The sequence below is a fragment of the Mytilus edulis genome, chromosome 10, assembly GCF_963676685.1.
Source record: "Mytilus edulis chromosome 10, xbMytEdul2.2, whole genome shotgun sequence".
In the NCBI taxonomy this organism is placed as follows: Eukaryota; Metazoa; Mollusca; class Bivalvia; order Mytilida; family Mytilidae; genus Mytilus; species Mytilus edulis.
Window position 1 is genome coordinate 59,651,988 of NC_092353.1, and position 144,179 is coordinate 59,796,166.

General features: G+C 31.5%; 9 protein-coding genes across 13 annotated transcripts in view; all 9 read left to right on the forward strand.

Moving 5' to 3' along the window:
- The window catches only part of LOC139492866 (uncharacterized), a 1,611-nt gene extending 1,600 nt beyond the window's left edge, over positions 1-11 (forward strand). Inside the window, exon 1 of the mRNA XM_071281018.1 lies at positions 1-11. This exon is cut by the window's left edge and continues 1,600 nt beyond it. Within this exon, the coding sequence (XP_071137119.1) occupies positions 1-11 (11 nt within the window).
- Positions 12-8,273: 8,262 nt separating this feature from the next.
- LOC139492867 (uncharacterized) lies at positions 8,274-9,083 on the forward strand. Its single transcript, XM_071281019.1, has one exon. It carries the CDS (start codon positions 8,274-8,276, stop codon positions 9,081-9,083), a length of 810 nt encoding a protein of 269 aa, XP_071137120.1.
- Positions 9,084-28,165: 19,082 nt separating this feature from the next.
- LOC139492868 (uncharacterized) lies at positions 28,166-29,785 on the forward strand. The gene has a single exon (XM_071281020.1). It carries the CDS (start codon positions 28,166-28,168, stop codon positions 29,783-29,785), a length of 1,620 nt encoding a protein of 539 aa, XP_071137121.1.
- A 13,104-nt stretch (positions 29,786-42,889) lies between these two features.
- On the forward strand, positions 42,890-53,345 carry LOC139491595 (toll-like receptor Tollo). Of its 2 annotated transcripts, none has more exons than XM_071279355.1 (2): positions 42,890-43,007; positions 49,900-52,597. In XM_071279355.1, the coding sequence occupies exon 2, from the start codon at positions 50,762-50,764 to the stop codon at positions 52,469-52,471; it is 1,710 nt and encodes a 569-aa protein (XP_071135456.1). In that variant the 5' UTR covers positions 42,890-43,007; positions 49,900-50,761; the 3' UTR covers positions 52,472-52,597. The 2 variants fall into 2 exon arrangements, with proteins under 2 accessions (XP_071135456.1, XP_071135457.1); XM_071279356.1 differs by lacking the exon at positions 42,890-43,007 and adding an exon at positions 47,514-47,793 and having other exon boundaries at positions 49,900-53,345.
- On the forward strand, positions 43,641-45,096 carry LOC139492869 (platelet glycoprotein V-like). The gene is made up of 2 exons (XM_071281021.1): positions 43,641-44,043; positions 44,765-45,096. Exons 1-2 carry the CDS (start codon positions 43,735-43,737, stop codon positions 44,987-44,989), a joined length of 534 nt encoding a protein of 177 aa, XP_071137122.1. The 5' UTR covers positions 43,641-43,734; the 3' UTR covers positions 44,990-45,096.
- A 6,834-nt stretch (positions 53,346-60,179) lies between the features above and the next one.
- Positions 60,180-61,049, forward strand: LOC139492870 (RING finger domain and kelch repeat-containing protein DDB_G0271372-like). The gene has a single exon (XM_071281022.1). It carries the CDS (start codon positions 60,180-60,182, stop codon positions 61,047-61,049), a length of 870 nt encoding a protein of 289 aa, XP_071137123.1.
- Positions 61,050-77,385: 16,336 nt separating this feature from the next.
- Positions 77,386-78,984, forward strand: LOC139492872 (uncharacterized). Its single transcript, XM_071281023.1, has one exon. It carries the CDS (start codon positions 77,386-77,388, stop codon positions 78,982-78,984), a length of 1,599 nt encoding a protein of 532 aa, XP_071137124.1.
- An 11,372-nt stretch (positions 78,985-90,356) lies between these two features.
- LOC139491596 (toll-like receptor Tollo) lies at positions 90,357-99,705 on the forward strand. Of its 2 annotated transcripts, none has more exons than XM_071279357.1 (2): positions 90,357-90,564; positions 96,190-99,705. In XM_071279357.1, the coding sequence occupies exons 1-2, from the start codon at positions 90,530-90,532 to the stop codon at positions 99,668-99,670; spliced, it is 3,516 nt and encodes a 1,171-aa protein (XP_071135458.1). In that variant the 5' UTR covers positions 90,357-90,529; the 3' UTR covers positions 99,671-99,705. The 2 variants fall into 2 exon arrangements, with proteins under 2 accessions (XP_071135458.1, XP_071135459.1); XM_071279358.1 differs by lacking the exon at positions 90,357-90,564 and adding an exon at positions 94,534-95,037.
- Positions 99,706-116,872: 17,167 nt separating this feature from the next.
- LOC139491586 (toll-like receptor Tollo) lies at positions 116,873-141,725 on the forward strand. 3 transcript variants are annotated; one of them, XM_071279345.1, is made up of 2 exons: positions 116,873-117,441; positions 138,019-141,725. In XM_071279345.1, coding segments are annotated over exons 1-2 (3,570 nt in total). In that variant the 5' UTR covers positions 116,873-117,439; the 3' UTR covers positions 141,587-141,725. The 3 variants fall into 3 exon arrangements, with proteins under 3 accessions (XP_071135446.1, XP_071135447.1, XP_071135448.1); XM_071279346.1 differs by lacking the exon at positions 116,873-117,441 and adding an exon at positions 120,402-120,550; XM_071279347.1 differs by lacking the exon at positions 116,873-117,441 and adding an exon at positions 136,669-136,843.
- The last annotated feature ends 2,454 nt before the right edge of the window (positions 141,726-144,179 follow it).

Genomic DNA, 144,179 nt, shown 5'->3' on the forward strand with positions numbered 1-144,179 from the left:
CAAATATGTAAAGTCGTTGAAAATGTCTATAAGTAAAGACAACTTAACCTTGACATATATTTAATGAGCTGGGTGTCTTTTACTTAAATCGTAGAAAGTGCGTAAGGAGATTGTGTGTACATATAGAAATCGTACACCCTCATTCTTCTGATTGATAAAATAGTAACACGATAAGAATTTTGTATTAACTTTCAAAAATTTTTTTCAGTTAAATACAAGTTTGAAATACGGGTACAGGATTTATAACTGAATAATTTACTGTGGCAACTCTATAAACGACATACCTATTTTATGGTTGTTTTTTTCCTCTACATTTAAAATTTTTCAATTATATGTATATTTAAAGGGGCACTAGCTACGATTATATAGAAAACAATAAAAGTGAACTTCAGTTCAAACCTCTTAGCTGGTATTTATTTTTAATTATTGCTTATTCATCTCGGAAACACATATATTTAAAAAAAAAAGTGATTAAAAGTTTGTTCCTGGTGTAGCTTAAGTCAAAACAAATAAAACACAATTTAGTTCAAAATAAGTTTAAATAGAGTAATATTAATGAACGACTTCTTTATGTATATGTACATTGATGAACTACCGTTAGCTGAGTTTGAATCACATATAAATTAGTTGTGTTATTTCCCTTTCACCGTATCTTAGATATCGTTGTAATATAAAACGCTTTCACGTCAATGCAATACTTAGAACGAAACGTACGGTAAATGCATATGTATGTCTTTCATTTTATATTTAAATGGTTAATACAAATATAATATAATCGTTGTTCAATTACAAACAGTAGCATTCTCCTTTATTCTGAATATGTATACAAGGAAGGTTCCTACACATTGACTGAAACGGCAATTATTTTGTATAATTTTCGAAGATCATTACAAAGCAATTATATTGGGGTTGTTTTTCAAGTAGGCAATCATATTGATTTTGTATATTTAAGTATATTATAGACATAAAAACTTTGTTTTCAAAATAAAAGGTAAAATAAAATGAAACTCAAAGGAAAAGTTATAAGGGAAAGTCCTTTCTGTAATTCTATGAGAGTTGAACCCTTTCCGAAACCATTGTACACACAAATTTAATCAATGTACGGTTGGCAGTGAAGATGTTTGGAGTTTTTATCTTATTATCTTTGTCAGCTCACTGTATGAATCAAATTGGCGAACAGGTTTTAATGAAATTGACAACTTTGTGGAATGTGGAAGGCACTCGAAATGAATTTTCATTTAACAAAAAATAAAGATAAATATTATTCAATCATTACAGAAATAGATACATTGTATAGTTACTCGTAGATTATCAGCTTTTTCCAATCTTGATAGTTAAACAATATCGTTTTTGTGTGTAAATATCATTACATAAACTGCTTGATAAATGAATTAGGTATTGACAATTCACTTGGAAACTCAACAAATACCCTATTAAACTACATAAGTGTCCTTACAAACAACGGTAAATTGATGGGTCCTCCAAGTGCTCTACGTAACCTCTTTTTAAATTATTAATATCTATTTTATCAACAATCAAAGCCGGGCTCCAAAGTTTTCGTGAAACTACCTTTTCTAGAGGTGGAAACTTAAAAATTCCAAAGATCTTTTAGAGTACATACATTCTAAGACTCTCTCATATTGCATTAGTATTAAAACATTTTACTTTTCTAAACTTTACACAAGTTTTCCCCATTCCAAACTAAAAGACAAATTGAAAGAGTTGTTATTAATTTGTTTCATTAAAAAGAATGGCGAACGTAGATACAAGTATCTTGTCTTGGGGAGGGATAAATCCTACTGTGTAAAGAATCATTCTATTTAAAAAAAAAACATTCTCTGAAACTGACATTATCAAGATGCTTGATTTCTTGATTGACAATATATTTGTTACGTTTGGAAGCCGTGTTTTTCAACAGACTGTAGAAATTCCAATGGAAACCAATTGTGCCCCTCCTCTTGCCGACTTGTTTCTTTATTATTATGAGGCTGACTTCATACATGAACTTCTCAGGAAGAAAGATAAGAAGTTAGCAATATCCTTTAACTTTACGTTCTGCTATATAGATGATGTTCTTTCCCTAAATAATTCAAAATTTGGTGACTATGTCATTTGTATGTTGAACGAATCTATCCAATCGAACTAGAGATAAAGGATACTAAAGATACAGCTATGTATGCCTCATATCTTGACTTACATCTAAAAATTGACATTGAGGTTTTTCAAAAGAGATGATTTCCCAATTGTGAACTTTCCATTTCTATGAAGCAACATTCCAGCAGCGCCTTCATATGAAGTATATATCTCCGATATTCCCGGGCTTGCAATTCCTATCATGAGTTCCTTAATAAAGGATTGCTACTCACAAGGATGCTATTAAACCAAGAGTTCCTAATGATGAAGTTGAAATCACCCCATTGTAAATTTTACGGACGCCATCACGATTTTGTTGACCGTTATCGAATAACAGTTTCACAGATGATATTGGATATGTTCCTTATGTCGTAACTACAATCCCCTTCTCTTTTCATGAATATGACCTACCGAATTACACTATTTACCAGATTTGTAATAACATATCCAATACGACGAGTGCCACATGTGGGGCAGGATCTGCTTACCCTTCCGTAGCACCTGATATCACCCCCAGTTGTTGGTGGAGTTCGTGTTGCTGAGTGTTTAGTTTACTATGTTGTGTATTCTGTACTATTATTTGTCTGTTTGTCTTTTTATTATAAGCCATGGCGTTGTCAGTTTATTTTATATCTTTGAGTTTGACTCTCCCTCAGGTATCTTTCGTCCCTCTTTTAAATTAACAATTTTAAGTCCGAGCATTGGACAAGGCTCCAAAAAACTGATAATTTAATTATCTCGATTGGATAAATCCGATAATCCACTGGTACCAATATAATCTATTTTTTATCAAATGATAAAATTAAAAGCTCAAACATTACCGTATTATTTATTTAAAGTTAATTGAACCTCTCACTTGTATGAACGTCTCATCGGATTCTATTATATTAAACAAAATAAACAAACAGAATATGTAAAAATAGAAAAATTGCAATTAATCCACAGTTACAGTGATAAAATGTAACAAACAGTATAAATAGCGAGATTGTCTTAAATATATCAATAGGATTAATTTTACTAGAACTTCTGTAAATATTTCAACACCCTGTACAAGATAAGCCTAAGCTTATAATAATAATAATAATAATAATAATAATAATAATAATAGCCTTGCGATAATGTTACAGCCCATTTATTTTGAAGCTCCCAATCTTTTAAGAATTTGTATTCTCATATTCTTTATCGTTTACCAAGCTCTAACTGTACGCAACTATTTCTTGTTCACATTTACTGGAATTAAAACAGATTGTCAATGATGCAATAAACCAATGCAAAAATAGCCAAAATATATTGAGGTCAACATACATTTGATTTCTAAACTAGACAGGGGTCGTTTTTTACTTATGTTCCAATGTTTACTGATGAAAACAACATTCAACCTTTGTTTCTAAGCTGAGATGAATTCTGCTTTTTTTTTGTTCCGAGTGGGCCGCTTAAATAATCATGATGTATGAATACGGAAATTCATTAAGGTGACCTTTCCTTTAGCTCCTTTTGTTGAATAAAGGGAAAATCATAATGACCGGGTTAGTGTTTAAAACTTCCGAACTTGCTGATATTTTTGCATGATATCTTTCAAGATTTCTCCTCATAAATCTTGAAGCACATATAAAATTTCATTACATATAATTAGCTTCGAAAAAAACAAAATTGAAATTTAACCCCTTCATACTACAACAAAAAAAAGATCCCTAAAGTACGGACCCGGTCAGGCTATATTCGTTAATGTTGTTGTTCGTTTCAACATTTTAGATATGTGTTGATCTTGTATCTGACTATATATAAATATATATGAACGAGTCTAAATTGAAAACTACGTTTAAACCTATGATTGCGTTGGATAAAAACCGCAATTTTTATACGTGTGCATGTAAAACAAATTTCGTTGTAGAAGGGTCTAAAACAGCACAAACAACATTTTTCAACAGACCAAAAAAGTGAAAAAGTATATTTAATCAAAACGCATTTGACTAACAGGTCGAACAACTGATGTTCTTAAACCCTGCTGACTGCCATTGGCGATTGCCAAATAAAATTGATCACGAGATGTAACAAAATGGATCTAAATATAAATTTAATACTAAACAGAAAACGATAAACTTGTTACCAACATGTCATGCCACAAACACAAGGTGTCAATATTTTTTTGTACACTAGATCTAGATTTCGACAATATATGTCTCTTCAGTGATGTTAGGGATCGAAACGGTATTTGGAAGGCCATATAATTTACCCTCAATTTCAGATCGACTCTTGAATTTTAAGAGTCAATATAGGATGAACGGATCATATAAACCGGAGGGAAAATATGATACAAGCCGAAACGAAAAATATAAACGAGTCTAAATTGAAAACTACGTTCAAACCTATGATTGCGTTGGATAAAAACCGCAATTTTTATACGTGTGCATGTAAAACAAATTTCGTTGTAGAAGGGTCTAAAAACAGCACAAACAACATTTTTCAACAGACCAAAAAAGTGAAAAAGTATATTTAAACAAAACGCATTTGACTAACAGGTCGAACAACTGATGTTCTTAAACCCTGCTGACTGCCATTGGCGATTGCCAAATAAAATTGATCACGAGATGTAACAAAATGGATCTTAATATAAATTTAATACTCAACAGAAAACGATAAACTTGTGACCAACATGTCATGCCACAAACACAAGGTGTCAATATTTTTTTTGTACACCAGATCTAGATTTCGACAATATATGTCTCTTCAGTGATGTTAGGGATCAAAACGGTATTTGGAAGGCCATATAATTTACCCTCAATTTCAGATCGACTCTTGAGTTATAAGGGTCAATATAGGATGAACGGATCATATAAACCGGAGGGAAAATATGATACAAGCTCAAACGAAAAAATATAAACGAGTCTAAATTGAAAACTAGGTTCAAACCTATGATTGCGTTGGATAAAAACCTCAATTTTTATACGTGTGCATGTAAAACAAATTTCGTTGTAGAAGGGTCTAAAAACAGCACAAACAACATTTTCCAAAAGACCAAAAAAGTGAAAAAGTATATTTAAACAAAACGTATTTGACTAACAGGTCGAACAACTGATGTTCTTAAACCCTGCTGACTGCCATTGGCGATTGCCAAATATATATATATATGAATATATGTTTATCACGTTTCCATTTTAAATTCATGTTGTCTAATATAAAAAGAAGATGTCGTATGATTAACAAAGAGAATTTTTTCCGCAAGACAACACATGTGGTTTAAAATTTATCAACTGTATGTCACTGTACCATCTTCTCCAATGAGCAAACCAATATTGCATAGGAAGCTATAAAATGCCACGACATAAAGTCAACATTTGATTTTCCTTTTCCAAAATGTTATTTTATTACTCGATTTCAGATTACAAAAACGAGTTTAAGTTTGTTAATAAATATTACTTCTCGCAATCTGTATGGAGACATGTGTCATTTAAAGAAAATTTCTTTCATTTCTCTACGATCTCTTTATCTAATATTGGGATTACTATAAAGAGTAAGCATCCTTATAGTTAAGCGGTTAGGTCAAGCTATAGTAGAGTTATTGCCGTTAAATGAAATAACGTTTGCTATAGAAATCGATTTTCTGACACTCAAAAGACCGATTGGTTTTTGTTGTCTAGCAGCATAGAGAAATCTTAAGATTGAAATGCAATTAGATGTAGTGTCGTACAGAATTGGGTTATAAAACAAGTGTAATGAGTCACAATTACTGTTTTAGCTTTTGGTGAATTCTTCCCTGTCATTTTTTGTTATCAAATTTGTTTATTGTTTGTAAATAGTTTATGATATAATTTTGTAGATACGTTGCAAATATCGCTTTTGTAAGAGTCTCGTTATATCTTACAGACTATTTTTTTTATGATATTCCTATTTTATAACAAAATTGAAGACATTTCGTTTTGTGATATAGTATGATGTAATTAGTAAAGGCAAAATTTGAATATATTGATATGTGTATCTTTCTTTATATTTTTTTTAAAGGCGAATGGCGTTTGTTTGTTATCTTTTTCACATTTGTAGTATAATTTTACTAGTTCAGTTCTAATGTTTTTAATTTTATATTTCGTTATTAAATGATAAAATATTCAACATCTTAGTTTTTGTTTGTAACAATAATTTTGTCATCTTATAATTCTTTTTCGTAGTACTGATTCATGTGTTATCTCATTCAATTACAAATGAGACGTAGTCGTCTAGAAATACAATTTAATCCCTAGCAGTGCAGACGAAAGGCTTTTAAACTTTACTACTTTAACACACATCATGAAGAATTGAGGAGTAATTATCGTTTATATTGAATCAAAAATTGTATTTGTTTATTCCCTTTAACATTTACAAAGTTTTGTTATGTGTCTAAAAAATCGAGATCGATTTTGAATTCAGCATCGACTTTTCAGCTCTCATTGACTCACGCATCATATCCTTCGGAAAATAAAGTCGGTGAAATATTAAATATCTTCAATTAATCTGATTTTCACCTTTTACTGGCAATGAAGCGTTTACTTATAATGTCACCAAACTGCATAATACCATCAAACATATATGTAGAGAACTTAAACAGGATTTAATTCATTTGATGGGTTTAAATCATACATCTTATCACCTTATCACACTATCTACTAGTTTCACATTCACAATTTGTTTGATATTACACTCTTGAATTTCAATATTCAATAAAGTAATGAATACTATTGTTGGTAATATACAGAGGTATTTGGTTTTGAAGGTCATCGTGGTTCACTCTTATTATAATTTGTATTTCAATATTGCGAAAGTATATAAAAAAATTTTGTAACATGTCGTTGTAAACAAATATTTTTGACAAAACACTTTAATTTTCTCCCAAAAAAAACTTTTTGAACGATACATTCTAGAATTTTAATATATATTTGAATCAATGAAACAGTTACTTTTATTTTTTAATTTCAATTATTCGATATTTGTTTCATTCTTAATAGACACAAATCACAAATGATTATTTCGATCCCAAATGCATAACCGGAAAAAAGTTAGCATACAGTTGTCGCTTGGTTCACCGTTCTGTTTATCCACCTCAATTGCTTTCTTGTGGTAAATTGAGTTTAGCTGATTAAAATTAAACTTATATATATGGAATTCGTTAGAAAGACGGAAAACCTGTGGATTAAGGTGTTAAAAGATCACAATTTAAGGTCAGTGTTGCTTAAAGTAAATTTCGTTAAATGCTTTACAGATGGTTACTTTAGTTTCTCTGGAAATTGGAAATGAAACTTATAGAAATTGAAAAATAGGAAAGGAAAAGTCGCCTATCAATTTAATGGTTAAATTGTTCGTCGCCTCTGTATTTAATACAAAATTACCCCAAAAAACCTTTTGTAATCTAAAGTTCTCTGGAAGGGTTCCGAAACTACACATAGTAGGATGAGATTATTTCTCAATATGCACTAACCAAGTGCAATAGAATATTCAACAATAAAAAAAACAACTGAACTTGAGTGTTGTTTAGAATTACAGTATTTTTTTAAACTGTTCTGTTATGATAGACGACAACTTGGATAAGACATTTCGAGAAATAATCTAATCCTACTATACGGAGTTTCAAAACACTTCCAGAGCACTTGAGATCACCAGAATTTTGACTGGGTTCGTGATGTTCATTCTTTAGTTTTAATGTTGTGTTTCCATGTTTTCTAATCAGTAGATAACGTACATCTATGTTTTTCGGATTTTTTCAATGTGATGATACAAATCAAATTTATTAAGTTTTCCACACTGTACTGTTCACCTATTGTCCTCTTCTTTATACTGCTTCTCATTATTTCCCTTTGTCTTTCTTTTTAAAATTATCAGCATAATTGTAAAATGACGTATAAAAAAGAAATCATATTTAAACAAACGACTATTTATTTTCACTGGTGGATTCTGCATCATTGAAATTTATTTTTGATCCTCGGACATTCGTGAATTTAATTTTGGTTTCACTTTAAAAATGTATTTATATATATCTTATATATAAATTTTCTTTAGTTCGTGTTAAACATTTAAACCCATATAAATCAATAATAACGTGTTTGCATATTGTAGTCAAATATATCATGTATATATCTATTGACTTGTATGCATATTGAAATACACTTCCAGTTATGGCGAATCATACGTTTCAACGAGACGAAAATCAAGAGAAACTTAAATCGCCGAAATCACTGCAGTGTAGATTCCATGACACAGAAGAATACACGATATTTTGCAAAGATTGTAAGGACTTCATGTGTTTTAAATGCATCGGTCAGTTACACCAAAAACACGACTTGAGTCAATTGCAAGGTGCCGAGGAAGACATTCGTAAAGAAATGAAGGATCTGTTATTTAAGAACAAATATGCTGAACAACTTAATTCACTGAGCGATAAAGTTTCGGATAAAGAGAAAGAACTTGTACAAGATGAGGAAAGTCTTAAACGTAAAATAAGAACTAGTGTAAACAAAATGAAGCAAAACATTGATCTAGCGGAGGAACGCCTATTGTCAGTGTTATGTAATGCACACGAAAGCTATCAAATATCTCTACAAGAACAAAAGACAAATATCAATAATTTACAAAGAGAAATCGCTAATTTAGACGTTGATAAGCTTCCCGAGTATAACATGAATCATGTTATTTTTAGTTTGTCTGATATGAAGCTTTGTTCCGCGTCGTGTGACAAAATTATAAATCATCCAAAACCGAGCTTTAAACAAACTATGGCGTTTTCAATTGGAAATGTGATCCTTTTAGAAGACAATCTTAAAGGTGATGTATCAGCATTGCCTTCAAGCTCTGACATATCAGTTCAAACAGAATTTTCTGAGGATTCAGACATTCAATGGTTTGATGCTGAAGACATGGAGGAAGAGGATTTAATCGAAATCTCATCCGATGAACTACAGATGAGTACCCGATTAATTTTCAACTAAAGCAGAATACAAAGCTGGTTGGAAAAATAGTTCCTTTCGCTGAAAAGGATGCTTGGATCATTGCAAACCAAAAGCTACTTAAAATTGTTGATCACTCCTTGCAAGTCGATATTTACGCAGATAAAGTTGATGATATTGTTGTTCTCAAAGATGGATGTGCTTTGGTTCTTTCTTCTGCTGAATCTTTTGTTATGAAACTACTACCAAATAGACGGCTAGTAAAATTTGCAGACGTCGGTCTCATGTGTACGTATTTCAGATGCAATCCATATTGCATTTCCATAAAAGATGACATATAAGTAACATATAATTGGTCTATTACAGGAGGTAAACATTCTAATTACAATGTCTGCAACCATATCATATGGATGAACACAGATGGAATAGTAACTGAACGCTCGATATTTTCGAAAAATATTTGGAAGCGACCAAGTTCCATACAAATTTTGGAATCAGGTGTATGTGTCTTATATCGTTTAGATAGTGAATCTAACCTGAATTCTATAGATCTATTAGAGACAAAATCTGATAAATGTAATAAACGTTATAGTTTTAGAGGGATATATGGGGTTAATCCAATAAAGAACTTTGAATGTAAAGGAATATGCGTCGATAAAGCTGGCAATATCATAGTATCAGACTATCGTCACCATAGTGTGTATGTTCTTGACAAAGAGTTAAAGTACAAGAAAACATTATTCGATGCAAGAAACGGACTGGACAAGCCAGCGGCTATTTGTGTTTTCAATAGCCATCTATGGGTTGCGGACGGCAGTCAAATATTCATTTTTAACTATGATTATGCCGAAAATAGTTGAATTTTATCAGATCTTGAGTTACAAGGAAAAGGTCAAAGTTTGATCGCTCTTGTTGAATGTATGTGTGAATATTCCATTTCTATTGTCTATTTATAAAAAAAACTGCGGTGTGTTTATTTACAATATACATTTTTGAGACACTTAGCAATGTTTTTCTTGCGAGATATTCGAAATGTGTTCCCATTTTCATCATTCTTAATGTTATATGTACAATGATAAATTTTGTAAGCTATTATTTGTGTTATTCCCCATTCTCCGTTTCTGCAATATTACAGTGGAATATCAATTAATGTGCTACTATTTCTTGATTGTATTTGTATCCTTCACATTAGTGTCCAATAAATGCATATTCATCTCTTTCATTTAATAATTAAATGATAAATATATGTATAATATTAGAGTTGTACTCCGAATAAGTTATCATAGGTAGCATTGTCTTTTATTCTGTATATAGAGATTAAGTTATTATTCATTGACTACTATAATCATTGCAACTCCTAGGTAATGTTGGCCTAAACTAGGTATACTGTTACGGTTTATTATCTTGATACTCAAAATGTTTTGTGAAGATGGGGATACATATGTCTGAACACACTGACATGCATATTATTTACTTATCAATTATTGTTCGCATTTATTTCTTGTTCACGTTTCGTTGAAATAGGACAGCAAACCAACGCAAAAATAACGAAAAGACATAGAGGTCATTACATATGTTTTTAATTAGACAGATGTCTGTTATATTTTATATTGTTGATGAATACTCCATAGAACTTCACAAATATTGCATGATGGTATTTAAGTGTAGATTCTATGAACTGGTGTTGTTGTGGTGTTCTTCGTCTTATTTACGTGGTATAGCATTCTTTTTATTTGTTTTTTTGTATTTTTTTTTAACCTTTTCTGTTTAGTCCATGTTTGGGAATATGCTTAGTATTTAAACATTCTTCAATTGTGTCATTTTGCTATGGTATTTTTTTGTATTCTTGTCTTTCTTTGCTAATGTACTTTGTCTATGGAGCGTCGACTATAGGCAATTTTGTTTTTCTTTCTTGACATAGTTGTTTATATTTATAGTAATTATGATTCTAACACAGTGTGTAATGTTTTCATCAATTTTTGACATACAAACCAGGTTTAATCCACCATTTTCGTAATGATTATTATAGTTGTTTCTATTCGTTTAATGTTTGTGAGCTTTTCGTATGTTCATATGTTTATGAAATTTTATACATTCAACCTTTATTTCTAATACTGGAACTATCCTGACTTTTTGTTACGAATGAAACCCTAAACATCACCCTACGAGTATGAATACGTAAACAAATAAAGAGGCCAAAACGTATTATCAATTTTTGATGAAAAATATTAGCCATTTTTATGACAGATTGTGTGCTATATAACTTCCGATTACTTTACCATTTTATCTTTCAAATTTTCTACTCGTGAATCTTGACGCACATATGAAATTGTAATACTTTTCGTGATGAAAAAAATAATTTGATAGGAAAATACTTGAATAATGTGGTCATGTTGAGTGTCATTTTATATTGATGGTTTATGTGTTTATATTTTAAAAAGTTGTGCTAAAAGCGGCGTTAAACCACCAACAATCAATCCGTTTTAATTAATTTTGGCACTATATAAAAAGATGTTGTGGTATGACTGCCAATGAGACAACTTTCCACAAGACAACACATGACGTTAAGTATTGATATATTTCACCGCGTACTATCTTCCACAATGAGCAAACCAATATCGCTTCTGTATTGACTTGCAATATCGTTTATATGTTCATAATAATAAATTAAACTTTGAATGTTTGAAATACTAAGGCTATTCTACCGCAGGAATAGACTATCCTAGCTGTATTTGGCAAAACTTTCAGGAACTTTCCTGTCCTCAATGCTCTTAAACTTCGTACTTTATTTGGCCTTTTTTTAACATGTTTTATTCGAGCGTCACTAGTGAGTCTTTAAAAGACTAATGCCGGCGTCACACATCGGCGTATAGACCGGCGTGCACCAAGCGTACAGAGAAAATTGACAAACTCGGTATACGTTAGTTGTACGCTAGAAGAACACTAAACAATCGTTAAACGCGCGTTGCATTAATTTGAAGTACGTCGAAAAAAAGATATACGCTTGTGAACGCTACAGCTCGAGGAAATTTTTAAGCAGCATGAAAATTTGCATGCAGCTCAAGCATAATACATACGCTACAGATACGTTTGAGACACGTTAAGGGCACGTTGTATATGCTTCAAGATCGTTCGACTTTACCTAAAACGTATGCGGGTGTGTTTGTAACAAACACCCCATAATAAAAAGTCCAAGAGACGACCGAGACGCTTACTTAATACGTTCAAGAAACCTTTTTTTCTTCTTAGCGTGGATTCCACCTACGTTAGACAATCGCCAGGCATACGCCACCATACGTTTTTTAACGCCCGATAAACGCGTAGGTACGCTTCTCGAGCGCCCAATACTAGCTTAAGGTGGATCGGGACTATTCGACTGCGCATAATTTCACGCATAAATTACAATGCACACGAAAATTATTTCTCGTTAATTCGATATTTTTTTTTAATATTTTGATTGATAAGAAATGTTTCATCATTATAGTTATGTCACTAAAAGAATATTTTCGTTATTATGTGTATCTGTTTAAGCCTCAAAATGACATTTCAACAATTTTCCCTATTTTCCCGCCAAAATTTGGGTTCTAAGGCAAAATATTTTTTTTCATTTGCTCATTCTTTGAAGTTATATTTCAGCTTTTTATAATACAGTTTTGGACCAAGTGTCATAGAACTTTTTTTTTTTATATTACAACACCTCTATTTTACCTATCATTTCATTGAAAAATGGTCCCTTTTACATACCTGTTTAAAAGTAAAATTTTGAGCTTAAATAGTCCGTATCCCCCTATTTTTTCGACCAATTTGATTCACTTTCTGTAAAGAATAAAATAACAAAAAATACGGCACTTCTGATAAAAATTTCGAAAAGGCCGGAGCCACCTTAAAGCTCGTTGTGCACACGTTACAGATATGATTGACAGGTTGAATGCATCCAAAACTACTAACGTATTGGCAGCGTACACGATTTTTTAACACGCCCGACGTACGTTGGAGCTAAACGCTGATGTGTGACGCCGGTATAAACGCGTGTTAGGCGTAAATATGAAATTTCAATTCTGGTATCTATGATGAGTTTATAGAACGCTGAAAAAGACACGACATGAAGTCAACTATTATTTTTTCTTTTCCAAAATAATATTTTCCTATTCCATTTCTGATTATAAAACGTTTAAAATTGTAAATAAGAAAACAGTAGTGTCAACGCCATATCTATTACTTCTCTCAATCTATATTGAGACATGTGCCATTTAAAGAAAATTACTTTCATTTCTCTTCGATCTCTTTATCTAATATTGGGATTACTATAAAGAGTAAGAATCCTTATAGTTAAGCAGTTAGGTCAGGCTATGGCAGAGTTATTGCCGTTAAATGAAATAATGTTTGCTATAGAAATCGATTTTCTGACACTCAAAAGACCGATTGGTTTTTTGTTGTCTAGCAGCATAGAGAAATCTTAAGATTGAAATGCAATTAGATGTAGTGTCGTACAACATTGAGTTATAAAACAATTGTAGTGAGTCACAATTACTGTTTTCAGCTTTTAGAGAATTCTCCCCTGTCCATTTATGTTATCAAATTCATCTATAATTTGTCATAGTTTATGTTATAACTTTGTAGATGCGATGCAAAGAGTCTCAATACATTTGTATTTCTTCTTACAGGATAGTTTCCATTCTGTATAAAAGAGGAAAAGCTATTTATTTGTATATCCCACCTAAGGGAATTGTTTGGGTTTCGGTCTGCGCGTCCGTTCCTTTTTCCGTTCGTCCGTTAGTCTTTCCCACTTCAGGTTACAGTGTTTCTTTAAAGTTTTTGTTAATTTTTTTGTTTAAGTTTTTGGTTAAAGTGTTTTAAATGGATTTTGATAAAGTTGAAGTCCAATCAACTTGAAACTTGGTACACATGTTCCCTATGATATGGTCGTTCTAATTTTAATTTTCTAATTTTCTAATTTTATTGCCAAAAAAATGATTGACCAAATTCCACGGTCCACTGAACTTATTAAATGAAAGTGCGAGTAAGGCATTCGTGTACTATTCACACATTATTGTTGGTATATATAGTATGATGCAGTTTGTTATTGAACATGGATTAAATTCAAATATATCTTTCTTTATATTTTATTTCAATGACGAGTGTGTTGCAGTTTATCTTCATCACATAAGTAATATTATCCATTGTTTCAGTCTTAATGCTTTTAATTCTATTTCAATAATTTCTTTTGCAACAATAATTTTATCATCTTATGATTCTTTTAGTAGTACTTATCCGTGTATTGCGTCATTGAATTATGATTTAGGTGTGTTGTCTCATTGGAAATCATATCAGACCTTCTTTTTTTATATCCAATCCCTAGTCGCTTGACACATAAAGCTTTTAAAATTAATTCTGCTACTTTTACACCTAACATGAAGAATTTTAGAGTACTAACAAAACTTGATATTGTTAGGAAATGACTGTTTTTCTTTTTTAAGGACTTACCAATCCTGCGTGGGTTGGACAAAGGTTTGTTTTAATCAAACATCGAGATCTTCAGAATTCTAGCCTACAGGGGTTTCTCTATCTTATTGAGTAATTCGTTTTCAAAATTAGTGAAACTTAGGTCAGGTACTTACAGAAAAATCGCAATGATGTTGTACGAGGAACGGGGAAAATAAAATAACGAAATTATCGAACTTCGAAGAAAATTCAAATTATAAAGTCCCTTATCAAAAAGCAACTGTTACATCAAAAGTTCAAACACATCAAACGTATGAAAAACAACTGTCTTATTCCTGACTTGGAAAAAGCATTCTGGATTAAATCTTGGTTAATCACTTGTTATTGTCCAGAACATGCACGTATGTTTTGCTTCTTTACATATACATCGTTAAGTCTATCTATTTGTTTAATTGATTTAATTTTTACAAAGCTGTTTAATGCCTCTAAACAAGAGTATTCAAATGGAAGTTAGAATAAACTTTTTCTTTGTACGAATTCAACACTTTAGATAGTTAGTGACCCACCTGAGAGGATGAAATTATAAACATCTTCAATTAATCTAATGTTTTATACAATTTTCACGTATTACTGACATTAAAACATTAATTTATTATGTCAGTAAAATACATGACTCTATCGAAAAAAGGAGAATATGAATGGGATTTAATTGATGTTATATGGGTTTAAATCGTACATTTGAAAAATCCGACCCTATCTGGTATGATATTCACAGTTGTGTAATATTACAATTCTATGAAATTATTGATCATAATATTTTTATTAGACTGAAGAATTTTTTTCGGGGTCATTGAGTTACAGCTTAATATTGACATGTATATAGATTTGTGACGTACACAAATATTTTGTAAAATACTGTATTTACTTAAATGTTCTCAAATAAAACATTCTGATCTATTTCTTTTGTTCTTTTGTTAAATTTTGTAATTTTGACGTGGATAATGAATTTTGGTGTGGTTAACTGTGATTTGGGGTTAACCGTCAAATCATTTATTATTTATTTAATTTTTTGCATATTGATAAATCGTTATTTCTAGTCTTCTATCACAAAAAAAATGTTCAAGATGTATTTTATCGTTAATAAAAACTAATCATTAATGTCTCAATGTTATCCCTAACGCTAAAAGAGAGACGAAAGATACCAAAGGGACAGTCAAACTCATCAATCGAAAATAAACTGACAACGCTATGGCTAAAAATGAAAAAGACACGTTTTCAGCTGTGTCAGTAATTCACAAACATACAGTAACAAACTGTATGTAAAAAAGAACGACCATTCAACTTGCAACATTATGACCAGGGTTAAATAAAGGCAAAAGTAGTACAGTTGTAGTATACTGCTGATCAACCTTTTGTTTTACTATTTGTTATGACCTTTTTATAATTTAAATATATATTTAAGAACTCATTTTGTGGTTTCAAAGAATTATGCGCCAATGGTTTTGTCTCTAAAAAGAATTGAATCGTTAATTGGGCCAGACAAAATGTTTTTTAACTTGTTTCGGCTACTTTTTCAAACAGAAGAGTAGCTACATGTATGCATATATTTATATAAAACGTAACAAAGAATGTTATTGTCATGGAATGAATTAATTAGTTTTCTTGCTGACTAGTATGTAGTGAACTGAAATCTCCGGATTTGTAACTCGAAGTTCACAACACCAACAATTCGGATTGTCAAAGTGGTAGCACACAATGGTCTCTCATTATAATAAATCACTGTGTTCTTATCTTTACTCGAATTTAATGACATAGCCCTTGAAATATCGTGCAGATGTTGTACTCAAAAACATACAGAAGAAATAACGTGTTATTATCCAGAACATGCATGTATTACTTGCTGATAGACATATGCATCGCTCAGTCAATATATTTTTGTATTCTCTAATACAATTGAGAATGGAAATGGGGAATGTGCCAAAGAGACAACAACCCGACCATAGAAAAAAACAACAGCAGAAGGTCACCAACAAGTCTTCAATGTAGCGAGAAATTCCCGCACCCGGAGGCGTTCTTCAGCTGGCCCCTAAACAAATATATACTAGTGCAGTGATAATGAACGCCATACTAGCTTCCAAATTGTACACAAGAAACTAAAATTAAAATAATACAAGACTAGCAAAGGCCAGAGGCTCCTGACTTGGGACAGGCGCAAAAATGCGGCGGGGTTAAACATGTTTGTGAGATCTCAACCCTAACTTGTTTACAATTAGTTTAATATACTGCACATTGGTTTCACATTAAATTTGTTCCAATCTATACACCTTGTATAATTACCTGTACATAACGTGTTTTCACACTTGTAAACTCGATGTCATTTAAATGTTCATTACGTAGAACAGAATGCAAACTTTTCGGACAACTATGGTAGCAGTAAGGGAACGACCATTTCACTTTAAATCGGAAAGGGGGGGGGGGTTATTCTAAACCCCAATTGGAAAATAATCTGATTCTACAGATGCAGGATAAAAAAAATTCTGAATCAAGAGTTTCCCCATACATTATAGTGTTAAATGTTGGAAAAAAAATACATATCAGCATCGAAAAAAAAACGGAATAAAACGTTTGCGCGGAAAAACTTCTGACTCAGATAAGTAAACAAAATACTCTCCTCCCCCTTTTTGAAGTTAAGTGGTTGCTTCTTTATGGAAGCAATTTTGATGATTTGCAGTAGTTTAAATATACTAAAGATGTCTGGATTAAGCATTAGAAAAACGTAGGCTGCAGCAGTGTGCTTACAGACGAAGAAGAAGGATATATTAGGGATGACATTATTTCTATCTTTTTTGTTTATTCAAGTGGTATTTCTTCTCCAATGAGTATTCGGCAAGGGGAGGGGGTAATTTTTTTTTACTTTTAGGTGTAATTTAACGCATCCGAGATAAATACTAGACAAATAATACATTTACCTCACACTTTTTAAGTAATGCATTTATGAGTGAATCGTTGTTTGATTAAAGACCAGTGGCAAATATTTCTATGTAAGTCAAGTTGATTCGGGAAGATGTGAACGTGGAAAAAGTCGGACCAATGTATTTCTTATTTCGGACATCTAGACTTGTTTCTTATATTATTCAAATACATGTATTTCTACAAAGAACTTTATTAATAACTGTTATAAATATCAATTTTATTCAAACATCGTTTCTTTCTTAAATATACACGGTGAAACTAATGTTTTAAATGCCTAGTTTTGTGTACTTAATCTACACAAGGCATACATCGAGTATCGACTGCATGTACACAAAACATGATTTACACTACATGTAAACATTGAGTTTTATCAATGAGAACGTAATTTTGTTTAGCTTACGTGTAAGTTACACTTACACAACACCGAGTTTAGGTCAATGTGAACACGGCCTTACTTTCATTCTTTAATTTCAAGTATTTGATATTTGTTTCATTCTTATTCTTAATAGACATTTATCACAAATGATAATTTCGATCCCAAATGCATAACCGGAAAAAGGTAGCATACAGTTGTCGCTTGGTCATTTCTCACATGCTTACTTGTGGTAAATTGAGATTAGCTGATTAAAATAAAACTTATATATATGGAACCTGTTAAAAGGCAAATCTCAATTTTAAGGTCAGTATTGCTTAAAGTAAAATTTGTCAAATGCTTTACAGATGGTAACTTCAGTTTCTCTGGAAAGTGGAAACGAAACTTATAGGAATGGAAAATAGGAAAGGAAAAATTCCTTATCAATTTAATGGTTAGATTTCAGGTATACTTAAAATGATAATTTTGGAAATAAACTTGTTTCTTGAAAAGTTGTTGTCCTACAGGTGGGTTTGCATTGGTCAGTGGAATTCATGTCAACATTTTTTATTTGGATTTATTGTCCTAAATAAAGTAAGTATATATACCAGGATAAAAGAAGTTGTTTTCTGTATCTAGAAAATTCGCCGTTCTAACATTTACCTCATGTTTTGTAATATTTCCAAAAGTGTACATGAACTAAAAGGTAGTACACTACAAAAAAAATCAGACAATGACGTAACGTGGTATATAAACAATGAAATTACCCTTAGTTCTTTAGATTCTGAAAAGGCGAAGTGGTTAACAATTCAGTTTACTGAATACTAGACTCCATGCTAATCAGTGTTAAGGTGAAGATTCTAATATGGATTGTAAAACACCCCTACAAAAAACTAGGGGTGATCTCAGGTGCTCCGGAAGGGTAAGCAGATCCTGCTCTACATGCGGCACCCGTCGTGTTGCTTATGTGATAACAAATCCGGTAAATAGTCTAATTCGGTAGGTCACATTCATGAAAGGGAAGGGGATTGTAGTTACGACGTAAGGAACATATCCGATATCATTTGTGAAACGGTTATTCCATAACGGTCAACCAACTCGTGATTGCGTCCGTAAAATTTACGAAGGGATGATTTCAACTTCACCCTTTGGAACTCTTGGTTTAATAAAGCAATCATAGTACAAATGTTATATTATCCATCCTGCCTCCAATGAGAGATTTTCTCTCTATATTAAACAACCATTGGTGGTCTTTTGCTGTTTGAACGGGTTGTTATCTTTTCAATACATTCCCCATTTCCATTCTCAATTTTAGGCAGTTATTAACTTGATGTTACATGACAGACCATGAATGGCACTTGATTTTCTCTTACTAAATTGGCGGTGCAGAAAGCAACTGTTGAAAGTGACAATTTTCGTCTTCTTTTATTCATATGCAATGAGGAAACAGTCATCCTACGTTTTTGTCTAAACATGTGAATACACAAATATGTCACAACAACTGAACGATACAGATAATCAAAATAAATCTAGACACGGGTTTATGCACTTACCCCATGAAAAATTGATGCAAGTCTTTAAATTTCTATATTTGTACACCGCATATATCTCAAAATACGCGTATTTCAATTTTCTCAATATTTTTTTTTAAATTATATACAAGCCGTAACTAATATAGACAAAATTAAGTAATAATTGTGGAAGTCTGTGTAAATTTAAGATACATCAACCGCTGGTATAGGTACAGCATACCACTGTAGATTACAGTTAATGCACTTCTGGTTTTAGATAAATGGTTTAAATACAGACGCCAAATTACTATAGACATAACATCTTCTGAGCCGCAAGTAATATAATTATATGTTTTTATTTTTTTGGTTAAAACACCTGATACACTATCCCCAGGTCTAAATACACAAACAATCAATCTAATTCATTTTAAAAAAAATGTTAAAATGAGATTTATATTTATTGTAATCCAATTCGAATAATGCCTAAACAAATGTTTACATCAAGTTTAAATAATTACATGAAAAATATGTAATGAAGTAGATTTTATTTTACAATTTTCAGTTTAAATGATTTAAATTTTGATATATGATGTAAACAGATATGAATATATTTAAAACGCAGTATCCAAAAAAAAACAGTGAGTATTTATGTTCATTGTTTCCATGTTTTTCTTTCTCCGGATCAGTTAAGGTTAATGGTCTTAGTGCAAATGTTAACAATTATTATGCGAGATAAAAATGAACAAAGAAATATGCTCATCAACATATTTTATTTGGTTATTAGTGGCATAAATATTTGATGTAACCATACTGGTCTTAATCTGTCAGTATTAAGTATAAACCGTACCAGAAAGTCATCAACAAATACACATGCTAGAGGACATCCCAACAAGAAAGATATAAGTTTTACACGTAACCGTAGTCTACATTAATATAATACATCAAGGCAAGAAAAGGGATATCATTTTAAGTATGATTCAAAGTTTTAAATTGCATCAGCTATTAAATAAATGTAAACTGCGTTTAATCAGATTAGCATATCTAAGTAATATCATACATAAACGTATACAAAAATTATCCAAGTTACAAAAATTTCAAAAACGAACAATTTACACACAAGGACTCGATAGAATATATTAGTATTTCGTGTTTATACTAACAAAGATGCCAACTTATCAACCTTTGAGATGACATCCTAAGAATTTCTGAGATGTTTGAGTCGATAAAAAAAAATTTACACATAAATTTACAGAAAATCATGTTCAATTGTATAATGGTGATTTCTTAAGGTATGGTAACATTCACTTGTTTGCATGAATATCCTTTTTTTATTTTTAGGTTCTTAACCACTTTTATATTATTGCTCATAATTCATCAACTTAATACAGGAGTTGTGAGTGGCTTGCATGTCTGTCCTAGATTTTGTGAGTGCAATGATCTGGACGATTTAGGATCACTTTCAATCACTTGTTCAATACCAACAATTAACAATCTTGATTTTTCGAAATTTGAGACTAACGGGACTAGTGTACTAACCCTGTATTGTCTTTTTTTCACGGCGTTCTTATTTAGAAGATAAAATGTTTCAACATCTGCATTCTTTTTCGACAATCGCTATACGGTATTATAAATTTAACTTTATTACGAAACACATCCTTTATGGATTATATAAACTAGATCATTTAAATATCGACGGAGCGACAGATCTTTCAATTCATGAACATTCAATTATGAACACGCCAAACTTGCACACACTGGTATTTTAACTGGTCGTTTTGGAATTTTGGAACCTCAATGCTCTTCAACTTTGTACTAGTTTGGCTTTATAAATATTTTGATATGAGCGTCACTGATGAGTCTTATGTAGACGAAACGCACGTCTGGCGTACTACATTATAATCCTGGTACCTTTGATAACTATAAGTAAACACGTTCGCACTAGGTATTTGCATTAAAGAATATACCTTTTAATGACGTTCGCACTAAGTATGTGCATTGAGGAATACCTTTTCATGACACTCGCACTAGGTATGTGCATTGAGGAATAAGGAGTGCTGCACCAAATGCTCTTACAATTTTAGGTGATTTTGATGCGATTTTTTCTAATTTAGAAACTTATACAAAAAGTACTTATATAATCAAAACCAAACAACGAACGGTTGCGCGTACAGGAGATGCATGCATTGTTGAAGGCCGTGTGGTGACCTATAGTTGTTAATGTCTGTGTCATTTTGGTCTTTTGTGGATAGTTGTCTCATTGGCAATCATACCACATCTTCTTTTTTATAATATTTTTACTGCAAAGGATTTACAACTGATTGAGAAAAGGTGAAATGAACAAGTGAAAAGTAAAATTACAAAAATACCGAACGCCGAAGAAAATTCAAAACGGACAGTCCTTTATCAAATGGCAAAATCAAATTCACATCAAACTTTTTAATATTCCTGACTTTGTATAGTAATTATTCTGTCTAATTTTCATAAAATTGCTGAAATATATTATTAAAAGCAACCCTTATACATACATATAAAAATAAAGCAAGCTAAATAATTGTCTATCTACAAGATTTCAAAATAGAGATTTACTTTTTTTTAAATAATCATTAAATGATAACAGTCCATCATTAACTAAAATCCCCTTATAAATGATGTTCTATTTATAATTCATTTGTTCACATTGCAACAATGGAAAATCCCTAATGTATATATTCTTTAGTTTCGTGTTTTGTTTTCTTAACGCTTTCTTTCTTGGGTTCAATGGTAATGGTCAATAAATATTCGATTAAATTTCTCTCTAAGGACTTAGAAAAGCAATAAAACCGTAAACTCGTAAGCTATCGCGTTTCTGAGTTGTCTGGGGCTAAATATATCGTTTGAACGCCGAATACAGCATTTAGCGTTGATATGGTAATACTTCTAACTGTTGATAAATGAGTCGAAATCAATTGGTTTCTGTCAAATCAAGAAAATCAAGAACAACCAGAGTTATTCTCCAAATTAGTCTAAGAGTATAAATATTCGTTTTATTTTCAACAAATGTTGATATGAATAAAAGAAGCAGATCGTATATATCAATGATAAAATAATCCAACAACACAAGCAAAAACTTAAAGGACATCTAAAGGTCAAAATGTGATTTGAAAAATATGTATCTTGTATCATATATCTTGACTATATGCGAAACAATGATACACTCATGGAAAATTATAATAAAAAAAGTTTATCAAATTCATTAAATAATGAATGAAAAATTATTAATGGCTTCATTATTTGTTTTACATTAATAAATGATTAAAAACTATTAATGGCTTCTTATTTTGTTTTTTCACAATAATGAATGATTAACAAATATGCGTGGCTTCATATTTTGTTGATCATCAATGTCTCAAATGTCAAAATGAATTTACAAGTTGTTAATGTCTCAAATATCTCATAGTGCTAGAACAGCTGTTGTGTTCACTCTCATTTTCCATGATCAAAAATTAATCGTTGCATTGAAGACCTGTTGGTGACCTTCTGCTGTTGTCTGCTCTATGGTCGGGTTGTTGTCTCTTTGACACATTCCCCATATTCATTCTCAATTTTATTTATTGTTTGCATTTCTCTTTTAAAAATTCATGAAATTATAATGATTAGGTCCGGCAACACATTGAATCTAATAATTATTAGGACATAAGCTTATCTTAATGGTACATAAAATAAAATTTTATTAAATAGTAATATTTTTTTTGTTTTTTCAATCTATTTCTATTTTTTAATTCGACTCTCCGTATATAGTTGTTCGTCTCTCGACGTATACGATACGAACATAAGCAAGTCAAATGCATTTTGGTCTTTATTCACCACCCGTCTTACCATTTCGAAGTCTACGAAAGTCGTTTTGTCATTTCGAGTGTTTTTATGTTTTTAAGCCTGTTTATAGCAATTCATTCCATCAGTTTAGACGTACAGAAAACAATTATAAACAAACGAATGCATTTGTAAAATATATATTTGTATCAAGTCTCAAAACAGATCTTGCCTGAATTATAAAAAAAAATCTTTCTCAGAATCTAGCTTGTAAACACTAACAGTGTTGACAGTATTGATTTACATTTCTTGAATGATGCTAAAATCATTACTACACGGAAGTGGTGTAAAAACAAATTACAAAATGCTTTTAACAGTACGTCTTGGGTATCAGAAATTCACAGATTTAGGTGACAAGTTAATGAAAGAAGTCTATTTGTAAAGAGGTAAGAAGAACATATCAGATGTAACTACAATTGTTTACAAAACATGGCTTTTTTCTCAAATTTTCATTTTAAGAACTTGATATTCAATATGTCATTTCTCTTAACCCCTTAAAGTTCTATTACAGAATCGAACTACTGTATCATTAGCCTGTCAACACTTAGGTTGTGACTTACAGTCCAGAACATCGCAGGACGCTTGAATCAATCTTAGTTGACTATGATTGTCAGTATTCCTACTGCAGGTCGGAGGTTCTCTCCAGGCACACCGATTTTTTCCATTAATGAAAACTGACCGTCACAAAATAGCTTAATAGTGCTGACAATTGCCTTGGAGACTAACCAAACAATCAATCACTATTTATGAAAATAATGAGCTGTGGTATAATCATCAGAGTTAAATTGCAATTATATTTTTTTCGAAATATATATTTGATTTATAAAAAATGTCATAAATGACCATTATGACGCTCAATTCCATTCATCAGTAAAAAAAACATCATTAATTTATCCTTTCCAGACCCCCCAAAATTGTACCTGTTTAATGAGTTTTTGAACCATCCCATGTTATACCGTCTATGCCTATTTAACTTTACTTTTTCAAGGTACAATGTGTGTTACATCAACATGTTGCCGTCGCGATATTGATGAAATGTTTGCCACTGGACGTTAACCACTAATGCATTCATACTGTACATCAATGTTTTCTATGCATGAAAAATATATGTTATGATAATAGAACTTTGTAAAGCTATATTAAATGTGCTTTACGTTTCTTCTATCTTCTATATTAAAGTCTATTTTGTAAATGTATCCGCTTTGTCAAAGATTTATATATTAGAATAAAACATACTTCATTTGTAAACGCAATAAATCCACTTCATTAACTAAAGTTTGGTAGCAAGTAAAGAGGAATATTAGCTATATGTTTTACAGGAGATTCTAATGAAGAAATTGTATAGTTCTATATGAACCCTGGGGATTATAAGATAAAACATGATGTCACTAATCATACTTTCTTGTATTAGGAATATCAAGTCAAAAAAATCTAACCCCAAATTATAAATTAAGAATAGAGAATAAGGGTAAAAATAAATCAGAAACAGAAATTGTTAAGGAATACAGAATTGATGGACCCCCATCCAGATCCCCACAAACTACATGTTAGTCATTTTGAATTAGTCAAAGAGATGTTAATCAATCTGCATATTTATTTTCAGAAGGTTTTTTTTTAAGACTGCTGCAAACTCTTTTAACTGAATATGATATTTCGAATGGATCATTTATTTAATTTTCACATGTTCACAGCAGCTGTACCTATTTTTAAAAAAGGACTATACTGGTTCGTTGACCATCATCTGCTGACTTTAGACTCCGATAGAATAAAGGTGTGGTATATACATGCTAATGAGACATACCATCGTTCCAATCCTTGTTACAATGTGTAAAAAGTAAATAATTATAGGTCAAAGTACAGTCTTCGACACAGAGCCTTGGCTCATACCGAATAGCAAGCGAGGGCCCCAAAAATGACAAGTGTAAAACCATTCAAACGGGAAAATCAACGGTCTAATCTATATATAAAAAAAAACGAGAAACGAAAAACGCTTATGAACCACATCAACAAATGACAACCACTGAAACAGTTTCCTGATTAGGACAAGTGAAAAAAAAGCAGCGGGTTTAAACGTTTTTACAGGTGCCATCATTCATCCTTACCTAAAGCAGTAGTGTAGCATTGAAACATTGAAAGAATCAGATACCCGTATGTTACGAGGGAGGAAACAAGCCTGAGAAAAGCATAAAACAATACAATACTGTCAAAGGTCAACTTTGCCTGAGGTTGTTGCAACCTTAGTTTTTTAACAATAACAAAACTATAGTAACTGGTGAACGTTGTGAAAACTTTGCCTGTCGCTACTTGTAAACATTTACTTGGTTATAAAATATGAAGATATGAAATGGTCCATTCAACTTATAGTTATATAAGTCAATTATTACTACAAACAAAAACTAAAACAGTTCTACACGAATTCAAAATAAGATAAAATAACAATAAAAAAATAAATCAAAATATTAAATAAGAGATACAACAATTACAAAATGACTGATCAAAAACATAAACGTCATATTGGTAAAAAGAATTAATGGCCACACTCATTTTCATAGCTTTGGTTCGAATATTTTCTTAAATTTAAACAAGTTCGCTTTTTTGTTTGTTTTTACATTTCTTATTTTTAATATGTACTCTTGTCCGAGGTTATTCCTAGTTGAATAAAGAATGAAGTCATTAGCAGAATGTAACCTCTGTCTCTTTTTTTGCATTTGACTCTAACTAACCTACATATCTATATGCATTTTTTGTTGTCTTCACAATTATTGAACAGGTTAAACTTTTTTCGATTGAACTGAGGCCACTATTTATATCTTCATTTTTTCTACAATCAAAGAGAATGAAAATATTGACCCAAGCTAACCAAATAATATAGTTCAGCCTCTTTCAACACCATGAACATAATCCTTTAAGACATAATAAGCTTTAACTAATGTGTACAATTTTTCACTGCGTATCGCTATAAATAACAGAGATCCTACTAATCAGAGAGATCCTGACCGTACATATAATGGATTATATCCTGAGATCCAATAAAGGCAATCAAGTGTTGTCACAAAGTAATATTGTATCGATATTCTGTACATGTTGTCTTATAGAAGAAAATAGATCAGACTAAAGTATATTAAGTGAGAAGATTAGTCGAAACTGTTTTTGTATATTTTCAGATACAAGTATCCTTTTATTGTAAAATTTGAAAGCGTGTCCAAATATTTTACGGAGATGAAAACAAACTGGAAGTATAAATATTTCATTGTTAAAGTCGTTACTTTTTATTTTTATTAAGAACATCAATAATTTAAATTCATACATCAACTTGTTCATTGTAATTCATAAACTGCTTTTTATTTAAGCATTGTTTGCTTCTGTTTACTTCCTATTTTATTGATGTAAAAAAGCATTGACCGAAGAACATTTTGAATGAAGCGTGGAGACGACCTACGCTTTTACAAATCTGTAAAATATTAAAAGAAGATTTTTTTATAATTATTTTTATATGATAAAACACTACTTTTTTCTCAGAGCCGTCGGGTTTAGGCGTTCCAGTTGCATAATCTGTCTTCAGTTGTGGTACAATGTCTTTCATGTTCTACACCACCACAATATAGAAAGTATTGATATTTGAATCGGCATACCAAAACTTTTCTTTAACAAATTAAATTTCGCAAACTATTTAGAAAATAGGATATGGGTCAACATTTTTAATTAATTCTACATAGGCGGTAATGGTAACGTTTTCCTCCGTTGCTCAGTCCATATCGTTTACTGGAACATGTGTGATGGCTCATATCGAAGCTGATACATTTATACATGTCTGGTTAAATTTTCGGGGTGGCAAGTGAGATCACTTTTTTCGCAAATTGCTGGACCCCGGAAGATGGTGAAAAATGTCACTCTCCACATGAAATAATCCCAAAATTTTCATCATAAAACTCAATAAAAAAATTGTCCTTTCTAATAATTTATTTCAGGTCAAATCTACATATTTCTTTTCTCATCACATCAGCTCTATAAAACAGTTCATTTATGTCCATTTTTAAAATCACAGCATCCACAATTGTATGGCGGACTAATATTGTTTTTTAATTACGTCATCTGAGTTCCTCATCGCAAGGTCTATTAGGTATCCTGACCCATATGGAACGTTTCGTCACTTTTTTAATGTCGAGTCTTAATGCGTCTCTGCCATCGTATATATAATTTACGTAACCAGATAACAGGGGTGCCATTTTGTTCACAAAAAAATATATATTTGATTTTTACCGCTATCGTTCATTATGAGTTTGACTGTCCCTCAGGTGTCTTTCGGCCCTCTTTTATGTCCATTGATATACCATCCCGTTTATAAATTTGAAATTATAAAGAAACTAATGTTTCAACTCCATCAGACAAAGTTGGCCTTTGAAGGATTTAGCTATTATTTGATGTCATTTTTGTTTATATAGCTCTTCGTCTGTTTCGATTTATACATCATTGGCTTTCAAATATTCGGCTTCGGGCGTTCTTGATGAAGGTAAATCCAGAAAAAAATGCTTCGGACGCATTAATGTATAAAGTGTGGTTTTAAATTTTTGATCAAATTGATATACTTCTTTTGTTGATATTTTTATAATTATAATAAAATGAATGTAAAACACAGACAGTACTCATTTACTTTTTCTCTTCAATGTGCTGATAACAATAAAAAAAAATTGTTTAAATTTAGCAGTTACTTAGTATAAAGAAGGATTAACAATGTAGAACTATATTCTAATTAAACTACATTTTACATTTACTTTCGGATACTGCATCATTGAATTCTTTTTTTTTCTGATCTCCCCTTTGTCAACAGATTTACTTTCAGTTTAATTACGAAATAGGAGTTATTTATATCCTACAGACAGTTCATTTTAGTTCGTTTCAAACATTTAAATCAATTAAAATCAATAATGACATATTTCCATACTGTAGTCTAGTGTGTATCTATTGACATGTATGCACATTAAACTACACTTCCCGTAATGGCGGATGATACGTTAAAACATGAAGAAAAACAAGAGGTTGGTATACATCCGAAACCACTGCGGTGTCGATTTCATGAAACAGAAGTATACACGATTTTCTGCAACGATTGTAACGACTTCATGTGTTTCAAATGCATCGGTCAGTTACACCAAAAACACGAACTAAGTCAGTTGCAAGATGCCGATGAAGCTATTCGGATAGAAATGTTTGGTTTGTTGCTTGAGAACAAATATGCAGAACACCTCAGTTCACTGATTGATAAGGTTTTGGATAGAGGGAAAGAGCTTGTACAAGACGAAGAAACTATTACACGTGAAATAAGAACTAGCGTAGACAAAATGAAACAAAACATTGATCTTGCAGAGAAACGTTTATTGTCAGAGTTACGTAATGCATTCGAAAGCTATCAAACCTCTTTACAAGAACAAAAGTCAAACATCAATAACTTACAAACTGAAATTGCAAATTTAGACGTTGATAAGGTTCCCGAGTTTAGTTTGAGCCATATCATTAATAGTTTGTCTGAAATGAAGTTATGTTCCTCTACAAGTGACAAACTCTTAAATCATCCAAAACCGGGGTTTCAACCAAAGATGGAGTTTTCAATTGGAAATTTAATTGAAACGAGAAGTGGAAAACGTGACGCTGGTGCATTACCATTGCAATCTTCTTCGAATATATCAACCCAAACAGATTATTTCGAAGATTCGGATACTGAATGGTTTGATGCTGAAGACTTCGAGGAAGATGATCTGATAGAAAGCTCATCAGATGAAATTACAAATGAATATCCGATAAAGTTTCAAATAAACCCAGATATAAAACTTATTTCGAAAATAGTTCCAATATCTGAAAAAAACGCTTGGATAATTTCGAACCGGAAGTTGCTTAAAATTGTCGATCATACCCTGCAGGAAGATGTTTACGCAGAGACAGTTGATGACATTGCTATTTTAAAAGATGGTTGTGTCTTGGTTCTCCGTAGGGATAAAACCTTTATCATGAAACTCCTTCCAAATAGAAAACTAGTAAGATTTGCAGACGTCGGTACCATAAATAATTTTCCATATTGCATTTGCATAAGAGATAATATAGTAGTAATATATCTTTGGTATGTTACAGGAAGTAACCAATATGGTTATGCATGTTATACTAGCAGAAACAATATCATTTGGATGAACACAGATGGAATAGTAACTAAGAGCTTACCATTTTCTGAAAGTGGTAGGACGCGACCATGTTCCATACAAAATTTAGAATCAGGTTTGTGTGTCTTATATCGTTTAGACATTGAACCTTACTTGCATTCTATAGAGCTTTTAGAGGTAAAATCGGATAAATGTAACAAACTTTATGGTTTTAAGGGGATATATGGGATGAATCCAAAGAGGAACTTTGAATGTGGAGGAATGTGCGCCGATAACGCTGGGAACATATTAGTATCCGATTATCGACACCATAGCGTGTATGTACTTGACAAAGAATTGAAGTACAAAAGCAAATTATACGATTCAAAGAACGAACTTGACAAACCAACGGCCATCAGTCTTTTGAATGACCATATTTGGGTTGCTGACGGAAATCAGATATTCATTTTCCCGTATGTAAACGAATAAAGTCATTAAAAATTAGCATGTCTGATAATATCTTAGATTAAAGACAACTAAGCCTACAATATATTTCTCATTTTGTTAATGCGACGAATGTTTTTACCTATTATCATTTAAAATGCGTAATGAGACTTTGTATACATGAAGGCATATTATATAAATAGTAAGATAGTTACCTCGATAAAACGTTTGCATCTTGAACAACTACATTGATACTGGTTTTATTTTATGGATTTTAATTGTTGAATCATATAAACCTTTGCTTTGAGCATACCACAAGATCGTCCATGAAGTGTTCACATATATCTTTGACTACGATTAAGGTTTTAAATCCAAGGACATGAAACTTGAAGGACATGGACGTCATCACTCATCGTAAAAAGTAAAATAAGAAACATATAGTACTCTTAGGGAAATTCAAATCTTAAAGTCTTTTAAGAATGGCAACAAGTTAAGGTGGTACCTAACACTACAGGGAGATAACTCTGTAAAGTCAGCTTAACGTTTTAATCACGTTGTGTTGTAAAGTGAATATTAAGCTTATCAATGATCAAAATTAGTGTTTGTCAAACTGCTATATAACCAGTGTAATTTTTCTGATAAAATGGTTGGTTCAAATTTTTTGATTTTTTTATATTTTTGTCAAAGGGTCAAAGTAAACACTTTATCAAAATTTTATGAAAATTAAACGAGCCAAATTAATTTAAGTGAAGGTGTTGGGTACCACCTTAAGAATGACAACAGATAAACGAATTGATTACAACTATCATATTCCTGACTTGATACAGGCATTTTATTATGTAGACTATGGTGGACTGAACCTGGTTCTATGACTCCCTGAACCTCTCACCTGTATTACAGTCACATATAATTCCACTATATTGACACCAATATGTAAGCAAAACAAACAAACATAAAAGGTAAAAGAGTTAAATATTGGTGTACAACATTGTTTTATAACTTAATGATTTAATCACTTTAAACAAAACTAACTTGTTCAACAAAGAACACTGAGTAGCATATAGAAAAAGTACATTAGAAAAAAATGAAGTATCAAAATTGACCATACTTGTAGCACAATAATACAATGACGCCCAAGTCATACGTTTATCATCAAAAATTAATGAACAGAAAGGTAATAAAATATACCAGGACAAAAAAGGCAACTTCATCGCGTAACTAAGATGATAAGTATTATTAGTGCCTAGAATCTTTACTTTGAGACCGTCATGTTGTATATGTAAAGTCTTCCAGAGAATCTTTTTAGAAACAGGACAAAACGTTCTTTAACACAACCTTCGCTCGTCAACTTTTTAATAAGACACTGGTGACGTGTTATAAAGTCTGAGTTGCAGCTGCAAACTCGTGAATACTGAATTAGTTTAAAAATACATATCCCATATGCAATTGAAGTTGATATATTGCTGATATGGTTGGGAAAATAGATAATTTCAAAATCAAAACAAAATCGTCTCACTTGTTAAAAATTCAGATGAGTTGGTGGCGGTTTTTTCTTTCTTATTTTTAACGGTAATTTGAGTAAGTCTTTGGCTTTTTGTCAGAAACAAATTTATTGTTTTAAAATTAAAATCTTAAAAAGTAGACCAGCACTTCAGAGTCTGAATTTCACACTTTAGTTAATTTACCTTCATTATAGAATTCATAATTAAAGCTTTAACTTATTTAAACATTTGAGAATGAAGATGGTCATGATGAAAAAACTACATACTTACCTGAGTTCATTCTGTGATATTCATTCCTTACATTTGTCATGTACAATTCATATTAATGCTCTTACTTTGATTTTAATATAGGGTTATTGCATGAATATTGGGGAATATTGTCCCGAGTAGAATATTATATTGCACGAGCTTGCGAGTGCAATATATGTTCTACGAGGGACAGTATTTTTCAATATTCATGCAATAACCCTTTTATTGTATAGCAATATAATATTTGAAGGTAAAAATGGTTTAAACTAAGATTTGTCGTTGATGATGTCATGAATTTTGAAGATTTATTGCACTAGTGCAATATTAGAATTTATTGGTTGCGTTCTGTGGGAAATATTATATTGCAATGCAATAAATGACATTACTATAGATGTAACAAATAACCGAACAATATTAACACGTCAATAAACTATCAACAGTTATTATGTACAATTTGATAAGCTCACTAAATCGTACCGATGATATCACATTTTCGTAGACTCAAAAAACGAGTGTCAAAATCTGTCAACGCCAAATTTCGGAAAACAGGCAAATTTGACATAATGAAACTATTGATGAAGTTTTAACTAGAAACAATCTCATCCACATGTGACAAAGAGTTTGGCTTTTAAATAAAATTTCGGAGATCTTCATCCCGTTTTATAATAATAAGTGAACATGATGTACGTTAACCAAAACACAATATAACTGTTCATTAATTTTTAACTAAAAGTTATCGTGTTTCCTTCTGATTGGTAAGAAACAGTTATATTGATAATTCCATTCATGTAGATAAGATATATTTGTAATGAAACATGAAACTTAACTGCAATAAAATTAGATTATGTCCCTTTAACAGTCTACAAATATCAAGACATAATATAAAAATCCGAACCGACTTATCAAAGGTACCAGCTTAAATATGCCAAATTCTTCAGTATTTAATGTAAGCTTTTGCAATGACGTCAATACGCGTTTCAAAAATCAGGGTTTTTTTTTTTGTTATTTTGTTAAAAAATCGAAAAGAATTTCAATATGTTGATAATAGACTAACATGACTAAAGGACACGCTTCCGTTCTACTAGAATTTGTAAACTAGGCTACATTATACCTTAATCAGTGATTCGTGTATGTAGCAGTATTTACCAATCGATAATTTTTGCAATATACATATGCACAATACAAGAATTGGGATTTTTTTTTACTGTAACTTATGTCACATTTGTAAATCAAGGATATGAATTATGGTCGTCATTAGGAAGATGATTGTGCAACACCTATTGATATGTTCAAACTGTAAATATACTGGAGCAGACAGAAACTATTTGTATAAAAACGGACTATCTTATACGGTTTGCATTTGGTCGTCCATGTTTTGAATTTGAACGTACCTAATGTAGGCGGATAGTGAAAAATATGTTGTGTGCGTTGGACTTCTTCGTACACGTTATTTTAAAAAGTTCTAGCCTTGAACTTAGATTTATCTTTTTAAATTGCATTTCGTCTTTGTTGTTTTCACTTTCATCATAATATTATTATAACCAATTCAAGATAACAGATTTGTTCATATTTATAAAAGAGTTTATTTTGTGAATAATAAAACAGTAGTGTCGGCGCCATATCTATTTCTCCTCTCAATCTATATGGAGACATGTGCCATTTCTCATCGAACTCTTTATTTATTATTTGGATTACTATAAAGAGTTAGAATCCTTATAGTTAAGCGGTTAGGTCAGGCTATGTCAGAGTTATTGCCGTTAAATGAAATAACGTTTGCTATAGAAATCGATTTTCTGACACTCAAAAGACCGATTGGTTTTTGTTGTCTAGCAGCATAGAGGAATCTTTAGATCGAGATACAATTAGATCCAGTGTCGTACTAAATTAGGTTATAAAACAATGGTAGTGAGTCACAATTACTGTTTTTAGCTTTTGGTAAATTCTACCCTGTTAATGTATGTTATCAAATTTGTTTATTTTTTGTCATAAATTTTGTTACAATTTTGTAGAATGTCGCATATGTAAGAATCTCGTTATTTCTTCTTACATGATGGTTTCTTTGGTGATTTCCTATTCTGTTTTAAAGACAAACAGATATTTCTTCTAATGTCCCAACTAGGGGCATTGTATGTTTGTCTGTGCGTCTTTCTTTCATCAATCCGTTCGTCTGTTCGTCCGTCCGTCTGGTCCGCTTCAGGTTGAACTTTTTTGTTAAAGTTTTTGGTCATGGTAGCTTTTGAAGTTCGAAATGATATGATTTTTTCTTTTTAATACTAAAATTAAAGTTTTGACCATGTTGTCATCTTATAATTCTTTCTTGGTTGGTAAAACTTATTCGTGTATTTTTTCAATGAATAATGAAGTAGGTGTGTTCGTATGGAAACAAGGTTCAATCCACAGTCGCGTCAGACGAAATTCTTTTTAACATGTTTCGGCTACTTTTACACATAGCAAGCAGAATTAAGAGTACTTAGTATGTAGCAGCAGAAATTATTATAACATTTTTTGTTGACTCTCATTTAGGGGACTTACAAATCATGTGTGGATAGAGCAAACGTTATAAACCCTTTTTTACATAACATATAAAAAAAGAAGATGTGGTATGATTGCCAATGAGACAACTTTCCACAAAAGACCAAAATGACACAGGCATTAACAACTATAGCTCACCGTAAGGCCTTCAACAATTAGCAAAGCCCATACCGCATAGTCAGCTATAAAAGGCCCCGATAAGACAATGTAAAACAATTCAAACGAGAAAACTAACGGCCTTATTTGTGTACAAAATGAACGAAAAACAAATATGTGACACATAAACAAACGACAACCACTGAATTACAGGCTCCTGACTTGGGACAGGCACTTACGTAAATAATGTGGCGCGGTTAAAATTGTTAGCGGGATCCCAGTCCTCCCCCTAACTTGAGACAGTTGTATAACAGTACAACATAAGAACTAACTATAAAAATCAGTTGAAAAAGGCTTTACTCATCAGATGGACAAGAATACAAGTGGACATAAAATTAAAAATGGAAATGGGGAATGTGTCAAAGAGACAACAACCCGACCAAATAAAACACAACAGCAGAGGGTCACCAACAGGTCTTCAATGTAGCGAGAAATTCCCGCAACGGGAGGCGTCCTTCAGCTGGCCCCTAAACAAATATATACTAGTCCAGTGATAATGAATGCCATACTAATTTCCAAATTGTACACAAGAAACTAAAATTAAAATAATACAAGACTAACAAAGGCCAGAGGCTCCTGACTTGGGACAGGCGCAAAAATGCGGCGGGGTTAAACATGTTTGTGAGATCTCAACCCTCCCCTATACCTCTAACCAATGTAGTAAAGTAAACGCATAACAATACGCACATTAAAATTCAGTTCAAGAGAAATCCGAGTCTGATGTCAGAAGATGTAACCAAAGAAAATAAACAAAATGACAATAATACATAAATAACAACAGACTACTAGCAGTTAACTGACATGCCAGCTCCAGACTTCAATTAAACTGACTGAAAGATTATGATTTCATCATATGAACATCAGGCACAATCCTTCCCGTTAGGGGTTTAGTATCATACCATCATAACATATATGAGAAGAACATAACCCGTGTCATGCCAACAACTGTTTTGAGAATAAATGTGTTTAGTTCCGATGCAAAGACCTTATCAGTGACTCAATATTAACGCCAAAATATGCAATCTTTAATGACTTGACAACAGTATCGTAATTATATCCCTTCTTAATAAGTCTATTCAAAGGTTTTGTAAGTTTCGGAGGTGAATACTGACACCTTTGTGCTTTATAAAGAATATTACCATAAAAAATTGGATGTGAAATACCTGAACGTATTAGAAGTCTGCATGTTGAGCTATATTTACGAATGATGTTTTTATACCGATGATAAAATTTAGTAAATGTTTTAACTAGTTTGTGATATCGAAAACCCTGGTGTAATAATTTTTCAGTAATACATAAATTTCTCTCGTTAAAATCTAAAACATTGTTACATACACGAGCGAATCGTACAAGTTGAGATATATAAACACCGTAAGATGACGCTTATACCCCAATACACAGTTAACCACACCAACATTATGTATAGCATATATAGATTTTTCAGAATTTTGGTAAACATGTTTGTATCCAAGTTACAAATAAATGCGTTTTCAAAGGTCAGGAACTTAAAACTAATAGGCAGGAAATACATTTAGCTGATGATAAGTTGTTATTTTTCAGAACATGCACGTTTTACTTCTCCTTCACATATCACTTGGTCAATTCTTCGTTTAATTCATTGAATTTTTTCAACGTTATATATACATGTAATTAGTGACTTACATGTCACTCCCATTCTGAGTGATGATATCTAAATCATCTTCAATAAATCTAATGCGTTACACCAAATACTGACAATGAAGCATTAACTTGTCACTTAACTGCATGACTCTATCGAAAAAAAAAGATTATACACGGGATTCAATTGGTGTTATGGATTTAAATCATAATTTATTAAAATCCAACACTATGTGGTATGAAATTCATAGTTGCGTTATATTACACATTTTTAATTACAATACTGTTAAATAAATGATGATACTATTTGTATTATACTGAAGTATTTTTATTCGGGTCATCAAGGTACAGCTTGATATTGAAATGTATATACATTAGGGTTTTTTTACGTATTGTTGCTGTAAACACACATTTTGGAAAATGTTCTATTTACTAAAATTTTCACAAATAAAGCATGTTGTTAAATTTTTGATTTGACGTGGAAAAAGAATGTTGGTGTGGTTAACTGTGTATTGGGGTATAAGCGTCAAATCATTTATTATTTATTATTTATTTTATTTTTTGCATATTGATAAATCGTTATTTCTAGTCATCTATCACAAAAACAAATGTTCAATATGTATTTCATTCTTAATAAAAACTAATAATAAATGTCTTAATTATATCCCTAATGCTAAAACGCTCTCAGCTGTGTCAGACATTCACAAATATACAGCAAAAAACTGTGCAAAAGTACGACCATTCACCTGAATAACATTATGACCAGGGTATAAATAAAGGCAACAGTAGTACAATTCTAGTATACTGCTTATCAACCTTTTGTTTCACTATTTATTATGGCCTCCTTTTTCCAATGTTTTTAAATAAGTCTGTAAGTACTCATTAAGTGGTGTCGAGAAATTATGCGCTAATGATTTCGTCTCCAAAAAGAATTGAATCGTTAATCGGGTCAGACAAAATGTTTTTCAACTTATTTCGGCTACTTTTTCAAACAGAAGACTAGCTACATGTACGTGTTGTGTACAAGTCATCATTTTGTACAAATTATAATCTGTACGAAAAAATTGTACAATTTATAATTTGTACAAAAAGTACCTGTACAAATTACATTTTGTACAATATTTGACGAAAAACCACTTATAACTTGTACAATAATTCATAATATGGATTTTGATGAAAAAACATTGATACACACCATTGGTATCAAATGACCATACAGTATATCTTACTTACAAAATATAAAATTGTTCTTTACGATTCGTTTGGCCAGGTGATTGAATTCTGGCATCAGAAATTGCATCATTTGACAATCACATTAATCTCTTCTTAAACACTTTGCAACAGCTAACTTCTTTTGGGTCAATTATTTTAATAAGTTGCTAAAGCTCTATATCCTAGAACTTATTATGTACACTTTTTTACATGTTCAGTCATTTACTCAATTGATGTAATAATGTAAACATGGATGGCATTGTTGATCACAAGGAGAAATTTGTGCAAAACATTCTAAACCTAACAGGGAATGATAGACAAAAGAAGAAGTGTGTGTTCCCCAAGAACAAGCATAATGGGCTCATAGTTAAATTGGGAACGATACTGATATTGAAACCTCGATCATTCTTGCAAGGAAGTGTACACTGTGTGGACAATAAACCCAAGACTAATATCTTACCAAGATAACAACCAGTAAATATCATAATTTGTTGTTTGGGGTTAATGTCATTACACACATTCCTCAGCATGATCATGTCCAAACCTGTCCTCGATATATTTAAGGCGTAATTGTTGAATCTGAAGATTTTGATTACCAAATCAGAAAAACTGTATAAATTTGAACAGGAAATTTATGTCTCATAGTGAAATTCATGCTATGAAAGACACATTTTATTCACAGTAAAGTTCTCGGGCTTTAACTTTCACTATTGATCGCAGTTAACCAGCCTATAAAGAATAGGTTGTCAGGGGTTTCTTTCATGTAAATGTATAGGCGGGTACTTTTAATTGTAAAAATGTGAAAGTCAAAAGATACTGTGCTGCATTCCCGATGCCATCTCAAACGAAAGATACAGAATTAATTTAGTATTTGATAAATATGGTCAATTGTGTGGTCATTAATTAGCAATTCTGTTGTGTATATCAATGCTTTTTTCACCAAAATATATATTATACCATTATATTTACCATTCTGTTAAAGAACAAATTCCTGGATATTTTGACAATACTGAGCTACCTCTTATTTGTTATATTTACAAGAAATCTACCCGGAAATTTGTGTTTAATTATAGTCAATTGTGTAAAGATGTTAATATCAGTGAAAATACACCTACTTCATGTAAATGCAGTTATTCCGAATATATTTATGGACCCATTTCCCATGTTATAACAGGAGATCTTAACATCGTTAAAGACCGAGAGTTAAAATCGTTCCTCAGTAAAGGACCTAAATATCGTCCCCCGTCTATTATTAATTGGAATGAATGTCGTAATATCATCCACGACTCACTCCATACTTACTGTATGAAATGGATAAAACGGGAAAAAGCCGACAAAAAATCTTTGGACTCTTTTTTTAATTCAGTAATGAAGATAGTTGATATACGTATTCAACATTTTAAAGAACATTTTACTATTAACAATAACCACAATAAACCTATTTCTCGTATCAAACATAAACTAAAAGAACTAGCCAAGGAATTTGTTTTTGTTCCGGCCGATAAAGCTGCTAATAATATTATTATTTTTTGACGTAAATTTTACATTGAGGTTCTGAAAAAGGAAATCACCAATTCACCAACATTCCAACTGACTCCATTTTCAGAAAACGAAATCTGTAACAAACATAAACTTTTAGCCACCGCTTTACAAGCAGAGCCAAATACAATGAAAGTCCCAACTATGTATTGGCTTCCGAAGCTACACAAAACCCCTTACAAATATAGATTTATTTCGTCTTCAAGCCATTGTTCAACTACTAAATTGTCTATTCTTCTTACCAGCACACTTGGTACAATTAAAAACCTGATAATAAATTGTTCAAATAAGGTCTTCGAAAATAGTGGAATAAATTACTTTTGGAGTGTCAAGAACTCGTTGGAAGTACTTGATAAAGTGCATGCTTATATTGGTGATTTTGAATCTGTTCAAAGTTTTGATTTTTCTACCCTGTATACCACATTGCCTCACATTCTCATTAAGAAAAAATTCACACACCTAATTAAATGGATTTCAAAAAATCAGAATGTGAATATATATGTTCAAACTCTTTTAGGTCATTTTTTAGTAGCAATAAGCAAAAAAACTATGTTAATTGGACATGCTTTGATACTATATATGCCCTTGAATTTTTACTAGATAACATTTTTGTTCGCTTTGGGGATTCCGTATATCGTCAGATTATCGGAATTCCAATGGGGACTAACTGTGCACCACTTATTGCGGACCTGTTTTTGTATTGTTATGAGTTACAATTTATAACAAAAATAAGCAAAGACCCATCGAAACAACATCTGATAAACAAATTTAATAATACTTTTAGATATTTGGATGATATTTTGGCTCTCAATAATGACGACTTCAGTATGTATATTAATGAAATTTTTCCTGTTGAACTTACTTTAAATAAAGCTAATACTAACAATGATCACTGCCCTTTTCTCGATCTTGATATCTATATCACTAATGGAAAGCTGAATACTAAAATTTATGATAAAAGGGATGATTTTTCATTTCCTATCGTTAATTATCCATTTTTAGATGGTGACGTTCCCTTGTCACCATCTTACGGTGTTTATATATCTCAACTTGTACGATTCGCTCGTGTATGTAACAATGTTTTAGATTTAAACGAGAGAAATTTATGTATTACTAAAAAATTATTACACCAGGGTTTTCGATATCACAAACTAGTCAAAACATTTACTAAATTTTATCATCGGTATAAAGACATCATTCGTAAATATAGCTCAACATGCAGACTTCTAATACGTTCAGGTATTTCACATCCATTTTTTTATGGAAATATTCTTTATAAAGCACAAAGGTGTCAGTATTCACCTCAGAAACTTACAAAACCTTTGAATTGGCTTATTAAGAAGGGATATAATTACGATACTGTTGTCAAATCATTAAAGATTGCATATTTTGGCGTTAATATTGAGTCACTGATAAGGTCTTTGCATCGGAACTAAACACATTTATTCTCAAAACAGTTGTTGGCATGACACGGGTTATGTTCTTCTCATATATGTTATGATGGTATGATACTAAACCCCTAACGGCAAGGATTTTGTCTGATGTTCATATGATGAAATAATAATCTCTCAGTCAGTTTAATTGAAGTCTGGAGCTGGCATGTCAGTTAACTGCTAGTAGTCTGTTGTTATTCATGTATTATTGTCATTTTGTTTATTTTCTTTGGTTACATCTTCTGACATCAGACTCGGACTTCTCTTGAACTGAATTTTAATGTGCGTATTGTTATGCGTTTACTTTTCTACATTGGTTAGAGGTATAGGGGGAGGGTTGAGATCTCACAAACATGTTTAACCCCGCCGCATTTTTGCGCCTGTCCCAAGTCTGGAGCCTCTGGCCTTTGTTAGTCTTGTATTATTTTAATTTTAGTTTCTTGTGTACAATTTGGAAATTAGTATGGCGTTCATTATCACTGGACTAGTATATATTTGTTTAAGAGCCAGCTGAAGGACGCCTCCGGGTGCGGGAATTTCTTGCTACATTGAAGACCTGTTTGTGACCCTCTGCTGTTGTTTTTTATTTGGTCGGGTTGTTGTTTCTTTGACACATTCCCCATTTCCATTTTCAATTTTATATAAAATATTGTAAAAGTTATAAGTGAATTTTCATCAAATTTTGTACAAATTGTAATTTGTACAGGCACTATTTGTACAAATTACAATTTGTACAAAATGATAACTTGTACACAACATATGCATATTTTTATATAAAAATGTAACAAAGAATATTTTTTCATTGAATGAACTAATGGGTTTTCTTGCTGACTTGTATGTAGAATCCCCGGATGTGTAACTCGAAGTTTACACCACCAACAATTCGGATGGTCAAAGTGGTAGCAAAAACATGGTCTCTCATTAGAATAAATCATTGTGTTCTTATCTTTAGTAGGACTTAATGCATGTATAACTTGCTGCTAGACATATGCATCGCTCAATCAATATATTTGTGTAATAAGTTATGTTATGTGTCGAAAAAGGGAAATAAATTTTGAATTCAGCATCATCTTTTCTGTGTAATGATTAAATGCTTCAGATATCATGCAATTCACGCATCATTATTTTCGGGAGAATAAAGTCGATGAAATTTTAAATACCTTCAATTAATCTGATGTTTTGTTCAATTTTCACCTATTACTGACAATGAAGCAGTAACTTTTTTATGTCACTAAACTGCGTGATACTATCGAAAAAAGAGAATATAAACAGGTTTGAATTAATTTGATGGTTTTAAATCATGTCTTATCACCGTACCACATTATCAAGTATGACATTCATAATTGTGTAATATTATATTCTTGAATTACAATATTTAAGAAAGTTATGAATACTATTTTTTGTAATATACTGAGGTATATGGTTGTTGGGATCATCGAAGTTCACCCTTATAATTTATGTTTCAATATTGCGATAGTTTATACAATCTGTTTGTAACATATTGTTGAAAATGTCGCAGTAAACAAATACTTTTGCAAAACAACTTTTTGAACGATATTCTATTTTTTTGTAAAATCAAATTTTTAGTTACTTTTGTTCTTTGATTTCAAATACATAATAGTATCATCATTCCTAATAAAGATAGATCACAAATGATTTACCTCAAACTCAAATGCATAACCCCAAAAACAAAAGATAGAATACATTATTCTTCACTTGCTCTCCTCTTGTGATGTTCCAACTCATATGCTTTGTGGTGAATTGAGTTAAGCTGATTTAAATGAAACTTAGAAAAATGAAACCAATTAGAAAGTGAGAAAAGCCTGTAAATTTTGATGTTAAAAGATAAAATTGAAGGTCACTATTGCTGAGAGTAAAATGTGTTTAATGCTTTACAGATGGGTTCTTCAGTTTCTCTTGAAATTAATGTTATAGAAAGGAAAATATATGGGAAAAGTCGCCAATCAATTCTATGGTTAGCTTCCAAGGCCATAATGACTTTGAATATTAATATTTGAAAAACATTTAGTTTCTTGGACATTATCTATTGACAGAAATTAACTCATCATAGATACCAGGATTGAAATTTTATATTTACGTCAGACGCGAGTTTCGTCCACAAAAGACTCATCAGTGACACTCGAATCAAAATGTCATAAATAAACTCAGTATAGAGACCAATAATAAAAGAAGTTATTTTCTGTATCTAGAGAATTCGCCGTTTCAAAATCTACGGTATTATTAATGGTAATAATTCCAAAATAGAACAATAAAAACGTTTAAAACGTGGTAACCTAAATAAATTAACCAATGACGTAACGTCATTTCTAATTTGTTGTATAAACAATGCAAATATATTTTTTTTTAAACCGTCAAAACTACTATTAACATATACTCCTCTGAGCCTCCAGTTTATACCATTATACTGTATGCTTCTCTGTAAACTAGTTTTTAGTTTTTAGAGAATAAAATATCTATCTATATATCTATTATACATAAACATTTTTTTGGTCAATACAGCTGGTACATTATCCCGAGGCCTGAATACACAAACAATCAATCTAATTCATTTTAAAAATTAAGTTAAATTAAATTTATATGTATTGTAATCCAACTCATACAAAAACTAAAACAAAAGCATACGAGTTATTATGTTAACAACATCAATATCTATTGAAGCAGAACATATTTGCATATGAAAAGATTAAACTTTTGATATATGATGTAACAGATATGAACAAATTCAGAACGCAGTATCCAAAAAAAAAACAGTGAGTATTTATTTTTATTCTTTGTATGATTTCTTTTTTCCAGATAAGGTTAACGTTCGTAGTGAAAATGTTGACAATTATAGTGAGAGATAGGAAGGAACAAAGAAATATGTCCATTAATATATTTTGCTTGATTAATAGTTACATAAACAGTTGTTGTAACCATGCTGGTGCTAGTTCATCAGTATAAGGTGTAAGCCGTACCAGAAAGTCACCAGCACATGCACATGCTAGACAACATCCCAACGCGAAAGATGTAAGTATTCTGAATTCCAAAAATTTACATGCATGGGTTCGTTAAAATTTATTAACATCTCAAGAGTTTACTAAGATAGATAGCATCTAATCATCCATCTATATAACCTACGAGAAATGCTTGACGTGTATGACCTGATAAAAAAATATAAACATAAATGCACGGAAAAACAAGTGCAATTGTATAATGGTGATTTTTCAAGGTCAATTTGTTTAACATTTACTTGTTTGCATGAATATCCTTTTTTTTATATATTTTTAGGTTCTTAACCACTTTTATCTTATTGCTCATATTTCATCAACTTAATACAAGAGTTGTGAGTGGCTTGATTTCTGTCCTAGATTGTGTGAGTGCAATGGTCTGGACGAGTCAGGATCACTTTTAATCCCTTGTTCAATACCAAAAATTAACGATCTTGAATTTTCGAAATTTGAGATTAACGGGACTAGTGAACTAAACCTGGATTGTCTTTCTTCAAGGCGTTCTTATTTGAAAGATGAAATGTTTCAACATCTACATTCTTTTTCGACAATCACTATACGGTATTGTCAATTTCACTTTATTACGAAACAAACCCTTCATCATTTTTATGGATTATATAAACTTGAACATTTAACTATTGACGGAGCGACAGATCTTTCAATTCATGAACATTCATTTATATTGACGCCAAAACTTCACACACTGGTAATAGTAAACAGCGGGATGGCTGGCCTGCCTGCCGGTAATGTATGGATTAGAGATAATTAATTTCACTAATAACGCAGTTGATAGCATATCTGATGATAATTATATGATTCCGATGAAATTTAAACGTTTTCGTGATATTATATTAAATTCTAACAGGATCAGGACAATCAATATCACTTTTAGCAGAATGATACCGAATCTGAAATATTTATTAGTGGCAGACAACATGGTTTCGTATATATCACCAAATATTTTCAGAAATTTAACAGACTTAAAATACTTAGACCTTTCAAAAACACAATATCTCTATATTAGAAAAAAGCTTGTTGAAAGACAATATCAGACTTAACATCATTATATTAGGATCAAATCCAATCTCAAATATGCCGGCAGCATTTTTTAGGTCAGCAAAGCATGTTGAAGTATTAGTCCTAGATTCAACGTTTTTAGGTGATTCCATTTGGAGTAAACTTTTCTCCTTATCCAGTCTATTACGTCTCCATGTTGCAAACTGTTCATTAAACTGCATAGCTTCGTCTGTGTTTGGTCAACTTAATCGTCTACGTTATCTAGATCTGTCTTACAACAAATTAGCAGACTTTATAGCTTTACTTTTATCGGTCAAATAATACTCCAAACTCTTTTATTGTCTCACAATAGAACTCCATTTATTGAACCTCAAGGTTTTTTTGGGGCTTGGTTTACTCGAACACTTGATTTTGAATCATAATAATCTCAGTAAGTGGATCCGGCATCTTTTCAGTTTTCACAATCATTATGTTTGCTTTATATTTCTTATAATAGATTAACTCAACTTCCAAATGTTCAAAATTTGAAGAATCTATACGTTATAGAGTTATAGATGCACGTTATAATTAAATTGATAGGCTTGACAGTAACAGTTTTACAGAACTGGATAATCTAGCCAGATTAAATATTTTTGGAAGTAAATGCATATATTTCTAGGAACGTTTTCCGACATACTCCAAAATTACAGCTTTTACAAGCATCTAGCAACAATATCAAAGCTATAGATAGTGCTGTTTTAAAACATTTGTAGTATTTGAAATGGATATTTCTTACACATACAATGTAACAAGCTTAATAATATTTCTAATTTTTCACAGTCAAATGCTTTACAGCAAGTATCATTTTCCAATAACTACTTTAGCGGAACTCGCGGAAAGGCGTTTTCATCTTTGTCAAATTTGCAAATCGTAGATTTGACAAATACTAATATTTCCAATCTGCAACCCGAAAATCGTCATTATTCGCCATTACCAATGCCATAACCTTCAGTGTATGTAATAGGTGATACATTGAATTGTGACTGTCATTTCGAATGGTTAAAGCAATGCTTGAACAGTTGGACAGAATCATGCCAAGGATTACAGACCGCAATGATATGTACTGTTTTGTCAACAACTCTATAAATGCTAGTTCAAAGATCGGTAAGATGCACAATTTGATCGAACTAGATTATCATTATGTAAGCTAGTAACAAATAAAAACAGAACAATGGAAACACATAAGGAAGTTTTTAGCCATAAACAAATAGAGGCGCTTGTTTCGGGGATAACCGTTTTATTCCTTTTAGTCATAATTGCTTCTATCGTTTTCCTCAATCGGACATTGCTACAGGTGCTTATATTTAACAAATTTGGGATACGGTTATTAAACGAAAAACATGATGAAAATAAATTGTACGATGCCTTCATTTCATATAGTCATAAAGATGTAGGATTTGTTGTGCATGAACTTGTTCCAAGACTCGAAAAGAAAGAAGAATATAAATTATGTCTACACTTTCGGGATTTCCAGTTGGCGCATATATAGCAGATACAATCTTTAAATCGGTAGAAGAAAGTTATCGAACGATCATCATAGTCTCAAATAATTTCTTTGAAAGCGAATGGTGTCAATACGAATTTCAAACAGCTCATCACAGTGTTTTAAATGACAGATCAAAGAATATTATTATAATATTGATGGAAATATTATCTTATCCAAACTTGATCCAGAACTCAAACTATACATGAAAACTCGAACGTATTTGAAAAGACAGAATCCTTGGTTTTGGAAAAGTTAATGTTTGTTTGCCAAAAAGAAAAAGATAAACAAAATGAACAAATGAGTCTAAATGAAATAGCAGTTGGAATTAGAAATAATGAGGCAAGTTTTGGCAATTTGCATATGAATATACACATGATACATTTGTAGTTTGATTGATTGTAAAACTTGAATTGAATAGTTTTGATGTCACTGTATGACTGTCTGGGTTTTTTAAGAAGTGGGTGAAGGGGGTTCAGTTGTAATACCTTTCACATCAGAATCTCTATTTTAAACTGAATTGATTAATGAAAATATGAACATATGTATTGTATTGCTGTTCGATTAATTGTTTTCTTTTCTGTATTTATATTTTGCTGAATTTATCTACAAAATAAGTCGTGCTTATCAGTTTTAATAATGAATATTAGAAATAATCCCGACCTATTATCAGATCAAATTATGGGTGAAAAAGAGTAAATGGACATGCCTGATTGTGTAATATGACTATTTGGAACTATTTTTTAGTTATGTTACATCTTTTTAACGTTATACCATGTAACTATGGAAATAAATATCCGGTATCAATTGATCTATGTAAGAGTGGCGAAAGATACCAGAGGGACGGTCAAACTCATGCATTGAAAATAAACTAAAAAATAAAAAGACAAACAGATAAAATAATAGCACACAAGACATAGAAAATTAAAGACTAAGCAACACGAACCCCACCAAAAGCTGGTAGTGATCCCAGATGCTCCGGAAGGGTTAGCAGACCCTATTCCATGTGTGGCATATATATTTCACATCAAGGCGTTTTCACTTACAAAAGTTGCAATAACAAATATATTTCATAATCACCTTTATCTATCTTGATTATCTGAAATAATCGTTTCAAGTATATAACCACTGTTTGTGATACCACTGAACAAAATGTATAATTTATATTAAAATACTTGTCTACTTGTAATTGATCACAAGTGTATTTCAGTTATACGAAGACTTGTGAATTGTTTTTCTTCATCTTGATTTCCCAGGCCAGTTGTTCAATAACATACTAAATATCTTTTAATAATGTAAACAAACAGATACTGTCCGATACTCAACTCATTTATTATAATGTCAAAAACAACAGATACCGTCGACTACTCAACTCATTTATTATAATGTCAAAAACCAAAGATACTGTCCGATACTCAACTCATTTATTATAATGTCAAAAACCACAGAAACCGTTCGATACTCAACTCATTTATTATAATGTCACAAACAATAGAAACCGTCCGATACTGAACTCACTTATTATAATGTCAAAACCAAAGATACTGTCCGATACTCAACTCATTTATAATTATGTCAAAATTCAAAGATGCCGTCCGGTACTAGACTCATTCATTAATTCATACTAAATTAAAGTTTTCTTTCCAATTTTATGCAATGATATCATTTGATAAATAACAGGTTGACAATTTCTAAGTTAACAAACCTTTAACAATGTTTAAGATAGAAATAAACATGTTTTATGGCAAACAAATTTGCAAAAGATGTAACATAAACACAATTGTGTTACAAAGACTCACTTTGAAGTGATTTTATCAGTTATTTGTGAAGGGTCACTCAAAAGCGATTATTAAAACAGTGAAAAATCGAACGCAGGTAAAACGTTCAAATAAAGGTGACATTTTTCTATATTCACTTTGATTGCGTATATATGTAATCCTGTACTCATCCTGTTAATCGGAAATACCTACTCATGTCACATTTAATAAACATCAATTATGACGGAAGGATTACGGCTTGAATCTGTAACAAATCATAAGATGACTCTATATCTTAAATTATTAATTGTATGATAGCATGTTTCAATACGGGATTCACTTGCAAACTAAAAATTTATTCAAAAAAAGAACCTGAGCTACGAACATTGCCATCGTGATCATATTGATAGTATATGAAGCTTTGTTGTGCTTAATAGCGAATACAATTCAACAGAGGAAACTATATACATATATATATGACAATGGGCGACAGCAACCATTAAAAAAAGGTAAAACAGTTAACAATAGAAATGTAAGCGCAATGTTATTTGAAATTATTTCCTTCAATTTCTTTACAATATCACACAAACCCATCAGTTTGGTACAGAACTGTTACCAGTATATGTTTTATTTGTGTTTGTGTGATATTGTATTTACTTATGCTTATGCTTATTTTCTGACCACTTTGATGATAGTTATCAAAAAGTCTCTAAATGCAACTTTTTTGAAAATATTATTGATATATTACAAGTAGTTCCTCTGAAAATTCATACTTAACTGTACATATAAGTTAGACATCTATCTAAACGAGAGGTAAGAGGAACTAGAACGACATTCATTCGGTAAAAAAAGAAAAAGACAAAAAGACAAACGATAGAATACAAAACACAAACATAAAAATAAACGATTGATCAACAAAAATCCAACCAAAATTTTGAAGTGATTTCGTGTGCTTTGGAAGGGTAAGGAGATCTTGCTAAAAAAAATGCGCATTTGTGACAATTACTACAAATGTAAATTAAATAAAGATGAGAATGTGTGGTTGGAAATAGGAATATGATATGTCAATAAAATTGAAAATGAAAAAAGGGAATGTATCAAAGAGACAACAACCCGACCAAAGAGCTGGAAACAGCCATTGACCACCAATGTGTCTTAAACACAGCCAGAATATCCCCGACAAGATATTGGCTTCAGATGGCCACTAAAAGAAAATGTGTACAAATTGAGTGCTAATGGACGTCACACTAAACTCCAAAACATATAAATGAACTCAAATTAAAAAAGAACTTGCAAGACTAAGAAAGGAATATTGGTAGTTGGGAAAAGCTACCTGTTGATTTTTTTTTATATGAAATGTTTTGGAAAACATAACTGGGATGTGAACTGAAGCGTTTTTCAGAAATGTGCCTTTATTTGGCATTTTGATGGCTCTTAATTCCTTTGAATATGTATCTCTCGTTTTGAAATATTTTCATATTCATGCTCAATACAGTTGCATATGTATACGCAGGTTATTGTTAAAAAAAAACACAGAAAGCATCGTCAGATTGTAGAACCGAGAAAATGAATATGTGTATAACAATGATATTTAGAAGGCACTGGCTACGGTTACATGGAAATGTAACAATAATAAAAATATTATTGTTACATTGGAGACTAAATGCCGGAATGCATGGTTGGGTAAGGACCTGTTTAATTACGAATGTAACAATAATTATTGAGGCTACGGTTACATTGCGTTATTGTTACATGAAAAAAAGCAATGTACGATTGGACTAGTAATATGTACTAAATAATAAAAGTTGAGGACATTTATTACATACATTTATAACATACAATTTATTTACTGTAATTTTTTATTTACAATGACAATTTCTACAAATCCAGCAAGTTATTTTTAAAGTCCGACACATTTTTGATGAACTAAATTACGTCCTCCACGGATACGTTTACATACATAATTTCTTAGTATTTAAGTTACAGTTAGCAAACTTTGCTTTTGATTATTAATTTGCGTCAAGTTATAAAGCTGTATGACTTGATATTGTTTCAGTTTCGTTTAAAACGCATCCCAAGTTTTATTTTTTTCACCATAAACAAAATTGGTCCAAAGTATAATGACAGTAATAAGAGTAGGTGTGCAGTTATATATAATTAAATACTTTAAAAAAGTGAAACCATTGAACTATATTTTTTGCCTTTGACCATTAATACGTAGTAAAACTATTCAAGTTGTACACCATTTGTTGAATAATAATATTTTATTATTTATCAGTATTAAATTACAAGTATTGTTTAGTACATATGAAAGAATGAAGCAATACAACTATAGAAGATTTAAGTTTTAAAATCAATCTAGCGTACATTGCTGTTTTTCATGTAACAATAACGTAATGTAACCGTAGCCTCAGTAATTATTGTTACATTTGTAATTAATCGGTTCCTCACCCAACTTTGCATTCCGGCAATTAGTCTCCAATGTAACAATAACATTTTTATTATTGTTACATTTCCATGTAACCGTAGCCAGTGCCTATTTAGAAACCAATATAAAGATTTGTCAATATACATTAGGCAAACAATTAATCAATTTATTTGGTGATTATTTTCAGGAATGAGAAAATGAATAACTGGATTGTATTGCTGTTTATCTATTCAACAAGATCTCATGACTTTAACAACTACAAGGCTTGTCCTCGTCCTTGCGAATGTTATGTTACATACACAGCAGATGAACCTACCGTTCACGTGTTTTGTTCCATAGCGAAACTGAGTAATTTTGATTTTTCTAGATTGGAAACTAATGTGACTAGTGTTCTCCACATCACCTGTGAATCTTTACTACACTCCTACCTACAGGATAGAATATTCCAGCATCTTTATTCATTTAGCGCATTTGAATTGTCGGATTGTTCATTTGATTACATTCATGAGCACGCTTTCTACGGACTACATGTACGTAACCTTCGTGAATTATATATCAATAAGGCAAGAGACCTTTCTATTCATGACAAAGCATTTTTTAATACACCAAACATTCGTAGACTGGTCATAACTAATAGTGGTGTTACACAATTTCCCCCTTTATTTGGATTAAATAAAATACAGTTCATTAATTTTACAAACAATGTTATCAAGGATATATCCAATGACAATTTCATATAATGCGACGAACCACTTAATGATTTGTTTGTATTAATATTGAATAATAACAGAATTCATGGGATTAACGTTACATTTGGCAGATTTACACCAAATCTCAAGTACCTATCAATCGCAGACAATGTGGTCGCAGATATCTCATCTCAGTCTTTGCTAAATTTAACATACCTCGAACTCCTTGACTTAACCGGAAACCAATTGTCTGAACTGTCAAGTAGCTTACTAAAAGACAATGTAAACATCAAAGTCGTTGGATTAGGTCCAAATCCTATTTCACAGATAGATGATGGATTTTTCCATTCAGGAAGAGTAATGGAAGTACTTGTTCTAGGTTCAACGCGAGTTGGAGATTCTATTTGGAACCATCTATACAATTTACCAACTATTCATGAACTTCAGCTTGGAAATTGTTCGCTAACTTATATAAATATTACTGTCATGGGTAGACTTCGACGATTACAACATTTAGATCTTTCTAGAAACAATCTAAGCAAAATTTTTAATTATACTTTCATTAACCATGTGAATTTGGTTACACTTTTACTTTCTCATAATGAGATCAGCTATATTGAATCCCACGCTTTTCAGGGATTGCGATCAATCAATAAATTGGATTTGACTAGTAACCAATTGAAGACTTTACACCCGCTAACGCTAAATTTCATGCCAGACACCACTATGCTGCATATATCTTACAATGAACTGAATCATTTTCCTGGTTTGCACAATTTAACGAAATTATTTGTATTAGATCTACGCCATAATCGGATAAGCAAACTGGACAAAAAGAGTTTTGTGAGACTTCCAAATTTAGCCGGTATTAATCTATCATGGAACAAACTTACTGCTTTACGTAGAAATGTTTTCCAAAATTCTCCAAACTTAGAACTACTTCAAGTATCCAATAACGACATAAAACTCATTGAAGAGGACGCTTTTAAAAACATGTCAAAACTAAAATGGCTACTACTTAAACATAACAGTATGAAAAATATAGCTTATATTTTCACGAATATGCTATCATTACTTCAACTCGACCTGGGCTATAACAAAATAGATGGACCAATCCACGCTGGACACTTTTACAATTCATTTGCGTTACAACAAATAATTTTAAATAATAATCATGTGACCGGTATAATAGGATCAGCCTTTTCTAAATTTCAACATCTAGAAATAGTTGATTTGAAATATAATAATATTTCTTCCTTGCAACCCTACAATATAAAGTTTTCGCCACTTACCATTCCTCCACCAGTGTTCTATTTCCGGGGTAATAGATTTAACTGTGATTGTCATCTAACGTGGATGAGACAATGTCTGAACAGATGGACTGACTCATGCAAAGGATTAGAAATTGATGAATTCGAATTCTTGCTTTGCTACAGTGGATATAAAATAAGAAAATTTTCTCTGATAAAGAATGCTCAACTGAAAAATATGTTGTGTGAGTTTGAAAATCCCTGCGTCGGCATTTGTGATTGTTGTGGATCTTTATCTTGTAATTGTAAAATGTCTTGTCCTACAAACTGTACTTGTCTCATGTCCTTTAATCATCAAAACGGCATTGTAGATTGCAGTAACAAGTTTATAAATAATGTCACAGAACATATACCTCCAATAGCAGAAACATTTTATCTGGATGGGAATAACCTAGTTTATATCAAATCCGCCATTTTCAGTGGACTTCATCAACTAAAAACACTTTATCTTAATAGAAGTGGGATAGAAATAGTTCAACCTAACGCATTTGTTAATCTTACAAAATTAGAAAATCTATACCTCAATGAAAACAGCCTAACATGTGTAGATGTTGAATTATTAAATGGACTGGTTTCATTAAAATGTCTGCAGCTAGAAAACAATAGCATCGCATTCATAGCAGATGACGCATTCAAAGGGATAACAAATATGGAAGTTTTGCGTCTAGCTTACAACAAGCTTGTATCTCTTCCGTATGGTTTTGCAGAGTCTATGGTAACACTAAAGTATCTGACTTTATCCAATAATCCATGGTCATGAGACTGTGACGACTTACATGACTTTAAAGAATTAACATATGAATTAGCTGACGTCATTAATGACCGGCATGACATGTACTGTTTTGTAAATAATACAAAAAATAAAAGTTTTGCTATCGGTTCTAAACAACATGTAGTCTGGTTAGACTTTTGGTCCATTTGCCCGAACCAATCTGTAATATTTCAAAACAGAACAATCGAAAAACACCGAGAGGTTCTAAATTACAGAGAAGTACAAGTACTCACTTCAACGCTCGTTATTCTTGTCCTATTCATAATAATTTTCACGCTTGTGTTTATGAATCGAACGTTAATACAAGTTGTCATATACAATAAATTCGGAATACGATTATTTAGTGTAAAACCCGAGGAGAAAAATTCGTACGATGCCTTTGTTTCGTATAGTCACAAGGATGAAGAATTTGTTGTTCGCGAGCTCGTACAAAGGCTTGAGAACAAAGATGGCTACAAGTTATGTGTCCACTTCCGAGACTTTCCGATTGGTGCGTGTATAGCAGATACAATCATTAAGTCTGTTGAAGATAGTTCTAGAACAATTATGATAGTATCAAACAACTATTTAGACAGTCAATGGTGTCAATATAAATTTCAAACGACTCATCACAGTGTGTTAAGAGATAAATCTCAAAAAATCATTTTAATTCTAATGGAGGAGATTGACCCTGCTAAACTTGACCTGGAACTCAATCTTTATATGAAAACTAAAACATACTTAAAACGTACAGATCCATGGTTTTGGGAAAAGTTAGAGTTTGCTTTGCCAGTTAAAGCAAAAAATAAAATTGAAGATCAACAATTAAATGATTTAAACAAAATACACATTGAATTAAAAGACGAGAAAAACAGAGTTGACATACAGCAGAATGTGTTTTGATGACATATGTAAACACGCTTGTTTGAAGACATTTATTTGAAATTAAAACCAGATAAAATCAATCTAAGAAACGTCGCTTCTGTTACCCTGATGTGTATAAGAGTTTGAGGGGCCTTATTGGATGGAATGTGTAAGTTGTCGAACTACTGTATCACTGGCCTGTCAATACTGAGTGCACTCGACTCCAACCTTAGTTGATTAGGATTGTCAGTTTTCATATCGAAGATCCAGGCTTCCTCTAGTAATAAACACTGATCGCTACGAAATAGAACATAGTGCTGAAAGTGGCGTTAAACAAACAATCAATCAATGAATGTATTGCATTGGAACATCAAGACATGAAGAACTAAAATCCAATTGTAAAATTTATCTGTGTATGTTAAGAGTAGTTGTCGTGTTACTGAATTGACTGTTTATCACTTGCGCATTATTTGTTGTAGTAAGCACATACATGTATATGACAGTTTACATGTACTTCTCAACCAATTATTGTTTTATTTATCAATAAAAACAGGAAGAGGCGGTATGGTTGCCTATGAGACAACTTTCATAATATTTCACTATGATGAAAGCTGATTGAATAAACTTGTAAATTAAAAACAAATAAGGTTACCAATTTTTATTGGATGTCACCTTTTTAGAAGACAATTTCATACAAATATCGTTCTTAGTTCATTTCCTATCTTTGGTGTGAATAAAGCATTTTATAAATATATCTAAATCAAACTCGACATATGGAATATTACAATAGCGTTCTGTTGTTTGCGTAATTATTATCATACTCTTCTCGGCTTTCTCATATGTTGTAATACTACAGTAAAATATGTGTTGGACTATTGTCTAAGCTTTCGAATCAAACAGTGTTTCCTGTATTACACAAAATCTATCAAGCTTTTGAAAACCCATACCAAATTATCAGCGCTTTTGTCAATGTCTATTTTTCATCTCAAATATATAGGGATTTGTTTTACTCGTAGCAATCACTAAGACTTACAACTACACATTCAAATTGTCGCCTTTCATGGAATCTTTTCATGTCGTTCGCACTATGTATGTGCATTAAAGAAAACCTTTTCATGACGTTCGCACTAGGTATATGTGCATTGAGGAATACCTTTTCATCACGTTCGTACTTGGTATGTGAATTGAGGAATACCAGCTACTGGATAGTTTTGAAAATGACAAATTTATATTTACCAAAAAAGATCATCAAAAAGTACAAGAGGGACATTTAAACTCATAAGTTTAAATTAAACAGACAACAGCAGGGCTAAAAACGAAAAAGACTAGCAAACAAACAATAGTGCACAAAACACAACATAGAAAACTTCATACTGAGGAACACAAACCTCATCAAACATTTGGAGTGATATCAGCTGCTCCTGTATTGTAAGAAGATACTGCTTCACATCCGTCGTGTTTTCATGTTAGTATAAACCCGGTAATTAGTTTAATGCAGTAGGTCACATTAAAGAAAAGATGACGGGGATAGTAGAAAAATTGTGTATAGAAAATACCAAATTCAATTATTCGTTTGATATGATGTATGATTTACGTTAACAGAAACCAAACGACACAAATAACTATAACACTAAAAAGAACTATACACAAAACATTGTTGGAAAGAAATAAAGCTAATTCAGACATACGAAAAGGGAGACAACACAGTTAATTCCTAACACAAACAGTGTAAATTCATAGCAATTGATATAATTCGGCTATTGTTTATTAAACTATTCCACAGTTCTATTAGCAAATGGTTAACCATAGGATCCTAATTTAGCATTAACTACATGCACATAACTTTTGATTGGTGATATTAAGTTTTAGATTTTAAAATATTAGATGATTTATCAAATATAAAACCATACCTTTCCGTACACCGTGTTAAATATTGAACTAGAAAATGAATGCATTATTTAGGCAAGAGTAGTTTACTGTTGTTCAATAGTCATAAATCGCTTAAGCGAAAACAAATCCGTATCACAAACCAAAAATGAAGGAAACACCTCTTCTAAAACTTTTGTAAAAGAGAAAACAACGGCACAACAGAAATAGTTATATTCCAATTTTGAAAAAAAATATTTACAATTAATATGATTACACTAAACGGTAACAGTGGTGCTGCACCAAATGCTCTTACAATTTTAAGTGATTTTGATGCGATTTTTTCTAATTTAGAATCTATCACGAAAAAACGTTTTATATAATCAAAACCAAACAACGGTTTCGCGGACCATTATTTGCAGTAAAGATATGCATGCATCATGCATATGCATCATGCATATCTTTAATGCAAAGAATTTACAACTGACGAGAACGAGAAAATGTGAAATGAACATGTAAAAACTAAAATGACAAAAAAACCGAAAGTCCCTTATCAAATGGCAAAATCAAAAGTTTAAACACATCAAATTACTGCACAGCAACTTTCTTATTCCTGACTTTGTACAGACATTTTTCTGTCTAGTTTTCGTAAAATCGCTGAAATCTTTTATTGTAAGCAACCCGTATACATACATATAAATATAAAGCAGGATCTAAAAAATGTCTACAAGATTTCAAAATTGCGATTTACTTTTTTCAAATAGTCATTAAATGATAAAAGTCCATCATAACCTTCAATGCACTTTAAAATGTTTTTCTATTTATAAATTCATTTGTTTACATTGCAACAATAGAAAATCCCTAATGTATTTATTCTTTAGTTTCGTGTTTTGTTTTCAGATCGCCTTCTTTCTTGCATTTAATCGTAATGGTCAATAAATATTCGCTTTAATTTCTCTCTAAGGAATTAGAAAAGCAATAAAACCGTAAACCCGTAAGCTATCATGTTTCTGAGTTGTCTGGGGCTAAATATATCGTTTATACGTCGAAGACGGCACTTAGCGTTGATATAGTAATACTTCTTACTGTTTGTTGATGAATGAGTCGAAATCGATCGGTTTCGGTCAATTCAAGAAAATCGTGAATAAACATAGCTATTCTCCAAATTAGTCTAAGAGTATATATTATTCGTTTTACTACCAGCAAATGTTGATATGAATAGCAGTTCGTATATGTCAATGACAAAACAATCGAACAACACAAGTTAAATCTCCTAAGACATCTAAAGATAAAAATGTGGTTTGAAAAATAAACAAGATATACGAAGGTGTAAACGCTCAGAAAATAAATTATTAAAAATAAGTTATGAATAAATTAAACTGACATTATCAAATATATCAACCAATGAATAAAAATGTAGCTTCATATATTGTATTTTGATTCATTAGTGATTTAAAATATGTTTGGCTTCATATTTTTTGTTGACTGTCAATGTCTGAAATGTCCGAATGAATTTACAAATTGTTAATGTCTCAAATAACTTAGAGTGCTAGAACAGCTGTTGTGTTCATTTTTTCCCCTTAATGCTCTCATTTTCAATAATCAATAGTTCACTGCTGGCATTTCTCTTTTAACAATTCATGAAATTAGAATGATTAAGACCAGCAACACCTTGAAGTTAATAATTATTAGGACTTAAGTTAACTTAATGGTACATAAATCAATTTCATTTGGTATTCCTTACTACTCTATATAAACTTTTAAAAAATTAATAAAATTGTAGGGTTATTTTTCTTTTTTTATTCTATTTTTCCTTTTTTTTTAATCGACTCACTGTATAGTTGTTCGTCTGTCGACGCAAACTATACGAGCATCAGCAAGTGAACTGCGTGTTGATCTGCATTTACCACCCGTCTTACGATTTCGAAGTCGTTTTGTCACTTTGAGTGTGTTGATGTTTTTAAGCCTGTCAATCGCCATAAATGTTCATTCCATAAGTTTAGACATACAGAAAATAGCTATAACCAAACGAATGCATTTGTATAATATATATTTGTATTAAGTCTCAAAACAAATCTTGCCTGAATTCTGAAAAAATACAATCTTTCTCAGAATCTAACTCGTAAACACTAACAGTGTTGGCAGTATTGAATTAAATTTCTTGAATGATGATTAAATCAATACTACACGGAAGTGGTATAATACAAATTACAAAATGCTTTTAACTGTACGTCTTGGGTATCAAAGATTCACAGATTTCGGTGACAAGTTGATGAAAGAAGTCTATTTGTAAAGATGTATGAAGGACATATCAGATGAAACAACAATTGTTTACAAAACATGGACTTTTTCTCCAATTTGATATTCAATATGTTTGATATGTAATTTCTCTTTCCCCATTATACTTCTATATAAGAATTGAACTACTGAATCATTAGCATGTAAACACTGATGTTGTGAGTTTCAATCCCGAACGTTGCATCACGGTCGATTCCAATCATTATTGACAAGGATAGTCAGTTTTCCTACTGAAGATCGGTGGTTCTCTTAGGGCACTCCGGTTTCCTTCACCATGAAAACCGGACCGCCAAGTATATTAGTGCTAAAAATGGCGTTTAACACTAGTCAATCAATCAATTAATCAATCAATCAATCTATCTATCTATCAATAGAAAATAAGTAGATGAGGTAGAATTCACAATAAGACAACTATCCATCAGAGTTAAATTGTAGTTAATTGTTTTCGAAATATATTTGATCTACAATAAATATCATAATTGACCATTATGACGCTCAATTCCATTCATCAGTTAGCAAAAAAGCATAATCAATTTGTCCCTTCCGGACCCCAAAAGATGTACCTCTTTAATTAGTTTTTGAATCATCCCATGATATACATGTATGCTTATTTTACTTTACTTTTTCAAGGTGCAATGTGTGTTTTTACATCAATGTACTTCCGTCGTGATATTGATGAAATATTTTCACTGGACGATAGCTACTGATTCATATACATCAATGTGTACCGTGCATGAAAATATATGTTACAGTAATATGAATTTTTAAAGCAATATGACATGGGCTTTACGTTTCTTCTATCTTCTAAATTTAAGTGTACTAGTATTTGTAAAATGGTCCGCTTTATATTTGTTCCGGCGTTATATTAAGATCTGATTTATTAGAATAAAATCATCTAAACGCAATCCAATTAATCAAATTATGTTTGGTCGCAAGTGAAGCTCTATGAGGAATATTAGCTATATGTTTTGCAGGAGATTATAATAAAGAAATTATAAAGCTTCGCATGAAAACTGGAGATTTGTGATAAAGCCGGTTGTCGCTTATTATATTTTCTTGTATTTGGAAATTAACAACGATGTGACAGAACATTTATGTATCGTTTGTTATTACTTTGTATTTAATGTAATACTAAGATAAAGCTATCATAGTGCTTCAAATGAGGGTCTGAATGTTGTTTACGGAATAGATAATAATGGGCCTATACTACAAAAAAATGGGATAACAAATAAAAGTGAAAAGACGAAAAGAGAATAAATGCTTGCTGAAATATAACGAGTAGTTAATAAGGTTAAAAAAAAGCTAGAGAAAAAGAATTGATGAACCCTCATCCAGATCCTAATAAACTATATATTATTCATTTAACATTAGTTTAAGAGATGTTTATCCATCTGCATATTTATTTCAGATCAAGGTTAAAAACGTTTTTCACTCAATGATATTTTTTTCAAATAGTTCATTAGTTAAACAATGACCATGATTTACATGTGCACATCATCTGTTCCTAATTTAAACTGATATCAGATCCTTAAGTACAAAAAAGGCCTAAACTTGTTCCCTGTCTTTTTCTCCTGGCTTTTAACTGAGACTAAAATACCCGTATGTTGCGAGGAAGGGAACCAGCCTGGGAAGAGCATAAAACAATGCTTCACTGTCACAGGATTGGTATTATTTGCATGAGGTTGTTACAACCTTAGTTTTACTATAACAGTAACAAAATCATATTACTTGCTGGACGTTTGTAAATACTTTGACTGTTGGTACATGTACTTGCAAGCATTTACTTGGTTATACTATGAAGGTCGGGAGTAAATGGTTTATTCAACGTATAGCAATATAACTCATTCTATTATTACTACAAACAAGAACTTCAACAAAAATAAATTAAAATCAAGATGAAATAACAATATAATTATCATAACCAAAAAAGTTAATTAAGAGATGCAACTTTTTAAAAAACAACTATTAAATATAGAAACATGCAACAGATTGTAAGAGTTATTTCATATGTTTGCATTTGTCTCTAACCTATATAATAATTTTTGGAAGTCTTTACAATTATTAAACTGATTAAAACTTTTTGTCAATATGAAACCACCATTTTTTATATTAATTTTCATACAATCATACAATATGAAAATATTGACCCAAGCTCACCAATGTCAATTTAAAGTGAGAAAATTTTGGGTATATTTTTATAGGCATGTATACTTTTTATTAATAAATTTTAAAGCATGTGTAAATATTTTACGGAGATGAAAACAAACTGAACGTAATTATATTTTATTGTTAAAGTTGTTAATTTTTATTCCTAGTAAGAAATTCAATCATTTTAAATTTATTTTCTCTGGGGTTTATTCGTTCCTGTTGCATAACCTGTCTCGATTTATGGTACAATGTCCTGCATAAAAGACATCACTACAATATTGAAATGTAGTTTCAAAAATGATTAACGAACTGTTATTTAAACAAACGACCATTAACATTTACTGACAGATACTACATTATTGAAATTAATTTTTTATCTCCCATTTTTAAATGATTGATTAAGAAATAGAAGTTATTTATATCTCATATTGTAGTTCGTTGCAAACATTTAAATACATAAAAATCAATAATTACCTATTTTCATACCATGGTCTAGTGCTTATCTATTGACAAGTATACATATTAAATAACACGTTTAGTAATGGCGGATGATACGTTAGAACGGGGGGAAAATCAAGACGTTGGTACATCTCCTAAACAACTTCGGTGTAGATTTCATGAAACGGAAGAATACACGATATTTTGCAAAGATTGTAAGGACTTTATGTGTTTAAAATGCATCGGTCAGTTACACCAAAAACACGAACTGAGTCAAGTGCAGGATGCCGATCAAGCTATTCGGACAGTTATGTGTGGCTTGTTGCTTGAAAACAAATATACAGAATATCTCAATTCACTGAGTGATAAGGTTTCGGATAAAGAGAAAGAACTTGTAAAAGACGAGGAAAGTCTTGCACGTGAAAAAAGATCTAGTGTAGCTAAAATGAAACAAAACATTGATCTCGCAGAGAAAAATTCATTGTCAGAGTTACGTAATGCATTCGGAAGCTATCAAACATCTTTACAAGATCAAAAAACAAAAATCAAAAATTTACAAACTGAAATCGCTAATTTAGACGTTGATAAGCTTCCCGAATATAACCTGAGTCATGTTATTTATAGTTTGTCTGAATTGAAGTCATGCTTATCTACTTGTGACAAAATAATAAATCATCCAAAATCAGGTTTTCAACCAATTATGAAGTTTTCAATTGGAAAAATAATTCAAACGTCATGTGAAAAAAGTGACTCTTTCGAATTACCATTGTCAATATCCTCGAATATATCAACACAAATAGATTTTTTCCAAGATTCAGATACTGAATGGTTTGATGCTGAAGACAGAGAGGATGATAATGTAGAAGAAAGCTCATCAGATGAAATTACAGATGAATATCCGATGAAGTTCCAAATGAAACAAGATATAAAACTTATTTCGAAAATAGTTCCAATATCTGAAAAAGATGCTTGATAATTTCAAACCGGAAGTTGCTTAAAATTGTCGATCACTTCTTGCAAGAAAATGTATACGCAGAGTATGTTGATGATATGGTTGTTTTAAAAGATGGTTGTGTCTTGGTTCTCTGTGTCTTTAAAACATTGATCATGAAACTCCTTCCAAATAGACGACTAGTAAGATTTGCAGACGTTGGTTATAATCCATATTGCATTTGCATAAGAGATGATATAGTAGTAATATACATGTGGAACCAACTTGATTATACTAGCCAAAACCATGTTATTTGGATGAACACAGATGGAATAGTAACTAAGCGCTCGTGTTTTATTAGAAATAAGTGGATGTGCCATGTTCCGTACAACATTTAGATGCAGGTGTGTGTGTCTTATATAGTGTCAACAATAAATCTAACTTGCATTATATAGAGCTATTAGATGCAAAATCTAATGAATGTAACAAGCTTTCTGGATTTATGGTATAAATGGATATAGTCCAGATAAAAACTTTGAATGTAAAGGAATGTGCATCGATGAATCTGGTAACGCATTGGTATCCGACTATCGTCACCATAGTGTGTATGTACTTGACAAAGAGTTGAAGTACAAGAAAAGATTGTTCGATGCAAGAAACGGACTGGACAAGCCAACGGCTATCGGTTTGTTTTATAACCATCTGTGGGTTGCCGACGAGAATCAAATTTTCATTTTCAAGTATGAATGTGCAGGAAATATTTGAGCTTGATTGGATCAAATTTAACAATGAAATATATCAACTTGAGCGTGCTCTAATTGGATGTATTGGTGTATATTATAGCTATTTATATATTTATTTAATGAATGGCTATTATTCATTTTTAATTTATTGAACCACGAAGCGGATTATATAAAATGTGAAAAGTAAAAAATTAATTTTATGGTTCAATAAATTCAAAATAAATTCTTGCCATTCAGTATAAATAAATATCTATCAAAATTAAGGCTCAAAGAACTTTTAGATTATTTATATAAACAATAACAACATTACACATATGTTGGCGTATGAATACACAACGTCAGAGTGGGCGTTCGCCATAAAAATTGACAACATTGAAAATTAGAGTAAAACTTTTAACCAAAAGACAGTAAATACACCAAATTTATGTATTTATGAAAAACTGCAGAGTATTTATATCTAAATTATAAATTGTAATCTTGAAAATTATTTTGAAAGGAAAAAATTTCAAAATTTTCAATTTTCCTAATTAAAATTACGGTTGCTACGGTTAAACTACACGCTCAAACCCAAATATTTGTAAGCTGAGGATTATACATTTTATAGTACTGACACATTTGAACAGCTATATGACAAAAAATACTAGTACTTGAAAAAAAAGTACATCCATGTAAGGTCAACTTTACCTGAGGAAGTTGAAAACTTTGTTTCCTTAAAATTTCAAAATTGATTAACGGACAAATTAAGAAAATATTAATCCGCTACCTTCAATTTTTTGTTAATAGTTGTCCCTCAATTGGATTTAGTGTTGACTTTAAACAACATCATATTGTCTTCTCTAAGTGTCGAATACACTTTGAAATTACTTATGATATATCAATGTCAAACGTTAGGAATTCTTTATTATTTCTAGTGCTCAATATATTTTTTTTATAATACTGCTTCGCTTAAAGACATGTTGAATTAATTCAAGACAAAACTGGTTCAAGTGTCTTTTTTTATTATTTAACTGGGACATCTACTTATATACAGAGAAATTTATTTATATGTGTGAAAGTGTAAACAGACATTTGCTTTCTATTTCAGTAGATCAAGCAATCTGAAATTGCTTTTAGTTACGCGGTTTCATAATGCTATTTAGAATGCCTTTTTCAGTTTCGGAGAATTTTTTTGATGTGATCAATTAAGCTGAGATGTTTTAAATATTCTTGTTCATGGTGTTATTCCCCTTACACCATCTTCCAATGTAACATTGTGTGATATTATTGTGCTATCTTTACTATTTTCCGATGTGTGTTCGCAATATTCGCACATTAAAGTTGTTTTAAATTTACAGTTTATATATATGCATGTCTTTCATTTGATATATCAATTGTACATATATTTATTATATAAGAGGTGTATTCTGCATCAGTTAACAAACTGGTTTAGTATTGTCCTGTATTCTGTTTAGAAAGATAAGGTTATAAATTGTGTATACGAGGGTAATTATCTTATTATATAACTTTAAAGAAGCATTGCACCCGTCTTTATTACTTTTGTCAAAAAGCCAATGAAATTGATTATTTATCATGTTTACAAAATTTCAAGACTTTGTTTGCAATTTAATTCATCCTTCATTTTCTATAATCTGCATTTGAATTAAGTATTGATATCGAAAGTATCCTAAATTTATCAATAATTGAATCATTCTTAAACTACTCTACCAATTGAAACTCCCTAATCTAGCTCTACACCATTATTTTGATGCTGACAAACTTTTGTGAACTTTGATTCTCATATGTCTTGAACATACAAAATAAAAAAAAATATAAATCTTTTATTATGCGCACTGGCGTCCTGTTCACATTTCATTAAAAATTGAAGGAGATTTTCAATGAGTAAGCAAACAAATAAAAAAAGCCATTAGCCATAGAGGTCAGCATTTTTTTTTTTCTCTTAGAATAGACTGGTGTCTATTATATTCTTAATCGATGGAAAATGTTCATATCAACTTCGTTTATGTTGCATGATGGTCTTGAAGTATAGAATTTAGATACTGATGTTTTTACACACCCAGCCATTGTTTTACATTGTATTTTACTATGGCATTTTTTTTTTGTATTTTTGTCTGTCATATTTGCCCATGTTAATTGTCTATGTTCCAGACCATATCAGTATTTGGACCGTACGCGTACGGTCCGGACCGTATACGTATACTCGTACGGTCCGACCATACGCTAACGGTCGGACCGTATGAGTATACGCGTATGGTCCAGTACGAGCTGACCATACATGTTATTAGATCATATGGGTTAAATTTTAAAAAAATAACATTAATCACAATCTTTATTTTCAGATTTACTAATTTTATATTATTACAATACCACGGATAAAATGAACAAATGAACAATTGAAATTAAATATTTGTTTAATTGTATATCTTGATCCTAATTTTGGTACTCTCAACCAATGTTAAACTTGCTACCACAAGTAACGTACTAATATTTTTTACATTTACATTTTTGCAGTTCGTGTATGTTCCTTAGCAAAAATATTTTTTGGTAAAGTTGCTAAATGTTCTAAAACAATGATCCTCTCACATTATATTTACTTCCGATATTTTCAATTTTAGTGATCATAATTCAATTATTTTACTGAGTGATCGACATGTTAAATACAAGAGATTAACAGATTCAATTAGCGTGAATTTTTTAAATCATTAAAATATATAGTTGTTTTTTTTCAATTACAATTAAACTTTTTTATATCTATTTGAGAGTTAAGTTATATTGATCTGTTATATGGATCTAATTAAGTTTGACAACTTCTTAATATTAGTCAGACCGTATGCGTACGGTCCAAATACTCATTCGGTCTGGAACATCTATATATTGTCTATATGCCATTTTGTTTTTCTTTGTTGATACAGTTGTTTGTTACTATAGTGATTAAAACTAAAACGCAAGTTAAATGCTGTACATTTTTTTTACCTATTATATCTGTTTTGTTTGCTCACACATTGTCAATATAATTGAATAATATGCTGCGACTGTCACCCAGTAAACAATCCAACGTTGACATTACGTTGTGACAACGTAATACTATCGTTGTGACAACGTAGTAAAATTACGTTGGTACAACGTAATTTTGTGAACTCCAAGGCACGTGCTGACAACCATCCACACAACGTTGGCACAACGTAATTTGTGACGTAATTTATTACTATCATAAAACGTTGTAACAACGTCACAGCACAACTATAAATGTCCCTTGTCCTCATTTAATCGATAGAATCAATGCAATTCCATTGAAGAAGTATGTAAACAGGGTCTTTATTTTTTCTCTTGACCCGTTTTAAGTTGTAAATTTTTCTATGTGGGAAAGATGGACAGATATGTACTCTATTTCCAAACTGCCAGCTGTATATGAAATTGTCAAAAAGTTTTGGTTTTTTTTTTATCTTTTTGGCAAGTTTCAGTGTGAAATGTATAAATATCTAGTTTTTCCAAAAAATAGTTGTTTAAGGTTTATAAAGTATTAAGTTTTTAACTTTTGCAATACTGAAGTACAAGAATTACACATTTACATTTAACAAATGCAACTTTTCTCTCTTTTAACACATAATACTTTTCAAAAAAAGGAGATTGTGTATGATGGGCAATAAGACAACCCTCTATCCTAAAATCAAATATTGATGATGTTAGCAATTATAGGTACATGTACAGCCTTCAACATGACATCTTGGTACATGCTTCAAATTCTGAATGTTTAGTGTTTCAGTGGCCTAGAATATAGATTTCACTATGATGGCGGACATTCTAGAATGTAGGTTTCACTTTGACGACGGAAAACCATTTTTAATGAATTATTCAGAACTACAACAAACTACCACATTTACCTTTATATTTACTGAAAATTCATTCAGCTGGATTCACTACACAATTACAAGCTAGGAAAATTGGCCCAAAATCTGACTGTCTAATTTATAAATATATATATTCTACACAATTCATACACACTTCTAAAAATATCCCAAAATGAAGTAAATACCTGAAATTCAATTCAACTAACTATTGCTTTTTTCCATTGACCAACTAGAGATAATATAAAAAAGAAGATGTGGTATGATTGCCAATGAGACAACTGTCCACAAGAGACCAAAATGATAGACCCATCCAAAAATTCAGTCTTCTTTTTTCTTACAATGTACATGTAGCTACTTGAACCAATAAAAAAAATAATAGTTTGTTTCTGAATTTTTAATTTTTATTCCAAATTTTAGTCTTGTGTTGGTTGTATACATTGTACATGTCATTCCAAATGTTTGTTTTCTGCCCTATAATCAGCTGGGCAATTTGCGCAATGCCAATTGTTTCTGCATACATGTAGTTGATATTGATAATCTTTTCTACTCTAGCTCAGTCAATATAGTACACTGGATATGTAGGATGGCTTGTTTCGAAGCTAAGACATTTTCACATATATGTGGTTAAATTTTCGGAATACGAAGTGCGATTTTTTTTTTCACACAACAATTTCTTTGAAAATTTAATACTTTGAATACATTAAAAAACTCCATAGTTTTACATATTTATACTATATGATCCTCTTCTTTCCAGATCAACACAAATGGTAAAGCTCAGTCACTTTTTAAAAATGAAAAATGTTCAATATCACTACAGAGAGAATTTTTGTTTACACACAACTTTTGTGTTCCTCATTTGATGGCGCATAAGTTCCTCATTTGGAGGCGCATTAGGAATATTGACCCAGCTGGTCTTGTGTTGGTTTCAGATCTCTGAAAAAAAATCATAAATTATAAAATACAAAAAAATAAATTGATCCCAACTTATGAATTACAGCAGTTCTTAAAAATTATCCTGTGTTTAAACATAATCAATATTTTTTCTATTGCTGGTCCTATAATAAACTGCAGATTCATAATTATTTTGTGTTTTTACTGAGATGTTTGTATCTTTGCCAATTATACACATTTTGATGATGTATGTTAGAAATTTAACACAATTTCAACAGTATATAATTATTCATAACTTATGATTAACCTTTGTTCTTATTTAAAAAATAAATTTGTTGTTAAATTGAACATGTGTTAATAAAATTATGTCTGTCCCAGAAAATACTATGTCCGCCCCTAAGCCCTTTAAAAAAAAATCCCAGCACCGACAGAATTAAAAATTAATAAGAACAACACTCCCTTTGGCTTTGCATTTTGGTATTTCATATACAATCACCCCCAAATAAAATTTAAGAAAAGAGCTTTTACTGGGGGAGAGGGGACATAATATTTTCTGGAGCAACCAGTGGTTATTTTACAAATAATAATGAGTCGAAATAATTAATTAAGGAAGTTTGGTTTCACAATATTGTCATTTTTCAATTAATTTAAGATATGCAAAGGATTCTACCTTAATAAATTTAGAATGTACATGGATACAACAAGACCTCATAGCATATGCCAATGAACGCAAAGACCTCATAGCATATGCCAATGAACGCAATCTATAAAATCAACAAATTATAATTTGATAAATAAAATTAATATAAGAAGAATGTGTCCATGAGTCACAAATGATCTTATCAAACCTAATTCAAAGGACATATCTAGAGAACAGTAAAGCAGATGCTCTCCAAATTCAAACTCTGCGTTTTATGATAAGAAGCGTTGTGTATTGGTTGCATAACATGTGATTTAGGCAAACTTTAGATAACAGAATCCAATTTTGAGTTCAATGTACATGTATGTACGTACAGTTAAACTATATCACTCAGTTAAGGAGGACATAAAAAGAGCTGATCAAAGTGACAAATCTAAATGCATTCCAAAATGTATATGTTTTATGATTGATTACAACATTGTTTCTGATCACATATTTAGTGATTGTACATGTAGCTCGTCATTGATAAATATGTAGATTTCATACTATAAATTGTACAGCAAAAATGATGTCCCTATGTACTCTTTTTTAACACCTGTAAACTGGTTTTACCCTGAAAACAAGAAAATTTTACCCAACTTTCAAGGCTACATTGTAGATCCTAGTCTAAATCATTATGACACTTTCAAGACTTGGAAGGCTGTTTTTTATTTTTTTCTGGGACGCCTTCCTACAGCGACCTAGTCCCATTACAACAACTTTGATGGCTATCTTAATTTTTTTCTGTGACGCCTATATTTTACATCTTTATTGGCACAATTGTCTATTTCCATGTCAGACCCAGTGATACAATGATTGATCGTTTGTTGCTCAACATCCAGTGGCAAATATTTCATGCATGTTAGCGACAACCCCCAGTGATATATGCAGTATTATCATTAATAGGCCGAGTTGGTAATATGCCAAGTTTGAAATGTGCGGAGTTTGTAATGGAACCAGATATCTAAAGTGCTGAGATGTTTAGCTTCACATTTTCTGATATTGATAACATGGATAAGACTTTTATGCTTCAATGATTATCAAAAAACAACAGAGCAAAAGACACTTGTAGCCCTAATATATAGGGATAGTAGCTCTTGTCACAGATAGAAAACAAGTACTTGAGGCTGTGCATGTAGGATTAAATAGTGTCCCCCATGGAATTATGTCCCATGGACCAAATTTCATGGATATGATCTATGAAATTTGGTCCAGGACATAATTTTATTATAAAATATTGTCCACCTCTATGTAAAAGTGTCCCTTGACAATAAATACTATTGTGACCTTCGTTGGACATTTTTTCATAGTGAAATCATGTCCATATTGCATAAAAGTCTTGTCTAATACCAAAAAATTTATTTAACAAAAAATAATAAGACTTAATTGACATTTGTATTTAAATAAGCAATAGGAATCTATGAATAATTTTTAACATCTTTGAATTATCCTTTTTTTTTACCCCAAGATGACATCCACTTTCATTATGACATAGATACAATACTTGTTTTAATTTGTCCTTATGTATTACAAGTTTTAATGTTTGCTCTTGTGTTTTTTTGTCAACATGTATATAATACATTTCATTGTTTTTAATTTGAAAGAGCTTTGCCTTCCTTCTAAATGATCTCCTATCATTATTGTCAAATTCTGGAGGGTATTGACCATCAGACACATAATTATACAGCTGTTTATATTCCTCACTTTCCATTTTTGTTCACATCTGTGTAGTCTTTATTTAATTTTCAATTATGATTTAACTAATTGATTTAAACATTTAAATGATTTCTAAATTATTTCCCTTGTATAGGGACAGAAAAAAATAGCTACACTATGAAATATTGTCCTTTGGGACATAATTTTATAAATCATCCATGAAATTATGTGCAAGTACTAGGGACAATTTTTCACTAGCGGAGACACTATTTTATGGTTTACAATTGTGATATTTTGTCCCATGAACAAAATTTCACAGCTGAACTGTGAAATAATGTTCTAGAGGACACAATTTCATGGGACACTTTTTTTGGCTTACATGCACCCCTCCCCCTTTTTTTTACTTTCTACAGTTATTACTTACTATTAATTGCATATATCTTCAGAAACAACACAAGTTAGTCAAACAATTTGATAAATGGATTCAAATAACACACATTATGGCTAAAATACCTTGTATCAGTGCAATATATTGACAGTATAAGAAAAAGTATCATATTTCAACACGGTCACGTATAACAGACTTGAAAGAGGCGCCCAACACGGTAACAGCTGTTTTATTTTCATCAATCAAACTTGTTTTTATCATGGAGAACCTATTTGGTGTAATGTGCAATCATTATTTTACCTTTTTCTTTGTTCTGGAATCTGGATCAAGCTAAATTTCCACTGCAAATTTCTCACTGTTTTCAAAAATCAAGCGTCAAAAGTGCGCATGCTCAGACTTTTCATAGTATGCAGCGGTAAAACCCCGAGTTCTGCTGAACGTTACACTAATCAAATCGTAAAAAACGATTATGAAATCCAAGTGATAAATGATGACAAAATTTTAATGATATATATATATTAGACAATAAATATTCATATAAAATACATATATTAGAACATTAAAATTGGATTTGTAATATTTTCTTTGACATCTTGGTGCAAATTATGTCTGCGGGAAAAAAGGGGGATTTTTTTTTTAAATCGAAAAAATCGTAAATATATTCTAGTGAAGGTGAATGATCGATATATCCAGGAATACTCATTATGACATACCCCAAAAATTCGTCCAATAAAACCAGATTTTTACAATGTATTCACTACGTTCTTATAATGTCGATACGACGTAACAAAATGTTACGTCGGATTATGACAGTAATAAGCACGTTGTCACAACGTAATAAAATGTTACGTCCTGACAAGGTACTAAATTTACGTGAATCCGACGTAATTTTATAACGTCGTCTGTACGTCTGCATCCAACGTTGGATTTTTACGTTCCCACAACGTTGGTACGACGTAAACTCACGACATGACGTTCAGACGACCATTAACCGACGTCGGGAGTACGTCGTGTGTTTACTGGGCATTCAGGTGAAGAGTTTAGCTAGCTATAAAACCAGGTTTAATCCACATTTGTCTACGAAAGCGAATGTCTGAACCACGTGAGGAATATGATATTTGTTTTCGATTTGTTTAATTTGTTTGACCTTTTCATTATGCCATTGAATAAGGAAGGTTTTGAAATTTCTTTGAAACTCGGAATTTTTCATGTTTTCTTCTTTTCTTTTGTGAAAATGATATATTGTGTGTTATTGAACTTCAAAACATACTCACCATTTCGCATATCTTTCCAGATTTATCCTCAAAAATCATGACGGACATATAATATTTCATTACATATATTAAGCTTTTGTAAAAGAAGAAATAGTTATCAAAGGCATCAGGAGTATACTTTAGTACGCCAGACGCGCGTTTTGTCAATTTTAATCAAATTGGAAATTTAGCCTCCTGCCACTTCATAAAAAAAGATCTGATCTGATCAAGCTTTAACCATTGATGTAATAATAAAATAGTAGTGTAGACGCCATATCTATTACTTCTCTCAATCTATATGGAGACATGTGCCATTTAAAGAAAATTACTTTCATTTCTATTCGAACTTTTATTTATTATTGGGATTTATAAAAAGTGTTAGAATCCTTATAGTTAAGCGGTTAGGTCAGGCTATGGCAGAGTTATTGTCGTTAAATGAAATAACGTTTGCTATAGAAATCGATTTTCTGTCACTCAAAAGACCGATTGGTTTTTGTTGTCTAGCAGCATAGAGAAATCTTAAGATTGAAATGCAATTAGATGTATTGTCGTACAAAATTGAGTTATAAAACAATTGTAGAGAGTCACATTTACTCTTTTTAGCTTTTGAGGAATTCTCCCCTGTCAATTTATGTTATTAAATTGGCTATAATTTGTCATAGTTTATGATATAATTTTGTAGATGCGATGCAAATATCGCTTTTGTTAGAGTCTCGTTATTTCTTCTTACAAGATAGTTTCCATTCTGTATATATGAGAAAAAGTTAATTATTTGTATGTCCTACCTAAGGGAATTGTTTGGGTTTTGTGTTTGTTTAAAGTTTTTGTGAACGTTTTTGTTAAAGTTTATGGTTTAAGTGTTTTGTCAAAATTGATTTTGATGAAAGTTGAAGTCCAATCAACTTGACACTTAGTACACATGTTCCCTATGTCGTTCTTATTTTATTGCCTAATTAGATTTTTGACCCTAATTTCACGGTCCACTGAACTTATCAAATGAAAGTGCAAGTAGGGAATTCGTGTACTATTCACATGTTTTTGTTGGTATATAGTATGATGCGGTTTGTAATAGAAAATGGATCGAATTCAAATATATCTTTCTTTATATTTTCTTTAAATGACGACTGTGTTAGCAGTTTATCTTTTTCACATAAGTAGTATTACCCATTGTGTCAGTTTTAATGCTTTTAATTTTATTTCAATAAATTCGTTTGCAACAATAATGTTGTCATCTAATGATTTCTTTTTGGTAGTACTCTTTCGTTTACTGCCTCATTGTATTATGAATTAGGTGTTCTGTCTAATTGGCAATCATACCACATCTTCTTTTTTTATATTCAGTCCCTAGTCACTTGAAACGAAAGGCTTTTAAAATTGATTTTGCTACTTTTACACATAACACGCAGCATTTTAGAGTACTTATAATCAAGTAACAAAGATTGTTATTGTTATGGTTTACTTATTTGTGGGCCCTTACCAATCCTGCGTGGGTAGGACAAAAAGTGTTTTTTTTTTATCAAACATCGAGATTTTCAGAATTTTATCATACAGGTGTTCTCTATTTTATTAATCAATTCGTTTTCAAATTAAGTGATACTCAGACCAGCCACTTACAAAAGAAATATGCACTGATGTTGTACAAAGAACGGGAAAAAAAAATTACCGAACTCCGAGGAAATTTCAGATGTTGAAGTCCCTGATCAAAAAGCAACTGTTGCATCAAAAGCTCAAACACATCAAACGAATGAAAAACAACCGTCTTTTTCCTGACTTATAACGGGCATTTCCTTATTCAAACAATTGTGGATTAAATCTTGGTTGGTTAATAACTTTTTATTGTCAAGAACATGCACGTATGTTTTACTTCTATACATATGCATCGTTACGTCTATGAATTTGTTTAATTGATTTAATTTTTACAAAGCTGTGTAATGCCTTTAAGAAAAATGAGTAATCAAATGGAAGTTAGAATCAACTTTTTCTTTGTACGAATTCAACACTTTAGATAGTTATTGACCCTCATGTCACATCCTTTGGGAGGATGAAATTATAAACATCTTTAATTAATCTGATGTTTGATTCAATTTTAACCTACTATTACTGACAATGAAACATTAATAGTTATGTCACTTAACTGCATGACTATTAAAAAAAAAGAGAACATAAATGAAATTTAATTGATATTATGGGTTTAAATCGTACATTTTAAAAATCCAACCCTAACTGGTATGATATTCACAGTTGTGTAATATTACACTTTTAAATTACAATAATATGAAATTATTGATGATAATATTTTTATTAGACTGAAGAATTTTTTTCGGGGTCATCCAGGTAAAGCTTAATATTGACATGTATTTAGATTTGTGACGTATTGATGTACACAAATATTTTGGAAAATACTGTATTTACTTAAATGTTCTCAAATAAAACATTTTGATCGATTTCATTTGTTATTTTGTTAAATTTTGTAATTTTCACGTGGATAAAGAATGTCGGTGTGGTTAACTGTGTATTGGGGTTAAGCGTCAAATCATTTATTATTTATTTAATTTTTTGCATATTGATAAATCGTTATTTCTAGTCTTCTATCACAAAAACAAATGTTCAATATGTATTTTATTCTTAATAAAAGCTAATTATTAATGTCTCAATGTTATCCCTAATGCTAAAAGAGGGACGAAAGATACTAAAGGGACAGTCAAACTCATAAATCGAAAATAAACTGACAACGCTATGGCTAAAAATTAAAAAGACACTTTTTTTACAGCTGTGTCAGTAATTCACAAGCATACAGTAACAAACTGAATGTACAAAAGAACGACCATTCAACTTGCAACATTATGACCAGGGTTAAATAAAGGCAACAGTAGTACAATTGTAGTATACTGCTAATCAACCTTTTGTTTTACTATTTATTATGGCCTTTTTATAATTTAGATATATATGTAAGTACTCATTCTGTGGTCTCAAAGAATTATGCGCCAATGGTTTCGTCTCCAAAAAGAATTGAATCCTTAATCGGGTCAGGCAAAATGTTTTTTAACTTGTTTCGGCTACTTTTTCAAACAGAAGAGTAGCTACATGAATGCATATATCTATATAAAACGTAACAAAGAATGTTATTGTCATGGAATGAATTAATGAGTTTTCTTGCTGACTGGTATGTAGTGAACTAAAATCCCAGGATTTGTAACTCGAATTTTACACCACCAACAATTCGGATGGTCAAAGTGGTACAAAAAAGGTCTCTCATTAGAATAAATCACTGTGTTCTTATCTTAACTAGGACTTAATGACCTAGCCCTTGAAATATAGTGCAGATGTTGTACTCAAAAACATACAGATGATACTAACGTGTTATTTTCCAGAACATGCATGTATGACTTGCTGTTAAACATATGCATCGCTCAGCCAATCTATTTGTGTATTCCCTTTAACATTTACAAAGTTGTGTTATGTGTCCAAAAAAAGCGAGATCAATTTTTAATTCAGCATTAACTTTTCTGTGTGAAGATTCAATGCTTCAGATATCATGTGATCCACCCATCATACCCCTCGGAGAATAAAGTCGGTTAAATTTTAAATATCTTCAATTAATCTGATGTTTGATACAATTTACACCCGTTACTGACAATGTAGCATTAACTTATAATTTCATCAAACTACATGATATCATCGACAAAGAGAATATAAACAGGATTTAATTCATTTGATGGGTTTAAATCATGTCTTATCACCGTACCACAGTATCTATTATGACATTCATAAATGTGGAATATTGCACTCTTGAATTACAATATTTTAGAAAGTAATGAATATTATTTTTTGTAATATACTGAGGTATTTGGGTTTTTTTTGGTCATCGTGGTTTATCCTTATAATTTGTATTTCAATATTGCGATAGTTTATACAATTTGTTTGTAACATATTGTTGAAATATAAAAATATAAAACAACACGTTTAATAATTTATTGCGTCCGAAGCGCTTTTCTGGATTTACCTTCATCAGGAACGCTCAAAGCCAAACATTTGAAATCCGAAGATGTATAAGTACCGAAAATCGTTGAAGAGCTATATGTTAAAAATACCTAAAATAAATAGCCAAATTCATCTAAAGCCAACTTTGCCTGAGGGAGTTGAAACCTTAGTTTCATAATAATTTCAAAATTTATAAACGGACAATTTTAGTAGTAAAGTTTGTTTAATCATGTCAGTACCGAAGCACTGACTACTGAGCTGATGATACCCTCGGGGACTGATAGTCCACCAGCAGAGGTATCGACCCAGTGATGTAAAAATATAAAACAACACGTTTAATAAATGTCGCAGTAAACAAATACTTTTGCAAAACAACTTTTTGAACGATATTTTCTATAATTTTATTTTTTTGTAAAATCAATTAATTAGTTACTTTTGTTTTTTAATTTCAAATACATAATAGTATCATCATTCTTTATAAAGATAGATCACAAATGATTTACTTCAATCTCAAATGCATAACCCCAAAAAAAAGATAGCATACATTCGTCGCTTGATTCCCCTTGTGATTTCCAACTCATATGCTTTCTTGTGGTAAAATGAGTTACAGTAAGCTGATTCAAATGAAACTGAGAAAAATGTAACCAATTAGAAAGTGAGAATAGCCTGTGAATTTTGATGTTAAAAGATACAATTGAAGGTCACTATTGCTGAGAGTAAAATTTGTTTAATGCTTTACAGATGGGTTCTTCAGTTTCTCTTGAAATAAAACATATAGAAAGGAAAGAATATGGGAAAAGTCGCCTATCAATCTCTTGAATATTAGTATCTGAAAAAACATTTAGTTTCTTGAACATTATCTATTGACAGAAATTAACTCATCATAGATACCAGGATTGAAATTTTATATTTACGTCAGACGGGAGTTTCGTCCACAAAAGACTCATCAGTGACGCTCGAATTAAAATGTTCCTGCAGAATTTATCCAAGGGCTTGTACAGAAAGGAGAAAAAAATTAGCCCAGTCTTTTAATTTTACCTTTCGGTATATTGATGATGTACTGTCTCTTAATAATAATAGATTCAGTGATCACTTACATTTAATATATCCAAGTGAACTTGAAAATAAAGATACTACCGACACAGATAAATCTGCTTCATATTTAGACCTTTTTCTCGAAATAACTATTGACGGTAGGTTAAATACCAAAAGATATGACAAACGCGATGATTTTTATTTTCCTATAGTCAACTTTCCATTTCTGTGTAGCAACATCCCAGCGGCACCAGCATATGGAGTATATGTTTTTCAATTGATACGTTACTCTAGAGCTAGCTCAAAGTACGTTGATTTTGTTGAACGAGGAATACTGCTTTCTCAAAAGTTGCTAAGACAGGGCTGTGAATCAATCAAATTAAGGTTACCACTCAAGAAATTTTACGGTCGCCATCATAAGCTGATTGGCCATTATGACAAAAGTGTGTCAGAAATCATATCAGATATTCTACCTTAGTCATATAAACCTTCCATCATTACCGACCTAAACAAAGAAATAACACGACGGGTGCCGTATACGGTCCCGGAAATGCTTATCCATCCGGAGCACCCGTTTCCCAGACGTTTGATGTGTTTGAATTTTCAATTTTGTCATTTGATAAAAGACTTTTCAATTTCAGTTTCAAAAATGATTAACGAAAGAGAACTATAGTTTAACAAGTGACAATTTATATTTACTGTCGGATTCTGCATCATTGAATTTTGTTTCTGATCTCCCCTTTGTCAACAGATTTACTTTCAGTTTTATTACGAAATAGGAGTTATTTATATCCTACATACAGTTCATCGTAGTTCGTTTCTATAGTGTGTGATAACATTGTGTGAGGGAATTCGACGTTTGCTGTACCACTGTTCACTCCAACGCAATTTATGACAATACCACTGCATCAATCTGTATGATTATTTTTGCAGTGTTTTAAAAAATGATTTTACTTTGTTGTCGCGTATTATTTTTGAAACATTCAATGTTTTAAAAAGGCGAATTTTCTGTATAAAGTCAATAATTATGTTGACTTTTGAAGCCCAAACTTTCTACAGCCTTAAATACGCAAATAAAAGATCCAAAAACTATACCAATACAGAACGACATGTTTATGGAATTATAGCAAATCTTTTGGTTTACAAATTTTTATTCGTTGTTGCAAAATAATGAACTTAAAATATCTGACATTTTCTCCCTACCCAGTTTACCCCTATTATTTTTTATGATGTGGACTGGTCATTGTTATTAATTCGTACGCAATTTGATTGGATTAACTTGTAATTAGTTTACCTTCAAACTTGTTTATGCTTTTCATACATGACTATTGATAATAAGAACGTGCATGCATGTGTACGGTAACTAAAATGACCTTCAAACTGGACACTGGACGAGTCAATATTATGTTTTATCAATGAAAGTTAAGGTATGAAAGGTAAGAATTGCCACTTCTTCTATTTTCACAAAATTTTCCGACTACACAGTTGATAGATTATTTTTTAAAAGCCTATTGTGGAGATAAAAGAGACAAATAAGACGTTTTGTTCCATTAAACAAGTCATTTTCTTAAGAGAAATGCCGAAATACATTTTACGCACAGCTACGGCAGGTAAAGTTATTATTTATCATAACAAAAAAAAAGCATTATTCAGTCTCATTGGAATATGTTAATTACAATAACTCACAAACTTAAGTAGTAGGTATATGAAGTCAAAATATGTCCGATCTGCCTATTTTTGGACATCAAAAGTCAATACGATCGTTTTAAAGTCAATTTCGTCTACCTCACAAAATCTTGTTAGGCACTATAACATTTAAATCAATTAAAATCAATAATGACATATTTCCATACTGTAGTTTAGTGTGTATCTATTGACATGTATGCACATTTAACTATACCCCCGTAATGGCGGATGATACGTTAAAACATGAAGAAAAACAAGAGGTTAGTATATCTCCGAAACCACTGCGGTGTAGATTTCATGAAACAGAAGTATACACGATTTTCTGCAAAGATTGTAACGACTTCATGTGTTTTAAATGCATCGGTCAGTTACACCAAAAACACGAACTAAGTCAGTTGCAAGATGCCGATGAAGCTATTCGGACAGAAATGTTTGGTTTGTTGCTTGAGAACAAATATGCAGAACACCTCAATTCACTGATTGATAAGGTTTCAGATAGAGAGAAAGAGCTTGTACAAGACGAAGAAACTATTACACGTGAAATAAGAACTAGCGTAGACAAAATGAAACAAAACATTGATCTTGCAGAGAAACGTTTATTGTCAGAGTTACGTAATGCATTCGAAAGCTATCAAACCTCTCTACAAGAACAAAAATCAAACATCAATAACTTACAAACTGAAATTGCAAATTTAGACGTGAATAAGCTTCCAGAGTTTAGTTTTAGCCATATTATTAATAGTTTGTCTGAAATGAAGTTATGTTCCTCTACAAGTGACAAACTCTTAAATCATCCAAAACCGGGGTTTCAACCATCGATGGAATTGTCAATTGGAAATTTAATTGAGACGAAAAGTGGAAAACGTGACGCTGGTGCATTACCATTGCAACCTTCTTCGAATATATCAACACAAACAGATTATTTCGAAGATTCATATACTGAATGGTTTGATGCTGAAGACTTAGAGGAAGATGATGTAATAGAAAGCTCATCAGATGAAATTACAGATGAATATCCGATAAAGTTCCAAATAAACCCAGATATAAAACTTATTTCGAAAATAGTTCCAATATCTGAAAAGAACGCTTGGATAATTTCGGACCGGAAGTTGCTTAAAATTGTCGATCATACCCTGCAGGAAGATGTATACGCAGAGACAGTTGATGATATTGCTACTTTAAAAGATGGTTGTGTCTTGATTCTCCGTAATACTAAAACCAATATCATGAAACTCCTTCCAAATAGAAAACTAGTAAGTTTTGCAGACGTCGGTACCATAAATTATTTTCCATATTGCATTTGCATAAAAAATAATATAGTAGTAATATATCTTTGGCATGTTGCAAATGGTTATACTAGCAGAAATCATATCATTTGGATGAACACAGATGGAATAGTAACTAAGAGTTCATTATTTTCTGAAAGTGGTAGGAGGCGACCATGCGCCATACAAAATTTAGAATTGGGTTTGTGTGTCTTACATCGTTTTAACATTGGACCTAACTTTCATTCTTTAGAGCTTTTAGAGGCAAAATCTGATAAATGTAACACACTTTATGTTTTTACGGGGATATATGGGATGAATCCACAAAGGAACTTTGAATGTGGAGGAATGTGCGCCGATAACGCTGGGAACATATTAGTATCCGATCATCGACACCATAGCGTGTATGTACTTGACAAAGAATTGAAGTACAAAAACAAATTATACGATTCAAAGAACGGACTTGAAAAACCAACGGCCATCAGTCTTTGGAATGACCATATTTGGGTTGCTGACGGAAATCAGATATTCATTTTCCCGTATGCAAAAGAATAGTCATTAAACATTAGCATCTCTGATAATATCTTAAATTAAAGACAGCTAAGCCTACAATATATTTCTCATTTTGTTAATGCGACGAATGTATTTACCTATTATTATTTAAAATGCGTAACGAGGCCTTTTAGTTTTATTCATGAAGGCATATTTCTAAATAGTAAGATAGTTACATCGTTTAAACTTTTGCATCTAAAACAACTACATTGATACTGGTTTTATTTTATGGTTTTTAATTGTTGAATCATATAAACCTTTGCTTTGCGCATACCACAAGATCGTCCATGAAGTGTTCACATATATCTTTGACTACGTTTAAGGTTTTAAATCTAATGACATGAAACTTGAAGGACAGGGAAGTCATCACTCATCGTAAAAAGTAAAATAAGAAACATATAGTACTCTTAGGGAAATTCAAAACTAAAAGTCTTTTAAGAATGACAACAAGTTAAGGTGGTACCTAACACTACAGGGAGATAACTCTGTAAATCAGCTTAACGTTTTAATCACATTGTGTTGTAAAGTGAATATTAAGCTAATCAATGATCAAAACTAGTGTTTGTCAAACTGCTATATAACCTGTGTAATTTTTCTGATAAAATGGTTGGTTCAAATTTTTTGATTTTTTTATATTTTTGTCAAAGGGTCAAAGTAAACACTTTGTCAAAATTTTATGAAAATTAAACGAGCCAAATTAATTTAAGTGAAGGTGTTGGGTACCACATTAAGAATGACAACAGATAAACGAATTGATTACAACTGTCATATTCCTGACTTGATACAGGCATTTTATTATGTAGACTATGGTGGGCTGAACCTTGTTCTATGACTCACTAAACCTCTCACCTGTATGACAGTCACATATAATTCCACTATATTGACACCAATATGTTAGCAAAACAAACAAACATAAAAGGTAAAATAGTTAAATATTGGTGTACAACAGTCAACATTGTTTTATAACTTAATAATTTAAACACTTTAAACAAAACTAACTTGTTCAACAAAGAACACTGACTGGCATATAGAAAAGTTACATTAGAAAAAATGAAATATCAAAATTAACCATAGCACAATAATACAATGACGCCCAAGTCATACGTTTATCATCAAAAATTGATATACAGAAAGGTAATAAAATATACCAGGACAAAAAAGGCAACTTCATCACGTAACTAAGGTGATAAGTATTATTAGTGCCTAGAATCTATACTTTGAGACCGTCATGTTGTATATGTAAAGTCTTCCAATGAACCTTTTTAGAAACAGGACAAAACGTTCTTTAACAAAACCTTGGCTCGTCAACTTTTTAATAAAACACTGGTAACGTGTTATAAAGTCTGAGTTTCAGCTGCAAACTCGTGAATACTGAATTAGTTTAAAAATACATATCCCATATGCAATTGAAGTTGATATATTCCCGATATGGTTGAGAAAATAGATAATTTCAAAATTAAAACAAAATCGTCTCGCTTGTCAAAAATTCAGATGAGTTGGTGGCGGTTTTTTCTTTCTTATTTTTAACGGTAATTTAAGTAAGTCTTTGGCTTTTTGTCAAAAACAAATTTATTGATTAAAAATTAAAATCTTAAAAAGTAGACCAGCACTTCAGAGTCTGAATTTCACACTATTGTTAATTTACCTTCATTATAGAATTCATAACTAAAGCTTTAACTTTTTCAAACATTTGAGAATGAAGATGGTCATGATGAACATCTTGCAGAATTGTAACAAATTAGATTGCACATGAAGAGTTATACAGTGAATTCAACCTGTTCACATATCCTACAAAAACCTACATACTCACCTGGGTTCATTCTGTGATATTCATTCCTTACATTTGTCATGTACAATTCATATCAATTCTCTTACTTTGATTCTAAATGACATTACTATAGATGTAACAAATAACCGAACAATATTAACACGTCAATAAACTATCATCAGCTATAATAAACAGTTATTATGTACAATTTGACAAGCTCACTAAGTCGTACCGATGATATCACATTTTCGTAGACTCAAAAAACGAGTGTCAAAATCTGTCAACGACCAATTTCGGAAACAGGCAAATTTCACATAATGGAACTATTGATGAAGTTTTAACTAGAAACAATCTCATCCACATGTGACAAAGAGTTTGGCTTTTAAATAAAATTTCGGAGATCTTCATCCCGTTTTATAATAATAAGTGAACATGATGTACGTAAACCAAAAAACAATATAACTATTCATTAATTTTTAACTAAAAGTTATCGTATTTCCTTCTGATTTGTAAGAAACAGTTATATTGATAATTCCATTCATGTAGATAAGATATATTTGTAATGAAACATGAAACTTAACTACAGTAAAATTAGATTATGTCCCTTTAACCGTCTCTTAATATCATGACATAATATAAAAATCCGAACCGATTACCAATGTTTATCGAAGATACCAGGGTTAATACGCCAAATTCTTCAGTATTTTATGTAATCTTTTGAAATGACGTCAATACGCGTTTCAAAAATCAGGGGGCTTTTTTTATATTTTGTTAAAGAATTTCAATATGTTGATACTAGACTAACATGACTAAAGGACACGCTTCCGTTCTACTAGAATTTGTAAACTAGGCTACATTATACCTTAATCAGTGATTCGTGTATGTAGCAGTATTTACCTATCGATAATTTTTGCAATATACATATGCACAATACAAGAATTGGGATTTTTTTACTGTAACTTATGTCACATTTGTAAATCAAGGATATGAATTATGGTCGTCATTAGGAAGATGATTGTGCAACACCTATTGATAAGTTCAGACTGTAAATATACTGGAGCAGACAGAAAATATTTGTATAAAAAAGGACTATCTTATACAGTTTGCATTTGGTCGTCCATGTTTTGGATTTGAACGTACCTAATGTTGGCGGATAGTGAAAAATAAGTTGTGTGCGTTGGACTTCGTACACGTTATTCTAAAAAGTTCTGGCCTTAAACTTAGATTTATCTTTTAAAATTACATTTCGGCTTTTTTGTTTTCACTTCCATCATGATATTATTATAACCAATTTAAGATAACTGATTTGTTCATATTTATAAAAGAGTTTATTTTGTGAATAATAAAACAGTAGTGTCGACGCCATATCCATTTCTTCTCTCAATCTATATGGAGACATGTGCCATTTCTCATCGAACTCTTTATTTATTATTTGGATTACTATAAAGAGTTAGAATCCTTATAGTTAAGCGGTTAGGTCAGGCTATGGCAGAGTTATTGCCGTTAAATCAAATAACGTTTGCTATAGAAATCGATTTTCTGACACTCAAAAGACCGATTGGTTTTTTGTTGTCTAGCAGCATAGAGGAATCTTTAGATCGAGATACAATTAGATCCAGTGTCGTACTAAATTGGGTTATAAAACAATTGTAGTGAGTCACAATTACTGTTTTTAGCTTTTGGTAAATTCTACCCTGTTAATTAATGTTATCAAATTTGTTTATTATTTGTCATAAATTTTGTTATAATTTTGTAGAATATCGCATTTGTAAGAATCTCGTTATTTCGTCTTACAGGATGGTTTCTTTGGTGATTCCTATTCTGTATTGAAGACAAACAGATATTTCTTCTTATGTCCCAACTAGGGGCATTGTATGTTTGTCTGTGCGTCTTTCTTTCATCCATCCGTTCGTCTGTTCTTTCGTTCGTCTGTTCCGCTTCAGGTGGAACTTTTTTGTTAAAGTTTTTGGTCATGGTAGCTTTTGAAGTTCGAAATGATATGATTTTTTCTTTTTAATACTAAAATTAAAGTTTTGACCATGTTGTCATCTTATAATTCTTTCTTGGTTGGTAAAACTTATTCGTGTATTTTTTCAATGAATAATGAAGTAGGTGTATTCGTATGGAAACAAGGTTTAATCCACAGTCGCGTCAGACGAAATTCTTTTTAACATGTTTCGGCTACTTTTACACATAGCAAGCAGAATTAAGAGTACTTAGTATGTAGCAGCAGAGAATATTATTGTAACGTTTTTTGTTGACTCTCATTTAGGGGACTTACAAATCATGTGTGGGTAGAGCAAACGTTATAAACCCTTTTTTACATAACATATAAAAAAAGAAGATGTGGTATGATTGACAATGAGACAACTATCCACAAAAGACCAAAATGACACAGACATTAACAATTATAGCTAACAACTATAGCTCACCGTTAGGCCTTCAACAATAAGCAAAGCCCATACCGCATAGTCAGCTATAAAAGGCCCCGATAAAACAATGTAAAACAATTCAAACGAGAAAACTAACGGCCTTATTTATGTAAAAAATGAACGAAAAACAAATATGTAACACATAAACAAACGACAACCACTGAATTACAGGCTCCTGACTTGGGACAGGCACTTACGTAAATAATGTGGCGCGGTTAAACTTGTTAGCGGGATCCCAATCCTCCCCCTAACTTGAGACAGTGGTATAACAGTACAACATAAGAACTTACTATAAAAATCATTTGAAAAAGGCTTAACTCTTCAGATGGACAAGAATACAAGTGGACATGTATAGCATATATAGATGTTTCAGAATTTTGGCAAACATGTTTGTATCCAAGTTACAATTTTGGCAAACATGTTTGTATCCAAGTTACAAATAAATGCGTTTTCAAAGGTCAGGAACTCAAAACTAATAGGCAGGAAATACATTTAGCTGATAATAAGTTGTTATTTTTCAGAACATGCACGTTTTACTTCTCCTTCACATATCACTTGGTCAAATTCTTCGTTTAATTCATTGCATTTTTTCAACGTTATATATACATGTAATTAGTGACTTACATGTCACTCCCATTCTGAGTGATGATATCTAAATCATCTTCAATAAATCTAATGCGTTACACCAAATACTAACAATGAAGCATTAACTTGTCACTAAACTGCAAGACTCTATCGAAAAAAAAGAGATTATACAGGGGATTCAATTGGTGTTATGGATTTAAATCATAATTTATTAAAATCCAACACTATGTGGTATGATATTCATAGTTGCGTTATATAGTGCGGTGACAGAAGTGTAAAAAGTTGTCTAAATAACACACCGCTAAAAATGGTCTTAACTTAAAGACAAATATGTCTTCTTTAGTTTTTGCCCTGTCGTCAGAATTTTGTACGGTCACATTTTTCTAAAAAGTCGTTTTTATGACTGGTAGTATATTGGAGAGTTTCAACCCCCCCTTTTTCAAAATGAAAAAATGTGTATGTTTGCTTACATTTAATTGAAACAGTTTTTCCTGAAGCTATTCTTATATGTCAAAATATTCTATTCGGTATTTTATTTCCTTCTAATCAATAAAATTTGCGAAGTTTAGACTATTTAAAATTGAGGTAATTTTAATTGCAAATTCAGACTCAAACTTTAGTTTCTTCTTCATAGTATGAATAAAAATTATCCCATAATATTTTAAGCATACAGTATTTAATAAAACTAATAAGTGATAAAAATTTCGGAACCAAAATATGAAAAAAAACTTAAGAAATCAATGGAAAAAGAATGGAGTAAAAATCTTCAATTTCAACACGGAACTCAATCACTTGCCTTCCGTCACATTTTGTGTATTAGTCAATAATTTGCTCTCAAATGATATATGAAATAACTACCTTTTTCGCTATTATATACACATATTTTCAATGAAAGTGCAATGATATATGCCACATAATTTGTTTGTATATGTTTATATTCTATGTTTTTTCGTTATAAAACATCAAATATACTTTGTCAGAAAAGTCTTATTGTAAAATCAAAATAATTGACGGATAGTTTCAGTAAATATTCCGTGATATGCAAAGTCCTTTGCAACTTCGCTCCATTAAGTCCAAAGAAAAGACAAAAGTCTTTAAATTTTATGCAGTGCATAATATGCCAAAAAAAAAAAAAAAAATCGATTGAAATTTTGAGTCAATTTACCAGTTTAGGGAAGTCGATTTGTGTATCTGCATTGCATAAAAGATTGGATGAGGTGAACATCAAGATGTTTCATGCCATATCTGTTAATTTGAAGAACTCCGTGCAGGCAGTTTATCATCGTTCATACTACAAAACTTAAACAAGTAAACATATGTGTTCCCCCTTTTAGAGGCTTCTAGTCTGATATTTAATGACGACATACAATTATCGGACTGTTAATTGTCCCTCAGTTTCGGGTATTTGTACACGTTCTAGAATGCAGTCGTTCAACTAGAGCGCATGTATATTTTGTTGCAACAAAACATTTTAGAAAGATAAAAAATTATTCAAGTTTGAATCAGATGAGCGTATTAAAAATGTTTCATCCGTGTCAGATAAAGTTAAAGTTGAAATAGTTTCCCGTCAATCTTTTAAACTTCAAGCACTCTGTCATTTTGGTTGCATTACAAATTATTTGCTAAAAACGAAATAAAAAAATCCAAACTCGTGGAAGCAGATATCTCAGAACACGATACTACTTTTACTAATTTTAATTTGGCTATTGACAACGATTTATTGGTCATTCCTCATGACATCGTTACTTGATACATATAGATCACTTCTTCCCGCTGATTCTAATTTAAAATATTCTAAATGTAAAATGCAGTCTAAGCTCATTCATTTCTATAGAAATTCAGTTGTCAAACAACTTTAACAAGTTCAAGGCAAATATAACGTAATATTTAGTAGCAAAATAACTATTTATGATGCCATATAAGCTTCTAGTCAATTGAAAACTGACCCCAAAATCTCAATGTCAACTGTAATAGATACAAATAACGGACAGATATTAATTTCATTCCGCTGCAAGTTTACTTAGAAAAGACATCGAAACTCTAAAGAGACTACCCAGCTTCGGATGAATTGTCTCTTCCTTCTTAATTTAGTCAATGCCTTCGTAGTTATTGCAATTCATTCTATGGTTACTCAGTGAAACTGTATACAGCCAAGATTTTTCTCAGGAAATGGCACCAGAGAAATTGTGGAAATGCAATTGTTGAGGCAATCGTTTTTGTTTTACTCTTTTTCATTTAGGATTGGCTTTACAAATGTACCATGAGTTTGGTTCAAAACACCTTGTTGAAACATTGAGTGCCAAAGGATTTTATGCTTCTTAAAGTAAAGTGCGACGCTATCCAATGTGTTGCCAACCATGCAATTGAGCGAATTCAAGATAGTGTGTACGTCTCGTATAATGTTTCCGCAGCATCTTTGCAGACAAGCATATGGATGTCATCACACCTTCCTAACCCCCCTTTTAGATCTCTGTTAAATCTTGGATGAATTGATAGCCTAGGGATGGTTTGAAGCTGGTATTTTTTAGGAACAAATGTCTTTGGACTTCCTACAATATCTTGTCTGTACTTGTAAAGAAAAACTCAAAATAACGTGTTCGCTTTCAGCAGAACCTTTCATTTGCAGACCTGTTGCCATGAGTGAAATGTGTAGAAATATTAAAACACGTCTTGTGACGGTTGATGAAAATGAAGATGATGGAGATAACGGTTGATTTGGTATAAAGCTTGTTGCACTGGTACACATGGTTCAAGCCCCGAGATTAGGGGAGTGTTGGCGTGCCCTTAAAAAAGTTAAACCCCGCCACTTTCTGTATGTGTCTGTTTCAAGTCACGAAACGGTACTGCAGTGTTTGTCGTTTGTTTCTCTATACTATATTTGTTTCTTTCTTATTTATTTTGTACATTAATCATGTTAATTAGGCCGTTATATTTTTGTTTGTTTTACATTATTCATTTCGGGAATTAAAGACTATGCAGTATGAATTTTACTCATTGTTGAAGCTCGTACGGGACCTATAATTGTTTTATGTCTCATTTGGTCTCATTTGGAGAGTTGCCTCATTTGCAATTATATGACATCTTTTTTTTATATGGAATATTTTTGAAGTTTGTAGTACGTTGCAAGGGAAAAAAGGGGGGATATAGTTACAAAACCTATAATGTATTCGATATTAACCAGAGTTAAATACACGATTACAAAAGATAACACTATGGTAGCAGTAATAATTGTGAAAAAAACCAAAAGCAACGAGTAGTCTATAAAAAAACCTGAAGTATTCGCAAATTCAATATGAGGTCATATTTGACTGTAGTGTTCAATGGCTTTTGTTTGATACCTCACCCACTATGACAGTTGAAAAAATAATTTTAAAAGTATTGTCCTGCATGACACTTGATTTTTACCTGAAATTGATATTTTTCATAAGGTTAAGGTGCTCTAAATTTTTTTGATAAAAATATGTCAATGATTAAGGTTTATGTATAATAACAAACATTACTAAATACAAAACAGTATCATTTGTATTTAGGTAGAGTTTAGAAATAGAAAAAAATGCCAAAATTGAAACCCTCCCAAATTTTCACAGATTTTTACATATGACCTTTGACCTCAATTTAAAAAAAATGTGACCATATCAAGTCCTGACGACAGGCATATTATTATAGTACACGATTTTCTCTTTCCAATGATATATTATGTAGGTGTGTGTTCGGTGGGGAGATTAAATTCAAAAAAATCTGCCTTCAGTCACCGCACTAATATTACACATTTTAAATTACAATACTGTTAAATAAATGATAATACTATTTGTATTATACTGAAGTATTTTTATTCGGGGTCATCAAGGTACAGCTTGATATTGAAATGTATATACATTAGGGTTTATTTTACGTATTGTTGCTGTAAACACACATTTTGGAAAATGTTTTATTTACTAAAAGTTTTACAAATAAAGCATTTTGATCTATTTACTTTGTTATTTTGTTAAATTTTGTGATTTGACATGGAAAAAGAATGTCGGTGTAGTTAACTTTGTATTGGGGTTAAGCGTCATATCATTTATCATTTATTTAATTTTTGCATATTGATAAATCGCTTTTTTTATTAATCTTTCACAAAAACAAATGTTAAATATGTATTTCATTCTTAATAAAAACTAATAATAAATGTGTTAATTTTATCCCTAATGCTAAAACGCTCTCAGCTGTGTCAGTTATTCACGAACATAAAAAAAAATAATTTGCAAAAGTACGACCATTCACTTGAATAACATTATGACCAGGGTATACATAAAGGCAACAGTAGTACAATTGTAGTATACTGCTAATCAACCTTTTGTTTTACTTTTTATTATGGCCTCCTATTTCGAATGTTTTTAAATAAGTACTCATTATGTGGTCTCGAGAAATTATGCGCTAATGGTTTCGCCTCCAAAAAGAATTGAATCGTTAATTGGGCCAGACAAAATGTTTTTTAACTTGTTTCGGCTACTTTTTCAAATAGAAGAGTAGCTACATGTATGCATATATTTATATGAAATGTAACAAAGAATGTTCTTTTCATTGAATGAATTAATGGGTTTTCTTGCTGACTTGTATGTAGAATCCCCGGATTTGTAACTCGAAGTTTACACCACCAACAATTCGGATGGTCAAAGTGGTAGCAAAAAATGGTCTCTCATTAGAATAAATCATTGTGTTCTTATCTTTACTAGGACTTAATGCATGTATAACTTGCTGCTAGACATATACATCGTTTTATCAATCTGGTTGTGCATTAAAGTTATGTTATGTGTTTGGAAAAAGGGAAATCAATTTTGAATTTAGCATCAACTTTTCTGTGTAAAGATTCAATGCTTCAGATATCATGCAATTCACGCATCATAATCTTCGGGAGAATAAAGTGAATGAAGTTTTAAATATCTTCAATTAATCTGATGTTTTGTTCAATTTTCACCTATAACTGACAATGAAGCATTAACTCTTTGTGTTATTTAACTGTGTGATACTATCGAAAAATGAGAATATAAACAGATTTTAATTCATTTGATGGTTTTAAATCATGCCTTATCATCGTACCACATTATCAAGTATGACATTCACAACTGTGTAATATTATACTCTTGAATTACAACATTTTAGAAAGTTATGAATACTATTTTTTGTAATATACTGAGGTATATGGTTGTTGGGATCATCGGAGTTCACCCTTATAATTTATGTTTCAATATTGCGATAGTTTATACAATCTGTTTGTAACATATTGTTGAAAATGTCGCAGTAAACAAATACTTTTGCAAAACAACTTTTTGAACGATATTCTATTTTTTTGTAAAATCAATTTTTTAGTTACTTTTGTTCTTTAATTTCAAATACATAATATTATCATCATTCCTAATAAAGATAGATCACAAATGATTTACCTCAAACTCAAATGCATAACAAAAAACAAAAGATAGAATACATTAATCTTCACTTGCTCTCCCCTTGTAATGTTTCAACTCATATGCTTTCTTGTGGTAAATTGAGTTAAGCTGATTTAAATGAAACTAAGAAAAATTAAACCAATAAGAAAGTGATAAAAAGGTTGTGGATTTTGATGTTAAAAGATAAAATTGAAGGTCACTATTGCTGAGAGTAAAATGTGTTTAATGCTTTACAGAGGGGTTCTTCAGTTTCTCTTGAAATTAATTTTATAGAAAGGAAAATATATGGAAAAAGTCGCCTATCAATTATATGGTTAGATTCCAAGGCCATAATGACTTTGAATATTAATATTTGAAAAACATTTAGTTTCTTGGACATTATCTATTGACAGAAATTAACTCATTATAGATACCAGGATTGAAATTTTATATTTACGTCAGACGCGAGTTTCGTCCACAAAAGACTCATCAGTGACACTCGAATCAAAATGTCTTTAATAAAATCAGTATAGAGACCAATAATAAAAGAAGTTATTTTCTGTATCTAGAGAATGCGCCGTTTCAAAATCTACTGTATTATTAGTAATAATTCCAAAATAGAACAATAAAAACGTTTAAAACGTGGTAACCTAAATAAATTAACCAATGACGTAACGTCATTTCTAATTTGTTGTATAAACAATGCAAATATATAAAAACAAAAAACAAAAAAAAAACGTCAAAACTACTATTAACATATACTCCTCTGAGCCTCCAGTTTATACCATTTTATTGTATGCTTCTCTGTAAACTTGTTTTTAGTTTTTAGAGAATAAAATATCTATCTATATATCTATTATACATAAACCCTTTTTTGGTCAATACAGCTGGTACATTATCCCGAGGCCTGAATACACAAACAATCAATCTAATTCATTTTAAAAATTAAGTTAAATTAAATTTATATGTATTGTAATCCAACTCATACAAAAACTAAAAAAAATGCATACGAGTTATTATGTTAACAACATCAATATCTATTAAAACAGAACATGTTTGCATATGAAAAGATTAAACTTTTGATATATGATGTAACAGATATGAACAAATTCAGAACGCAGTATCCAAAAAAAAACAGTGAGTATTTATTTTTATTCTTTGTATGATTTCCTTTTTCCAGATAAGGTTAACGTTCGTAGTGAAAATGTTGACAATTATAGTGAGAGATAGGAAGGAACAAAGAAATATGTCCATTAATATATTTTGCTTGATTACTAGTTACATAAACAGTTGTTGTAACCATGCTGGTGCTAATTCATTAGTATAAGGTGTAAGCCGTACCAGAAAGTCACCAGCACATGCACATGCTAGACAACATCCCGACAAGAAAGATGTAAGTATTATACGTAACCGTATTCTACATTTGAATAATATATTTTGCCATTCAAAGGGATATCCAATAATGTGTGAATATACAGGTTAATATGGCATCAACTATTGAATTCATGTTCACTGCAAATAATAAAAATACTAAAGCATATCAGAAAATTTATCTAAATTACAAAAATTCTGAATACCAAAAATTTACGTGCATGGGTTCGTTAAAATTTATTAGCATCTCGAGAGTTTACTAAGATAGAAAGTATCTAGTCATCCATCTATATAACCTACGAGAAATGCTTGACGTGTATGACCTGATAACAAAATATAAACATAAATGCACGGAAAAACAAGTGCAATTGTATAATGATGATTTTTCAAAGTCAATTTGTTTAACATTTACTTGTTTGCATGAATATCCCTTTCTTTTTATATATTTTTAGGTTCTTAACCACTTTTATCTTATTGCTCATATTTCATCAACTTAATACAAGAGTTGTGAGTGGCTTGCATTTTTGTCCTAGATTGTGTGAGTGCAATGGTCTGGACGAGTCAGGGTCACTTTTAATCCCTTGTTCAATACCAACAATTAACAATCTTGAATTATCGAAATTTGAGACTACCGGGACTAGTGAACTAAACCTGGATTGTCTCTCTTCAAGGCGTTCTTATTTGAAAGATGAAATGTTTCAACATCTACATTCTTTTTTGACAATCACTATACGGTATTGTAAATTTGACTTTATTATGTTTATGGATTATATAAACTTGAACATTTAACTATTGACGGAGCGACAGATCTTTCAATTCATGAACATTCATTTATATGCACGCCAAAACTTCACACACTGGTAATAGTAAACAGTGGGATGGCCGGCCTGCCTGCTGGCAATGTATGGATTAAAGCACATAGAGATAATTAATTTCGATAATAACGCAATTGATAGCATATCTGATGATAATTATATGATTCCGATGAAATTTAAACGTTTTCGTGATATTATATTAAATTCTAACAGGATCAGGAAAATCAATATCACTTTTAGCAGAATGATACTGGATCTGAAATATTTATTAGTGGCAGACAACATGGTTTCGTATATATCACCAAATAGTTTCAGAAATTTAACATTTAAATACTTAAAATACTTAGATTTACGGGTGCGGGAATTTCTCGCTACATTGAAGACCTGTTGGCGACCCTCTGCTGTTGATTTTTATTTGGTCGGGTTGTTGTCTCTTTGACACATTCCCCATTTCCATTCTCAATTTTATCAAATAATTTCTTGGAAAGCGAATGGTGTCAATACGAATTTCAAACAGCTCATCACAGTGTTTTAAATGATAGATCAAAGAATATTATTATAATATTGATGGAAAATATTATCTTATCCAAACTTGATCCAGAACTCAAACTATACATGAAAACTCGAACGTATTTGAAAAGACAGGATCCTTGGTTTTTGGAAAAGTTAATGTTTGTTTGCCAAAAAGAAAAAATAAACAAAATGAACAAATGAGTCTAAATGAAATATCAGTTGGAATTAGAAATAATGAGGCAAGTTTTGTCAATTTGCATATTAATATACATTTGTAGTTTGATTGATTGTAAAAATTGAATTGAATAGTTTTGATTTCACTGTATGACTGTCTGGGTTTTTTAAGAAGTGGGTGAAGGGGGTTCAGTTGTGATAGTAAACAGTGGGATGGCCGGCCTGCCTGCTGGCAATGTATGGATTAAAGCACATAGAGATAATTAATTTCGATAATAACGCAATTGATAGCATATCTGATGTTAATTATATGATTCCGATGAAATTTAAACGTTTTCGTGATATTATATTAAATTCTAACAGGATCAGGAAAATCAATATCACTTTTAGCAGAATGATACTGGATCTGAAATATTTATTAGTGGCAGACAACATGGTTTCGTATATATCACCAAATAGTTTCAGAAATTGAACATTTAAATACTTAAAATACTTAGATTTACGGGTGCGGGAATTTCTCGCGCTACATTGAAGACCTGTTGGCGACCCTCTGCTGTTGTTATTTTATTTGGTCGGGTTGTTGTCTCTTTGGCACATTCCACATTTCCATTCTCAATTTTATCAAATAATTTCTTGGAAAGCGAATGGTGTCAATACGAATTTCAAACAGCTCATCACAGTGTTTGAAATGATAGATCAAAGAATATTATTATAATATTGATGGAAAATATTATCTTATCCAAACTTGATCCAGAACTCAAACTATACATGAAAACTCGAACGTATTTGAAAAGACAGGATCCTTGGTTTTTGGAAAAGTTAATGTTTGTTTGCCAAAAAGAAAAAATAAACAAAATGAACAAATGAGTCTAAATGAAATATCAGTTGGAATTAGAAATAATGAGGCAAGTTTTGTCAATTTGCATATTAATATACATTTGTAGTTTGATTGATTGTAAAAATTGAATTGAATAGTTTTGATTTCACTGTATGACTGTCTGGGTTTTTTAAGAAGTGGGTGAAGGGGGTTCAGTTGTAATACCTTTCACATCAGAATCTCTATTTAAAACTGAATTGATTAATGAAAATATGAACATATGTATTGTGTTGCTGTTCGATTAATTGTTTTCTTTTCTGTATTTATATTTTGCTGAATTTATCCACAAAACAAGTCGTGCTTATTAGTTTTAATAATGAATATTAGAAATAATCTCGACCTATTATCAGATCAAATTATGGGTGAAAAAGAGTAAATGGACATGCCTGATTGTGTAATATGACTATTTGGAACTATTTTTTAGTTATGTTACACCTTTTTAACGTTATACCATGAAACTATGGAAATAAATATCCGGTATCAATTGATCTATGTAAGAGTGGCGAAAGATACCAGAGGGATGGTCAAACTCATGCATTGAAAATAAAATAAAAAATAAAAAGACAAACAGATAAAATAATAGCACACAAGACATAGAAAATTAAAGACTAAGCAACACGAACCCCACCAAAAGTTGGTAGTGATCCCAGATGCTCCGGAAGGGTTAGCAGACCCTATTCCATGTGTGGCATATATATTTCACATCAAGGCGTTTTCACTTACAAACTTTGCAATAACAAATACATTTCACAATTGACGAAACAATAGTTGTGTGAGGGGTCTTCAGTTATAGCCACTAGATAGATAATCACCTTTATCTATCTTGTTTATCTGAAATAATCGTGTCAAGTATATAACCACTGTTTGTGATACCACTGAACAAAATGTATAATTTATATTAAAATACTTCTCTACTTGTAATTGATCACAAGTGTATTTCAGTTATACGAAGACTTGTGAATTGTTTTTCTTCATCTTGATTTCCCAGGCCAGTTGTTCAATAACATACTAAATATCTTTCAATAATGTGAACAAACAGATACTGTCCGATACTCAACTCATTTATTATAATGTCAAAAACCACCGATACCGTCGACTACTCAACTCATTTATTATAATGTCAAAAACTAAAGATACTGTCCGATACTCAACTCATTTATTATAATGTCAAAAACCACAGAAACCGTTCGATACTCAACTCATTTATTATAATGTCACAAACAATAGATACCGTCCGATACTCAACTCACTGATTATAATGTCAAAACCAAAAATACTGTCCGATACTCAACTCATTTATAATAATGTCAAAAATCAAAGATGCCGTCCGCTCCGAAACTCATTCATTAATTCATACTAAATTATAGTTTTCTTTCCAATTTTATGCAATGATATCATTTGATAAATAACAGGTTGACAATTTCTAAGTTAACACACCTTTAAGAAAAAAGTAAATATGCTTTTTATGGCAAACATATTTACAAAGGACTCTCGTTGAAGTGATTTTATCAGTTATTTGTGAAGGGTCACTCAATTTCTAAGTTAACAAACCTTTAACAATGTTTAAGATAGAAATAAACATGTTTTATGGCAAAAATATTTACAAAAGATGTAACATAAACACAATTGTGTTACAAAGACTCACGTTGAAGTGATTTTATCAGTTATTTGTGAAGGGTCACTCAAAAGCGATTATTAAAACAGTGAAAAATCGAACGCAGGTAAAACGTTCAAATAAAGGTGACTTTTTTCTATATTCACTTTGGGTGCGTATATATGTAATCCTGTACTCATCCTGTTAATCGGAAATACCTACTCATGTCACATGTAATAAACATCAATTATGACGGAAGGATTACGGCTTGAATCTGTTACAAATCATAAGATGACTCTATATCTTAAATTATTAATTGTATGATAGCATGTTTCAATACGGGATTCACTTGGAAACTAAAAATTTATTCAAAAAAAGAACCTGAGCTACGAACATTGCCATCGTGATCATATTGATAGTATATGAAGCTTTGTTGTGCTTAATAGCGAATACAATTTAACAGAGGAAACTATATACATATATATATATATGACAATGGGCGACAGCAACCATTAAAAAAAGGTAAAACAGTTAAAAATAGAAATGTAAGCGCAATGTTATTTGAAATTATTTCCTGCAATTTCTTTACAATATCACACAAACCCATCAGTTTGGTACAGAACTATTACCAGTATATGTTTTATTTGTGTTTGTGTGATATTGTATTTACTTATGCTTATGCTTATTTTCTGACCACTTTGATGATAGTTATCAAAAAGTCTCTAAATGCAACTTTTTTGAAAATATTATTGATATATTACAAGTAGTTCCTCTGAAAATTCATACTTAATTGTACATATAAGTTAGACATCTATCTAAACGAGAGGTAAGAGGAACTAGAACGACATTCATTCGGTAAAAAAAGAAAAAGACAAAAAGACAAACGATAGAATACAAAACACAAACATAAAAAAAACGATTGATCAACAAAAATCCAACCAAATTTTGAAGTGATTTCGTGTGCTTTGGAAGGGTAAGGAGATCTTGCTCAAAAAGTTGCGCATTTGTGACAATTACTACAAATGTAAATTAAATAAAGATGAGAATGTGTGGTTGGAAATAGGAATATGATATGTCAATAAAATTGAAAATGAAAAAAGGGAATGTATCAAAGAGACAACAACCCGACCAAAGAGCTGGAAACAGCCATTGACCACCAATGTGTCTTAAACACAGCCAGAATATCCCCGACAAGATATTGGCTTCAGATGGCCACTAAAAGAAAATGTGTACAAGTTGAGTGATAATGGACGTCACACTAAACTCCCAAACATATAAATGAACTCAAATTAAAAAAGAACTTGCAAGACTAAGAAAGGAATATTGGTAGTTGGGAAAAGCTACCTGTTGATTTTTTTTATATGAAATGTTTTGGAAAACATAACTGGGATGTGAACTGAAGCGTTTTTCAGAAATGTGCCTTTATTTGGCATTTTGATGGCTCTTAATTCCTTTGAATATGTATCTCTCGTTTTGAAATATTTTCATATTCATGCTCAATACAGTTGCATATGTATACACAGGTTATTGTTAAAAAAACACAGAAAGCATCGTCAGATTGTAGAACCGGGAAAATGAATATGTGTATAACAATAATATTTAGAAACCAATATAAAGATTTGTCAATATACATTAGGCAAACAATTAATCAATTTATTTGGTGATTATTTTCAGGAATGAGAAAATGAATAACTGGATTGTATTGCTGTTTATCTATTCAACAAGATCTCATGACTTTAACAACTACAAGGCTTGTCCTCGTCCTTGCGAATGTTATGTTACATACACAGCAGATGAACCTACCGTTCACGTGTTTTGTTCCATAGCGAAACTGAGTAATTTTGATTTTTCTAGATTGGAAACTAATGTGACTAGTGTTCTCCACATCACCTGTGAATCTTTACTACACTCCTACCTACAGGATAGAATATTCCAACATCTTTATTCATTTAGCGCATTTGAATTGTCGGATTGTTCATTTGATAACATTCATGAGCACGCTTTCTACGGACTACGTAACCTTCGTGAATTATATATCAATAAGGCAAGAGACCTTTCTATTCATGACAAAGCATTTTTTAATACACCAAACATTCGTAGACTGGTCATAACTAATAGTGGTGTTACACAATTTCCCCCTTTATTTGGATTAAATAAAATACAGTTCATTAATTTTACAAACAATGTTATCAAGGATATATCCAATGACAATTTCATAGAATGCGACGAACCACTTAATGATTTGTTTGTATTAATATTGAATAATAACAGAATTCATGGGATTAACGTTACATTTGGCAGATTTACACCAAATCTCAAGTACCTATCAATCGCAGACAATATGGTCGCAGATATCTCATCTCAGTCTTTGCTAAATTTAACATACCTCGAACTCCTTGACTTAACCGGAAACCAATTGTCTGAACTGCCAAGTACCTTACTAAAAGACAATGTAAACATCAAAGTCGTTGGATTAGGTCCAAATCCAATTTCACAGATAGATGATGGATTTTTCCATTCAGGAAAAGTAATGGAAGTACTTGTTCTAGGTTCAACGCGAGTTGGAGATTCTATTTGGAACCATCTATACGATTTACCAACTATTCATGAACTTCAGCTTGGAAATTGTTCGCTAACTTATATAAATATTACTGTCATGGGTAGACTTCGACGATTACAACATTTAGATCTTTCTAGAAACAATCTAAGCAAAATTTTTAATTATACTTTCATTAACCATGTGAATTTGGTTACACTTTTACTTTCTCATAATGAGATCAGCTATATTGAATCCCACGCTTTTCATGGATTGCGATCAATCAATAAATTGGATTTGACTAGTAACCAATTGAAGACTTTACACCCGCTAACGCTAAATTTCATGCCAGACACCACTATGCTGAATATATCTTACAATGAACTGAATCATTTTCCTGGTTTGCACAATTTAACGAAATTATTTGTATTAGATCTACGCCATAATCGGATAAGCAAGCTGGACAAAAAGAGTTTTGTGGGACTTCCAAATTTAGCCGGTATTAATCTATCATGGAACAAACTAACTGCTTTACGTAGAAATGTTTTCCAAAATTCTCCAAACTTAGAACTACTTCAAGTATCCAATAACGACATAAAACTCATTGAAGGGGACGCTTTTAAAAACATGTCAAAACTAAAATGGCTACTACTTAAACATAACAATATTAAAAACATAGCTTATATTTTCACGAATATGCTATCATTACTTCAACTCGACCTGGGCTATAACAAAATAGATGGACCAATTCACGCTGGACACTTTTACAATTCATTTGCGTTACAACAAATAATTTTGAATAATAATCACGTGACCGGTATTGTCGGATCGGCGTTTTCTAATTTTCAACATCTAGAAATAGTAGATTTGAAATATAATAATATTTCTTCCTTGCAACCCTACAACATAAAGTTTTCGCCGCTTACCATTCCACCACCAGTGTTCTATTTCCTTGGTAATAGATTTAACTGTGATTGTCATCTTTCGTGGATGAGACAATGTCTGAACAGATGGACTGACTCATGCAAAGGATTAGAAATTGATGAATTCGAATTCTTGCTTTGCTACAGTGGATATAAAATAAGAAAATTTTCTCTGATTAAGAATGCTCAACTGGAAACTATGTTGTGTGAGTTTGAAAATCCCTGCGTCGGCATTTGTGATTGCTGTGGATCTTTATCTTGTAATTGTAAAATGTCTTGTCCTACTAACTGTACTTGTCTCATGTCCTTTAATCATCAGAGTGGAATTGTCGACTGCAGTAACAAGCATATAAATAATGTCACGGAAAACATACTTTCAGTAGCAGAAACATTTTATCTGGATGGAAACGACCTAGTTTATATTAAATCCGCCATTTTCAGTGGACTTCATCAACTAAAAACTCTTTATCTTAATAAAAGTGGGATAGATGTGATTCAACCTAACTCATTTGTTAATCTTACAAAATTAAAAAGTCTATACCTCAATGAAAACAGCCTTTCATGTGTAGATGTTGAATTATTAAATGGACTGGTATCATTAAAATTTCTCCAGCTAGAACACAATAACATTGCATTCATTGCATATGACGCATTCAAAAGGAAAACACATTTGGAAGTTTTGCGTCTAGCTTACAACAAGCTTGTATCTCTTCCATATGGTTTTGCAGAATCGGTGATAACACTAAAGTTTCTGACGTTATCTAATAATCAATGGTCTTGTGACTGTGACGACCTACATGACTTTAAAGAATTAACATATGAATTAGCTGATGTCATTTACGACCGTCATAACATGTACTGTTTTGTAAATAATACAAAAAATGAAAGTTTTCCGATCGGTTCTAAACAACATGTAGTCGGATTGGACTATTGGTCCATTTGCCCAAATCAATCTGTAATATTTCAAAACAGAACAATCGAAAAACACAGAGAGGTTCTAAATTACAAAGAAGTACAAGCACTAACTTCAACGCTCGTTATTCTTGTCCTATTTATACTAATATTCACGCTTGTGTTTATGAATCGAACCTTAATACAGGTTGTCATATACAATAAATTCGGAATACGATTATTTAGTGTAAAACCCGAGGAGAACAAAATGTATGATGCCTTTGTTTCGTATAGTCACAAGGATGAAGGATTTGTTGCTCGTGAGCTTGTGCAAAGGCTGGAGAACAACGATGACTACAAGTTATGTGTCCACTTCAGGGACTTTCCGATTGGTGCATGTATAGCAGATACAATCATTAGGTCTGTTGAAGAAAGTTCCAGAACAATTATGATAGTATCAAACAATTATTTAGATAGTGAATGGTGTCAATATGAATTTCAAACAGCTCATCACAGTGTGTTAAGAGATAAATCTCAGAAAATTATTTTGATTTTAATGGAGGATATTGACCCTGCAAAACTTGACCCGGAACTGAAACTTTATATGAAAACTAAAACATACTTAAAGCGTACAGATCCTTGGTTTTGGGAAAAGTTGGTGTTTGCATTGCCAGTGAAAGAAAAAATTAAAATTGAAGATCAACAGTTAAATGATTTAAACAAAATAAACATTGAATTTAAAGACGAGAAAAACATTGAATTTAAAGACGAAAAAAACATAGACATACAGAAAAATGTGTTTTGATGGCGTATTAAAAATTCAACGCTTTTTAAAGACAATTATTTGATATTGAACCCAGATAAAAGTCAACTTTAAGAAAAGAAAGTAACAAAATGAACTTAAAACAGATCTTTTTTCAATTTTTATCAGAATTTGAACATGTGGTACAATGAACTAGTCTCAGGGCGTATATCACGTTTTTATTGAATAATCTTAATCCAGTTCTCTCAGTATCGTCGATTCTGTAATCCCGATGTGTAGAAGGGTTTGAGGGACATCGATGTACAAAATGTCTAAGTAGTTGAACTTCTGTATCCCTGACCAGACTGAGGTTGTTAGTACGTGGCAGGTTAGTTCCACTCCAGTCTTAGTTCACTAGGATTGACAGTTTTCATATCGAAGGTCGGTAGCTCTATGGGTACTCCGCACTCCTTTACTAACACACACTGACCGCCACGAAATAGCAGATGTGCTGAAATTGACGTTAACCACCAATCAAACAATCAATCAATTTATAGGGTTTGGAACATCAAGAACAAAACAATAAAAATACAATTGTAAAATTCGTGAATGTATGTTAAGACTAGTCGTCATGTTACTAGATTTGCTTGTGCACCATTTTTTAAAGTAAGCAAATACATGTATCTACCAGTTTACATGATATTATTAACCACATATTGTTTTACTGTAATAAACCTAAGAAGATGTGGTCCGATTGCCTATAAGACAACACTCATATTGATGCAAGCTCATTGAAGAAACTTTCAAAATTTTAATTAAGCGTCTTATTTATATAGCCCATAAACAGTAAAGCAGCAATTTAAATTTTTTTATATTTTGGAAAATAATAAAGTTAAACTAATTCAGACATATGAGAAGGGAGACAACAAACACAGTGTATTCGTAAAATAAACGACAAGTAGTGCAAATGGATTTTAACAATTTTTCTTGATATCATGATTTAGCTGTTCTGTTTTTATTTAAAGAGTTTTTAATAATCACAAATGTTATACACAAAAAATAATCAATATCGAGTAAAAACAATTTAATACAAAAAAAACTATTATTATATATTTTTTCCGTATCAAAGAATGCTATCAGGTAAAAAAAAGCAAAAACTTTTAAAGATAATATGAAAGCAAGCCAGTCTAGATACTGATATCGGTCGCTGTACATTAACATAGCATACAAGAGCGTAAGAAATAGTACAGTAAGACGCTCTTGCAAATATTAATTCAATCGTGTGTCTGTACAGTTTTATCAAAGAAATACAAACGGAAAAAACATAGTTCAAAATTAAAAATAACTATTTTCACCTGTTAGTATACCAGAAGTTTTGTTTTCTGTCCACAGTTACTATTCTCCGTTCCTTATTTTACAACATATCAGTTTATTGAAATGGATACAGAACACATAAGGGAGTTAACTCCTCAAAAATCAAATGAACGTTTTAATAGCATACTGTAAATAAGGTGAAATCAAGCTTCTCGATGATCAAAATTAGCGTTTGTCAAACTGCTAAATATCCATAATTATTCCTGTGTGTATGGTCTTTTTTTTTGAAATTTTAACGTTTTTGTCAACAGGTTTTAGTATGAAATATCAGTAATAATCTGTAACAGTGCATGCATCAGAAGCACTTACATGAAACATCTTTAAAAAAACAAAGTCTAATTTTAACGAGTTTACCACAACTGACATACCTTACCACATTTAGATTTTACTCAAGTATATAACGAAGGGTTATCGTTCAGAAGTAAAAACAATAACAATTATTTACAATTAATATGATGACACTAAACGGTACCAAATGTCAATTTTGCTGTACCAGATGCGCATTACAATTTTAATTGTGTGGTTTTTTTTTAATTTAAGATATAATACAAACAGGGCTGATATAACCGAAAAGAACTTATGGATACATAGTCAAATCAGACAACGAACCAAGGCTTGCGCAGAACGGTAATGCATGCATTCCTTTAATGCAAATGAATTATAACTGATCAGAACGAAAAAAGGTGACATAAACTAGTCAAATTATTCTGTCCATTTTTCAAACAATGGCGGAAAACTATTTTGAAAGGAACCATTATACGATCAGGTACCGTGTATACATATAGATATAAAGCAGGAGCTAAATGAATGTGTACAATATTCCACAATTACGATTTCCTTTTTCAAATCATTATTAAATGATAAATTTCCATCATTACCTTATATGCACTCAAAAAATCTATTTATAAATACTTGTTTACATTGCTTGCGACAATAGAAGTGTCCTGATGTATTTATTCTTTAGCTTCGTGTTTCTTGCGTTTAATGGCAATGGTCAATAAATATTCGCTTTAATTTCTCTCTGAGGAATTAGAAAAGCAATAAAACCGTAAACCCGTAAGCTATCACGTTTCTTAGTTGTCTGGGGCTAAATATATCGTTTATACGTCGAATACGGCACTTAGCGTTGATATAGTAATACTTCTTACTCGTACTGTTTGGCGATGAATGAGTCGAAATCGATTTGTTTCTGTCAAATCAAGAAAATCGAGAATATCCCTAGTTATTCTCCAAATTAGTCTAAGAGTATATACTGTATATATATTCGTTTATTTTCAGCAAATGATGATATGAATAAAAGAAGCAGTTCGTATATGTCAAAGACAAAGAAATCAAACGACACAAAATTGTAAAGAACATATTGTCAAGGGAGTTAATGATTTATATATTTTAAGAAATTTTAAGAAATAGCCTAGCTGATAAGAAAAACTAGTCAATGTCACAAAGTTGTGACTATTTTATATTTTTCTTCTAGTATTTGTTATTTTATAACAATTGCATTATGAATCTTTCAAATTTGCAAAATATCACCTCCTCCAAAACATCTAAATATAGTCGAATAGAATATGAATGTTGTGTAAATTTAAATATTGTATGTATGTAACAATTGTAATGTTTTCCTTGGTTACAATCCAATATTTGGGTTTTACACCAATAAAATGATTTGATTTTGACTCAATGGTTTGTTTTACATTAATTTATGATTAAAAACTATTATAATGGCTTCATATTTTGTTTTTACAATAATGAATGATTAACAAATATGTTTGGCTTCATATTTTGTTGACCGTCAATGTCTCAAATGTCCGAATTAATTTACAAATTGTTAATGTCTCAAATAGCTTAGAGTGCTAGGACAGCTGTTGTGTTCACTTTTCCTTAATGTTCTCATTTTCAATGATCAATAGTTCATTGCTAGCATTTATCTTTTTTAGAATTCATAAAGTAAGGATTATTAGGACTAGCAACACCTTGAAGCTTATTATTATTAGGACGTTAGCTTATGTAAATGGTATATACATTGTTTTCATCAGATAATCATTACTATTCTATATGTAACTTTAAAAATGTAATTAAATGGTAGCATTTTTTTCTTTTCACATTCTGTCTTTCCTCCTTTTTTTAATCGACTTTCCGTATACTTATTCGTCTCTAGACATCTACAAACAAAGGCAAGTAAGCTGCGTCCTGGTCTGCACTGTCTTCCGATTTTGAAGTCTACGGAGGTCATTTTGTCACTAATGGTTTTTGATGTTTTTAAGTCTCTACCTACCTTTCCTGAGCACCTGAGATCCCCCCTAGTTTTGGGTGGGGTTCGTGTTGCTTATTCTTTAGTTTTCTATGTTGTGTCATGTGTACTATTGTTTGTCTGTTTGTCTTTTTTTTCAGTTTTAGCCATGGCGTTGTCAGTTTATTTTCGATTTATGAGTTTGACTGTCCCTCTGGTATCTTTCGTCCCTCTTTAAGCCATACAGGAAATATATAATTAAAACAAAATGAATGCATTTATAAAATATGTATGGTTCTCAAGTCTCAAAACAAATCTTCGCTAAATTCAAAACAATCTTTCTCAGAATCTAACTCGTAAACACTAACAGTGTTGACAGTATTGAATTAAATTTCTTGAATGATGCTAAAATCAATACTACACGGAAGTGGTATAAAAACAAATTACAAAATGCTTTTAACTGTACGTCTTGGGTATCAGAGATTCACAGATTTAGGTGACAAGTTGATGAAATATGTCTACTAGTATTTGTAAAGATGTGTGAAGAAAATATCAGAACTACAATTGCTTATACAAAACATGGGCTTTTTTCTCCAATTTTAATTTCAAGAACTTGATATTCAATATTTTTTATATATAATATCCCCCTTATACTTCTATATATTAAAGAACTAAACCACTGTATCATTAGCCTGTCGATACTGACCTTGTGAGTTCAAATCCAGAACGTTGCAGCACTTTCGACCCCAATCTTAATTGCAAAGGATTGTTAGATTCCTACAGAAGTTCCGTGGTTCTCTCGAGGTACTGCGATTTACTCCTCGACCGCCACAAAATACTAATAGTGCATTTAACAATAAATCAAACTATATGAAAATAAGGAGATGTGGTATGATTGCCAATAATATAAAAAAGAAGATGTGGCATGATTGCCAATGAGACAACTGTCAACAAGAGACCAAAATGACACAGACATTAACAACTATAGGTCACCGTACGGCCTTCAACAATGAGCAAAGCCAATACCGCATAGTCAGCAATAAAAAGCCCCGATAAGACAATGTAAAACAATTCAAACGAGAAAACTAACGACCTTATTTATATAAAAAAAATGAACGAAAAATAAGACAACTATCCATTAGAGTTCAAATGAAGTTAATTTTCTCGAAATGTATTCTATCTAAAAAAAAAACCAAGAGGCTGTCACAACGACAGCAAACCGGATTTATTACTATTTATTTGTGTCCTGGCAATATCACAAGAACCATTTCTAAGTAGCAACATTCCAGCAGCACCTGCATACGGGGTATATATCTCCCAGTTGATACGATATTCCCGTGCTTGCATTTCCTATCATGATTTTCTTGATAGAGGGTTGCTGCTCACAAGGAAGCTATTAAACCAAGAGTTCCAAATGGTGAAGTTGAAATCATCCCTTCGTAAATTTTACGGACGCCATCACGAATTGGTTGACCGTTATGGAATAACCTTTTCACAAATGATATCGGATATGTTCCTTACATCGTAACTACAATCCCCTTCCCTTTCATGAATGTGACCTACCGAATTAGACCATTTACCGGATTTGTTATCACATAAGCAACACGACGGGTGCCGCATGTGGAGCAGGATCTGCTTACCCTTCCGGAGCACCTGAGATCACCCCTAGTTTTTTAGTGGGGTTCGTGTTGTTTATTCTTTAGTTTTCTATGTTGTGTCGTGTGTGCTGTTGTTTGTTTGTCTTTTTCATTTTTAGCCATGGCGTTGTCAGTTTGTTTTAGATTTATGAGTTTGACTGTCCCTTTGGTATCTTTCGTCCCTCTTTTACTGATGAATGGTGAAAGTGAAAATCGTCAATATCAAATTTGACCTCCATTTTGTCATCAGTATCAACATCTTAAAATTTGAAAAGCTTAGATTGAATGGTTCATGAGTAAATGCAACAACGTGAATGGAAACGCCATTTCACAATCTTTCAAGAACCATAACACCTGAACGGTAAAAATCAACATCGTCATTATTGAACTTGACCTTCATTTAGTTGTCAGTAACAACATATAAAATTTTAAAAGCTTTGGTTGAACGGTTCATGAGTTAATGCACGGACAACATTTGATTACCGCCCGCACACCCGCCCGCCCGCCCGCCAGACGTACATCCCCAAATCAATAACCGACACTTTTGTCATAAAAATCCGGTTAAAAACATGTCATAAGAGACCATGATGACACTCAGTTCCATTCATCAGTCAGCAAAAAACATCATTGATTTGTTCCAAAATGATTCTGGATCCTCAAAACATTTTACTTTTCTTTTTTTTTTAAATTACATGTGTGTTGCATCAACACTTTTCTATCGTGATATTGATATGAAGTATTTGTCACTGGACGTTAGCCACTAATTCACCCATACATCAATGTGAAAACCGTCATGAAAAATACATGTTACGGTGATAGAAATCTTTTCAAGCAATGTCCAACGTGCTTTTTGTTTACTGTATTTTGAGATATGGTATGATTGCCAATGAAACAGCTATCCCCTAGAGTTCAAATTGTGTGCTCTTCAACAATGAGAAAACGCCATATAGCGTATAGTCGGCTATAAAAGGCCATGACATGAAAAGGCAACATTTCAATTCAGAAAACTAACAGGCCAATTCCTAACAAAACAATTTACGAAAAACAATGATGATAGACATGAACTACAGGCTCCTGACTTGGTACAGGAACATAAAGAATATGGTGGGGTTTTAAACATGTTCATCCGCTGTGTCTGGCCGTTATGTAAAGATTACATTTTGACATATAAGAATGAAATCTCTAAACGCTATCCAATTAATCAAATGAAAGTAATTCGCAAACGAAGCTGTATAAAGAATATTAGTTTATGTTTTTCTTCAGATAATAATATAGAAACAACATAAAGCTCTGTATAAAAACTGTGGCTTTTAAGATAAAGCCTTTTTCCGTTAATCAAACGTTCTTGTTTTAGGAAAATTATGCCAGATAAGAATCTGTCAAAAAAATCAGCGATATTACAGAACTTTTAAATGATTTGTTTGTCATTACTTTGCATTTAATGCAATGTGACGGTTAATTTATCAAAATGCACATCCGTCTTTTTTTGTTTTTGTTTTTTTAATTTTGTTCAAGATTGCTGCAAACTCTTTTATGTCGCTGGGGTTTTTCAAATCGATCAGTTGTTTTAAAACGCATAGTATGATTTACGTTCTTACAAAGTATGTTCCTTGTTTAACCAGGAACATATATATTGACTACAGTAACTGTTCCCAGGTTTAACCTAGCTTAATCTTAGACCCAAAAAATTGAAATCTAAAAAGGGAAACGTTTAAGATCAAAAGAAACTAGACTGGTTCCTTTTCCTTTATCTGTTTAGCTCGGAACTCAGATACCCGTATGTTGCTATGAAGAGAACCAGTATGAAGAAAGCATAAAAAGTTGAAAAAATATTTTTATAACAACAACAAACTCACATCAACTGCATGGAAGCTTGTAAATATTCTGTTTATCGCTAATAGCCAGCATTTATATATTGTATGATAATCCGGATTGATGGTCCAGTCAACTTATATCAATAATAGTCGATAAAGAATTAAAAAATAAAAGCTCAAAGAAGCACAAATTCAAAATTAAGATAAAATAACAAAATAATATACAAGTCGATAGAATTAAAGAGGTGTAAAAACTCTAATCATTAGGAATTACTGATTAAAATGTTGCCTCTCTTGTAGATATGATGGTCCATGGTTTTGCTTTTCCCTTCCCCTAACCCTAAAACATCATATATAGATACAAAAACAAAAAATAATAACTGCACTCAATTTAATGCATTTGGCAATAACTATTCGCTAAAAAAACATTTCATTCACAATTGTATTTCGTTTTTATACTTATTATCTAATGTTATACATGTACATGTAATGAACTCTTTACAATAGCTTTTCAAGTTGCATAATGAATAAATGGATATTAAGCATAAATTGTATCTCTCTCAGATACTTGCATTTGTCTCTTATTTACATGTCTGAAGAATATGTATACCAGTAGATCTAATGTCTGTGTAGTTAGTTATTGAACAAAGCAAAACTTCAGATTAAAAAAAAAACTAAGATCACCATTCCTTTATATTTATTATTCCTTTTTCTACCGTCACTTGAAATTATTGACCAAAGCTCAGCAAATAATATAGTTAGCTTTTTTCAACACAATGGAACTAATTCTTTAAGATATAACAAGCTCTGTCTAATGTGTACAATTTTTCACTGCGTATCGTTGTTTATAACAGAGATCCTGTTAATCAGAAAGATTCTGACCGTACATATAATGGATTAAATGTGCTAGCCTCCAGAGATCCAATTAAGTCAATCAAGTGCTGTCACAAAGTAATCTTGTATCCAGATTATGTCTGTGTTTGCTTATAGAAGGAAAATGGTTTAGTATATTAAGTGAGAGGAATTGTTGAAACATTTTTATATATATATCCAGATGCATGTATAAAATTTCAAAAGATGTTTTAATACTTTATAGACTTGAATACAAAGTATTAAATAAATATGTTACTTTTAACATCTAATGAGCAATTGATTTTGAAAACTTTAAAAAAAATATTTTTTTTTTTTATTGAGCTTTTATATAATTATCAAATTGATCGATTTATTCATGATTCCATATTTGTATTTCCTCTATTTGTATTATAATTACAACTCGAGCATTAAAGAGGTGTATGAGGAAATACGGATTAAAATGTTGCCTCTCTTGTACATATGACGGTAAAGTCCATGGTTTTTCTTTCCCTTCCCGTAACCCCAAAACATCATATAGATAAACAAAAACAAAAATAAGGGCTGCGTTCAATTAAATTCATTTGGTAATAAATATTCTCTACAAAAACATTTTATTCACATTTTTATTTTATTTATTTATTACATTTATTATCTGTTGTTTTGAACCCTTGATAGCCTTTCCAGTTGCATAATGAATAAATAGATTAGCATAAATTGTAAATCTACTCTCTCAGTTACTTTCATTTGTCTTTTATTTACATGTCAAAACAATATGTATATCAGTAGATATAATTATCTTTGCATTTAGTTATTGAAAAAAGCAAAACTTATGTTTAAAAACAAACTAAGATCACCATTTTTTTTATATTATTCCTTTTTCTACCGTCACTTGAAATTATTGACCAAAGCTCACCAAATAATACAGATTAGCCTCTTTCAACACCATGGAAAGAATTCTTGAAGACATAATAAGCTATATAACTTATGTGTACAATTTTTCACTGCGTATCGCTGTTAATAACAGAGATCCTGTTAATCAGAGAGAATCTGACCGTACATAGAATGGAATAAATGTTCCAGCCTCCAGAGATCCAATTAAGGCAATCAAGTGTTGTCACAAAGTAATACTGTATCGAGAATCTGTCTATGTTTGCTTATAGAAGGGAAATGGTTTAGTATATTAAGTGGGAAGATTTGTCAAATCATTTTTGGTATATTTCCAGATGCATGTATCCTTTTTATCGTAATATTTGTAAAACTTGAAAGAAGGTTTCAAAATTAATGTTTACTTCTAGTAAGCAAGAAAATCGATAATTTCAAAAAAATTATATTTTTTGTTAATAATAGATTAATTTATGCAAGATTCCTTATTTGCATTTCCTCTATTCGTACTATAATTATATTCAGTAGCGTGTTAAGAAATCCGCTTATATCAACTAAAGTGTGGTTTATAAAACTAATGTTGGTCTTCATCTTGAGAAATACTAAGATAATGAAATTATTAGATCGTGACTGGGTGTTGAATTGGGCTTTTTTCCTTGATATGTTTAATACAACATTATTTTTTGACAATTTATATATTTTCATTACTTATTTTAATAAACAGACATTAACTTGATAAATTAAGTTTTATAATATATTTATAATAAAAAATTTCATATTTCATCTATTTGATATTTCAATCGTTCACTTTGAGAATCTTCTATTTTGATGTAGCATCATTCCAGTTAAAAAAAAAACAATCACTTCTATTTATGTCATGAATTCTTTTATATTAAGAGGTGCTTTTTTTCGATTGAAACCCATTAATATTAGAATACGTAGAAACTTTTTACCAGTTCTATGACCTAAAAGGTATAACAAAAATACCAAACTCTAAGGTAAATTCAAAAAGGGGAAGTAACTCTAAGGTAAATTCAAAAAGGGGAAGTAACTCTAAGGTAAATTCAAAAAGGGGAAGTAACTCCAAGGTAAATTCAAAAAGGGGAAGTAACTCTAAGGTAAATTCAAAAAGGGGAAGTAACTCCAAGGTAAATTCAAAAAGGGGAAGTAACTCCAAGGTAAATTCAAATAGGGGAAGTAAAAAAATATGAAAAAAGCAACAGTACTAACAAACAGAACGAGCGGAAAACAAATGTCATATTCCTGACTTGGTTCAGAAATTTTCCAAAGAAAACGGCCCCAAAAGATTACCAAATTCAATTGAGGTTAAAATTTCCTGAAGAAGTTTAAATCTTATCATTTTAATTCATCAGATGGATAACATGGGCCACTAGAGAAGCAAAACTGTTAAGTCCGTACATGTATATGTACATGCATGTGTAGTACTAGTGTAACACAATCTTTAAATTCCTGTATAATATTAAGTGGGCTCTCATTTGACTTCTTTTTCTTATGTAATCACTTTTGAAATTTACCATTTTTCAAACAAACATTTTCTAAAGTTTATATGTAAATGAAACAAGGGATATATGGTTCCGATTTTTCACAATGGTGGACATAGTCCTTGTCTTTGTTATTGCCAATAATACTACATTTTTGGTGATCATACGATTATTACAATAATATGCCAGACTTGAGAGAATCAATTTATCCAATTATTTATTACAACAAATCATGCATTAACACATCGTACTACTGTTCATCTAAAAATACACAGTCCGTTGCCTTTCTTGACAGATTTGGAACAAAGAGAATCGATAGTTTTACACTGTTGACTTTGTTTTATGATAAAAAAAAAAGAAATCCCTATACTGCCATTGAAAGGAATTATATGAAAACGCCAGACGCATGGTATTGCCTTGGAACAAATAAACATTGTCCATAAGAACGGAAAGAGTTTCTCAATAACAATGAAGTTCTAACGCGAAAACATCTAAACAAGTATACTTTATAATAATTATTATTTTCATTGTTAAATTGTGTATTATCATTATTTATTCATTTGTGTATTTGTTAACAATGTAGAATATAAATCGTTGATTTTAATATTATGTTCAAGAAACTATCATTGGATGTTAAGATTTAATTATCTATATTAAGTTAATAAAGACATTTCAAATCATGTTTTAATTTTTGGAAAACAGAATTAAATCAAATAAATTCATCATATATATTTTCGCCAGACGCGCGTTTCGTCTACAAAAGACTCATCAGCCACGCTCGAATCCAAAAAAATAAAAAGACCAAATAAAGTACGAAGTTGAAGAGTATTGAGGACCAAAATTCCTAAAAAGTTTTGCCAAATACAGCTAAGGTTATCTATTCCTGAGGTAGAAAAGCCTTAGTATTTTTACAAAAATCAAAAGTTTTATAAACAGTGAATTTATAATAATGACCATATCAATGATAATTCATGTCAGCACAGAAGTGCTGACTACTGGAATGGTGATACCCTCGGGAAATGAAAACTCCACCAGCAATGGCATCGACCCAGTGGTTGTAAATAAATTAAATATATTGCACCAAACAATTTGAAAAGCAATGGAGCACAAAGATATGTTATCGTGTAACTTTTCTAAACCCGGAGCCTCTAAAGTCATTGTTATCCATGCATGTTCTAACATTTTTGCACGATCTCTCAATCTCCGGCGCACAGTAACCTCAGCTCGTTCATTTGTATTACTAAACAATCAATTGAAATTTTTGGCATAAATTTTCGAGTGCAATACTCTCCTTGTGCTGAATCAACGTCTAATATAAACAATTAGTATTACAACAACTCTTTTATGCTACTGTATGAAAAACTCAAACGACAAGAATAACATGTATCTAGTGTATATATATATATATATATATAGCCGGGTATGCGGTATAGGTTTTTCTCGTTGTTATATGTCGTGAGGTTGCCTATTAATATAGCTTGCATTCACTTCATTTGAACTTTTAGTAATAAATAGTTGGCTGATCGGCAATCAAACCACATCTCCTTATTTTTAAACTAATATCTTCAACGTATCAATTTTAAAACGATATATTGCACTCGTGCAATACGCAGAATATTGCATGCTAACTTTTGATAAGATCTACAGGGAATATCACAATACTATACCAGAGATTTTAATATTACATCTATAAAGGCAGCGCATCTAAGTAAATTATTTCATTTAGAATAGTTCATCTACTTGCAATCATGTTTTCTTATTCCCATGTAAATATGTTGGCCTATGTGATGAAAAATATATTGATTACTTTCTTCAAACTAGGAATAGCAGGGCATCAAGTTATTTGTCTTATAATCAAATTGTTTCATTATTTTTGCAGCAAATTGTAGTTCTCACTTAATCCCTGGAGCCTGTAGATTTGATTATTTTCTTTATATGATCGTGAAAGGGTTATCATTAGAATAACACATTAAATATACTGATGCAGTATTCTCAAATACTGATATGATTTCAAAAATACTGGTTCATTGATATATAAAAATTTAATTCCGTTAAGAATAATAAGCTTCTCCATACTGGAGTATATACTTATATTTACAGTTACAGTAAGTAAATATACTAGTAAAATGTAAGTAACGATAATTTATACTAAGCAACAAGGAGCTGTATGAATGCCCATGAGATAACTATCCAACAGAATCTAAATAATATAGATATAGGCAATAATATAGGTCATCGTTTGCATGGCCTTCAACATTGAGCAAACCATTCACTACAGACGAAATAGCGACGGCCTGATTTTTATCGAACAGAATCAAAAGACCAACGAAAACATAGGACAGGTACAATATGATGCCGAATGAGGCTGGTTTAACGTATCTGTGAGCGATCAGTTCCCCTATCCATTGATAGTTCTGACAAAAAATGAAGACAAAATCAACATCTACACGAAATCAGAAACGATATATTCTATATGGAAATAAAAATCAAAATACAGATAAAAGACGTGCAACGAAAAGTAAAAGTGCGTTGTAGGAATTGACTTTCTAAATCAATGTCCTTGAACTTAATATAGGATACTGGATACCTATTTATGACCTTTAGATGTGTTCTATTTCACATCAGAGTTATTTTCAAAAATCACGTCTTCACATGTGGATCTACTAACATTATAAAGTGGTTCTGAAAATATAAAATTTAGAAAGTTATAAGACGGAACTTTTGTAAATTTTCATGTATCACTACATTCTACATTCGCTTTGAACAACGTCAACGAAAAAACGTGAAATTCACAATATTGTAACGAATATATCATCAATGTATATATCAGTGTACATTTCATCGTGTATATGTAAAGTCATTAATCGGAAATCCTTCAAAAACAATTACATTATTCATGCTATTTAACGTGATACATGTAAAACTAAACCAGATTCTAATACTTTTCGAATTTGACCGTTTGGGTAAAACACTCTCTGGATTGATTGGAAACACACATCTATGCTGACTATTTTCCGATGGAATTGCTATAGAAAATTTAATTCATAATTCCTTTACTGGTATTAGACGATTATATTCTTTGGTCAATGATCTTATGGGTTGATTGTCTCATCGGCGATTACTCATCACCTCTATCTCGCATTGCTGCAAGAGAAAACAATGCACAAAGAAAAAAATCAAGATTCGATATGATCAAACAATGTTATCGATGAAAGGTGTATGTTAACCCCTTTAGTAGCTGGCTTTTTGTACTAACAATGTACAAAACTTTTTAAATCAAAGTAATACCTTTAATAAATCTCAAAACACACATTGTGCCAACTCTTTCAGAGTAAATTGGTATGGTTGTTTGTGGTGGGTCTTTCTTTGGAAGTAAAAGAGTCCATACAAGAAACATTTTGTTTAGTTTTGTTAAAAACTATAAATAGCAGATATATAATATAAGCAATAACAAAAAATACCAGACGCAATGATTGAATAATGGTAGTAAAAATATATCCTATATCAATAAGTCCAATATATAAATAATGTTATTGTAGAGCTTTGCGTTAAATACTACTTTTGATTATATCACTGCATATAAAGCCTGTCGTAAATACCACTCTTGATTAAATTCTTGTCTGCAGAATTGTCCTTTTAGATATTCAGTTGTTCAATTTAGCTTACGAATATAGATATTCACAAGTATAAAGCGTTTTAGTTAAGAAAATGATATAACAACAACACTTCTTCACAAGAAACAAACGAGATGCTACACCAAGGAAGGCGAATTAAGAATGGAACAAAAAAATGTCCGCGTTTTTCCGGAGAGTGGATTTTATGAATACATGTCGTCCTGTTATGGTGTACATCTCCATTTTAAACCATACACAATCACTCTCTCGGACAAAGTTGGTCTCTAAGTTAGATGGATTTAGCTACTAGTATTACTTTTTGGTTTATTGCTCTTCACCATTTGTCTGTCCTTGTACATCCATGGCTTTAAAATATTTGGCTTTGATTGTTCACGATGAAGGTAAATCCAGAAAAGTGCTTTGGAAACATGGTGGTTGTGTTGTTTTCATTTTTTTACACCAATACACGAGTACACCTTACATGATCGTCAGACTCCATTACACGATACTGCATATACCATAACAATCTTTCAAGCAAGGACCGAGGTTCGTGAACTCAGCAAGCAATTGCAGGACTTCGAAAAAGTTCCGAGAACCGACAACCTTGCTTCGGAAGTTGACACCATAACACCACCATTCTCCATTACATTATTCATCATTCAAATTTACTCTTTCTTATGTCCGCAACGGTAATATGTGGGTCTCATTGGGGTCTTAGCGTGAAGCGGGATTGCCGATTTTTTGTAAGCGTGACACGTGAAAGTCGAATTATTGTGCCGTGAAAACGGGAAATGGAGTCTAGCGGGACCCGGGAAATTACAAAAAAATGAGAATTGCTTAAGTACATAGTGTAAGTTGGATACGGGAATCTGTCAAAACAGTAAGCGGGATACGGGATCAGAACCCCCAATGAGACCCCCTAATATGTCCAAAACAATATGCGTTGCTCTGCTAATGGCTATTTAGATTGAGTTGTCTAGTCATCTTGTTGATTTTTCCATTTCTAGAAACGATGAATACATATGATGCCTACTCAGCAAGGTACAAGATCTTACACTTCAAAACTGAAGACAAAGTTTTCCCCTGAAACCATTTTTTTTAAAGAATTAAGTCACCGAATTTTATTATAGAATTTTAAGAGGGTATTAGCAATGTACACCATAGATTTTCTGTGTACCTTGAAAGTTATAGTTCATTCATTTTCCAATATCCTCGTCCCTCCCACGGTCACTGAGAAAGAGATTGGTCTTGTTGGTTATTACAAGTTTCTTTCATAAATAAAATGTGATGATTAAGTTAGAAAAACGAGACATCTTTGTGACAGGTTTAAGTGTTGTTGAAGTAGATACCATCAATACCTACTTATCTATACTTATAAGTAGGTAGGTCAAGATCTATTGTGCATGTCTTTTGTCATATTATTTATAGTAAACCATTCATCCCACCCAAACAGCAATTAATTTGACGAAAGGAAGAGATACTTAATTTTATACAGACTGCCTAGTTCACGAATACCATCAACATATTTTTTCAAATACTGATATAAAAAAGATGTGGTATGATTGCCAATGAGACAACTATCCACAAAAGACCAAAATGACACAGACATCAACAACTATAGGTCACCGTACGGCCTTCAACAATGAGCAAAACCCACACCGCACAGTCAGCTATAATAGGCCCCGATAAGACAATGTAAAACAATTCAAACGAGAAAACTAAGGGCCTTATTTGTGTAAAAAAATGAACGCAAATCAAATACGCTATTTCAAAAACTAGAAACGTACAACGGTAAAAATGTAGTCAGCAGAAAGGAATGTGTGAAACTGATAACAGGTATTACTAGTATCTTCATTGGGTATGCTTGTGACAAAATAGTCTCTGGGTTGATGTTCATCTATCCGACAGTAAAAACTAATGCTTTATGAGGACGTCCTTTTAGGCTCTACGGGATGTATAAATACACAACAACGTCCAATGCGTATGAAAACTTTTAAGTCTGATCCCTCTTGTAGTGAGCTCGAGAGTATCACTATCGCTTCATCTTTTAAAGAGAACCCTTGCACTTGCATCAACTTTTAGAAGAAGGTTCGTAGGTGGTGACCTGTTGTGAGGTCAAATTGTCTGGCCTATTTTTGCGCTGTCAGTCTGAATTAAAGCATGCACGTCATTCGAACAACCAATGTACATGTATTAGCTACATTATTAGATTTTGAATCGTTCTGGCATGCGAAAAATATTTGCCACTGATTTGTTAAGCAAATAACGTGGAATGAAAAGGTCTGAAATATTTGCCACTGGACTTCTATAAAAACAATCGCTTCAACACACCATTAGTTTCACAGGTCAAAAATACATAAAGCGCGCTTAATTGACATCATCAAACGAAATGTGCATAAATATAACAACCAATACCGCCTAAGCTTAATTAGCTCTGTCATTAAAGATAAGAAGATGTGGTATGATTGTCAATGAGACAATTACCCAACAGCGTCTAAATGAAGCGGATTAAAGCAATTATGTGTCTTAACTATATAGGTATTTGACTCCTCTGTTACAGCACAAGGAATTGATTTACAAACTGACAGTTTATTATCAAATTTAAGCAGTATCAAATCATTAAGTTAGGAAGATTAGTACAAACACAAGCTGTGTTAAAAGAAAAAAAAACTATAAGTAAAGAACGCATGAAATTAAGAAGACATGTGTGCAATACACGTTTCCTTTGATTTCAATTGACTGAATATTCATAAAATGTGAAAATGAATTCCATAAATAACTTTAGTTTCGAAGTGTGTCATCAGAGTTATTGAAAATAATTAAATGTGTGAAGACCATAAATATGACGGGGGTTGGGGACATCGACCTTTCCAAGATATTAGAACATTGGGGGTGGGGACCCTTTGAGACTGACCCTAAATATCATTCAAATCTTTTTTGACATGACGATCAGGAATATGTATGGTTTAGTGGTTGGATTTTGACCATTTATAAAATATTGGAACAATAGGGGTGGGGAGAACCCCTGCATGGACTTACCCTCTGTATTAGAAGAAGAAACAACAAACACAAGCTTGGTTATATAAAAATAAAAATAGTAGTAAATCGCACATGAAACTATGAGAGCAGGTGGACAATAAAAGCAAATAAATCCACGTTTCCTTTGACTTCAATTGAATGAATATTTATAAAATGTGCAAATGAATTCCATAAATAACTTTAGCTCCGAGTTGTGTCCTCAGAGTAATTGAAAATAATTAAATGGGTTGTCCATGAAGAAGACAGTGGTTGGCCTTAAGAGAGATATGGGCGTTTAATCACTTGAAAGAAACTTTAACTATTTCCTTTAATCACATATTTCTTAAATCACATGGTGAATATATAATGAAGTGTCCTATTTTTATACAAGAAACATTTTAATGAATCTTTGTATATATAAACATAACATAAAATTGCTAAGGTAGCTTTCATTGATGAATACGGTTAAAAGAAAATGTAGTGCTTAGTTAATTGCGCTAAGTCGGCTGGAACTAAGACGAAAATAAGAAACGGCATCTTTTTTAACGAACATCTTAAAACTTTTTTAAGTAGTTCATCTTCTTAAACATTATGTGTGTCCTATTTTATTAAATGAATCACTAATTGACGCATTCCGAAAGGAAAAGGGAGAAATATTGGGTGTGCTTTTTTCTCACGATCAAACAATACACATGCTATGGCAAAAATTAGAGAGAGCTATCCGAGATTGATTTTTTACCAGTCAAATTGCGATGATGTGTTATTTTTTCATCCAGACAAAGAGACATCTTCAGATGATGACGAGCGACTTTAGAATACTTTAATCTGGATTTTAATACAGTGCGCAGACGACAGTTGTCAAGTAGTTGCTAAGAATGGAAGTTGCGTCGTAAGGATATCACAAAGAAATACATGTAAGTTATGTTAAAGTATATTTATAATATGTTTTAATATGTCATTTTAAAGTTTTATAAAAATGAAAAATAGACACTTTATTTAATTGCCGAGTTTAAAGTAAAAAATAAAGTTTGCAATAAATATGATGTTGTAATTAAATTTTACAAAACTGTGTCTGCAGATGTTATGCCGATGTTTTATATTGTATTTTAATGCTTGGTGTTCAATTTTATAAATCTTATCTTTCGCATTTGATATAAATGATCTAATGGTAAAAGAAAACGAATGTAACAGAGAAGAAATATAAATGGTTAATGTATTAAATGCTGTCACCTGTATTTATTCATTATTTTGAAATATTTCATTCATATTCAAGGTTCGTTTTTCTGCCACAATGAAATTATGCAAATATTTATAAAGTGGTAAATATAGGTTCAACACATTTGGATATTCAGAATTAAAAGTGTGGGAAAACAAAACATTATAAATGCGTGCATGAGAAACAAATCTATAACATTTGAAGCCTTCATGGGCCTTAACTTGAATCAGCAAACCCTCTTTAATTTTATAATGTTCGTTTTATTGTGTGTACTACGTATTTTATATGAGTATTTCAAGAGTATTGTCAGTCTGAGATGTCAGTATTTGATATGAGTAATATTTCACAACGGTGACAGGGAAGGGTAATTTCATCTATAATTAATAATATAATATTGCATGCTCTAAAAATATGGACTGGGGTTTATAAATCTTACAAAAAAACATTCTTTTGGTTTTTTTTAAATAGTAGTATAAACTGGGCCATAATTTGACTTTGTCAGGTTCAAAGATCAATATGTGATCCGAATAATTGCCCAGGGCAAATAAATAGTTTTTGTCACCATGATTTGTTTTACTAAGAATCGCAAGAATCATCAGATTATTTTATTCCATATATTTATCTGTTTACCATAGTGATACATCTTTTTACTATCAAAATCAAAATAGTTATGCAATGCGTTTCTGATACTCGCTACTGAACACCAAAAAGACCTATATGTACATTAAACTAGTACATATATAATCAGGTTTCATCCCGCGGCTAATCACGAGAGAAAAAAGGTTAGCTAAAATATAAATTGTTCAAATAGAGAACCTAATTATCTTATCCTATTATAGCCTTGTAGTCGACGTATATTATTATGTCTCCTTAGATTTTATAAATATGTCTAAATAAATACATAATAACTCATTCAACGCTATTAGTTCGGAAATTCTCAGTAATTTAGCATAAATCATAAAGTGCATATGTCACCATGATCAAAATTGGATACGTTTTCTGACATTTTCACGAGCACTTATTCCGGAAGCGAACTTTGATTGCCATTATAGAAATGTCACAAGCAATTTTGATAATTTGATATTTTAATAAGTTTGAATTTATCATTCTGGTAACATTGGGAAACATTTTAGTAATGGAATCATTTTAGGGGTTTTAACTATATTTTCATTAAACTCGTCTCCCAAAAGTTCAAGGTTTCATATTCCAATTTAAAGAACTTTTATTAAAATCAGGAGAATGTGATGCATTAAAGGGACATTAGCTGACAAATTTATGTCCACTGATTTGACTCAAATTCTCATATTTAATTTATATATAATGAAGATGTGGTATGATTGCCAATGAGACAACTATCCACAAAAGACCAAAATGAAACAGACATTAACAACTATAGGTCACCGTACGGCCTTCAACAATGAGCAAAGCCCATACTGCATAGTCAGCTATAAAAGGCTCCGATAAGACAATAAGACAAAGTAAAACAATTTAAACGAGAAAACTAACGGCCTTATTTATGTAAAAAAAAAATGAACGAAAAACAAATATGTAACACATAAACAAACGACAACCACTGAATTACAGGCTCCTGACTTGGGACAGGCACATACATAAATAATGTGGCGGGGTTAAACATGTTAGCAGGATACCAACCCTCCCCCTTACCTGGGACAGTGGTATAACAGTACAACATAAGAACAAACTATAAAAAAATAGTTGAAAAAGGCTTAACTCATCAGATGGACAAAAATACAAGTGGGCGTGGGCGGGTACTTATACATCGCGACACAAAAAGACACAATAAACAGATCTGAGAGTACTCGCAGTTATCTGACAGCTAGTTCAAAGCCACTAACAACTAATAAAAAAATCATGCATCTAAGACTAAACTATCAATCCGTACACATCCAACATCCAAAGGATTTAGTGTAAAGACGTCATAAACAGCCAGAAAAAACATGACCTTGTGCAATGCCAAGTTTAACATACTTAAACGTATATCAAAATTATAATTATAATAAGTCTGAAATAAACAGTTAACAAGGCATGTGCTCGATAAAATATTTTTGCATTTTGTGTGCTTTTATAGTCTAGACGCCACATAATCAACTATTAAGGTGACCTCTAAAGACTGCCGACGGTCACATAATCCTTTATACTAAGTAAACAGAAACAAAAAAATAATAGATAGCGACCTTGTGCAAGTAGAGTTTCCTAGAGAGAGAGAGAGAGAGAGAGAGAGAGAGAGAGAGAGAGAGAGAGAGAATAAATGATAAATAGAATCTTTCGTCTTAAAATTTCAATAACGTTAAAACAATTCATTAAACCACACAAATCATTATTGTCCCCCAGACGACATAGAATCTGTCACAGTGTATTTAATGCATAAATTTTGTTCAATATGAATATGTATAGACAGCTGTCTTGGTGTACTAATAGACAAATACTTGCAGCTAATTCTGAATAAATCAGACTATTCCCCAAATTCCGGCAAGTGCATGTAATATGCTCCGCTTTCTTCTTTTTTCTGTTAGAACGTTGAGCTTTCGGTTATATCTCTAATGCATTATAGTTAACATATTAAATAGTTATATTTAACCTTAAACTAATGAACTCTGACAATAAAAACGTTATAATTATTCTTTTTTTCAAGATATCGATAATATGATTTACCCTTATAATATATATGTAGTACATTTTTAACCAAGCTGTTACACAACTTCCTCACAGGAAAGTCTATAACATAACAGGTTATCAGTCGTTCAAAAACAATTTTACGATGCAAACATAATTGACTTAAATTTCAGGTAAGTTTGCCAAATTATTTAATCGGGATGTTTATACTTGAAAATTCGACACTTTCCAGACTTTATATTAGAGAACAAACAAACTATTCCATGTTTACAAAACGTGAAGCAGAAACTATGTCTCTTGTTGAGATGATTTACCTGAAAATGCAAATGGTTGATAATTGATCGTTACCACGTGCTTCGAAAAGATAGTATTACGTAATGTATCTTCACCTTGAAGAAGAGATTCTTCATTTCAAAGATAATGGAATTTTAATAGGTTAACTTTATTGCTTTACTTTCCGTATCAGGCTTTGAAGTTAGTTTTTGTTTTTGTATGATGTTTACATTATCTTACTTGATTAACTTGACAGCGCATCTGACTTTGAAGTCACAAACGCTTTATTTCATAACCGTGAACTATATAAATCTTGTTTGCTTTATATCAAGGGTTGACTGTGCATGGTATATTAATATGGTAACCTCGACTTTTGTTCTGGCAGTACAAGCAATGCCAATGAGGGAGGGAAGGGTATTGGCTTTGAGGGATGTATAAATACACAGTCACGACTTGTTGGAATGGTGAAGATGAAAACTTCCAAATGCCTCGTTGGTTGCTTGTTTAAAGAAGGCCGATGCAATGAAAAAAAAATCTACCCTGACGAACATGGTTACTCTCTTTTCAATTAGAGGCTTAACGTCCAACGTTTATTCCAGTGGACCCACTTTGCATAATTTACCTGTATTATTTATCGATAATGTGTTATTCGGGGCGATATATGAAATATTTGTCACTGGAAGTTTAGTTTAAAACAATCGACGAATCATGTCTAGATATCAGACAGGGATGTGCATTGAAAAGAGTCTCAAAGGTCGTCTCAAAATGTGTTAATAAAGGGAAACATTTAGATTGTACATTTACTAGGGTGTTTGAGAACTCTGACCATATGCCTTGTCATGAATGACGATTTTTTTATAATATTTTGTTAGAATTTCTATATTGAAATTGGACCAGTTCCCACTATAAACCGAGCGTAATTCGTTTAAATTGTATCAATTGTAGCCATCATTAGACAATCGCGTTCTATGGGAATTGTCTGGACAAAAACAACCATAGTTACACTTTAGTGTCATTAAATGAAATTAAAAACCGATTAACGGTTCAATCGATCATTTGAAGAATATTCGATTACTCGATTATAATGTGAATCGTTTGGCTGTGTTTTCTCGTCCTCATTTTAATCTAACAACCACCAGCTTGAAAAAATGTGCATTCAATTTTGATCGTTTGTTTTTCTGTTTGAATTGTTTTACGCTAGTCATTTTGGACAGTGACCCTTTATGGCTTGCTTGTTTTTGTGAGCCAACGCTCCATGTTGAAGGCCGTACTTTTACCTATATTTGTTTAATTTTACTCAGTGTGAATTGGATGGCGAGTTGTCTCATAAGCTCTCATAACACATCTTCTTATTTATCTTTGATATTTAATTTTATCTCTCTGAAATTTTTGTCAAGAGCGGCACATGACTTCGATTATTCCCCACATCATCAGATCGTATGTTATTGATTATCACAATCTATTCGGCAACGTGTTCTATAAACCTTAACAAAAATATACGGTATATTGAGGCAAATTACTTGTGCTGATCCTCCTTGTTAGCAACTAACATGTATATTGGTAGCACCTCAGTAATGTTGTTGCAAGTTTTATCGTAAATTATGGAAATGATAAGTAATGCAATATCATATTTTATTATACTTCACGTTAAAATGCCATGATTTGATTGGCTAATACGAGGGTGTTAATTTACTCAATCACATGGCTGAGAGGGTGACACTTTTTTTAATGTTACCCTCTCGTCTAGACCAATCAAAAATCGAAAATTTAAAGGAAAATGAATCGAATTTACATTAAGTAATTAAATACAATGCTTAGTTCTACGTTTTTTGCTCGGAATTTATTATTTGACTGTCTAAATAAAAAAAAAACATCTTGCTTAACTTTTGCTGGTTTTTTTTTATAATACCCGTAACGTTGAGTTATGCACGTGACGTCATAGAAAATACTTTTAAAATACAATAAATCTGTAAAAGACAATAATGATAGGACATTCAGTATAATAAACTAAATAACACATAGCTGAGAGGGTGATAGAGCAGATTGGTACCCCTCGTAAAAGCATTGTCAACCTTGGCTTCGCCGCGGTTGACAATGTTTTCTTGGGGTAACAATATGCTCTATCACCCTCTCAGCTAGGTGTTATTTATATAGTGTAAAAGAGTAACTGAATGAACAGTGTTACCTTTCTAAACCGAATCTTGCATGAACCGAAAACCTGTCTAAACAAATTTTGTTCTTAAGTATAATACATGGTATATAGTCATATCAAGTTTTACGTCTTGTGATCCTGATAAAAGAACATTTGAAAAAACGAACAAAACATTAAGTCATGAAGAGGTTTGGTTTAAACATGTTTCACCAATATTGTTTAAGTCATTATTACAATCGTCGCCCCCCCCCTTTTTATAGTGCAGCCATGGAAATATTCTATTTATAGTTTTAGCACAAAGTATAAATCAAAATCTGTTTTTATTTCAAAGTGTTCCCCCAACAAGTTTTAATGTAAAGTACTATAAAGCTTTAAAGCATCAGTAGCATTTAAACATGTTTTACAAACAATTTCACCTGCAAGGAATGCATAATGTAATTTATTTCTGCTATTTACGAAACAAACTGTTACATGCATGCTTGAGGGTATGATGGTTTTATATTTGCAAAATTACTTTTCATCACTAACTAAGTATCGACAAACAGTGCAGTTAGTACACTATAGCATATACAGTCGCCGTTCTCAGGCAATCAGTTCATTTGGTTTTTAGAGTTCCTCAGTTTTAGAATTTTTCCCTGAATTATAATCTTCTTTAGTAAATAGATTTATAAGATTTGAACATCAGATAACTATAATGGCTGTTGTCTCTAATTCTAAAAGTAATGCTTCAATTGCCTTTTATTGGTATTATGTGAAGGAAACGTAACGTTCTTTTGAAGAGCTACATATGATTGTACTTCAAATATAACAATATAATTGCTTCAATTCATTCAAATTTAGGTATTGTATGCATTAAGGAAACCTCTGTGATCTTGAATGATCTAAAGATCTCTTATCTTGATATGGTCAAATAAAGTACCATAGGCGTTCCAACCGGATGTGTATCTAGGGCATTCTTGGCCTTTACAGAAGACAATAGCATAAAACATAAGCAAGTGATTGCAAAATTATTTAAAAAATTAAAGTGACAATAGGAGTATGCGTCAGTCTAACATGAATTAGACAACTCAAGAACAAAACATTCCCGGTAGGGGTCAAAGTCAAAATGCGATTTTTGACAGTATAAAAATACATGTTTAGATTTGATCTGTGATTAAAATCCTTAATCCAATAGTATGGAAACATTGTGTGAGCATTTTTACAGAGCCTACCCAGAGTTTCCAAAGTAAGGGAAAATAATCAAGTTATGGATGAATTAAAAAAAAACTATGTCAGTTTTTTTTTTTTAATTGTTTTACACCTTTTATTCCAGACCTTTTATAGCTTGTTATGAAGTATTGGTTTTGCTTATTGTTTAGGTGACATGTCATTGCTATTCCTTTACGTCATATTTTGTTTCTGGTGGAGATCTAAAGTTGGCTCATTGGCATTCATGCCACATCTTATTATTTTTATAACACTGATTTTACATTAGCATCATCTTCTGTTAAAAGTACAAAAGCGCTGAGATATAACGAAAGACAAATACTGTCGTGTTTCATAACTTTGAACAGGCATATTAACTTGAGATTGATGTATTGCGCATTAAATAACGCAATGTTTAAAAATTCATATTGTTAGGCCAAGATTGTAAGGGCATCAAAGGAAATATTGACTTTAGTTTCTGTAAGGTCATCGATTCCTTTGAAAACATTTCTTTAATTTCTCTTTGATTCTTATGTCATTTAAAACACACTCGCTGACATGATCAATGAATTTTGCCTGATTTACGCCTTTCCGTTTCCTTTATGCAAATCTATAAAATGAAATATATTGAAGATCCGGAAATGTAACAAAAACATCACAAGTTTCATAAAAAGTAGTATTAATGTTCAGATGTAATAAAATATTATAGAAACGGCGGAAATTGATGAACTATAAATGACAAGCCATGAAATAGATTAAATAGTTATTGCCTGTTGCACAATTCTAAATTACATAATATTCGCAAAGAAATAAATATTGCGCTTGAAATGCTAATGCAATTGGACGTAAATTGAAATTTTGACATTTCTTTTAAATTATGAAATCTCAACGGACATGGTTTGACATTTCTTCAGACATAAATTTGAGTTTGCTATTCGTTAAATCAATTACCGGAAAGACCAAATAATACCAAATAACGCAAGTAGTATGAAGCAGCTAAATTACCTTAAATAAACATTAGCTCTCTGATCAGTGTAACACTGGTTTATTAAAGTTGTCCGCACCGATAGATCCACAAACACAGTTTCGCTGTCTTTTATAAAGGTGTAGACTTGCAGGTTTGCAGTCATGCTAAAAATGTATCTGGACTATGTTTTTTTCTTTAGTATTCGTTTTTAATTAGTTACTATTGGTTCGAGTTAAGTGAGTGGTTGGCGATTGTTTTGATATGTTGTTAGCCAGTGTTTTTTATGAATCCTGTTTCATTTTTTTTTTTTTATTATTATATATAATGTATTGTTCTTTTTGTCAATTTTTGTCTGCCGAATTCCAGTTATTGTCACATAAACCTATGGACAGTTTTCCCCTTTTCGAATTAAGCTTGGAGTTAGGTACGTTTGTTTTACTTGTATGTTTACAAAAATCTTGGCGTTTAATGTTCTGATGACAAACTATATGTTGACATCTAAACATGTGTCGTTTGTTTGCTATTTTATTGACGTTTACCCGTTTATAGCTACATCTTGATTAAAATTGAATCGAAGGAAGATGCAACCAGATAGAGGATTGCAATATAATGTTCTTTGCTTTGTTGCACAAAGAAAAGCTTAACTGATAAATACTGATGTTATCGATAAAAAAATATTGTTATTTTGTCATTGATTTTCTATATTTATACAATTAAGATATGTAATGATAATAAAACAAAAATAGTTATATTTTTATCGAATATCATACACATGTTAGAAACATAACTGAAACACAGATCTTGTCTAAATTTGTTTCTGAATATTCAACAACAGCTTGTCCTCAATTGAACTTGAAAATTTGTTTTTGTTTTGAAATGTATCGATAAGCCGCAAGCAAGCCCATTAGTATCAACTTACAATACTGCTTTAATAAGGAACTATAGTATGCTTTAACATCATTAAAAAGCCTCGTTCATCGACACTAAGGACAAATTAAGACAAGTTGGTGAAAGTTTATTTTACTTCATTTAACTGCAAGCGTATTTTATATTTTATATTAATGGCCATATATGTGTTTTCCTTGTTTTTGTATTCACTTGTTTGTATATGTTTTTGGTGATCCGAGAATAATAAGAAATATAGTATTACAACAGATTTTTTTTTATACTGGAAAAGGATCATTTGAATCTAAGTCCCACAAATTATAATACTATCAAATCAAATGCACTTTTAATACTGTTGTGCAGTGATTTTATATAAAACATTCTTGCATAAGAATAGTTTTAATGGAAAAAAGAATCATAAACTGAACAAATGAAATATTAAGTTTGTGTGTGTTCCCGTGCATCACTTTGTGTTTTGCAGAGGCGGATTTAGGGGGGGCAGGGGTCCCGGACCCCCCTTTTGGGGAATAAATTTGGTTGCTTATATAGGGAATCACTGAAGCGTGACTGGAGAGGGCCTCTCTTAGGTCAGTCAGTGGGCCCCCACTTATGAAAATTTCTGAATCCGCCACTGTTTTGTGTCTTCGAGGCGGTCTTAAAAGGTTTGAAAAGATTTAATTAACACAATACAAAAAAACAATAAAAACGTGGTATTGGCTTAAATAAAGCCGGGGAGATCAGAGACATATTACATCATACCATATAAGAAAATGTAATTCATAAATATATTCTTTTCATTTCCATGCTTTGAATTTTTTATTTAAGTTTTGAATATTCTAGTTTTGCTCTCAAACAGAATCACAATTTGGTTTGAAACAAATTGTCGAGCAATAGTCACTGTCTGACTTAAATATTAACATAGAAGCGGAAACAGTCAGATCATGAAATTGTATCTGACAAAAAGAATTTCAATTATTTACGATTTTAAACAAATAAAACTGCTCTGAAACTCATTTAGCTATTGATTTAACATTAGGTATTTTGCTTGTATTTTAAAATTCCTACAAAAGATACTAGAAACAAACAGTTCATATCCGATTTGATTTGTTTTGAATCTATTATGTTAAAAGCTTTTATACGTATATCATGTGCTTAAACGGAAAAAACAGTAATCATGTGTCATTTATACACATCCGTTGACTAATTTAATAAATGATGATTCCAATCGTCCTTGACAATATATGTTTTTGGTTTTTATTTTTCAAAGAGTAATTTGATGCTACTTAAATATGAATAACTCACTAACTCTACCAGAAATTGGTCCGTCACGGACGAAACGTGGCTTTATTAAAATTTAAACGCCTGAGCATTTCAACTTTTTAACAATTGTCTATGCAGGCAGGCTCAATTTCGAATATAAGTCTTACTAGAAGGGGCAATATAAAAAAGAAGATGTGGTATGATTGCCAATGAGACAACTGTCCACAACAGACCAGAATGACACAGCTATTAACAACTATAGGTCACCGTATGGCATTCAACAATGAGCAAAGCCCATACCATATAGTCAGCTATAAAAATCCCAATCAAATGTTCTTGATCTTCGAGTCACAAAAACACGAAAAGTATATTAGAAAGAACACTTGCAATATATGAACACAGATACAGTTGAGGGTTTCGGATGAGGGTCTTTCATTTCTTTAGTGTTTAAATCAATTTTCACTATTATACTTTATATTTCTTTCATGATTCTCCATACTTTTTTTTCTCAATACTCTTTATTCTTTATATACTTAATTACTCCATTAATTTTCTCTATTGTTGTGGGTTTTTTTTGCAGACTATTCGGTGTTCTTTATTATTATGGTTCTGTTTTTTGTAGTATTGGCCCTGTATTATATACCCCCTCCCAATACAGCCCCTCATAATTGCGTTAAATTAGAAATAAACTGTTTCATTGAGGACCCATTTTACAACGAAGATGCGGGCTTTTATCCTTGTTAATCAAATTTTAAATTTCATGATAAATGTAAAGTTGTGACTCATGTTTTATTGGATGTGTCAGATTTTTATCTTTTGCACTTGCTTATATATTCATTATTATTCCTAATTTCGACTTATTTATTAACCTTTTTTATTTTTTAAAATTCAAAGATTCACCTTTGTGTTTCAAATAATTACAATGGACCGAATGCAATAACATTTGTCAAGTGGAATAATTTGTCTCTTCAACGCACACGTCCACACATTTCTCCTTTCAATGCAGGCGTAACTGTAATATTGAAAAATCAAATGTGTCCTCGAATGAACCGTGTCCTACAAAGTTTGTTTGTATTGAAATGGATCAATAACTAGCTTTACGCAAATTATTTACTATTATGCCATGTTATACTCTGATAACAAGATGAATAAAAAATGTATATTAAATAAAGCTGAACTTTACAAATATAAAAAAAAAACGTAAAATTAATGTTTTTGTTTGAACTTTAAACAGAACAAACTCTTCTTATATTAAAATAAATGAAAAATAATATTACGGTAGCATTTTCTTTGTTTGTGTGTTTAAAATTAAAACATATACTTGGATGAGATAGGGACATAGCAGCTGCCTAAACATGGCATCGGATTTAGCGATTTAATTCCAACCGGACGTGTCTGTATATCTATACATCCAGCGCAACCAAACGGACGTGTCTGTGTATCTATACATCCAGCGTAACCAAACGGACGTGTCTGTGTATCTATACATCCAGCGTAACCAAACGGACGTGTCTGTGTATCTATACATCCAGCGCAACCAAACGGACGTGTCTGTGTATCTATACATCCAGCGCAACCAAACGGACAACGCTTCTGCTTAGTGTCAAACAAGACGAAACTCTGTTAAACAGCTGACTAATTATCTGCACCACAGTTACATGTAAACTAACCTTAAAATGAATAGATGATGAAATAGATCTTTTTGTTCTTACGTTGTGCTGTGCACTCGCACATTCGCTTAACCTGCCACATGTTTATTATACCTGTTCAAAGACGGAAGACAGCATTTCAGTTGTTGTCGTTGGTGGCTATCTGTAAGATTTGTTTTTTTGTTTATCATCTTTTGTGAATTGTTTCCCATTTTTGTCATGTCACGGCCTTTTTATCTGACTTCACTTACAATAGGTATGTGTTATGCAAAATTGTCGAGGTCCCTACAGTAGCCGGCTAAAGTTGCTTACAAACACGTACTTTATTGAATTGTTTGGTTTCTCGAATTAACAATAATATCACATCTTTTACTTATATTTGTATAATATATAGTATATTGAAAAGCGATGTTCAATCTTTGATATTTAGAGAAATTGGGTTTGTCTTTAACTTTCTGGATTACTCTGTAAAATAAGATTTAACAATATTATCCGTATACCAATAACACTGCACCGATAAAGCAATGCACTAAAGTAATAAACTACGAAGACATTTTAAACCACTGAAGAGCAATAAAATTACAAAGGATATTTAGAATACTTAAAATGACAAGCTATGAGATGGTCATGTATTAGTTATAAGCTGACATTCATAGTGTAAATTGGAACGCTATCAAATGTATACTAAAATATGTATGCCTACCACTATCAGATGTATAATAAAATATGTATGCCTCGATCTTTTTTTAAATATTATTCATGATGTTTTAATGTTTTGCATTTAAAATCCCATATGATAAATAGACCTCTAAGAAGAGTTTCAATTTGTAAAACACGAAAATGGGGAATTTAGATTTTACATGATATCAGATGTCACTTAGAAAACAAGTAAATTATCGACCACCTCAGCTTTATTTGGCAAAACCAATGAGAAGTTACTTAGCCTTTTTACTTTTCTTCATTCGCGCCTCATTGTTGACCGAACACGCGTTTGGCGTACACAATTATTAACGTGTGTATTTAATAAGTTTGTGTTTTATTTTACACATATGTTTGTTTTTCTTTAAGTTTTGTGCTTGGATTGGGTTTATACAGAATAATTAATGCAAAAAAAATATCCCTGAAATCAAATTATACAGAAATGTCAGAAATGTACTCTCTACCCTCGCTTTCCAGACTATCATAACTTAAGAAACAACATGCCGTTCATATGTATATTACCACACATGATGAAGGATATGCTTTAGAACTTAATTTGCCAGGATATAATTATCAGTCATGGATATCATTCGCAGGTATTGGCTCTTTTTGTCTTTTCCGATAAATGTAACACTTATTACTTGTTTTAGGTTCATTGCATTATTAATACCGAACCATTCGGCAATCCTCGGTAGAATCCGCTACTCTCCATTTTCTGAGGGTACGGAATCGGCCGAGTTGAGACGAATGAATAACGAATATGTATTCAGGACGTTGGTGGCATTTATTATGTTTCGATGTTTGTTTTCTGTGCTCTAGTTTAGCTGTAGATTAACAGGTTTCGTATAGCATTGGACAGTAAATGATAAGTTTGTATCAAGCAGCGGGGATATATTCATTTGCCTAATATTGCTGTAAGAAAAATACAGATTTCAAGAATCATTTATGAACCCAGCCTCCGAATGTGGGATTTTCTCTCTATGTTTAAGACCCATTAGTTGTTTTCTGCTCTCACGTCGGATTGTTGTCTCATTGACACATTCCCTATCATTTCGATTCTCAAATTTATGATACAGTATTACTTCGATAAGCAATAGAAATATGGTCAGCAATGAACACCCCTTCCCCAGGCAGTAAGAATCCTTACTAAAATGGAGCATCCATTTGTCTGTGTGGAATGTTTAAATACACCAGCACGCCCTGTCGCAACTAGGACGTTGATTCTGATGAGAAATTTAATTCGCATGCCTAACTTTCTACCCTTTAAAGAATCATTACAATAATTGTCTTAGGATTCGATAGATGTCCTGTTGCAAGGTAAAATATTTTTTTTTATCAAAACCAATGATCCCATTAGGCGGATGATTTCCCATGCAGTTCCAGTCCAAATTGTCCGCTTTTCATTTCGGTAAACCTATTTGGCAAAACCTAGCTATATGTATTGTACTAAATGTTTTCGTCTTGAATTTGTATGAAATATTTGCCACCAGATGTTTAGCAAACAAAACAATCAATCAATAAATATTTGAATTAAGCTAGAATTGAACTATGACAGTCTATTTCCGAATTGACCAATTAATATTTTTTACAAAAATGTGTAGGATTGTAGACATACGTTTACCCCAATAATGATACTGAAAAGAATTGGTTAATTGAAATAATTGCATCGTTGTACATAAAGCTGCGTATGAATCTAGGTATACTTGAACAAAAACAAAAAAACTTTAAATTTCATATACATGTAGCAAAATATTTTAAATTTTATTAAAAAAAATAGTTTATTACATTCAAAACGTTCAAAATGAATGCCAGGTCAAGCAGTCTTCAAATTTAATATAAAAATTACCAGTTAAAAGGATTCGCATCTCACGAATATTATACCAATATGTTTGTAGCCTAATGCGAGCATCTAATTACATTTAATATGACAGAAAAGCTGAAATCAAATTTGACAAATAAGATAATTTGTTGACATTGGTCGTTGACCAAAGAAATAAACCGTCCTGCCATGTGTCCCAGTATTTCATAAATTAATTTAAGGCAGTCCTTTGTTACAGCATGGCATCCGAATTTGACTTTGGTTCCTTGCAAAGAAGGGTCTAGTGAACGACGATGTCATTTTGGAAATTATTAGCATTTCATTTGCTACGAAGTAAGTATACTTTATTCAAAGTTTTAAATTACATGATTGACCGAACTAAGGGTTTTTGGATATCTAAGAGTAATTTTGGTATAACGGTATTGGCAGGCTTATTAAGAATAAAAGCAAATAGTAAAATCGTATTTTATTTTTTGAACAGTCAAATCAAGATTGAAGAAACTAAATACTAACCTCGTTTACAAAATTGTATAAAAATATACGTTTGCTTTATCCAGCATCTGTATTATAATACTTAAAATATTTAAAATGATTTGTCAATGAATATTATGGGTGCAGATGCTTAAGTATAATAATATTGATATATTACATTTGCAAGAAGTTGATAATGTTGGGAAGACAGTTATAAAACAGTGGTGGAAAAAATGTTTATTTCATAATCACGCCGCTGGTAACATTAATTGTGCTAGGGCAAAAATAACCTTTAATAAACCCTAACAAAAACTTTTACTAGCTGAAATACAAAAAAAAATGTTTTTCAGTATATCATCTTAATTCTACCTTAGAGTTTATTGGACAAATGTAGCTGGAAAATGGGAGGATTCAATTACAGATAATGTGTAACATGTGATAGAAAAGCTTAAATCAAATTTGACAAACGAGCTAATTTGTTGACATTGACCACTGACCATAGATATAACCCGTCCGGCCATTTGTCGCAGTATTTCATAATTAAAAACAGTGTTTTGTTTTGGTGAAAGCAAGTTTTACATTTCATAGACGAACTTTAACCTCCGCATAATAGCCATTAAAGTAGAAGGCATTAATACGGCCATGTATTAAAAAAATGACATTAGTCACTGTCACTGTAGAGGATAATGCCGATCTTACGAAGTTCGGAAGAGGATAATGTTCTAGTATCTGATTCATTTCACATGGGAAAGGATCAAAATCATAAATTTGATAAAAATGGAGTGCTAATGTTAAAAAGTATATATAATTGATATATTTAAATATTTTGGGGTCCTTTATAGCTTGCTGTTTGATGTGAGCCAAGGCTCCGTGTTGAAGGCCATACCGCTATAATGGTGTACTTTTATAAATTGTTACTTGGATGGAGAGTTGTCTCATTGGCACTCATACCACATCTTCCTATATCTATTAACAATTTTACAACATGAATATAGACCAAAATGAAATTATTAATTAGCTGTTATCTGTTGTTTTTTTAATGGTACAATACTGATCTTTTACCATGTATATCAGTCATTACCACCCTACCCCCCCCCCCCCCCCCCCCAAAAAAAACCCAAAGAATTTCAGATGCACATGATTCCAATGCTTTGTTTTAACATTAAATGACGTTTTAATAGAGAGAAATACATATAATAAATATATAATTACACATGAAATTTTAAAATATAAGTATTTTCAATTGAAAAAGAAATAAGTAATTTATAAAAGTGTTATGAATAAAAATGTGAATATATATTTTTCGAATATTAATAATCGTGCAATTCCCCCCTTTTTTCTAGTATTATAATTCTCATTAAATACTCATGTCACGTTACGAACTAAACATAAGTAATTGAAATTATTTTAAAAAAGGAATCAATATCACGATTTTGATCAACTAATTCTTAGTCAATCGCCATATATCACTATAGTAGATATAATGACATACACTTGACGATATATGTCATGCACTGAACAGTGAATATGGATATTCTATCAATGCAATGATATAGCTTTTTTAGCGATGAAGTTCTTTAAATTGAGGTAAACTATTTTAACTTTTTTCAATATTTATATATATATACACCTTTCTTTGGGTCAAGATATTCTTTTTTCCTTCTTTTTACATAATGCTTGTGCCTATGGTGAAAGTTAATTAATTGTTCATAGAAGAAAGCGAAAACGATCCAAATATTCAAGATCTTTGTAATAATTTTAAATACGAGTAGTAGATATAACAGTAACAAATATAGTTATAAAATCAGAATATACGAAAGTCGTTTTAACTCGCTTCTCTAAGCGAATTCAATAAGAGGGTGGTCGATCTCTCACTAAGCCACCGGCTCGTGTTTCGTTGAAATGCAGGCTACACGGAACAATAGAAAAGGGGGTCTTAAATTAGTAGTTGTAAATCTCGCTATTGGTATAGTATACCAAGGAGGTTATATGACCTCCTTGAGTATACGCTCTAGGGTAATTATCCACCTCTATCAGGGGAAAACAAAGATTGCAAATAAAATATGTAATTATAACTTTCCAACCACCCCAACCTTCAACATTTCTTTCCTTCAGTCACTGTCATGCAGAAACGTTTCCTATCAAGCTCCTAATGATTTGTCGATTTGATGGGTTTCTTCTTATTGACTGGCATCTGATCAAACTTGCACCAGATGAGTTTAGAGTGGGGATCTTTATTTTGAATCTCTCAATCTTGTGCACTAGGCAAATACGACCTCCGCGCACATTTTGTCAAATCTATAAGTGTTTTCATCTAATATGGCTTCACATCAAAAGAAATTGATGAATCTATATTCCAGTACTTGATATTTAAACTTGATAATTTGCATGGCACGAAAATAAATCATTTTACACTTAATAATTAACACAGCTGTTGATATCCTAATTAACACATTGCAATGTGCAAATACTGTTCTGCAACTATGGATTTTAATGTAAATCGTTATTTTTTTTTTAAATTTCGACATGCATATTCTATCTATGCATATAACTATATAGTATGAGACTTCTCTGGCGTCAGAGTAATCACGGACTAATAACTATAGTGATCGCGTGTATTCAGTATGAAAAACTGGGGGACACAATTAAATCCTTTTTGTCAAATGCAGATCAGTATCTTGTCTTCCTGTCATGGTTTTGTGATCAATATTGGATGGGCAACATATTCCAGATCTTTCGTGGATGATTCTCTTATATGGTTCGTTGTTTCAATGGCAGCTTCAGCCTTGATGTTTGTCTCGAACAGTGCGGTCACAGTTGGCCATAGAACCGTTCTACTTGTCGACACAACTTAAGGTAGCGCTTCAATGTAACCAAAAATATACTCATAAGAAATACCAGGCCTACATTTGTTAACGCCAGACACGCGTTTCGTAGATACAAAAAACTCATCAATGGCGCCCGAATCAAAAAAGTTAAAAAGGAAATGTTTGCTGTATTGACTATTGATACAAGACCCCATACAAGTATCTATTTATAGAATTTTTTGATGGTCGATTGATCAAACTTGACTGTTCACATTAAAGATATATGGTCTGGTAGGGTCCTCTTGAAATCTATATGCACAACTGTCTGATATGCACATCAAAAAACACAAGTTTTTTATAAATCTATATTTCTTTACTAGAATTCATTGAATAAGTTAGTCGAAACACCAATAATATATTTGAATACTTTGCTGTTTATGTCTCAATGTTAAACCAATTTGTGGTGCAAATAAAGATCAAATCATTCAATTTTATTCAAGTTTTTGTATAAAACCTAGCTTTTATTCGATTGAAGATTCTAAGAAGGTAAAGTTTTCTATAGAATGCACTCTTTGACATGGTAAATACCAATTCTGTGATATGAATTAACAATATACCCCAATTAACATTATATATACTGTTTTTGGTCTTTCTTCTTTTTTTTTTATCAGAGAACGCCTCGGTTTAGTTTTGTGATATCATTTTTTTTTTTGGTATGGACGTTTCACGTAAAGACCAACTATACTCTACGACTATGAATTCCGATTAATTTTTTTTTTAAATAATCCCTGTTGAATAAAGAACGCGAGAAGAGAATGTGTTACGACGCAGCTTTAAAGAATACAGATTCCGGCTGACGCTTTCTAACATTATCGGTCAATTTTTGTATTGTGTTGTGTGTTTTGTCCCGTTGGATTTAAATTTTCACATATAAAAATTTTGCATTTGTAAATAATTATTTCAATCTTTTTATATCATATAGACATCTATAAACACATCGTTTGAAAGCTGAAAACACACACACATCTTTCTTCCTTTTCCACCAATAAACACGTGTACAACAGAACAGCTTCTTGCACAAAATTTAAGAGTGAAAACGGGACAATTGCAATTACTTTTATCTAAATTTATATCTCTATATTTTCGTAAAAAAAATCACGTTTCATCTCTGCGATGAGAATTTTTCCATTCTAATAGTCTCTATTTTTTGTAAGATTACATTTAATTTTAGTCTTCCATACCATCAATTCCTTTGTTAATAAACCAATTCGTACCCGAAACGAATACCACTAAAAGAAAAGTAATCATAACTAAATACAAACTATCAAATATTTCATTTTACTAATTGTCCATGTCGTAATTTTGTTTTCAAGACAAAATCAAAATCCAATAGTCATTATTTTCTAAACCAAATTATTTATTGACGCATCTAAAATTATATTTGATTTAGCAATAAATTTTGTTACAGTTGAGTGTCAATTTTCGTCAAATAAAGATACAATTGCAACCTTCGTCTAGAGAAAAATTATCTTTTATCTGAAATATTGTCATAAAAATGATCCGATAGTTGTATTCATCTTTATAACTTGTCAAGTTAAGCTTTTATCAATATTAATACAGTTATCTGTAAAATACTTTTCATGTATTTTTATCTCGAACAATTGTATGTGATTTTTCCATTGAAATAATCAAAATATGCAGAAAATGAATATTTTCTTATTCGATAGATTACAAATTTTACACAATATCAATATACACAGCAGATGCTTAAAACGGATATTGGAAACATCTCGTGATCTCTCGTGGGGCTTTATTTTAATATTCTTTTTAAAACATCATCTGGCATCTGTGTTTTTATTTTTCACAGCTGGATGACTTCACACTTGATTGATTTCCAATTTTTATAATTATATTTATAGTGCATGCATTTTAAAAACTCGTATCAGTTGTTGTTAGGTCAGAATTAAATAAAGAAAAATCAATTTATGATAACATCAAAGCCAGGTTAATAGCTGTCTGTTACCGTTATATTTTTAACTTAAGCTGTGATCAGCACCCGTTCAAGCGCATCGCGTTATGTTGCAAGAACTGAAATGAATTAATAATTACAAAATTTCAACAATACACAAATATGACACCATGTTAAGATCTCTATCAACAAAACTGTTATTGATTTTCACTCTCTCAGAATCTTTTTGCTTCTGTAAGATACTTCAAAACATTAGGTTTGCAATACCAGATCAGATGAAACTCAATTTATAATCGCGTGGCTAACATAACGGAATTCTTTTATTAAGAGGTAAGCCGCAATTTATATTCAAAACATAATGTTTCTGGTTTCTTTTACTAGCGTAAATATATTTCAACAATGAAACTCAATTTATAAAACATATTCAAATATATTGTTTCTGGTTTCTGAAGCTAGCGTTAGTTTATTTCAACAATGAAACTTAATTTATAGAAACACAACAAATAAAAATATATCTATAATTTTTAATGATTTGTTTTTAAAGATGCGTGTTTTTGTTTTTATAACTAATTAATGTATGCTTATAAATAGTTGTAAAATTTGTATTTATTGCTAAAACAAAATTGGTGGTCGGTACTAAACTCTATAATAGATTGTGAGTCTCCGTATAACATCCACGAAGTATAATAAAGTGCTTGCATTACTTAAACAGAAAACTTTAAACGTAAATATTCAAAAATTGTTGCGTGCATTTAGTATTGTAATAGAGGAATGAATATTAGACAAAATTACGAAAAATAGAAATTCTGGCAATGCTTTATTGGAGTCAGGAATATGACAGTCGTATTTCATTTATTCTGTTGGATAACGTGTGATTTGTCAAGTTTTGATACAATTTCCCTCTTTTAATTTCCGACCTTGGAGTATTTTTGTAATGCTTTTTATAATAATGCTATCAAAATCTAAAATGTGAGTCTTTTATGTTTCATTTTGCATTAGCTATCCCGTTGTAATTATCGTAAGATTTTCAGAACGTACAGTATTTTGTGTTTTACATGTAAATTGTATGATTTTAATTTTAGTTTCTTGTGTATAATTCGGAGTTTAGTATGACGTCCATTATCACTGTGCTAGTATAAATATTAGCTACACTGAAGACCCATTGATGGCCTTAGGCTGTTGTCTGCTCTATGGTCGGGTTGTTGTCGCTTTGACACATTCCCCATTTCCTTTCTCAATTTTATATCCTCACCGAGTCGCAGAAATAGTGTTTTGGAGACGACACGCAGCAAATAATACAAGAAAATATTTTCCATATTGTGTTGAGCGATTTTTATTTTATAATTTATAATATAGCTTGAAGGGAGCAGCAAAATGGCATACTAGTATTGCATTGCCAATTTTGATCGAAATTGATTAATCCCAAAGTCTTGGTTGTTACATTTCTTTCTTTCATATGTTTTCTTTTATGTGCCTTAAAGGTATAACTCATATTCTCGTTTCAGGATGGACACTCCAACATTATTTCTGGTGATTCTGACGACCATATTTTCGGCAGCAGACGTTAATTCCCAAAGACAACTTACAACATATCCGTGTCCTAAAGAGTGCGCGTGCTACCTTAGAAACAGTAACAAAATCATAGTCGATGTCGTCTGCAAAGTGGAAGTCCTCAACGCACAAACCAAATTCTCTATCATACAGACAAATATAACTAGTAATTTATACATCACGTGCAATTCTACAAAACCATCAAGTCTTCCCGACAACATTTTTATTGGACTACGTTCTTTCACAGGCATTCGCATTCGGAGTTGTCAATTTCGGTACATTCCCAGAAATGCGTTCGCTGGATTGACAGCTTTACAAGAAATCTCCATCGAAAACGCCGACAGCTTACAAATTCATACAGACGCTTTCGCAAATACGCCATACCTTAGGAGAATATCTATAGTTCATAGTGGTTTACGTCAGTTGGCAAAAATATGCCGACTCCCTATATTACAGTTTCTGAATTTGACGGGAAATAATATTGCTGAACTTAATGAAAGCGGTATAGCTTGTCCGGAAAGAAGAGTTATGAAATATCTTATTCATGTTATTCTAGCTGAAAATGAAATCAAGCAAGTCGAATCAACATTCGGAAGGTTCATTCCGAATGTATGGCAATTGTCCCTGTCCAATAATCTAATTGAGTCCATTCAAGCTGGTGCATTCGATTCACTTCCTCGATTAGGATGGCTTGATCTTACAAACAACTCTCTTTCTAGACTTCCGAATGAAATGCTGAAGAATAATACCAATCTGAAACTTTTTGGTCTAGGAAATAATCCTTTAGGAACTCTTCCGAACGGACTTTTCAGATTCACGTCATCGTTACAAGTTCTAGGACTTATCGATACAGATATAAATGGCGATATTTGGCAGGAATTACAGAACCTGAACAATCTGACTGAGCTTCAACTTGGAAAGAACCATATCAATCGAATTGACCGAAGCGTTTTGCAAGGGCTGAAACATATCAAACATTTGGATTTGAGCGACAACAAAATTCAAACCATTGAAACGAACACATTTATCGGTCAAAGTGCATTGGAAACATTATATCTGACAAATAATGAAATTTCTGATGTTAAAATTGCTGCTTTCCGAGGACTTGATAGGTTAAGGAAATTGGATTTATCATATAATCATATACCGGAAATTCCAGAAGATAATTTCAAGCATACATCGGATATTGTATATTTGAATATTTCCTATAATAAACTTGAGAGTGTTCCAAATTTGCATGGTATGACAAAAATGACAATCTTGGATTTGAGAGATAACCTCATTACTAAGTTCAAGTCATCAACATTCGAAGGATTAGAGAAACTAGAAGGAATTAATCTTATTAGGAATCGAATCGAGTACATCCAAAATTACGTGTTCACGAAGGCGACAAATTTACGAATGTTACAGTTATCTCATAATAACATTAGTGCTGTTGGTTATGATGCGTTCAAAGACATGGCGTCTCTGTCCTGGATTAGTCTAGACCATAATTACATTGAAAATATCGATCTAGTTTTTACTCCTTTACCGAAACTGTTTAAACTAGACCTGTCTTATAACGAGCTAAATGAGAAAATTCGTTCAGGGATGTTCTCACCTTCTGTCGGATTTTTAAACTTAAAAGAAAACCGAATATCAAGTATTGATATGTATGCATTTTATGAATATCCGAAATTGAGGGAGGTGAATTTGCAAAACAATAAATTGAAAAGTTTGACAGAGATGTCATTGTCAGTTTCACCAAGATTACTTAAACCGCCTGTTTTCCTATTTGGAGGTAATAAATTCTTATGCGATTGTCGTCTGGCGTGGCTCAGAAAGCACGTCAATGACTGGCCGTTAGAGGAACAACAATACGTTATCGCAGATATGGCGTTATTAACATGCGATGAAGGTTTTAAAATGGAAACTGAAACTTTGTTGAAAAATGTCGATCCACACATGATGTTGTGCTCTTATCGTGATGACTGCAGACGAGACACGTGTGTATGTTGTGAGTATCATGGCTGTATCTGTAGGTATATGTGTCCTGCACAATGTACATGTTACCGCAAAGCAGGTGTTTCCAATGAAAATCACATCATTTGTTCAAACGAAGACCTCAAAGATGTTCCGAGTCACATTCCGAGTATAGCAACGGATTTGTATCTTGATGGAAACAATATGACAGATTTATACAGAGCTCGAAATTCATTCGTGCAACTTCAAAATGTCAAATCACTCTATTTAAACAATTCTAACTTGTATTTTATTGAGAGAGGAAGTTTTATTGGTTTAATGGATCTCGTTAATTTGTATCTAAATGACAATTATTTGCAGAGATTGAAAAATGGCGTTTTCGATGGGCTGCAATCATTGACGTCTCTCTATTTACAGAATAATAACATTTATTTTATTTCTGATAATGTGTTTGCCAAGCTGCCAAGTCTTCGCTATTTGTCATTGGCAAATAACAAACTGTATACGCTACCAGAAAGCTTATTTCAAGTTCTTCCCGCTCTTTTCGATGTCAGAATGAGCGGAAATCGATGGAAATGCGATTGCGATCAGACGCCACGTTTACAGCGTCTAATTACGTCAGATAATATCAACATGTCTGACAGTCATCACGTATGGTGCGAGCAGATAAAGGAAAATGAGAGGAAAGAACTCGAAATTCTTTCCATTAAGTTGTATGAACTCTGTCCCGGAAATTATACGCCACCGGATTCTTTGTCGGCGATAAGAAGCAGACAATATTTGATATCGATTGTTGCCATTGCATTGACTTTATTTATCATATTTCTTGCTTGCATAATTCTTTGCATGAGTAGAGAATTTTTACAGGTGGTTTTTTATTCAAAATGTGGATTTCGTATGTGCCATGATGGTGGAGAAGAGAGCAAAATTTATGACGCATATATTTCATACAGCCGAAAAGATGAACAATTCGTTTTTCAAGAAATCGTCAGCAAATTAGAAGGGGAACCTTATAGATACAAGTTGTGCGTCCACTTCCGGGAATTTCCCATTATGCAAACGATAGGCGAAACAATTTATCGATCAATCGAAGGCAGTCGGAGAACAATCGTAGTTTTATCGGACAATTTATTAAATAATGAATGGAGAAACACTGAGTTTCAGATAGCTCATCAAAGTGCTTTGAAAAACAATGCCCAGAATTTAATTATAATTCAGAAGGGCTATTTAGACAAAAGACTGTATGGCCCTGGTCTGAAATTATGTTTAAACAGTAAAGTTTACCTGAAGAGTACAGATCCTTGGTTTTTAGAAAAACTATACTTTGCCATGCCCGAACGCCCTCGAATAAGACGGAAAAGACGGTCGCTGAAATTAAGACTCGACACTTCAGCAGTAAATACCGTTTCCGGTGTAATGCAGGACGACGAGGGGTACGAGACCCCAGTATCTGTGGCTAGTTTCGACCCATCAAAAAGATTTTCTGAAAACTTTTCATTACACAGCGTAAATCTTTACGAAGAAATTGACACTCTTCCAAAAAAGAAGATGTTGTTGTAATTTTGATATTTTTTTATATTTGTACGTAACGTTAAATATTGTGATTTTAATTTCCATTCCAAATGTGCCAATTTATTTTTGCAGTTCTCTGTTTTCACTTCAATGTTATAGACTTTTGTATTAAAATGTATGAAATCTATGGGTTGTGTATCGTTTAGCGGTTTAATTTATTATATATTTGATGATGGCTATAACAATGATGGATGGCTTGAACAAAAAAATTGTCAAGTGGTAAATTAAATACATATTCAGGACTAAAACATTTTAATGCGATATGAATATATGGACCCTGCTTTGTTCTAAACTGACAAGAAAGCTGAACCATATCTTAAACATGCTGTTATATAGAGAAACAGAGAGAGAGAGGCAATCTCGCTACCATGAGACCACTGCATGTTTTATATCTTTGATAAATAGTTAAATACAGTATCTTTTATTAGTAGAACTGTGCTAAGAAAGAGAACAGAATATCGTCAAAGCATCATACAACCTAAAAAATATATATCCATGTAAAATTAATGTCTGTTTCATGTATTTTCTGTTTCTTAAAACCTTCATCAAATATCTCCATGACCAAAATATTTTGAAGCAAAATGACATCTTAATACTTGGAGCATTAAGATCAACAAAAATGCAAGGACTAAATCGCAACAGCAAAATTATAATATAGTTGCAGTGATATTGTTGGCTTTTTTCAAACTACCTCTACCCCTTTTTATTGGGAAAATATGCGTCATTTTTATCAAATTGGGAAAATTATATCAAAGCATGAATTTGACTGGAACTTCAATTTGCAGACCCCCTTTCATGAGGTAAACCCTAATTTGAATTAAGACCCCTTAATGTCAGTGATGATACATAAATAAACCCTCATATCTGCACATATAATCATTTTAGGCATGAAAAATGTTAAAATGAGTGTTTTTTTAGTTTTGTATTCATGCACAATTCCACTGAGACTGCAATGTTTGGGAAAAAAGTTGTCTTTTTGGGAATAATTTTAAGCCATTTTATTTTCAAATTGGGATTTTTCTCCAGGGGAAAAAGCCTTTATTCTCCGGTAATTTATGGCAAACAATATCACGGAGTTGAAGCAGTACATTAAAAGATATTACAACAGGAATAATCAAAAGTATCGGACGAAATGAAAAAGACCAAACCAACAATCATTGTCCGATTCTCACGGTGTTCGAAATCTGGTGTTATTGTTTCAATTACATACTTTATCAAATGAAAATTTACTGTATAAATACAGAAAGGTTTCACTATTGTAAATAGTTAGTAGCTTGTGATAAACAGAAAGCATAAACAAACAACTTTGAAATTTGAATATATATATACTAGCAAACTCAGCTAACAGTTTCCTTAGGGCGCAAGTTCCATATCAGGAAAGTCGCCTCCCAAAACATCAATATAATAATAATAACAGTTTCCTTTCTTTATTATACCAGATAAAGTAAGAAGCTGCAAAACCTGCGCCTTTTGAAAATTTATCAGTCAATAGTTGTGCTCGAACCAACTATTTGAAATAACCCCAAAATAACATCACAACACTGATTGCATATCTTGAAGTAAACAGTAAAACCCAAAATAATATCTTGTACATACAAAAGTACTGGCTACTAGGCTAATGATAGATAAGATATACATTCCATCGGAGGTTTGAAGTACCATAATCATATGCGACTGAAAAAAAAGTAGTAAATTCAACAATATGCCAAGTACTTGTTTCACAATACTATACAACTATCGACTCAAATTGACCTTTAGTTGTACTGAATTGTTTTATGACATTTCTAGTTACATTTTTGTGATATCTGGTACATGAAACTGGCAAAAAGTAAAATTAAAAAAATATCGAACTCAGAGGAAAATTTAAAACGGAAAGTCCCTCATCAAAGGGCAAAATCAAAAGCTCAAACACATCAAACGAATGGATAACAACTGTCATATTTCTAACTAGGCACAGGCATTTTCTTATTTAAAAAAGGGTCGATTAAACCTGGTTTTATAGCTAGCAACACTTCTTTTTGTATATTACAGTCGTATAAAACGATGTGTGAACGAAACAAACATAATAGGTAAAAAGTCATTGATAGGTTTTTTTACAAGCGATATAAGAGGGCCCTCATGGGGTTTTTGATTATGTGATTACTTGGCCGTTTTTTTAATGATTATTTGATTATTAAGCCAAATATTTCATGATTATTTGATTACCTAGGACTGTATTTTTAGTTTATGATTATTTGATTACTAAAGATAAGCAAATATTTAATGATTATGTGATTATATTGGCAAAAAAATGGTGATTATGTGATTACTAGGACCCCCCCCCCCCATGAGGGGCCTCATATAAGCAATAATCGATCATTTGAATGTATATATGAAAAATAATGTGTTGAACAAGACTGACATGATGTGTCCAAGTTAACAAAGCAGAAGTCGTGTCACCATAGCAGCACACCTTACTCTGACTCATATGTCTACCAGACTTTGTTCTTAAATCTTCGTTCTTGGCGGAAAGGCAGCTAAAACGATGTCAATGCTTTGGTCTAACCTATCCGTCAATCGATCACTTGACCATCCACACTCG

Bases quoted from the DNA above. Each gene is read 5' to 3' on its own strand.
- LOC139492870 (XM_071281022.1), top strand. From the start codon at position 60,180: ATGGCGGATGATACGTTAGAACGGGGGGAAAATCAAGACGTTGGTACA.
- LOC139492872 (XM_071281023.1), top strand. From the start codon at position 77,386: ATGGCGGATGATACGTTAAAACATGAAGAAAAACAAGAGGTTAGTATA.
- LOC139492867 (XM_071281019.1), top strand. From the start codon at position 8,274: ATGGCGAATCATACGTTTCAACGAGACGAAAATCAAGAGAAACTTAAA.
- LOC139492869 (XM_071281021.1), top strand. From the start codon at position 43,735: ATGTATGGATTAGAGATAATTAATTTCACTAATAACGCAGTTGATAGC. The intron at 44,044-44,764 runs TAACATCATTAT...TGTAGTATTTGA, and splicing joins TTGAAAGACAATATCAGACT to AATGGATATTTCTTACACAT.
- LOC139491595 (XM_071279355.1), top strand. From the start codon at position 50,762: ATGGAAGTACTTGTTCTAGGTTCAACGCGAGTTGGAGATTCTATTTGG.
- LOC139491596 (XM_071279357.1), top strand. From the start codon at position 90,530: ATGCACATGCTAGACAACATCCCGACAAGAAAGAT. The intron at 90,565-96,189 runs GTAAGTATTATA...GATTATTTTCAG, and splicing joins AACATCCCGACAAGAAAGAT to GAATGAGAAAATGAATAACT.
- LOC139492868 (XM_071281020.1), top strand. From the start codon at position 28,166: ATGGCGGATGATACGTTAAAACATGAAGAAAAACAAGAGGTTGGTATA.